Source organism: Brachyistius frenatus, unplaced genomic scaffold, assembly GCF_029030835.1.
Source record: "Brachyistius frenatus isolate BFR_SWC_R1_liver_20210118 unplaced genomic scaffold, ASM2903083v1 Contig_368, whole genome shotgun sequence".
NCBI lineage: Eukaryota > Metazoa > Chordata > Actinopteri > Embiotocidae > Brachyistius > Brachyistius frenatus.
This window is the reverse complement of record NW_027210967.1, coordinates 111,517-252,158: the sequence shown is the minus strand read 5'-3', so window position 1 is coordinate 252,158 and position 140,642 is coordinate 111,517. Positions and strand designations below refer to the sequence as shown.

Sequence of the window (140,642 nt, the reverse complement as noted above, 5' to 3'; positions counted from 1 at the left end):
TGAGCGCTGTTCCCTAACATGTTCAAAAGTCATATAAGTCAGGCAAGCATGCAATAAAGGCAGCAAAATGGTGTAGTTCCAAGCCAGCGCTGACAGGGGGCCTGGAACTTTGTGTGTGGAGGATTCTTGTTGAATGAAATGTTTTACATTATGGACTACAGGCATAAGTTAGTCATCCATGTTATGGACGAGTAACTGGCATATTTTAGACGACATGCTATAGTATGACATTTTTGGCATATTTTAGACGACATGCTATAGTATGACATTTTTGGCATATTTTGGACGACATGCTATAGTATGACATTTTTGGCATATTTTAGACGACATGCTATAGTATGACATTTTTGGCATATTTTAGACGACATGCTATAGTATGACATTTTTGGCATATTTTAGACGACATGCTATAGTATGACTTTTTTGGTCATATTTTAGACGACATGCTATAGTATGACATTTTTGGCATATTTTAGACGACATGCTATAGTATGACATTTTTGGCATATTTTGGACGACATGCTATAGTATGACATTTTTGGCATATTTTAGACGACATGCTATAGTATGACATTTTTGGCATATTTTGGACGACATGCTATAGTATGACATTTTTGGCATATTTTGGACGACATGCTATAGTATGACATTTTTGGCATATTTTGGACGACATGCTATAGTATGACATTTTTGGCATATTTTGGACGACATGCTATAGTATGACATTTTTGGCATATTTTAGACGACATGCTATAGTATGACATTTTTGGCATATTTTAGACGACATGCTATAGTATGACATTTTTGGCATATTTTGGACGACATGCTATAGTATGACTTTTTCATCATATTTTAGACGACATGCTATAGTATGACTTTTTTCATATATTTTAGACGACATGCTATAGTGTGTAGTATACTATGATATTTTTTTTTAATCATCATTTGGACAACATAAAAAAAGTAATTAAAAAGTCATACTATGGCATGTCGTCCAAAATACAAGTTTCAAAAGGGAACATCATGTTGGAAAGGATTTTCTATGGTATTAGATTCATGGTCTACTTTCCTCTCCGTGGTTGACAGACTTATTCGAGCCACTAGAGAGCACTACCGGTCAGTGATTGAGGAAGATGAGTTAATAATTCTTAGTGTTTAAATTGTTCTGAAATCTTCCATCCTAAACAAAACTGATTGAATAAAGTGGATGTTGTAAAAGAACAGTTCACCCAGCAGCAGAGTCTCTGTATTAATCACAGCAGGGAACCTTGCAGTGACATAACATGACGTGACAGAGCCACATTCCATTTACTCAATATGCTCCTGTATGGTTCAGTGAGATGTAAATTTTCACATCAGTCAAGCTTGTGTTTGCCCTGATTTCCATCCTGACATGTTACGTGGAGCGTTAAAGAGACGAGCCCGACCCAAAGCGGCGTTGCCGACGGTTGTACACAGTGACGCTATTTCACGAAGACATTTTGGCCTCGTGGTGGAAGGAAGTATTCAGATCCTTTAATCCTTTTCGTAAATTACATAAGTATTTTTGCAGTATTGGTATTATTAGTGAAGCACTGGTATGTAAGCAGCATGTTTAGGGTTGTAGCAGCTGCAGGTGGAGCTGGTTTGAACTGTTTTTAAAAAACAGGGACATCAGATGAATGTGAGGGTCATCAGATGATTACTGGCAAAAAGACAGAAGAAAAACAAGTTCTGATCCACAAATCAGTTTTCAGTTTCTGTACTTTTTCTCTATTTTGTGTTTCTAAGTAACATGTTGGGTCATTTAATATTGGAGTTGAAGCATGTGAGAAGTTTCGAGGGGAGATCCATATTTTGTTGAGCTGTTAACAACCCAGACGTGTGAAATATGATCCTGACTATACGCTGCTTTTTGTAAGACATCAGACAACTAGAGCTGGGAGATAACAGTATTGTAACACTACTGTAGGGATGAATATTGGTGCTTTCACAAAATATTAACAAAATTTGATTTGTTTTTTTTATTTTTTATAAATAATCCCCATTGATGTGTCTATATTAATTTATAGTTAAAGGCAAATTAAAGCCAGCAAAAGAAGCAATAGATGCCATAACACCAGATCAGAATATCCAAAATTGAAGACGGAATATATTTTCATATTACAACATTTGATGTGATATGGATAAATTGTGCAACCCTTTTGGAAACCACCAGTTTAGTTTTAAACAATGTGTTTTATTTTGAAAATCTTGTTATATTATCTACTGTGACAAATCTTTAGCTTAACAATATCTTAAGTTTTCAGACAGTAGAAAGTCCGATATTTCTCTCTGACATGTAGGGAAGTGGAAGCTTTACCTTCCACGCCTCCTCCAGCTCTGATGTCCACTTCTCCTTCAGGATGGGCTGCACGGCGCAGATGAATTCTGCTCCGACGTACTGGAAAACAATAATGCGACATACTGATGTGCTCATGACTTGGTCACCAACACCCGGCGTCCTCATTGATTAGAGGAGGTGTGTTCAGCATTTTGGATGTGCGTCAGCTCGTTCAGCTGCTGCGACTCCAGAGGTCTCAGTATAATGAGGAGTGCAAAGAAATCAGAAATATGTGCACTCCTCTGTAAACAAAGCAGCATGACATGCAGACTGCAGCTCAACGCTGCTGGGATCATCGGGGTCTTACATTGTAGTACTTGGGTGGCGCGTTGTAGTGAAAATGGCTTTTTCCCAGCTCCAGAGCCAAAGCCTCCAGTCTGTCCAGCTGATCCAGTCGAGCCACACTTTTCTCGATAAAAGACATCACCCTTGAAGAGATGGGGGAAAAAAAGACTCGGGGTTTAGTAGTTAGGTGATTATCAAGTGATGCATTTCTCTGTTAGAAGGTTTCACGATGACACTCGCAGGCTCACCAACTCAAAAGCCAAGAAAAATAAATATAATCGATCACACGTGTCAGTCTCGCTCACACACGAAGCTTCATCCAATCTGAATACAACTTTCTCTGCACGAAACACCACAGGATCAATTTCCTTTTTTGGTGTTTTTCTGTGTGTGCGTTTCTGCCGTCAGTGCTGAGTATCGTGCGCGTGATAGTTTGGAGGATGAACGAAGGGTTTGTGCTGAAGGGTTCATCACTGAGTTTAAGATCAGCCGGTTCACGCTGGGACACATGTCTTGCCTGCTAGACTACCCTCTGCACCTTCAGGTCCTCAGGCAGAATTGGCTGCTTCGGCATCATGTGTGGAGAGAGGCATGATGCATGCTGGGAATCAGCAAGACAAGTGGCTGCGATGGATGCTGCACGCCCTGTCTGCAGCGGAGTGGTGAGCACCATCCTGATTATGACCATCTGAGAGGCTTTGCTCTGCCACATGTCTTCTGGTTTGTGTCTCAACCTGCAATCTGGGAAACACAGGTTTATCATCTATTGTTGTTCGACTTAAGTGAAAGAAAAACTAGTGACATTTCTTGTTGAAAGTCAATCAATTGTCCATAAACGGGCACAAAGGCATTCAAAATTACCACAAGGAAATGTGAAATGATCACAGAGACTCAGAACAATAATACAAAATAAAATGCAATTTGAATGTCTTTTTTATTCGAATGTCTTATTTTATTGTGTTTCTTACAACAACATGCAGACCTCCATCAACCTTGAGCTGCTCCCTCTCTAGATATGAAGGTTTACACTTTAAGAGAAGGACTTATGCATCGACAGTATAAAAATATATTATCACAGCAGTCTTGTACTGTAACAAGAGTTTTACAAAGCAAGTGACATCACCGTCATCATTGTGACAGAAACTTGTGTGCCACGGTTACACTTTTACAGGTAGGTAAGTGCTGGAAATCAACATGGTCCCGGTGTGCAACGTGCAGCGCTGTGCTGTGCTTCCATTGGCTGTTCAGGGGTCATCATGTGGATGTATTGATGTGGATGTGGATGTAATGAACTGACCGTAAGCCGTGTGCCCGCAGTTCCCGGCTGGTCCGCAACCTCTCCAGGTCCTCCACGTCTCGGAACAGGAAGAAGACATCTTTGCACTCGGGATGGGTCTCAAACAACCTGTTACCATGACAACAACAGCACAAGCAGCCACCAGTGAGCGTTCATTCCTGCACCAATAACAAACCTCCACTCCTGAGTTTCCATTCTGAGATTTTGAGAGTTTGGAGTTTGAGAGCGGACAGCTGTGATCGTTCCCTCTCAGTCAACTCGTCACCTCGGCAACATGAGAGGCTTCGCTCTCATCCTTCAGACGTTCTCTCCACCCGACACTTTCAATAGAGATCTGATATGCCTTTCTGATCTTACACTCATTCTTCTCATCATCAGTTCCTTCCACTCCGTTTTTTTTTTTTTACACCCAGCAGCTGCAATCAGTAACAGACCACGGGGGGGTCTTTGTGAGTTAGCCAGCCAATCCATACCCTCATTGCCACCCGCGGCTGTGATGAGCCACCCTGCCCTGTCAGAGCCGTGACAGAGCCTCAGTTAGATGGAGCCACTGCCCCTGCTGCAGTTTCCCCTCTGATTTAACCTCAATAAATATCTTTAACCTGAGCGTGAAAGCAGGCTACCATCCAATCAGAGATCCTTTTAGACTCCAGCCGAGCGAGCTTTGATTGGTGATGCTACCAGAATACACAATTATCTCGAGTCGGGCGCACGCTGCAATGCAAGGCTTATTCTGAATCTGTTTTTCAATGAAGGAAAAGGTTTAGGACACGCATCAAAGGGAGGATACATGGTTATGATGTTGTCAGAGGTTGTGGGGAGGACTTTGAAAACATATTTTAAACTTGATCCAGGGACATGAGCTGAGAGCAGCTAGTGATGGCGCTGATTTCATTGGTGTGTGAAATATTAGATGCAGGTCAGAGTGGGAATTTGATGTTATCTAGAAAACTGAATTCTACCAATAACATGTTGGCAAATAATGATGAATGGAAATTACTGGTTTCTTGTGACCAATGCCAGGACAGAAACTGACCTTACAGGGAAAAACACATTTTAATAATTGGACAAGTGATCACATTTATGACACATGTTTAACATGTTGCAACATATGATAACATGGGAAAATATGTGTAAAGGTTTTCACAAGGGAATCTTCATGAGTTTCACACATTACACCATGATAATGTTCCAAAACCACATTTCTAATGAGCAAAATACATGTTTCACATGTACAAATCACATGAGTTTTTGCACATGCAAAATTCATGTAGTTTTTCTTTAAGGGTGATTAGTCTTACAAATGCAAAAAAAAAAGAAGAGGAACATTAAATAAACATTATTTGGTTGAGGTGGAGTTTATTTTTCTAGTCTGACATCAATGTGCCTTAAATATATATTTTAATAACAACAGACTTTATCGCCTTATTGACAAACATGCATGAGTTATAAAAACCAATTCGAAATAACTAAATATATACTTGCAAGAAATAATATTTTCACTCATGCTGACAAGCAAGAAGGAAGATCAGAGAGATAAAGATCCCTGTTCAGAACCGAGTTTAAAGTGGTGTCCCTATGCCACAGTCATGCTCCACATGATGGGATGTGGCCACCTGCTGCTTCTATTATCAGAACAATAACAATCTTCTTTTTCCTCGTTTATTAGTCAATAATATAAAAGGCCACTGTTAAATCATGCATGCCTGTTGGCTAACAACCGGAACATGTTGGGTGTTGATCTGTAAAACAGACTGAAATATTAATACTACATCAGAATTTTAAATAATTATGGGTGTGACAGGTCAAACAGAAGCTCATTCTATTTTTTCCATTTATTGTTTTTTCTGTGGCCTCCAGCTCTGCTGCGGAGAGGAAAAAACCCTGCGTGTGTTAAACCCGAAATATAAAGCAGCAGAGTCTCCATGAATAAATGCATTAGATGTCTATGACATGTGCCCCCCCCCGCCCCCGGTTGGATGGATAGATGAAAGCAGGTGTTGGGTAGGTGTTAGAGAAGTGGTGGCTTCTCTAATAGCTGCTGCAAAAAACATGCTGCTTGTCAGAGGCCTTTGACAGGCAGATGATAATGTGGAGAGGTCTATAGAAATACAATATATTGACAAGCTCTGACTACAGACCAAATGTGAATGAGTTTAGAAGGTTGTTCTAAAACATTAAACCATTACACACATTACTTACTCTCATGCTGTCCTGTTTTGTGTGGAGCTCTCAGTTGGGCCCGTTGCTTTGAAAGTACAGTATATTACAACTGGTGGTACTCACCATTCAAGCCGTCTGTGGGATGAATGTGTGTTTACAGTTTTGTTACACATGGCCTCGCAAATGGAAATTATGCAGAGCAATATATTCACTTCAAAGCATTCTAAATTTATTACAATAAACTCTGTAACACTGCAGTGTTTTTCATAGATTGGATGAATGTGTTACTTACTTGGAGAGAACCAGGTTCAGTGGGACAAAGTGACCTTCTGCTCACCAGCGTCATCAATGAAAGCAAAGAAAAAGAAACTGGCTGCACTTTTTTTTATTTTTTCATCTTTGTCAACACAGTGAACTTGTTATTTTCTCCCATTGTTTGCACATTGTGGACATGAGTGCACATGCAAGCATGCATAAGATGATGCAGACACTCTAAATGGCTCAAGTGGAATTTTAATTGGCACTGCATAGAAGTTTTATTCACTTCCATTATGTACTAATTACAACTACAATATCTGTATCTTATTTCAGCAGGATTTGACAGAGGAACATTTTTCAAATGTTAAATTCAGAGAACACAAGGAAAAACTGGTGACTCCCATTTGTTGCTTTACTGTAACAATCACTGTTCAGGCAGGAGATACGGGCCCTGACAGCCTTGGGGCCTCTGAGGTAGGCCTGACCTACAAATGACCCACACATTTCCAGGCGAACGCAGAAGGTCAACCAATTCAACTCTCTAGCAGTCTTTACCGCTAACTGCATTCACTTGTTTTTTTTCCTGCCAAGAAGAAAAGCCAAGGATGTTTTCCCGGAAGCTGGTTATCATCATAATTGATCAAATGAGGTTTCCTGATGGCTACTGCCTTTGATTGTATAGTAGGCTACAATGACAGACATGGAGCTCTGTGTAACAACGTTAAGATGTGATATGAAGTGATAAGAAGGGAGGAGGGGTATTCTGCTCCGAGCTTTCAATGAAAAGCTGTGGGTCACAAGACAGATCGAAGGGAGGTGGTGGAGGTGGAGGGATGCTCAGTTTGTGGTTGATAAAGAGGTCCGTGCCATCAGCACAGTGGATCTGTGTACCCTCCCACACCACTTTAACTTTGAGCAGCAGGTCAGCACACAGTGCAGATGGTTCAAGAAGCAGGTTACACTGAAAAGGCTTCGTTTCTCATTCAAACACGAGAGATACAGAAAATCGAAGTAGAATAAAACTGGCTTTTTTTTTTTTTTTTTTCGTATATTGAGGTTCTTTGGGCGCAAAATCTGCAGTTTTTAGAATAAATTGATCAACTCCACTTGTATCATCTCCACAGGATCTCGTATCAAACCTCTGCTTTCCTCAGTAATTACTGATTATAAAGGCTACTCAGTGTGCTCTTATAATTCTCTACTATAATACATTATAACATTCCTGAGGCTCAAGTGTCCACCATCCTTCCCGATCAATATTTTCTTCAATTTGGAGTTTTTCAAATGCAACCAGAATCGGAAAAGTGTAGGAAAAACGTGAACATCTTACCTGACAAACATAATAATCCCAACTTTGGCTATATCGTCCCGGATAACTTTCCATGAGTCCTTGATCATCTGAATCTGAGCGTCGCTGGGACGCGCAGCAGCAGCAGCAGCATCCTCCGTGTTCCTTTCTGCAAAGTGGGATTTCGCTGCTAGACCTGATATTGCGCAGCCCATTCTTCATCTAAAAGAAATGACACAATGGTTGGTGTTTTTTTTTAGGCAATCCAGGAGGAAAAAAACCCGCTGGTGAAACACTTTAGTGCCAGAGGAAACCTGCTGGTTTGGGTGCGCGTCTTGAACTCCACTTCACTCCTCCAGTGGGTGCCACGCAGGTCGTCAGCTCAGCAAACAGACAGGACGGTCAGTTCTGCTGTTTGGTTCAAAATAAAACACCCTCATCTATGAGCACATGTTGCGGGGAGCACTGAGCGGCGAGAGCGCCTTTATGTTGAAGGGCAGCCGTGCGTGACTTCCGGTGTAAGTCAGTCTGATGGTGGCTGACTCGGAGCAGCTTTTCAAGGCCAACTGGAAATGTTCTTTCACATGCTCCATGTTATGTACACTATGCATTAAATGCTATTGCGATTTTTTTTTTTTTTTTTTTTAATCTAGTTCAGTTATAGATCAATGAGTAGATTGGAAAAGGCCTGAAGAATAAAGCCAATACAAGTGTTTGTTATTATAAGTTGCTAAAGAACATTTAAATGGCATTTTATTTGATCACGTGTTTCCTTAGTTCTTCTCTCACCACTCTCTTTTACAAAGACCAATGTCTTTGAAGTTAACTAAACTGCCCCACTACAAATGTCGAGCACTGACGAAGAGGCACTTGTGGAAACTCACCATTTCTATTTTTATTGGAAATGTGGGAAGCTGCAAGTATGAAACGAGGTTTTCTCTGGAACCAAAAAGTAAAAAGGAGGTTGCTATCATTCAGGTATTTACACAAGACTAATCTTTTTCAAATATACAGTTTCATAAATAATGTTCAAGAAAATATAAAACGTACTGAGTAAAATAAAGCTCCAGTGATGTGTGATAATTGTTTTACAAGCAGCTACAGTAAACGTGGAGGCAAATTATTGCTGTGACCACATGCATTAAAAAAAAAACACAAAAAAACCGGACAAAGTCAAACCTCTTTGGTACGTTGACGGAGACTTTCTGCGCTGACACTTCAGCTCCTTTTTTTTCTCCACTAAAACTCTCAGCTGACTGTTTACATAGTTAATGATGACAGCGCTATAGTCACTATAACAAGAGTGACCGCACCAAATACATGCATATGATGATAAAGTAGAACCTAATCTTCACTTGATACAGAGGACTATATACATATTTATACAGAAACCATATACTGTGCAGATAGCCAGTGTATAAATATTGCAATACACATTTTTAAAGACAATATGCTTTTCTCTCATGGCCTTACCGATAACCAATAAAATCCCTTTTATGTTACACTGGTGGCAGCATCATCACTGAGTCCCTGATCCTGAAAACACTGTGCAGACAACAAGTTGCATTCTTTTGAGGGAGAAAACAGGAAAAAAAAAAAACAGATGCTCATGTCAGAAAATGTTTTCATGTGATAGTTCCTCATAAAATAAACATAACGTTCAAATGTTCACGAGCTCGTGCTTAAGCTCTGAAACTTCTCCCGTAAGCTCCTCACTAGATTACTTTCTGAGGTCTTCCCTGAACTCAGGACAGCAGACTTTGCTGCGCTGTCCTCCTGAAGGAGGCAGGTCCTCACAGGTTCCTGAAGGTTCTGTACTTCATGGAGGGGTAGAGACCCGAGCATGTGGTCCAAGGAGCTCCACCTGCACAGCAGGGGATGAGGCTGCGTCTGGTGCTGCGACCAGTCCTCTACCACTGGACACTTTTCCTTGTATACAGCTTCAGACTCTTTCCCAGGACCGTCTCTCACAGCTTTGCGGAGGTCTGAGAAGCTGTTGTACTTGTATGAGCAGCCATTACACCTGTTTGCACAGCTCTCCAGCACCCCGTTGGGGACTGTGCAGCTACGGGTTATTTTTGAGTGGAGGGAGGTCTTTGTGTATTTGGAGCGCAGCTCCTGAACATCAGGCCAGTGGAAGGTGACCGGCTGTGGGCTCTGCGGGCCGGTGACTGTGCTCTGGGAGCTGGATGCAGAGCTGGGCGTCTGGACTGGACTCGGAGAACACACCTCATGGATGACGGCCTGATCACAAGCATTCAAAGGCAATCTCAGGTTGGGTTTACCTGCATACATGCACAAAAACAAACATGCAAAGAAAGCTGTTTCAGTTCTCTATACACAAACCAAAGTGGCAGGTTACTGCAAAAGAAAGCAGTACAGCAATCATTTGCTCCCTATTTACCCCTTTTCCTCAACTGCATCTTCTCCTCCTGGACAGCAGACATATTCTTGAAGCCTTGTTGAGTCGCTGTGTCTCGGTTCCTCTGCCAGACGATGGGTCTGTTGTTTTTAATGCGCTGGCTGTACTGACGAGCCAGCTGGAACACCTTGTTCTTCACCTTTCCCATGTCCTGTAGGATCTGATCCTCATCCATGCTTGTGCGGAAGCTGATGATCTTTGCTAGTTGGCTTTGGTTGACATTGCTGTTCTCTTGAAACGTCTTATGTGGCGTAGAGTCCAGACCACACCCGTCCTCCACTTTGGGGGAAGTTGTGGTGGGTGATGACATGGAGGAACTTTCTGAGGCGGTTCTTCCTTCACTCTCTTCTAAAATGCGAGCTGGCTGCTCACTGATTTTAACATCTAAAGAGTCTGAGCTGATATCTTGTGTCACTTCTAATCCTGACTCATCAACTTCGTCTTCTGAAATCTGCTGGACTTCCCGGCCTTCCTCCTCAGTTTCCATAACTTGCCAAACCTTTAGCATGTCGGACGAAAGTCTGAACTCCTCTTCTCTGGTAGAAGCTTCTGTGACGCTATGAGACCTCGCCTTGGCTTCAGCTGGTCTCTGTGGCTCAATTTGTTGAAAGGTTTCAGTGTTTCGACTCTTTTCTAAACCGGGAAGGTCAAACACAGACCAAGAAGTGGGCCTGTTCTGAAAGAGGCCCTTCCTGTGGACCGAGACGGCCTTCTCCTGAGGAACACTGTTGAGCTGTCGACTCAGGTGCCGGACCAGACCTGCTGGAATATAGGACAGACTCTCCCTGCGCCTGAGGCTGAAGTTTGCATCTTGGTCCTCAGCGTACTCGTAGTATCGTCGGATTTTGTGGATGAGGAGGCGATCTTGTTTGGACAGAGTGGACGTGCGTTCTCCTTCGATGAAAGCGTCCAGCGCAGGTTCATGCACAGGAACTGACAGATTAGCCTCTGAGGTTGTCTCTGGAGGTGCTGAGCAGCTGACCAACATCTGGGTCTGTTTCTCCAAGTCCATGCAGGCTGAAAGACTTTGGAAGGCATCATTATCTATTAACGGTGAGGGGCAGGCGACGGATCCCAGGTCCTCCGACACTAGACTGCTCCGCCTGGACAGGCTGCTGATAAAATGCTCCGCTATTGTGCTCGCCTGGTCCAACACAGAGGAAGGCAGGATGCTTTTATTATCTGAAAGCACTTCCTCTTCCTCCTCTGAGAGTTCCCCATTCGTCAGTACACTCGTCTCCTCCAGCTGGAGACCAGAGGAATCACTCCCTCCTTCCTCTTCCATTTCCCTCGAGGTATCCAGAGGTTCTGGGGTCTCGGGTTTTTGTTTGGAGGGGGTCACGGGCGAGTCGGAGCGTCGGGAGTCATCCACCTCCAGCTGATCGCTCTTCTTTACTTGACGGACACCGTCTAGAGGACACGGCTCCTGCACATTGATCTGAAACATGAGAAGAGTGTTTGCAAAGTGGGACGTAATGAGTAAAAGACACACTGTAATAGCCGGCACTCTCCACTCCCCATTGATTTAATGGTGCTTCATCTGGGCAGTTTGATCCAAAGCATCCATAATTTGTGATGCATGTCTTTAATCGTATCATTACAGTGACCTATTTCCATGTACAATATCTCAATGTGGTAAATGGTGCGAAGGACAATCACTCTTTACGGGACCATTTTTATTTCCCTCGCTGAGTCCAACAGGGACTATTATGATGTCTGTAGCTCCAACAGTGTTCAGACTGCTGATGTCAGCCTCGGCTGCCATTAATGTAAATTTGTTTCCAGGCGTCGCCTCTTCTGGAGTGCCTGTAATTGCAAAAAGTGCTGCTTGGAGTTGTGTGGTGGCGATAAGGTTAGGAAGAATTACAACCTGCTCTCTGCTTGGATGCAGAAGCGGTTTAGCAAAGTTACTGATAATGAAAATCAGACAAGAACTGTAGCTGCCCTCTAAAACAAAGGCCTTTCTCAGTGGGAGGGCAGCTCACAGGACAACAGTATGTGTGTGGTATTTAAATTTCCAGAACTACAAACATCACTAACGTAGCATGAGGCAGGTTCTTAAATGAGCCTCAGAGAAATGCTGCGCTCATGGCGAAGGGCATCTATTAGGTAGGAAACTTACTTATATATCTAATGTACTATCGAATCTCTTTCACCGTGTGCTGCTGCTGTTATCCGTCTGTGAATGAGTCACATTCAAAGTATACAATGGCTCAGCGACAGACAAGAGGACAGATGGGCAGTTTTTAATAGAGTGAATAAAAGTCACCTCAGAGACACACGTGGAAATGAGATTGAATGGATGTGTGTGTTATACAGTACTGAGCTTTATTCAGTACCTGTGTGCTGAGGGTTTCTTTCACAGCCACATCTCTGTGGTTTTCCTCCCGCCTGCATGTTTCTTCCCCATCTTGTGCTGTAGTTCTTAGTTCAGCAGTATCTGTGATCTGATCATCCTAAAACAGTAAACTCGATATGAATACCAAAAGTTTTTTTTTTTTAAATTGTAAATCCTCCAGAGATCCCTCCGTGAAGCAGCATGTAGCAAAAGAGGTTGTCACAGTGAACAAACATTTAATGTGCATTCAGGTCATTCCTGAAAAATCCACAATAAAAGTCTTTCTATCGAGAAGATCAATATGCATTCACATCCAGAAACAATACTGCTGGAACAATTAATCTCAACAAAGACTTTACATATGAAAATTCAGAGGGGGAATATGATTATCAAAGAGCAAAGCTCTTGCTATTATAATGATCATTTAATTAGATGGCTCCATTAACCTTTGAAGCCAAACAATATTTAACAGAGCGCATCAAGCTGCTGGTTCCAATGCAAATACAGGCATGGCTTAAGATTCAACATGTCTCAAAACACACAATAAAGAAACACACAGATGAGGAAAATGACAAAAGAAGAGTGCATGCACAGTGAGAGGACCTGAGCAAAACAATACCAAAGACATGCAGCAGGTGTGATTTTTAAGATTCACCCAAACGTTTAAAAAGTTCATTATCAGCAGTCGGACAGAGCTCCGGTCCATGCACAGAGCAAATGGCAGAAGGTGTTGGGTGGTTGGGTTTATAGGGAAGAAAAAAAAGAAGAGGGAGAGGGACGAGAGCCGGCGTGGGAGAAAGAGTGGCAGAGAGTATTGGCAAACCAGGAAATGGGAAACCCGTGGGTGTCAGAAACCCTCACCGTTGTGAAGTGAGTAGATAGCAAAGCTCTGGCTCTATAGTGCCAGCAGGAGATGGCTGCCAGCACTGAGCTGGCAAAGTCGGCTACCTGGTCGTCTCCCATCAGTATATCTTCCGGGTAACTCTCCCCCTCTTCCTCCTCCTCCTCCTCCTCCTCCTCCTGCTGCTGCAGCCCCCCCTCACTGGGTGAAGAGCCCAGTTTGGGGTCAATGTCAGTAGGACTTAGCTGCTCCAGAGAGTCCATTCTGGGAATCAGATCCTCCACACATGGCCTGTCAGCCTGGGGCTCGCCTAGACTGGAGGTGAGTGTACTGACACTAGTGGCTGACTGAAGGTAGCACCTATCCTCCAGCAGTGCACCCTCACTGTCTGCATGCTGTAGCGTGAAGTCACAGACATGTGGTTTGTTATTGCAAGCCCAGTGCCATGTTGTGATTGCAAGGCTGTAAATGGGATGAAATCATCATAAAAGCAGCTTTGGATGAGATATGATTTTTGTGATCCAGAGCAAGTCAAAGAATGTTTTGTGAAGATCAGGATTGGACTTTGTGTTTCTTTTTCAATTGGAATAAAAAGTTTGAGCTGCTGTGTCACAACAGGAGAAACCATATCTCACCAGAGCCCAGAGACCTAAATAAACTGCTTTGCTACAACAGATTGAAGAATCTTATGAAGGCTTAATAAAAGATATCATTTGAATTTCAGATGCTTACCTTCAAAACAGCTGCATGGAGGACAAAGAGAAAGAGGAGGAGGCAGAGAGATAAAGAAATTAAAATGTCAATAAAAAGCAAGTCAAATATTATGTGACAAGCTAACCTCAATACCACATTCATCTTGTACAATTATGGTCGAGACACAATCTCTGCCTCCAAAGGAGGACTGAGCGAGGCAGTTGTTAGTCTGGTCCAGACTTAAGGGACACCCGGTGATTAGATGAATACCGATTAGAAAAATTGTATTCTCAGAGGCCGAAACTGGACATGATGCAATTAGCCAGGATGTGATGACCTATTTCCTCACCCAGACGAGAGGGGCCTGACGTGAAAATTGCTTCTTCAATATATCGGTTCAAAAATTGATCTGGACTGGGAGCAAAGGAGAACTGGAGACAAGAAAACGGACGTTTTCTATTCTTCGGCGGCCAAATTAGAATCAATGAAAGTAGGAAGACGCACAGATCTGAGGGCATGGCTGAATCTGACTACTGAAGAGAAGGCTTGTGTCTGACAAAGCCTTTCCCCAATTTGGCATATAATTAACTTCATTATGGGTGAGGTGGAGTGGGAGTGAGTGAGTGAGTGAGTGAGTGAGTGAGTGAGTGAGTGAGGGTCTTTTGATCTGTTTTCCAGGTGGCTCTAAAAAGGAGAACAAAGCACAAGTGCAAAGGAGACAAGAATGGCTCTCATCCAACAAACACAAAATAACCTTGGTGTGTGTGTGTGTGTGGGGGGGGGAAGCTGGACCACTGGATAGGTGCCAGAATTTGGATCAAACTGAACCGCTGTTAGTGAATCTGAACCTAAATCCTAAAGTCTGCCTAAATCCTCCTGAACATCCAGCGATTATAACAAAAAAACACGTGTAATGATGTACAAACCTTTTGCGCTCCGGATTATTTGTTTCACTGGCTCTAAAAAGAGAGAAATACAAAAAACGGGACAGCTCACTAGTGGTTTGACAATTAAAGTGACACTTAATGAGAAAAATTATTTTCTCAATCTTAAATATTTATGAATTCACCCGACAAGCAGCTACAAAGAGCTGCCTGATGTTATTGTGATTGATAGAAGATGAATCGGGGTCTTTTACCTGATCTCCTCCTCCCATTTCGTCCTCCGTGATAGAAGTCTTCAGCCTGGCAGGACTCTGCTCTCTTGAGCCTCTCAGGACTGTATTGGTACTTCCCTGAATCTGAGCAGCAGCAAATCTTATGTTATTGCACTCAGAGCTGCAATTACTAAAAACAACTTTCTCTACACAGATGGACAGGTTACAGGTTACACCTTAAATGGCATTTCATATTTTTCCACTGAAAATGAAGCACCCTTCTCTTTTATAAGCAGCATCTTTGGTTGCCATGGAAATGGGTCAATGGGTCCTATTCATCATAACTAGAGTTCGTGACACTTACAGTTTGAATTGTCCAGGATAGCTTCTTTTGCCTGTAAAGAAGGAAACCGTTTATTTTAATTAGAGAAGTGAAAGAAGAAGGAAATCCTGTGCGAGCGACGACGTCGTTTACCCTCGGTGGGACGATGGTGTTGTGATTCTCCAGAATGAGCCTCTTAATGTGATGAGCCCACAGACGCTTCTCTTCTACGGACTTGGCCTGGAACAACAAGCGCTTGTGGTTCAGAAAGAGTCATTCACATTAATAAAGACACACCAGGTGCATTCAGAAAACACTGGCTCCTAAGTGGTTCAGAAAAACTATTTTGTTCACACATTTTCTGAGTATAAACACACACACACACACATATATATATACATGGAGAGTATATGTTTGTATAGTTACAGTGACTCTCCGTTCTGATACCAACTTAAATATAACTAAACGGCGTCCACTGAAATGCTGTTATGTGTTCACCCACCCCGAATGTTTGCCCCTGGTCCCCTCCTGAGAAGTGTCTCAGAGACGGTACTTGTCCTTTGAGACTAGTCCAAGAAGGTCTTTACTGATAGGAGTCTTGTGTTCTTTATTTGGCGAATTCTTTAGCTGTTATTCTATCTTTTGGTGAACAAAGCTTGATGTATTGATCTTTTGATATACAACTCAAGGAAATCCAACCTTTTGTACGAAGGAGCTACCATGATTAACGGGACAATATTGCCTCCATTTGACTGCTGACATGGAAATAGTGGAGAATCTTAAATATTTCTTCTTCACTTTACTTATTATTACTTCTGGTATTTTATTTTTTTTTTTTTTTTTTTATATTTCTTTAATATTTATTTCTTTAACTTAAAATCCGTCAGATTTTTAGAGTAGTCTCAGACTACTGGACTCTGGACTGCACTGTATATACAACATAACAGTACAAAGTTAACCTGAAAAGCAATAGATTCTGATTCTTGTGCTGCAGGACGTGAATGGTTATCACCTACGCTGCATTTACCTGCACTGTATGGAGCTGCTTGGGATGCTTGAAATGGATAACACTGAAGAGCAGGGGATCCTTGGCGCTGTCGAGTAGCATTAGGGTGGAGCACTGCAACCATAGAGAATGCAGTGATGAAGAGAAAGGCTGCTACTCACTTTATATGCTACCTTATTACAAAAATGTCCTTACGATAAAAATGTCATTCAATTTGACTGATAATGTGATCGATTCTGGTTTTCTGTTCTACACTTATTAACCGTTAAACCACACGTACGTTGAAATAATGTGGAAAATCCTACCAAGATATAGATCTTATAGACATAGTGTTCTCCTCTTTTCTTGGTAATGAGGAGCATCTTTTCGAAGAGGAAGAGCGTACGGGTGTTCTTCGCCCTCAGCACATGAAAGGTGCCCTCCAGCACCAGCTCCCCATAGGTGGTCAGGTCAGGACCCTTCCAGTTGATCAGAAGAGACTGTATCTCCTACAGATGAACATCAAAACACACACAACACACACAATGAGCCATCTCATTCAAGCATATGCTAGCCCGGTGTCGGCTTTTATTTCTAATCCTTATACAACATCCGTACAAGGTGACGTGCACTGTGATGAAATCATTAAAAGGCTGCAATCCTCCCATTTAAGTCATTAAAAGCATTTAAGTCAGACCCAAATTGTGAACATTCATAGATTTGCCTTGGGCAATATCGGCTTAGAGGTACTTAGAAATGTGGAGCTTTAAAATACATATTTACGCAAGAGCTGGAAGTCAGAAAAGGCTGCCTTGCAAATATGTGGAATAAATCAATGGAGGAAATTACGTCGAGCCCTCCAGGCCCACAGAAGAACAGAAAAGGTTCAGGTAGCATTGCGCAACTGAGGTGTGTGGGGGGGGGGTGTGTAACAGAGCTGCTCGTGTACCTCAGAGTTTGTACTGTACTATATGCGAGCGCTACTGACATAAATTCACCTGCTCAAAAGTATCCTGTTATGCGTGTGTGGCATCTGACCTGCACTCTGACAGCGTGTTCGTGTTTCCTCTTCATGTCGTTGATGTACCAGGCAACTCCTGTCATGGTGTCTATGGCCTCCTGAACGACCTCGTAGCCCTCCTCGTCCGGGTCAAAGTGCTTTGCAATTTCCTTTAAAGGAGATTAAGGACAGTGACCGTTTAGATTCTCAACACTTAATAACTAACCTGGAGAAACAAAAATCACTCTTTGATTAGTTGAATTATTTAACCACTCAATGTTTGTAACAAGCAATGTAAAATGACACCGTTTCATCATGATCCAGAAGGGAGTAAGAACTACATCTGAATAGTTATAAATAATATATCATAAATCTACCGAGGCAGCTTTCTGAAGAAAAGATGTGAAGGAGCGACGTGATCTCTGGGGACACTTTGTACCTGAAGCAGAAGGTGATATTTCAGGATCCTCTGAACTGGCTTGAGCAGGTAGGAGCCCAAAGGGAGGGAGCGCTTCAAAGCAGCCTGACGGTCCCTGAAGAACTTGGCTAAACTTTTACTCCTCATGCAGTCGGTCAGCGCTGCCACTGAGCTGGAGGAGAGCGGAGACGCACATCTGTCAACCGGTTCTACGTGTCACATCAACAGCAAAGCTACTTTAAAAAGAACATCTTCCAGCTACTTACTTTGGATAGTTGGTGCAATACTGAGTGTAGATTTCAAAGTATTCACTCTGGAGAAACACAAATCAAACAAACGCATCACTCACTGTGTGTTTCTTTAAGGAAGTGATATTGCTGTATTTGGAAGGTGGTTTTTCTCACCTTATTTACAAAGCATTGAGCGATGGCCACGGGGTCGTTCTTACACATGTCCAAGGACTGCAGCAGTTCACTGCAACGCAGAACGTAACAATAACATGAAAGCTGAGTGTTCAGGTAGGAATTATTAAACACTGATGGACCTCAAAGGAAGGAAGAAAATAAGGAATGAATGGTTAGTGGGAACCATCAATACATAAATACTAATATACTTTTTCTATGGTACTGACTTTTGTTATTTGACTCGAGTGATGTTTGATCTTTGTTATAAAGAAACGCCAGTAGAGGGCGCCATACACCGTTAAACAGGAGGCTTTGGACGCGTTGAACCGAGAACATGACTGAGTCCGAACAGAATCAACTATTATTCTGAGCTTGAGAAAGCAAAACCGGAGAGTCGAACGAAACCAAATGAATGTGGAAGAACACAACTGTGGAAAATAAATAAACCTAATCACCAACCGTGGCATCCATTCAACACAAAAGATGTTCCGTGAACGCAACACGTGAAAATGTGAGTCGAACTCAAAACAAATCACAAAGCATTTCAAACATTAGATCAAAGACGAGGTGGATTGACTGAAACCAGCCACAAGCAAATGTGTCAGCACATGAGAAAAGTGTATTATTATGAACACTGTCCAGATTTGTTCAGATTGCAAGAATGCTCGTTCAGCAATATTTACAGCCGAGAGGGTTAAGTGGTACCAAGAAACACAAACTCGTGGATGAAAGCAGTAAGCTTGTATTACAGCAAAGTAAATAAGTTCCACACAGACACATACTTTGAAAAAAGAAGTACATTTCTGTACATTTCTTTTGCAACAATAATCTGGTTTCCTCTGAGCAGCTTCTTTCAAGTTAGCACAACATGTGGCACCTGCTCACCAGCTGATACGAGGATTTCTCCACATAGACAATAGTGTAATAAAACCAATATCATTATTTGCATTGTGAAATGAAATCCTGTAACAAGAGGAAGAGCCTCGTCTCTGAAAAAACAGCCCTTTGAATCCAAACTCCCCATTTCTCTCTCATTGCAGTACAGCTGGTTAGGACGTCATTAAAAAGTAATAACAAACGTTATCTTTGCCAGCAGTGCTTCGTTGCTGTATGATAGCCTCGGCATTACCAGGGAGGCTCCTCACAATGACAGGACAGGAATGTTAATGTGTGTTTTGGCAAGCAGGGCGGTCGGCAACGAGCTCCTGCTGACATAAAATGATGAAATGTAAAGCCAGCTGCGCCGCAGTTTCCACGACTTTGAGATATAGTATTTACAAAACTGTCTTCACTACGATGTGAAGTATTCCTTTGTTTCTCACTGCATCCGCTTTGAGACACTCAACAAGGAATTAGCAGCAAGTGACGTAAGAGCAGTTAAGCATCCTCCATCCTTAAGTTTCCTGATATGCTCCATTATCCAGCAGCTTCAAGAGATTGCACAGAGAAGTTCTTCCACCAACTGATCACAGCCTCTTCTGCTCTGCTACGAATCGAAGTCGCTTCAATGATAACGAACACGTTTTTGTTGTCGTTTTTGAAAAAAAAAAAAAATCTTAAAAACATAAAAGACATTCAGAGTATACATTAGGTTAATAATTGAGGCACGTGTTTGATTTACCTGTTGAACTCGTAGATGTCCTCTATGTTTCCAAAAAGAGCGCAGACTTGCTCCGGCCTTATTGGAAGGTTGCCCAGATCAATAATGTGTGCCAAATAGTCCTGGGAAAAAAAAACAGCAAAGAAATGGAGTTATACTTAAAATCTCATACTGAAATAACATGTTAGGTAACATGTTAATGGTCAAGCATCTCACACGTTTCCAAATTCCTACCAGCAGAGGGAGCATGTATGGAGTATCAGTTTTTTTGCATGAATCATTCTTTGATCATCTGCCCTGAGTCATGTGTTTTCACATGACATTTGATTTGTCCAGCTGATTGTTACAGTCCTGTAATAACATGTCATCTAATGTACGTGACAAGACAGGTGTTGCATCATGATTTCAGGACTTTTCTGTGGTAAAAAAAAAAAAAAAAAAAAAAAGCAGGATCATCAATTCATAATTGGTTCTGAGATGCCTAAAGGATCCTTTTAAGGAGTTGTTCCACAGAGTAGAAAACAGTGTGAGAGTACCCAGACTGGAAACATCAGCACAGTCTGCTCTCCTCCCAAAGCCCGACTCCCCTCGGACATTCAGGAGTATTCAGAAGTAGATAAAAATATCTTGAAGCAACAAAGACAAACATCAACATCTGGATGACAACCCTCTCTTCTGGTCAATTACACACTTATGTGGCACACAAACAACTCAGAGGAGTCATTTAACGAGACAAAAACAGGCATGCCAGCAGCAAGTAAATAAATAGCAAACGAGTAAACAGCCTGCACACGCACGCAGATCCCCAGATGATGAGGCACACACACACACACACACACACACACACACACACACACACACACACACACACACACACACACACACACAGATTAGGAGTGCAGTCATCCCATCACACTGCTGAATGAACTGCGGTGCAGCCGGAGCAGAAGGGCGTCTCTCAGTCTCCTTTAGAACAACTCACCACTCGTGTTACACTGAACACGCGTGATCTTTGTCATGCCGAGAGTTTTAATCCAGTGTTTGGTGTCATGTAGTTTATAGTGTTACAACCTGTTTGTTTGGTTTTTTTTAATCATAGAACAGGCAGACGGTTTTTGACCTCATTATAATGTTATGGATTCAATAAAACGTTTTTTATCAAGAGTTAAACAAACCAACTACATCCTTGTTTGAACAGCGTTGAGCGCGGTTGTTGTGGGCGTGTCCGGGCCAGGTGTTGGGCATGTATATCGGCATGTGAAACCAGCTGGGGTCAAACGGCTGTTCTCAAGGCTTGATCCCGTGGACAGACACCCCCACAGAGAGCAGGAGCTTTAACAGAGAGTGAGTGATAAACTAGATCTAAAAAAAAAATAAGGATGGACATGTCTCACAGCTGCTCAAAAGTTCAGTGCAAGTGTCAATTGGAAGCTTTGGATTGCTTTGCTAAAGAAACAATGTCAAAATGAAGGAAGAGTTTCACACACCGCCGTCAGATCCCCGGCTTGGTGTGAAATTAAAGTAAGCTGCAAGGAGTCAAAATGAATGAAGCCATGCTGTAATCATAAAAGGATTGAGAATACATCTGTACTCGGCCGTGTTCCCACACTACAGCCTATGGAAAACCTTTCATCCGTGTTATTTCTACAGTTGGTGTAACGATGGAGGTGTTTGTGTTGGCTGGGACGGCCGGAGAGCTCGGGCTCGGCTGGAGCTTGCAGCAGGGGTCTGTGTGACCGGGTCCAGACCAGCCTGGGCTGCTGCTGCTCCTGTCAACTGACATAGTTCGAAGTCTTGGAAGTGTTTGTCAGGAGCAAGTCGTTATTTAAGCTGCAACGGGGGCAGCGCTCCCCCCCACGGCATATGCTAGACGCCAGCACAGTCTGAGACAAGGTGAGGAGAGGTGCTCGCTGGATCGCTGCCAGTCCGTCTCAGAAATGCCTCACGTGTTAAAGCCATTACCATCAGTGCAGTGACTGCTTCTGTTCTTTGTAAGGAAAGCTTGAAGGTTTCTTTGTCTGGAAGTTGTTTCTAGACTACAAAAGGTTAAAAAAAATTTTTAAAAAGTGATAAGAAATAAGTGGTCTCTTCGGTCGTAACATCCCGTACAAAACCTGCACCGTGCAGCTTTTTGACAGCAGGCATGAGCACCGTCCAGTTGCAGGCTACGGACTGTAAACTTTCACTGCACTGTAAATATGCAGTATAGTTTACACAAAACACTCCAACCAGATCATAAACTGCTCGACAAGTTTCATCTCTACGGACTAGAAATCTCGAAACAAAGCACGCAATTGCCAGATGTCCGGCTTTCTTTGCTGTTGGCCTGCTGATTTGTTTAGAAAGCAGGAAAACCTGAATGGATCCTGGTAGAGAAAAATATAAATCCACTGGATGTTTTACAAGTACCGGACTCATTTTTAGCCAAAAACCAGCTGCTTGAAACACAGTAGACATTATTTGCTCTCGACAGCTATCGAGGTAAAATTTCCCTATTTTGGCTCCTGGCTGTCCAGGTTCAGTAAATCACCTCTAACGAGAGCTGCAGACGTGAAGTCATAGCCGTACGTTAATCCAAATCAAATATGTGTTTTAAATACACAGAGCACTGATGATTTACTCGCTATAATGTAAAATGGTTGGCACAAAGTGAATACTTGGCTGAAAGTAAAACAAAACACTAACTGTAATGGAAAATTCAGCTTCATAACCCGGACATCGACTCACCTCCACGATGCTGCGCAGGTCCTTCACGTACATGCGTTCCGTCTCTATGATCTCCATGACAACACGATCCACATAGGTCAGTTTAGGATTGGGCGCCATGGTGACCGTGACGACAGGCGATGCAGGGATATGAGGTATTTCCCCCGTTGCTCTCCTGTCGGCTGCGGCGTTGTTGTTGTTCCACTGGTGGCTGATCACCGTCGGCTGCAGAGGTTCCTGCCAGCGGCCCCGTGAACCTCCGACGGTGGGACTCCGGTTCCCGGCCCGCTCCCGGCTGCCCTCTGCGGGGCTCAGTTCCAAGTCTATGTCCTCCTCGCTCGGTATGGGCGGTGTGGCGGAGGAACGAAGGGCCGCCGTGCTGCCAAAAAGGCTTCGGCTATCGCGGGATGAACCGGAGGACAGGGTGGACACCAGGCTCACCGGACGGTCACTCTCTCCATCCAGTGGCTCCACACACACCTGGCTGTAACAGTCTGGGCCCGAATCAACGTTGTCCCGGCCATGTTCAGTGGTGGAGAGGGGCGAGGACAGCTGAGGACATTCTGGGACAGGTGAGAGGAACACAGACAGAAAACAGGTGTCAGTATCTGAAAATGAGTGTGAACAGTTTACTGTAGATTTTTGGTTGAGTATATCTTCAAAACATTTGATTGGAAATGAACGTGATGGAGTGTGATGTCCGTGAAGGTTCTTAGTGACTCACGTAACATAACGTTTATCAAAAAGCAACAAGACTTCTTCTAGTTTCTTCAAGATTTTTCCTCTCAACCGAAAGACTTCTTCAGCTCTGAAGGAGTTCTGGGAACTGAAGACACTTTTTGGAGGCTTCTTGAAGTCGAGTTGCCTTTTGAATAAAGTTCAATGACTGATGGTGTATGATGTTAATTTAATGCTGATTTTAGGCAAAACCAAATCATATCCATGTCGATCATTTTATACCTGGCAGCTGCCCTGTAACCAAACTTTTACTGATGGCTTCTGTGCAGTGTTTAAGGTACTTTGATTAGTTAAAAGGAATCTGCTGAAAGTAAATATCACAGCTTCACATTGCATATTTATTGTTATAATTTGTTATTTTCTCAGATATGCAGCTCTTTAGGGCAAAACAACTCCAAGCAGCGATGAAAGAAAAACTGTTATGCAGTTCTATTACATTTTTATCATCATCAGTAGACTTTTGAAGGCAAGTTTCTGGAGTTAGCATGAAGTATTTAGATGCAAAAAGCTGTCAGTACATTGCCTTAAACAGTATGTTCTCTTGCCAAGTAAATAAATAACAACATGGTTTCAAAAACATCACAGCAACTTAAGCTAAATAGGATTCTAGAAATGTTGTAGTTACACTGAACAGACGACCATCTAAGAATCATTTAAAGACAGCTCAGAGCTCTGTGTTTCTGCCCCCGGACTAATAAGCAGGGAAGCAGCTTATAGTAAAAGGCCTCCCTCAAATCATTACTGACATGGCCTAATTACAACACAGCATATTATATGAACAACGCTCTCACTCTCTTGACTACTGAAGGCTGAAGCTTGGAAAAAGAGAGAGAGAGGGGGAAAACAGATGAGAAGGAAAAAAAATGGGCAAAGGGAGCAGGGGCTTTGTTTATGTGTCTTTATGGAGCTATGTCTGAATTTAAGAGAAATGGAATCCATATTCAGTTTCACATCCTTCCTGGCCAGATGGGGAATTTTCCTCACGAATGTTTCCTAAATATATGAAGTCATGGCGGTGTGAGACGGGAGCACTGAACGGCCACGCGGCAGAAAGCTCCATTTCCTTACATATTTAGAGGGCAAAGAGATCAAAACCATTTGGCACGGGTAAAGAAATAGAGCTTTGTCAAGTAATTTGACTTTTTTGACAAAAGAAAAACCCCATCATTAAGAAAATCATGAAGTAAAATGTCTCTGGTAACTGATATTGCCAAGTGGGGATGGAGAGCATGATTTGATGTTGATGGCACACAGATGTAGCTGATGTCAAGAGACTGAAATACGCACAAGTGTCGACAAGCTTTCAACCTAAACATCTTTATCATCAGATGTACATCATCAGTCAGCAGCCCACAGCTGGAACACAAAACGGATGTTGTCGAATCGAATGTATTTCATCAGTCTGCAACCACGCTGATTCACCTTTAATACATTTGGTAACTTGTCCTATCTGCGATACACAGAACATAAAACCCTCCATGGTTCTCCTTGAACAAGCCAAACATTTCATATAAGAGCATGGGAAATGGCCAAAGCTAGTGATTTATAAAGGCTTTAAAAAAAAAAAAAAAGTGGGATGTGCAGCTGGATGATGGGCTTCACATGAAAAGTCTAACTGCCTTTCAGTTTGTTCAAACACACACACACACACACACACACACACACACACACACACACACACACACACCTCTTGGCATCCTGAAACTTTCCATGAGTCAGTACTGAGCTCACGGTGTTCGCGCTACTCTACTTGCTCCACAGTCCACACCAAACCTTCCCGACAGCACAGTTCCCATGCAAAACCTCACTGGGAGAAACAGATGAGCTGGCAAGCAGCAGCTGACCGCTAGAGAAAGCTCTGTTTACGCTCCGTGACAAATCACAGGGTTGATGGTGTAAAGGGGGTGTAGCGGTGAGCTATTACACTCACTACACCACGATGAATTACAACGAGGCTTCCTCTGCTGCTTCTGTCTCTTTTGGTTTTGAGCTTTGCTGCATCTGGCATGTGAAACTCCCTTCCTCTTTCCATCTCTTCCTCCCACCCAACATCCCTCTATAATAACACTGCAGACTGCAGCCAGTTTAAAAGGAGGAAGAGGAGCAGCACAGTGTGAACACGGAACAGCCCAAAATCAAAACCAGACTTCCACATCCTCCTCGTTGATATAGCATCACACTGAATCTTTACCGACATCTCCTTGTACACAAGCAAGTGACAAAACAAGATGTGCATGACTGAACTAAAACGTAAACACCGGGGTTGAGGGATTCCTCTCGGGCTTATCTGAAGACGGGAACACACACTTGACTTCAGGACCAGATCAAATTGAATTGACCACTTCAGATACGGACTGAACATGCAGGAACTATCTGTTGCTGATACCACGCTTCACGTGTTCTGGGGAGAAAACGGCACCGGCGGACCGAGCGCAGCCGATGTTGCAACAAACTGTGCAGAGGAATGCAAATGATCTAATACACAGTGCTAAATAAAAAGCAACCATGCCCATACAGACAGTATAAAAGCAGAGTGTCTGGTCTTGCTTGGTGCCGCAGCGTCTCTTCAGCATATGCAAATATATATATTACTGATCTCTGGGGGATCTGGAGCCGCAGTGGCAAAGCTCATTACTGTGCCACTCTGCTGTCAGATGTGGAAAGCTGTGAAGTGTCTAGTGTGAACCCTCGCCCTTCAAAAACATACAGACTACTTCACGTTGTTTTCTACAGAGAGAATTTGTGTGTTCTTTCTTGCGGTTATCTCACATTCATTATGATCAAAATACACTTATATTGTGCATTTCTGTGTTCCGGCTGTGTCCTGGTTTGTTTGCCTTTATTAGTCGCATTGTTTCTGGTGCCTCTTTAATGTTGACAGCTGTTGGTTTGATGGTTAATAGTGGAAATATACATACATGTACTGAACAAAAATCAATTGTCAGACGCAAGCAATTTGCCCTTCAGCAATATCCAAAATAAACACATGTTCTGACTGCCTTAAGGAAATTTGTCACAATTAACTTTATTGGTATTAAAAATGGTTCTTGGAATTGATATTTTAAAGCCCTTGTGAAAAGCATTTTTTTTGGCAATAGGTGCAGCGAACGGTCTATAAAAAGAAACTACCATGACGGGTTAGTGGGCAGCGCGTCCTGGTTTAAACCATCTGTTTTCAACACAGCTAACCTACTAATTGGCTAAAGAAGTCAAAGATTACATCCGCACACAAAACACACCTTTTTTTTAAGTGATTTTGCAGGTGACGGCTAATATTCAAACACTTGAGGCAGCACTGAATGGCGCATAGATCACAGCAGCTAAATAATAGCTTGTATATCATCGAGGGAATTATAATAGAGAAGTATAATGTGCAGGTTAAGGTCCAATAGGAGTATTGCACACATTCACAACATCTGCTATGATGACATACTTGACACATGTGAGTGAAGGTTTTTACTTTATACCCACAGACTTTAAAACGTATCACAACCCTGATCAAATATAATTTGTAGGAATACTTGCATTTATTTAGAAATAAATTCTCCTGCTTCTTCCTTTAAAACATCTCAGTGGGTCGACATGTTAAATCATACTTTACACAGAATGGTGTTACACAATGTTAAATATATGGGCCAGAAAAGAAAAAAAAAATCTGTATCAGGCAAGCCAAGAATGGGATTTTCATATTCACACACCACAATTTCACAAAGTATTATAGCTCAGCTAAACACAACACCCTCCTTTGTTTCAGCCCTGAATCAACTGTTAACGCAGACATAACCATTAACCAAGTCAAGGCTGGCCAGATGTTTTCACCGACAGCCTCCTAACCTTAAAAATCTCACAACACTTTTGCAAAATCCATTCGGTCTGAGCGGAGAGACCGTGAGGTCCTTAATGAGCTTCGTCAGGTCAGACAGATTTCTAATGTTGTTGTTAAAAGCAAAAATAGTTGGAATTCCAACCAGCCAAACCCTCATTGTAACTCTTTAAATTCCAGTTTCCTGACTGTGAAGCCGAGGTTAACATTTACAGACAAAGGTGTGTTGATGCTACAAGCATGACCTCGCTTCTCTTTTGTGCCTCCCTCAGTCCAAATCCCCTCGACTGGACTCTTCAGTTGCAGTTCCGCTGTACGTGAATACAAGCTTTAACCAATAAAGTAAAGGTACAAGCTTTAGCCAATAAAGTAAAGGTATTTTGAATGGGAGAAAACACTGAATATCACGGGACCTTAACGTGATGACAATCAAGTGATTGTGAGGAATATGATTTAGGGTTTGATGCCTCAGTCTGTCTAATCACTGAAAGCAGACAGATGTTCACCTGCAGATGATGAATCAGTCTCGAGCCACTAATGTAAAGTCACCACTTGTTTCCACTTCATCAGGCAGTTAACAATGCAGACGGTTCATAAACGCGCCCGGCTCTGACGTCATGGTTGTATGATTGACATGCAGCGCCGAACAGAGTCGTGGAAGAGTTGAATAGAAACACTGAAATGAATACCTCAGCACCTGGTTATTAACTTTTCTAAAAGGCTCCTCTTTCGTGTACGATCTCTATCCGTCTGAAATTCTCTCGCTTGCGTAAAAACTGTTTTTACATTCTTGGTCAATGACAGACACACCTAAGAAACATTCACATCACATGTCAGTAATTTCTTCTCATATCAATTCCTCCACCGAGAACAAAATAAGATGCATCATGCAGGTGTGACGTTAGTTAGAAGTTGCATAACCCTGTGATGATGCGAGTCTAATTTTCCTCATCCTTTCACGGAAACTCGCCTCTTTGTAAATCCTACCCAGGAAAAACCTCCGGGAGAAAACCTGTCTCTGTGCCAACGAAAGCTTTAAGGTCTTTGTAAACGGTAGATTGCGTAACACAATGCTCAACTTACGAGTATTTGGAAACCATCGAGACACAAACAACTGTAATAATAATGTTAGCAAAGATTATAGTGTAGCTTCCAAACTGCACCATGGAAAATATTACAAGCATCAACAACAGATAATAACCATCTTAGTCAGCTTATATTAATTATATGTTTGAATAATCTTTATGAAGCAAAATTCCCTACAAATACACAGATTTTCTTTTTTTTTTTTTACTCCATACCTGTTTAAATGCGTCAATCTTTGCGCATCTTAACGAAGGACGGGATGTGATGTGTCCGATAAACCAAGATAAAGAGAAGATCTCTTTTTCCCAGCTCCTCTCCAATCCCTCCAACTCCTGTGACGAGGCTTTTATTATGATGAATGATGAGTGTTCTCCTTTCAGTTAAAAATGAGCTGTTTCCACAAACAGACACACCTGTATGACTATTTCTGATGAACCTACAAGGACCCAAAGTCTAACTTCATTCTAAATTTATGTCTGAGTCAGAGCTGATGCTGAAGTTCCTCATGTGCTACCTTGTCTGGCTTGTGGCCTTTTGTTTTCTACGCAAATCAGGAGCAAAGAAACAGGAAGAGCACTGGCTATATTTACGTTCAGCATGCAAATGGTTATCTGAATGCTAAAAGAGCACCAAACATTAAAAAGCACCTTTCTCGTCCTACTGGAAAAATATATAACTTATAACAGAAAAACTCTGAAGCACCCTGGAATCTTTTACTATTTGCAACCTGTGGCCAGTCTCTCGTTTGCTTTGATTGCTTGGCATTTTTCTGAGGGTTGAAAATGAACGATAGGAGCATGTCAGAGACAGAACATCTCCCAGAACAGACAAGCTGCTGCCTGCTCACTTATTAACCCTCACACAGCCGCTCCTGCTTGATTCATACTGACTCATGTACGATGATGGATCTGAATCACATCTGAAGCATGGAGTAATACTTCTTGAGAATACAAGTACATGATCAGGGACGATAAAACTGAAATGTTGATAATGAAAGTGCATCGTTTCATCACGTTGATTCATCTGTTACGATAATTCCTTGTTTTTTAAGTGCCTGGCACAGGTAGCTTCATACTTTTTTTATTTTTACAAATGCTGCTAACTTGTGGTGCATCTACACTAACTGAAATCTCCTCAGTAGAGTTGCCAACTTTTCTTGCAACATACAACTGTTTTTCTTGACAAAAATCATAGTATCAAGCACATTTTTGCTGTCTTTTCACCTGTTTATCTTTATTGTGCCCGTTCAGAGTAACAGTTTTGTGATTGCCACTCACCACAAAGACAAAATATTACCTACTTTATGAAAGCATGTAACAAGATGAAAGTCCGAGTTCCTAATTGGCCTGATTAGTGTGTTCGCTCTCAAGTAAGGAAAAGATAACAACACCAGCTTCAAAACAACTCTTGAGGCGACCGCTAATCTGCAAAGGTTGTGACCTTTTTTTTTTTTCCTTTACGGGATAAAGAGGGAATCACGTTTTGCTCTACATCTTAATAAAGCGCTTCCGCCCCTCAAGATCCACTCTGAACTTCCTTTTTCAACACCCCTTCACAACTTCTGGCAATCAGCTGCTCCCCTGGTTGCTGTTGGGAGACGGGGAGGTAGTCTTGGACTGATCCTCTTGGGAAAAACTCCTCCCTACCTGGCAACGGTGAATGGCTGCTCCTCGGGAGGGCGAGAGGCGTGACCATGAAGGGAGCCTCAGAGGATTAGTCTTCACAGACCATTATCAAACAGCATGAGTCACAACACTGCTGATTAGACACTGAAACCGATGGCCTGGATTGATTTTTTTTTTGTTCCTTGATGGTCGGAAGAATTTAGGTTTTTCTGCTTCATACATGTACAAGATGGTTTAATGTACACCTGCATTTGGCCTCACATGGAGTTTTTAATGCCGTGTTAATAATTAGCCTGAAGGTCGGTAAATAAACCGCGCTGAAAACACACAAACTGAACCTGCATTCTTCACCGATAGTCAAGGTCAAAATATGTTAATGGAAAGTTTAAGGGGAATTCTGGTGTTTAAAAGTAAAACTAAGCTGTGTGTCGTCGACAAATTCCACTCATGCATCGAGTGTAGTTAAAAAAAAAAAAGAACAAGAAACTTCTGTAAACCTTAAAGCTGTTGGAGGTGCACTTGGAGAAAATGATGGTATAAAAAAGAAGGCTATCGTTGCACAATATTACTGTTATCTAATAGTCTTATAGAAAAGTTATGAAATGAAATGATTATCCTTTTTTTAGCTGTATAATATGAAAACCGGGGAAGAGGAAGGACAAAAATCCCTTCCTCAGCATTAAAGTGATACGTTTCAGAGGGGGAGATTTATCAAAGTACCAAAAGGACAAAACTCCTCAAAAAGCTCAAATTTAATCCTCTAAAACTCCCCTGTGTTTGACCCAGGCTCTTAAAGGCTCCAACCGTGCCAGCTGACCTCAGTGCATAGGCATGTGATGACCCACTTAGGAAACTCCTTCATCAACAAGCCCCCCCTCCAAGAGCTTTTCAGGCACTCGCCTGTCCAGCGAACCCTGGATTTATTCAAAACTCACATTTCTTCCAGGCAACACACACTTTTGGGCCCCGTGGTGCGAATCCATCGTAAACTTTACCACCAATCTGACAGTCTACAAGCAAACTGCTGTCCCGTTAGCGTCTCTGTGCAGAATCTACACAAGTTGATGGCCTGACAGCTGTGTGAAGGGTAGAAGTTCAGGGAGGAACATCTCATGTACTCCGCATCGAGCTGTTTATCACATGCAGCGTTACAGAGGGTGTGGTGGTGTTTTTCTTAATAAAACTTACTGTACTTTGCTGTCAGATGAAGAATCTCTGATATCTCATTCCATCTGTCTTTGTGTAAAGTGCTGAATACAGCAGCGAACAAACACACTCTTTTCTTACGTTCTTATAAATCACAAAAGAGAGCATTAATTACATAAACAATCTTTTCCAATAACATATCATTAAAATTACCAGAGCATTATTATGGCTCAGCAGCATGTCTGCAGTGTAATTAGAATATCAGTTATATGCAATTCACAGCATACTGGCTTTCAAAACATCCACTGGATGTTAGGCGTTGTAGAGGAAGTTAATAAAGAGTTTTATAGATTCAAATGAGTTTCGAAGAGGCCGTCTAACTGGATCAAGCAAAGCGGAGAGCCTGTAACTAATGTGGGTAATCCACCGGAAGAGCTCAATACAAGGAATGCTATTGTGAGAAGCTGTAAAATGATTTACATTGAAATAAATTCTTTTGAACGGAGGAGGGGAGTTCGAGTCAAACAATGAATTGAAATACGGTGAATGCAGGGCTCTATAAATTCAGTTATAACAGCATCTATGTGATGAATTTACATAAACCTATGCAACACTAGTACAGTTTTGCAGGTGTGCAGGACATGGGGCGCATCAGGACTTTAAATCTTTGCAGAACAGGAGCTGCTGCAGGCTCACCTGAGGCTGCCACTGATTAACGCTACAGGCAATTAGGCAGAGAAAGACTTCCGGTCCAGGAGCTCCATTAACAAACCCACTCAGAGATGCACCCATCCCTGCCATCATCCATCTATGTCCACAACCCTATGCCCACTGGTCTGGAAAAGCTGCAGTGAATGGAGATGATCCGTCCGTCCCCCCAGAACCCCTTTAAAGCTGTACATTCTGCACACACAGCCACATTCCTGCTTGGGGGTTAAGTGTGTCAGAGGGAGCCCTTATCTTTGAGAGAGCTGTTTCATGCAGCCTCATGCAGCCTCAGGTCAGTCAATGCCTGGCTGAGTCACCGTCATCAGATTGACAGCCTAGACATACATTTGTGTAGAATATATTTCACATGTGGCCTGCAGGCATTATAACGAGGCTGCGCCACGGCCATGAAAGTTTAACTTTGATGGAGCTTATGAAGGGTCCGACATGGTTTCCTGTCATCCAGTTTGTTCTGGGAAAAGAGTTAAAGTGCAGAACAAAGAAAAATTATTTCAACAGCTGAAAAGTAAATGTAGGCAGAACTTGGCCCATCAACACAGCTTTGACCCTTTAGAGGAAAAGGATCTGGCTGGTAGCCACAACCGTTTTATTGTTTACCCTGACAAGACAGGGGGGCTTCCTTTCACCACGGGCATTCCTCCTGCCTGTTAACCACATCCAATCATCAGCTCACACATTACCAGCAGCCCTGTCTCTTAATTATCATCCATCCATCCACAGCAGGGGGAGTCCGGTCAGTCACACTTTAACTCCAGCTGCTTCATAAATGAATCAGTGTGAAAATGTTTCAACTGCAAGCGGGCGTTCTGTCATTGCCAAAATGATTTTGTACTCGACATCACAGCTGAAAAATGGGCAGTGGGAACGTGCAGTAGGTGCAGAGTGGCCTTTTGAGGAAATAGAGACGCAAATTTTCATGAGGACGGCACACGTCTCCCGAGCCAAAAGCCTGTTCTCGCCAACACCGAACCAAAGGGCCGGTCGCGGGGGAAAAAAGGCAACCATTGACACATCGGTATTCTTCAGCCAAAGTGGAAGCCCAGAGCCAAATGTGCTCAGTAGGGAGGAGAAGAGGCGGCGGAGGGTTGAGGGACGGAGCAGGCAAACAGATACAAAGAGGCCCTGTGTCAGTGCCTGGTTCTGCGGCAGAAGATAATGAACACTAAAATAATATGTAATTTGAGTGGCCCCCAGCATACAAGGTCAGCACCGCTGCCTAGACGAGCCATCTTGGCTGTCTGTGATTCCGACACATTCTGGTTTGATGTGCGAGTTGCTCCGGGGTTTCAGCTGCATGAAGGGGGTTGGCTGAAGTCCACAGCCACACAAAGAGCCTCTCTGCTGGCCGGGCGGGACTGTAGGAGGGGAGCTCATTGCTCTCTCAGCTCGGCCTCTACATTTCCTCTATTCTTCCATTTCCAGCATTTTTCCATTCACCTCTGCTGTACTTCTCTGTTATGTTAGCACATAGTCCCACATGAGTAACCAGATATTCCAGTAGTAGCAATGAGCAGATTTATCAAAATACTGCTCAGCTCACAGACAGCAATTAAAGAGAGTCTTCATAAGATAAGATATAGCTTTATTAATGCTGAAGGAAGTTTTTGATCATTCTAGGTCATTTCAAATATACTGGACTGATCTTACCTTCCCCCATCGGGCCCTGGTGGAGAGCAGAGTGGGACCCCTCTGGCATGGCACGCCAGCCTCTGGAGTTGACAAAAACAAACAAAAAAACACGAGGGGTCAGGACTTACAGTAAATCTAGCGGGGCAATGTTTATCACTTTCAGTGGGATGAGTTCCTCAGGCTCGGTTTCTCTCCGGAGCAGACAGAGTCTATTCACATCTTATAGAAAAGGGAAATTCTTCCAATTCCTCTGCTGGCAGCTGGCTCACGCCGGCCACTCGGTAACGCAGAGCGAAGACGGGGTTGAGGTATGTAAAGGCAACCGTGATATGAACTGATGCTAATCATTACAGGAAGGACAGGCGCGTGTCCAACTTCACATGAATAGACACTCGAGAGACTTGGCAGCTACTAAGTAAACGTTAAACGATTTGACTGTCGCTGTGACGACCATTTGAGTAACGCCAATTATTAGTATCATCATAAAAGGGCTTTTTAAAGTGCTTTGTTAAACTGTTATAAATGTGAAAGCATGCTACATGAAAACTTATTTAAGAATAAAAAAGGTGAAGCCATCACAAATAAACGCATTTTATCTAAACCTACTTTGTTTAGGAATTTGTTTATCATCCATACCACACCACAACAAGCTTCTCATTCCCAGTAAAACCATCCGGTGAGATTACAGCTTCACTCCTGGTGACATGTATTTTCCTAATCCCTCATGCCAGGCGGTGGTGTTCGTAATGATGAGCCACTGCGCTGTCAGTTTCTCACATCACTGCCTCTCTCGTCTCCTTACAGCAAATTAACACAGCGCATGAGAACTCGTCTCCCTGTGATTCCTGGTGAGCCTGCGGCCTTTTAAACATCACATTCTTGGGCCAGCTAGATCAGGGGAGCAGGAATTCTTCAGGGATTAGGACGGGCATTGTTCCTTAGTGCATCTGCTGGCCACTGTGCCGAGCTGACAGCCGAGCCAGCCGAGGCCAAACCGAGCTCGCTGCCAGGAGGTTCGCCAATTAAGATGTGCAGGAATGCAAAGAGAAAAGTCAAAGAGCCTGAGCTGCACATCGAGATCACTGATTCACTGTAGGTTTTACAGTTTTACAATATTTCATTGATTTCCAATGGGACGTGGTAAATAGAGCAACAAATCTAAAACGACTGTAGCCGCAAAGCAAAGTTGTAAACAAGTTATTCAGAAAAAAAAAAAGAGCTTTGCAGTAAAGTAAGTAACAAAGTTTGTTATACCTAATGGAACATATTCAGAATAGAGATTTAATTATGTTCAATTAAAAAAATATATCACAAATTTGCAAAGGACAAAATACTTTGTTCTCGTGTGACATTGTTGACGTGTAATTTTTGTGACAATGAAAGATGATATTAAGTAGATTTCTGGGCAACGACCAGAGTGTGTGTGTGTGTGTGTGTGTGTGTGTGTGTGTGTGTGTGTGTGTGTGTGTGTGTGTGTGTGTGTGTGTGTGTGTGTGTGTGTGTCTGTAAACTTTAACAAATGTTGTGATTAGAAATCAACCAGCCAAAATCCACCTTTTTAATCCTTTGTGCCTCGAAGAAAATTGTTGCAGAGTAAAAGTGTAACAAACGCTGTAAAGACGGAGTTCTGCTGCGTCTCGTCTACGCAGCTCCGCTACAACGACATTGTTCAGGGCTGCAGCCTCCTCGCTCTCTGACCAATCAGGTTGAAGTGGTGGGTTAGTTTGGTTGACCTGCAGCGAAGGACTAACGTTGAAGGGTAGGCTTTGAACTTGTCTCAATGAACAGTGAAGCAATAAAACCCTCTGACAATACCACCTACTGTGACCTGTGAGCTGACCCTGTCTAATGAACGGACCTAAACTATGCTGATCTGTGTTTGGTCAACGAGAGGCTGGACGAGGAATAACGGCTTTAAAGCTACAGATGCACTGCAGACGTCTGGGTCTTCGACATGTTTTTCCAATGTCTTATCAGAGGCTGCCGGCAGGTGTAGAAAGATGTTTTGGGTAGAGACGGTAAAAACAGGACGCGGTAACTCAGTCTAACCCACAATCTTAAAACATCTGGGCAGAACTCAAGAATCATAACTCGTTTATTTGCTGACAAGTGGCAATTCCAGATCCTTGTTTTCCTAGGGAGTGGGCACGGACACATTTCAAGTCCTAAAGAAAACACTACATAGAAACGGACATTCATGGCATGCTGACCACCTGTGCTTGAACTAGCTGCAATTTCACACAAATGGAGAGCATTTCGTTCCCACAGCTGATGACTGCATTACCCGCAGCATGAACCTCCCGCATGGGAATTTGCTAAACTTGCACCTTAATTGAAGACAGATGCCACGAGAGCCAGTCTGATAGTCATTAAAAGAAAGACCTGCAATGGATAATTTCTTCAGATGGGCAGATAAACTTTCTTGTTCCTCTAATCGACGGGCTTTACGCTGATCCAGGCAGTCAAAGCCTGAATTCCTTTCTTTAAAACAAAACAAACAGATGATTAAGGGGAGCAGATGCTGGCCATGATAGAGCACTCATGTAAATACAGAGGAAATATATACAGAGTCATCACCATGAATATGTTAAAAGCCTCACTCGGATCTTAGGCTTGACATGTTCTGTGAAATGGGTCCTCGGGGGGTGATGACTATCTGGAGCATTTTTCACTATTGACAGTCTGTGTTGAGAGAAGTGAAACCAATGAGCATGTCTAGAGAGGAAGGAAAACAGGACTCCACTTGGGGAAACATGCCACTTTCTCTGTCTCATGAGGAACGCTTACATAATGTTCAATCAGAAAAATCCTCACTGAAAACCAAGATTCTTGCCAATCAATTGACTTTAACTGTAATGATGGTAAACAGCATCCAAAGAAAACCATCCAATGGTAGCTGTCAGATGATGTACTCCAGGTTATATACAGGTTGGGTCCAGCATCTGAAGCCATGAAAGAACTTAATCAGCCTTTTGGGCAACAACTAAAAACACAAATTAATTTCCACCGGTGTGGAACAAGTAATTAGGAGGAGAAACTAAAACTAGTGCTGAGAATTACTGCTGTACTTCTCTCTCACAGTCGGAGACCTACCGCATCACAACGTATAATGTGTCCAGCCCAACAAGGCCACACGGGAAACTGGAAGTACGACATATGCCCGCTGAGAAATCCTCACGGTGGGGCAGATTTCTGGAGGACACCATCAGTCAGGACGGATGTTTATATTTACAAATAAAAATCCAACCGGGTGTGGCTTTCAGAAATCCAGAGTCTAACTCAGACTCAGAGTCTTTATTATTTCAGCATTGGTGCCATGTTTATCTTGCATGACCTGTCTCTTACCCTCCCACCCCGACAGAAAATACCCCCTGAAAAACAGCCTCTCTGTTTTGTACCCCCTTTCCCACATTACTCTTGCAGTTTGTCCTCTGACACGCAGGCTGTAAGAGACGAACAGCTTTTCATTCACTGGAGAAAACAATGCAGCCTGATGGTTGCTCTTCAGCTCAATCAAATCCACAACCTCTACAAAAGGCGCTGCCCCAACCTTCCCAAAGACACAAATGAGCTTCTTAGTTTAGTCCACTGCATTTTTCAGTACGCTGCTTAGATGGGATCCATCCCATTGAACGCCCGCAGGGCACCGTGAGGAGTTTCGTCCATATGCTGCACGTACACTCCAGCCAAAATAGCCCTTAATGGGAGAATAATCGTTCCCCACTGTGGTGAAAAAGGAGAATGGCACTTCCCCCCCCCCCCCCACCAGTGACCGATGACCACAGATTGCATACCTGGCAAAGGAGGCTGGCAAGTGCCATCTTAATGGGAAAATCACAAATGAAGACTTCCAGTTCTTTGAAATTATAAACGGTAGACAACCAGAGGGTGAGTAGTCCTCCATAATGTCCTGCAGTGTTGGGAAGGCAGAGGACGGGACTGCTGGACAAAATTAGATGACAAGTCTTCAAATAGAATTGGACTGTGCCCATTTAAAGCTACATTACACATACATGTATATACACATATATATCTGCAGGCAAAAAGCTCCCTCGTGCCTTCATACTTGTCAATACTGCAGCGACTAAAACACAGTCAAACCTCCCTTGGGTGTCTGGAATGCAAAATCACATATGGCATTCACTCTCCGCTTTCAAACAAACACAATGTTGTTAGGTCTTGTTTAAAGTCAACCTTTAACTCTCAGTGTAAGCCCAGCTATAACTTGTTAAAACTAGGACTTAAGAGGCTCGTGAGCTGCCAGCTGTAACTGCAGCTGTCCTTCAAACAAGCACTTGAAGCAACAAAGAAGGTGACTTGTGAAATCCTCGGATGCTTTATTTCCATAGATGAAACCACCCTCGTCCTCTGCACCTATCGCAGCTGCAGCATACCAAGGCTGGAAGGAGGAATTCAGGGCCAACTCCGAGATCCAAGACACACTCGGGCAGTTTCCTGTCTGGAGGACCACCTAAAAGAAAAGAGTGCTGTTCATCGCACCGAGGCAACGTTTACCCGCAATGAAGTCGAGACGTTATTGTCTAAAAGGTCGAGTGAGGTCAAAGAAGCAGAAGATGGAACCTTTCAGGGGGTAATTGATTGATTTTGTCCTATTGTTCTTCAACAGCTGGTGGGGAGAGTCGTTGACCTATGAGCAGCCTGCATTTAAACCCGCGCTGTGTCTCAGTGGGGTGCTCATTAGAAAAAAAACAATTAGGGAAGAAGAGGGGGTGGAGGGGGGTGGTGGTGATGGGGGGGGGGGGATGCAGGGAAAGAGGAAACGGTAAATGATTCAACAGCAGAATGAATATTAGTTTTCCTCACAAGATACCACAGTCATCAGAGCTAAAGTGGAAAATCTCTCAATGAAAAGAAAAAAAAAATCCCTCCGACTGCAGCAGCTGATCAAAGTTCACTCAACTGAGTGTTTTGCGTCAAAAACAAACAGGACTTATCGGACTGAAACTGCTGCTCGCTTCCGTCCAGACAGCCCGCAGCAGAAATACACCTCAAATGTGAAACCTGCCAGTAATGCAAAGTTAAAGACTCAATATGAGGAATGTGTCGATGGTTTGACAGATTTCAGAAGAAAAACTGACGCATGCGCATTTTTTTTGTAACCGTGACACTTTTAAGTATTATGTTTGGTTAAAAGTGAGTAATTGTTTTATGAAGTCAAGACGCGCTTTGACAAAAGACAAAGACATGTGTTTCCAAGCAGCCCTGAAAAACACACAATAAAACCTCAAGAGGATGAAACGTCCAGTCTGAGAGAAGCTGGTCTCATCACACACAAAGTTTGCTGAGATTTAGTAAAAGTCATCAAAAGTAGTTCACGTACCGAATTCGCCAAATCTTTTGTTCCTTCCAACGACTAAAATCTCCGGTAAAACTTTTCTCTCTGGTTTCTCGGTGAAAGCACTGATCTCAGTTTCTTTTCTTCACATGGTACATGCAGCTCGGACACACATCCCCGCGTCCGACAACCAAACACTGCTGCTGCATCTTTGAAGAAGAGCGAAGAACTGATGCCGCCTTCACTGCCTGTGGGAGTTATAGCAACCGAGAACTGGCAGTGAACGCCACAAAAATTGTGAATCTCATTTGGTACCTGTCGACCTTCACTCCTGTTGGTAGAAATTGTGTATTTCACACAAACCCGCTACTTTACCATCTAAGTGAATTAACACATCATCATCATCATCATCATCATCACGTACTTCTGCTGTTGTGTTGTTTTGTTCACATTTGTCACTTCTCAATAACAACAAATATTAAAAAAAAAAAAATCTCAAAGTAAATAAGTTAGCATTACTTCACATTTTAGAAGAAGTTTTCTTTTGAGACAAACAACAAAGAAATGTCTGAAGGTCGCTCGTCTTTACAGTTTCACATTTACAAGAAGGACTTGAACGCAACCAAGGAACGCCTGTTTTTGACATGCCAACTGCGTGGTGGGTGTCAGTGTCCCACATCGTAACATCTGGGCTGCATAGTTTGGTCATTTCTTTCAGTATAAGATCGTTTTACACAAACAAAAGCTGGAGGTTTTCCCATTAAAGTATCTTTACTTGCGCTCACGTGCACGCAAACCAATGAAAGACAACAAACTGTAACCCTGCCAGTTACAGTCACGAGGGCCAGGTCGGGAGGATGGGGGGCTCCTGAAGGATGGCTTCAGGTTATCAATTGGCTGGGGGCTAATTTGTGCAGGGTGCTTTTACTTTGCACCCCCCCCCCCCCTCTCACCGCCTCCTCCTGGAGGGCTAAAGGGACTTCACTGAAAGTGGTGTGAGAAAAGCAGCTTTGTGATACACGCATCGACTAAAAGTTCTCCAAATCCACCTGCAGAACAAAACGAGAGATGTGCTTTGTTTGATCTGTATGAGGTTTTTGGAAAGACTTCACAATTGCTGAGATAAAGTTCACGTGGTCTATTTTTCATGTCTGCAGGTTGCTGAACTTTTGACAGAACATTATCCCCATCTGCTGGCCCTGTTGATAAAACTCCAAAGGCCCAAAATATGTTGTTCAAGGCAACCTAATACATTGCATGTAGTTACTGTGTTTCAGACAGCTTAAATAAGTTGTTTAAAATGAACTTATATGATAACTAACCTATAGCTCTCTCCTTAGAGGCTTCGGTTTAACCTGCACCTGCTCTCTCTGCCACTAGAGCTCACTGATGAAGAGGATCAAATTAAACCAGCTTTTCACCACCTTTGGTACAAACCAATGCTCCACTGTGTTTAACCCTCCTGTTGTCCTCTGGTCAAAATGACCCGCAGCTGTGTTCAATCAAGTTCTATTTTATTTCTATATTTTTATATTTTTTGGGATCATTGGTCATCATTCTTTAAAGAAACCCTCACAGCCTCCTTGTCACCAATGATCCCAAAAAATATGAAAATAAAATAGAATTTGGTTGAACACAGCTGCTTATCAAAGGACAACAGGAGGGTTAAACCGAGTCCTGTTTCCTTCGGTGCCAAAAAGAAAATCACTGATTATCTGTCAAATTGAAGTGATCAATACATCTCAGCTGTGTATTAATTCAGTCTAAAAACAGACTGTTTTGTAAGAAAAAACAATCCCAAATGAAGGTGAGTTAATATTTTTTATTTAGTATGAACATCGCCATTTTCCAAAAACTACATCAGATCTTATGTACAAAGCTTTGATAAGTTTTAAATATTGAATATTCAACAGCAAGGATGCTTTATGATGTGAAATAAGCAGGTTGTTTTTTTTTAGTTTTTTTTTTAAATGTATGCTTGTTGCTTGTTCTAAAATCACCATCAACATAACCTTCAAGTAAAATATGACTTTCAGAAATTCTAAGATTATTTACAACATTATAAATGCATGTGTCATCCGTTGGAGTATGTAACAATAGAGTTCAAAACACATTAAAAATAAATCTGACAGAAGAAGAAGCTGGCGTGACACGACCTCAGGATGTTGAAGGGATCTTCACAAATTCACCACAAAAGTTCAGTTGTAAGAAAAAGCAAAAGAATGAAGACTCGTACTGTGAAGTAAAAGGCCTTTGTGGACCTCTAGTGGCGATTTAGGGTTTGATGCTAAAACTAGTTGTATTTGGAAAAGCTGTTTATTGTTCATTGAAGCATGAACACGTAGACAAAATATCCACAAATTTAAACGGGGATAATATTCTGTGGTAATCTACCTCCACACTAGTAACTCCTCCCTTTTAACCTGAGTACAAACTCTTCTCCAACAACTCATTATAACATGTCATCTCATAAAAAAAGAAAAAAGAAAAACAAATCAAATTAGACATCACGCTTCATCATTGAAGGCCGGCTGCCTTCTGTGTACGTCACCATAAAAACACGCCTCCTCCAGCGTTCACATAGTCAAAGAACATCGTTTCCTCTCATCACTCTGAGTGTGTTCAGTGTATGACGGCTCTGACAACCAGGGTCGTTCACCACCACGCCGGGGGTCAAAGGTCAGGACTGAGGGGGTCAGATGGGCTTGGTGGTGCTATTGTAGACCAGACGTTCTCTGTCCTCTATGGAGGTCAGCGGTGCGTTGTTGGCGGGCACGCGGTGGTGCTGGGGAGACTTCTTCCCCTTCATGAAGCAGTATATCAGGAGGCCGACCAGGCCGATGATGGCCAGGCCCAGGATGCCAGCTATCGCTGCAATATCTGGTGAATCAATTTAAAAAAAAAAAAAAAAACTTTTAAACTTAGTGGTTGGGTCATTCAAGGACAGCACAAGAAACACTGCAAAGGTGAGAAAGCAGATCACTAAATCCAACACTACTCTGAGCAACTCAGTGAAGTGGAAAAGTGCTAAAGGGATGAACAGAACGAATCCACGGGAAGTAAACGCTGATGAAGCAGAAGGTTTAATTTGAGACCGTAGGCATAACATACGTGGCTTGAGTCCAGCGACACTGCCGTCAAGCGCATCCTGTCTTTCAAACACATCCTTTTCTGAAATAAAAGAAAAACAAATTTAATTTTAGAATTTTTTATGTTGTGAATGACATTAAGAAAACCCAAAAAAGGCTAATTAAATATGCATTTGTGTTGTTTTTGGCAACAGAAGCAGTAAACACAACGTTGACGTCATATTTTCAGTTAATAAAAAGTTGTTATCAAAGAGCTTCATATTTACACATCATGGTGAAGGAGGAAGTAAAAGCTTGAAATCAAAATTACACCACAGACAATCAAAACGGTCAGAATCAGTGAACTGTGCTGCACAACGCAGCTTAGTAAAGAGCCTCTTCATATATATATATATATATATATATATACTGGTCCTGCAAAAGTTGCCTCTCTTCTGACGGTCTTATGTTACTTCTTATACTACTTATACTCATACTACTTATGTTAAGGAGGATTACTCGCGTTCACGTGAACAACCCAATATTAAATAAATAAATTCTGTTCTGGGGCCTCATTTATAAAACATTGTGTAGGATCCTTCGCACGCAATCTAATCCACGTTGAAATGTGTGCACATAGATTATCCATCAGCCTTCCTGGAAAACGTATCATTCACATTTCAACATGTTCACAGTTCTTTGTTTGAGTTGTCGACTCTCGAAAGGCCAAAGCACCACACGTGATATTTGAATAGAAAACAACCTGAAAAGGTGGAAAGCAGACAAGAATGTCAGCCCAAACAAAAACATCCCATTTCCAAAAGATAAAATATCATGAAAAAGTCATGTGGGGGAAAAAAAAAAAAAAAAAAAAAAAGAGGCAAATGTGTAAAATGGCCACTTAACATGGAGAGCAACCCACCTGTTACTCCACGGCAAACTTTCATACAGTACTCTTTGGAGTCAAATCTGTTCTCGTTTCCTGGGCAGCCACCGTAGTTGAAGCGCAAGCAGTCCTGTTGGATGGGGTTGTAGTACCACTTGGTGAAACTGTCCCTGCAGATTCCTGTGTCGGGAATCTCCGTGCAGCGTACTGTGGATGGCAATAAACACACGGTGAGGTGAAGGTGTTGGTAGTATAAATGGATAGGAAGAGGTTTGGAAGGCAGAAATCAACAACAACAAAAATACTTTAAATCACCTTTCTGTTCATCCACTGGAATCTGGAGAAGAATCCGAAACTTGTTGTCCACTGATTGACACACAGGACAAAATTCAAGTTAGCACGTCTTTCACAGAAACATTTAATCAGCGGGATGTCATTGCTGATTTTATATTTCCAAGAGCCTGAGGCGCAGTTTGCATAGTCATTGCTCACAGTCTTTGCATTTGAGTTCGTCCGAGCTGTCGCTACACTGTGGAGAAGAGTCACACTCCAGTCCTGGATCCAGACAGCAGCCGTTGTCACAGGTGAACTGATTTGTGGTGCACGGTACACCGCATTTTTCTCCTGTGGCACAAAAACACAGGAAACTGTCACTTTTACTGCACCATGACAGCTACTTTAGAGCAGGTATGGAACTAAAACTTTCACAAAAACAAATGAGAACGGAGTCAGAAATACAGAAAGCTTTCACCCAAATCTGCAGTTCACCTTGGCTGTGCAGAACTTTAGAGCGAGTTTCAGTTCCCTGCTTAGCTTGTCGGGCTCTAATTTGAATGTTTTGGTGCAAAGTTTAAGACGAGAGTAACACGTTTTTACTATGTGGCCGAAAACACACTTCCAAATCTGGATAAGGATATGTTGCTTCTACTTTTTCCATTTCTTGTACACTAACAGTCTGTTGCATTTATCCTCAGAAAGCACAGGAATGTTACTTTTGTCTACAATTACCTAAACTAGTTAAAAAAATACATAATGATTGAGACAAATATGAGGAGATGATAAAATTGTGTCATCAGGTCAAATACAGAGTATTTCTAGCACCTATGGATTTCTCCTACCTTGATCTGTGGGAAGAGGTAAACCTCGACCTCCTTTACCACCTCTTTCTGAGAAAAAAAAAAGAGATTCAAATTCAATCATGAGTTCATCAGACAAATAACAAACACTCCAGGAAATCACTCTTTCATGTTCTCTGAATAAAAAGGTGTTTGATAATTGCTGACAACATTAGCAACCCACAGTGAAACCATCAACCAAACATCCTCCTCACCCACCGAGATAAATGGGCTTAAAGCAACACGAAGCATGAACCAAACTTCACCATCATTATCTCCTTTTCCAAGAAAGAAATCCCAGATGAAACCAAAGAAAAGTACCATGAAGGTATAGTTGCTTTGACAGCATGTTTACGATGGTTGTCTTGTTGAATGGTGAGTCTGAGCTCTCAGACTGCTCTGCACACTCTATGTTGCTCCTATCAGCGGTGACATCATCAATTAATGCCAGTTAAAGTGGCAGCAAAGCCAAGAAATAAAAAAAGAAAAGGCATGAGGTAGGGCATTGGCTCATGAGCTGTTTCTTTATTTTATCTTTAACTTGTCTTTGTAGGAGTTTTATTGGATTGGTTTCTTCTTGTTCTGCAATCTGGCCTTTCTGTTTTAAAATATGTTAAAAAGAGTTCTTGAGTTGCCGTGCCGTCATAAAGGGTTTTTCACAGTGCAAGTGATTTTCCGCTCATCCACTAGATTCATGGCCCTCAGTCGACTAGGTTGTTTGACAGTTTCTAGTTTCTGTGCGCAAACCTGCTTAAAACGAGCCTACGGTTTGATTTAGCTTATTTATTATCATCTCTGCTACATTTTTTTTTTTGGAGCTTCATTAGTATCTTTTATTTGCACAGAAACATCTTCACTCCTCACAGCAGGAGCTCTTTGGTGCATGAACTCAAATTAAAGCCACACACGGCTGCTTATGAAACATTTAGCACCCAAGTGTGCAATTACTTGTGAACCCTTGCGACCTGGTCACTATACGGTAAACAAAAGCTTTCTGGCATCAATCTAGCATCAGTTATTTTAATTCAAACCGAGTATGCTTTAGAGCCAAACAAGGCGGGCCTTGTGGTCTGGTATATGTGCTCATGACTTGTAAAGTAACCCTTCAAATCAAAAGATCACCTACATGTCGCATAGACCTACAAACATGTCGTGTGACAAATAAAACAGCTCCACAGAACATGAAGTTATAAAAGCAGAGAGCGCAGATACCTGAGCCGGAGCAGGCGTTAGTGCACTCCTCCTTGGTGAGGTAGTTGTTGAAATTCTCCCTGCAGCCTCCAAACACGAATTGCTCACACTTCTCCGAGGCGGCGTTATAATGCCAGCGAGGGAAAGAACCGCGGCACGGCCCGACCTTCATCGGAGCCATACAGTGATCTGGTGGCACACAGAAAGAAGGATTACTTTCTATTCAAAATCAATTATGGTCATCCCGCTTACACTTCTGCAAAATTGGTTCACATCGGTAATAATATCAGTGTTTATAATTCATTCATTTTACAGAAAATCTGAAGTTTGTAGGGAGAGTCTGATCGTGCAAAAAGCTCCTCGATTTAATCACGTGTTAACACTTCCTGTCTGTTTTGTTAAAAACAAATCACGAGTCATCAAAATGGAACGACTTTGTTAGTTTAAAAAGGGGAGAGTCACTCAACTCACTCACACAAACTCACAGTGCTTATAAAGTTTCTAAGTTTGAGAGTTAATGATTTTACACACAACGATGTGATATATAGGTTAATAAGTGGTGGAAAATCTGTTTCAGTGAAGTTGGAAATGGCACAAACAACGTCGCTGAGGATTATCAAGAAAATCCAGTTATAAATCAACGTTGTCAACACACTGTCAGTGCCCTAAAATACGAACTTAAAGTGCCTCAGATGATCTGACTAAACACTTAACAATGCAAGACGCATTTGACAAACTATCAAAAGTTCTTTCTCGTATCTGAAACCAGATGTAGTTTTCTATAACTTCCTTTTTTGTGTGCGTCTGCCTCGTGAACAGACATAACTATGTCTGAGGTGTTCACCACTGAAATGTAACTAAGAAAAAAAAATGAAGTGATGTGTTTCAATAGACAATGAGGTTAGAAAATGAGATTCAGGATGTCTGCATGTGGTTGATGAGACACATTCTGAGTATCATCAAGGCGATCATACATAGCACAGCTATTATTATGCAATACAAAAAAAAAGGAACCGTAAGCTCCACTTTTATTATTAAGGTCTCACGGCATTATCATGCAGCACTGACACACATTTAGTGGAGAAGACTAATGATCACGTATTTCCACCGTAGCACATTCCCAACACTATTCAGGCCTCCAGCTGTTAATGGGTAACTGAACCACTGGGTGGTTAAAAGTCTTTTCTCAACAAGAAAATGCAAAACTGAGCAAAACAAAAAAAACTTTTAAAAGGACAAAAGATAAAGACTTTAAATTACTTTCAATCAATTCAGACGGTAAAAGTGACTGAAGTCGTTCTTGTTTGTAACAAGCTGCAACCCGACTGACAGGTTTGGTTGAGTTGGGGGTGGAGAGATGGTATCAAGGGAGAAGGAAAAAAAAACAACAAAAAAAACACACAGCGACAAGCGTCATTTGCTTACTGTGAATGTGTTTCCACAGAAACGACCTGGACACTTCCTGTGATCTGAAGGATAAGAACCTGCCAACCCCTAACAAAATCTGAATTTGGTGTCATCTCCTTATAATAATCTTCTTACATTTCTATTTCATCACTCGGGCCACTGGAATCAAGTTGAACATGTCGTGACAGGTTCGATCACAAATAACAGGGAACATTTCATGCTTGCGACAAATGCCAAACAGCGCCAGAGCAGTTGAGGAAGAAGAGTTCCTCAGAAACTAATCTTCCCATGTTTGTGTTAAACAGGAGGCTTTAGTAACACGCCTTCCACAACTTGTTCAGAAATTGTTATTTGGAGGGACTGTCAGTAAGCCAAAGGAAATGTCAACAAATGTAGTATTGTGGACACATGACTAACTGCAACTGAAACTCAACCATGTCCTCTACCAAACGTTGAGTCTGAGACAACTAACAAAACTACATCAGCTAACTGACTGAAGATTTCATTTACAGTCTCTGATTTGAGTTGAGTGACTTCTAATCTGCAGGTTTAAAAATGTTCGATTTCAATCAATAAGCACAAAACAGGTTTTCTGCAAAAATGAATACGTTCCAATCATGTTGTATTTTCGGGCAGTTTCTTCCTCCATCTTGATACTCACGTTCAGACTGCTCAGGCGTGAGGACGAGGACGGTGACCTTGGTAGAGTCTGACTGGCCGATGGTGTCCGTGACGGTCAGCTGGAACTTGTAGAACCCAGATGTCAGATTGGAAACGATTATCTGGTCAGGAAAGTTGGTTGTCTACGAGGCATGAAAACATGATGTATGTTTATCAATGCCGGAAGATTTTCATTTAAATGACAAACAGAATAACTAGCTAACATTAGAATTATATAGTCACAGGATCAGGGTTCATTCAGGAGTTTGTGTTTTTTAAATTTCCCTCGACTGGACGGTGGAAAGATTGAGTTTGTGCTGCAGTTGCTTTCCTCACCTCAATGACAGCATCAGGATTCCCAGTGAGCATTTTCCATTGGAAGGTCGCGATCCCGTGGTCATCGTTGCTCTGAAAGCCGTTCAGAGACAAGCTGTCCTGAGGCTGGACCACCCGGTTCAGGCCTCCGTTGGCCACCGGAGGACGGTCAGATTGATCTGGAGTGACATCATGAGATTTAAACAAGCTCAGAAATAACTTGAGGAAAGATGGGCAGAAAATGGTGCACACGCAAATACGATTGCAACACTGGAAGACACCTGAATAAGATGAGTAGAAACAGAAACCCATTAACCGTCAGGCGCCATGACTGCCTGGCATGTGTGAACATGCAAAAGGTTTAAGCCTTAAATCAGTGGCTTCACATATCCTCATTACAACCTGCGGTTTAATAAAGACAACTGAAAGCCAGTCAAAGACATTATTTGAGTACACTGACCATGTTGAGGGAGAATTGGATTTTAATTGTTAGTAACTGATCCAACAAACTTTAGTCCATGTTTTCAAAACTAGATTATCTAAAGAGAGACTAATTTCTCCAAGTAGATATTGGCACAAATGAAAAATATAGACTATATCTGTATATATATATATATATATATATATGTGTGTGTGTGTGTGTATATATATATATATATATGTATATATGAAGACATTGTCAAGTTTTCATCTACAACACTTTCAGTTGTACATAAACAAAAGCGTGCTTTATCACAGTGATCCTCCAGATTAGTGGCCCGTGTTGGTCTCACCTGCGACAGCATTCACGTTGAGGTGATTCTTATACAAGGAGTCCAGGATGTAACTCATGTATCCTTTCTTCCTGACAAAGCGGCAGGCGTATTTCTTTTTGTAAAGACAGTCAAACAGAAAGCAGGAGTTGACCAAGCCGTCCTCGGCTCCTTTCTCCATGAAGGCGACGTTGCACCGCGGCTCTTTGCAGCAGGCGGCCACGCAGTCCCTGAATCGATCCAGTTTCGGCGACGAAATGAACGTCGCCCCGTCTTTCACAGACTCATCGGCATCGAGCACAAAATCTTCCCGACCTTTCTTAAACTGGACTGAACATTGATCTCCAAGCTGCTGTCCAGTGGCGCAGTTCACTAAAAACACAAGAAGCAGGAGCGCACACGCTTCCAAATGTCCATTCATCTTAAAAGTCCTGTGAAGATCCCCTCACAAATAAAAAGCCAGTAAGTCCCCTGAAAAACAGTGAGGTTGGTTGAGAATTAACAATAAAAAAATACCACTTACAATTTTAGAAAGTCAACGTGTCGAAAGCTTTTAGGCCGCAAAGTACAAAACAACACTTTGCTTCATCACAATCTCACCTGATTAATCTGCGAATGACTTCCTTATATTCACCCAGAACTCATTCAACTCAACACTTCCTCAAAATCTCCCCACTTTAATCTGACACTACGAGTCTGAAACTCTCAGAAGATGTTTGATGTCGACATAAACCCGATCAATCCGACGGCATTGCCCAGGTGACTCACCTGAGGAATACAGGAAGTGAAATTCCACTCCCGAGACGCCACTCCCTGCTGGCCTCAACAGTGGGACTCCAAACAAAACAAGGCCAGTTGAGTGATAAAGACATAAATGTTCCTCAGAAAAAAGTAACCCTGACAAGTTCCAAGGAAATTGCAGCCTACAAAGGTGGAAATGTTTTACAAAAAAAGGATAAATAATTCAAAACACACTGAAAGCGTTTTTTAAGAAAAAAATAAAAACCAGAAACCTGAATAAAGAATAAAGAGCTTTATGTCATAAACCTGGAGACAGCTGTGTTTAAAAAATAATGGACATGATTTTATTTTAATAGCTCATTTAAACCAAAGCACATGGGCCTAATGCTTTCTGGTGCATAAAAAGATTAAAGCTAATATAAAAAATATCATCATAAAAAGTGATAAAAAAGAACTTGAATTACTTCCTTGTGGTTGTATAAGAAATTAAAACTGCAAGCAGTGATGTACGGGCCCTCGCACTCCCGCATGCCGCCTCCCGAAGCTGTCTCCCTGACATGCAACAGGTGAGGGACCGCATCCCCGCTTAAAGTTGCTATTTTTGTCTAGTTTCCTGTCTCCAGCAGGGGGCGCTGGCGAGCCGTTTGGCCACGCCCACTCGGAAAACACATATCAGATGTATCGTTTCACTACGTCGGATGTATGTGACACGTTTCGTGAGGTTTCAAGCATCCTTTGACCTTGAACATCAACTTCCTGTGTCACTGCGAGACATCCAACTTTGCCACATCGTCACGGCGACGCCCATTGACAAAGTCGAACGAATGTCTCAATATATCATCAACTACATGTTTAGGTTATTGTGACCCGACTTTAGGTTCATGGGATCAACCAGCTCGACGTAGAATGTGAAAGTATGAAAAGTGTCATTTCCAGTGGCCAACAGGGGGCGCTATGACTATGAGTGACTATTCCCCCACAGGGGTCTTCAGGGCGGGGCTGTTATCATACCTGTGATGTTTGGAGAAGGTCGGTCCATGTACATAAGATTTAAAGCAACTCGTAGTTTCGTGGCGAGACCTCAAAATGGCCACCACGCTACGGGCACACACATCGACGAAAACGAATTATTTTAAGAAGATTTAATCCCAAACATGTTTTCTATCCAGAGAACCTAAATTCAAGTCGGTCGGACCAAATCCCTCGGAGGAGTTCGACACGTACAAGTACAGCGTGTCAGAATCGCCCAAAATGACGACTAAATTCAAAATGGTGGACTTCCTGTCGAGTTGACGTATCCATGCAATGTAACTTTTTTGTGCGTCTCGGTGTGATACACGTGTCCACCGGATTTGGTGAATTTAGGTAAATGTGGCCGCGGGGGCATCTCTGTAGGGGGCGGTCCCGAGCCATTTGGCCACGCCCACTCGCGACTCCACTAGAATACGAAATGTTTCGCCGGGAGACAAATGTGTTTCCACTTTCATGAGTTTTTGAAGATGATAAAACCTCCAAAAAGGAAAATCACTTTTCGTAAGAATAAGAACGTCCAAGAAGATTTTTACGAAAAACAACAGGGCTTTCCGATGCTCGGTGCTCCGGCCCTAAAAACATGTTTTTTTTTATAAAGGACCTGCTGAGTCTGGGATGTGGTCTGGATTATTTAGGGTCACAAGCGTTGCTCCAGAAGGGGGCAGTGTGATCCCACCAACAGCTGAAGAAGCAGCTGATTTAAAACAAGCTTTTTAGCTCCTTCTTCTACAATATCATCCTTAACAAGCATCGCCATTTAAATTCACAGGAATGACACATTCTCTTTTCATAATTGTCGGAACCACAATCTGATTCATGCACTGAGTCATCAAATTACAGGATGTGATGAGTCATGAATTCACACGATAACCTATCAACAACTACATTCCTTATCTCGCCCTAGAAGGAGCCACCCGGGGGGTCCGAGGTGAGAAGGCCGAACACGGGTCTCCCGTCCACGTCCCTTCTTTTTTATTAGAAAACCCGACGGTGCAGAAACGAGCAGCATGAGACGGGATGAATGAATTTGTTTGCCTGGAAAGGTGAGCTGCTGGAGGCACTCAATAATTCAGTGTTTGTAACAGACGGTGCATCAGTGGGTGAACCCACGCACCTCCGGCTGATGAATAGTCACCTGTCAAAACAAAAAACAGAACCCCATTCTTCATATCGTAATGGGATCTGTGGAAACTATGCAGCCTGTTGTCTTTGTTGTCTCACCTGAAATAATTTGGCACCGGCAGCTACTACCATGAAGTTTTGACCTTTGGATTATGTGCCGCTGTTGATGTTTGACTTTGCAAACATTGATAGTTTCAGGACATTTATTTGACATTTGACTTCCAAACAGACATAAATACCGCTCTGCTGGTCATCCATTATTCATGTGTGCGTAACTGAGGATGCCAATCCGCCTTCAAGGCTTATTAAACGTACACCTGATAATACCTGTTATAAAGGCCGAAGCCACTCACACTAGAGGAACCCTGGCTCACCTGTCAGGGGGACCCAACTATTGTTCCACCTGTTTGTGAACACAAGAGCCCTTAGTGCGTGAAAACCTTTTGACTTTGTGAGATAAAAAAACGACTTCAGATACTTTTATAATAAGGAAATATGGGCGGCGTGCCGGTCTGATGAGGCGTGCAGCGATCTGAGAGGAAAGAACAAAAGTGCAAATGCATTTTTCTACATTCTGTGATGTCAGATGGAATTGTCGGCATAGTTTCAGCCACAGTAACAACCCTGAGTTGATTGCAGCGGTTGACTATCTTTCACCCTTTCTCCCCTTTTTTATGACTGTAATTGACCTATGCTCTCACACCTGCTGTAAGAAAGAGGGAGGGAGGAAAAAAAGCACACACACACACCCTGTTAAAATGCGTGCTCACACACACACACACACACACACACACACACACACACACACACACACACACACACACACACACACACACACACACACACACACACACACACACACACACACACACACACACACACACACACACACACACAGAGAGAGAGAGAGAGAGCCATATCTCATTACCATCCTCCTGATAGTGCAGCCAGTGGGTGTTGCAAGAGGAGGAGGGAGGGAGAGCAAGACAGAGTGCTTCATAGGGAGAGAGGCAGAGAGGGAGAGAGAGGACGAGGACAGGAAGCGACCCAGAGCCAGCTTTAAAGGGAGGGAGAGCACGAGCACTCAACAAGATAACAGGAGATACTAGATAGAGGCAGAGCAGCGGAGCCGGGGTGTCCAGGACGAACGAGCCCGTGGGTCTGTCTGTCTGTCTGTCTGTGTGTGTGTGTGTGTGTGTGTGTGTGTGTGTGTGTGTGTGTGTGTGTGTGTGTGTGTGTGTGTGAAACAGAGGACGAGACAGCTCAGTGTGTTTCCCCGGTTCTCCTGAGGCCGTGGCAGCCATGGCGTCAGATCCCAGCTCCCAGTCCAGGGTGATGTTCCAGGCAAAGGACAAAACAGAGGAGCCGGCTCACCGCAAGCTGGGCAAGCTGACAGTCAAATACAACCGCAAGGACCTGCAGAGGAGGCTGGACATCGAAGAGTGGATTGACGGGCAGCTGCATCTCCTGTTTGACTGTGAGGTAGGATAGGGCTACACACACACACACACACACACACACACACACACACACACACACACACACACACACACACACACACACACACACACACACACACACACACACACACACACACACACACACACACACACTCAGATGTATAGTGTGTTGGCTGCCTGAAGAGGAGGTGATGGAAGAGGGTATCGAGGAGGCGCTGAACTGCTCATACGTGCTTGTGGTGGACTATCCATCGCGTGTGAGAGATTACAGCAGCCTAAAAGAGGAGTGGGTGGGAGGCAGGAAGCTGTGCTTCATGGAGGCACATTTTTGGCAGAGAAGCCCCGATGTGTCATTAACCTGCCCGCAGTGTCAGCTGTGCGGTGAGAAGATTTATTTGCAGAGATCTGAAGTCTAATTGAAGCCACTACAGGAAACATGTGCAAGCATATTGCAACCTCAATAACAGCTCGATTTCTTGAGGCGTATGGCTGCCATATGGCTACATTAACAATTTAGGCATTTAGATGATGGTTTTACACAGTGTGACCTTGTTCTTCTTCAATTCTGGTATCGGTAACAACCTCAGCGAAGAAATGCTGAGGACCTGAACACCTTGACAACCACTGACAGTGAAAGTAATACAAATAAAAGCCGAGAACAGGAGTAGAGAGGACATTATCCGGGACATTATGTCATCATTTTCGTGTCTGTGTTTATTCCCTGTTTCTCTGTCTGTAGACACATCGCCTCACACTCACTCAATAACAATGCATGATAGAAACTATATATCTGCACCATATACTGTAGAAGGATTAATGATGTTGAGTTTTGACATCAAACAACATTTCATAAATGAACACAGCATGAAGAGGTTGGTTTTTTTTTACGCTCTCAGTTATAGCCTTTAATACAAGACTTATAGCATGGAAACATACACTTATTATTTCACTGGTGTGTTTAATTCATGCTCTAATTATATGAATGGTTACATTTTAATATGTAGTTGGGATTACAGCGAGACATCAGCCAGTTTATAAACACACAACGACGCAGCCTTCATAACTCAGCTCCTGTACAGAGAGACACAATCCAATTATGTCAGAGCCTCCATATTGATTCGCTTGGCATTATCTGAGGGGGAAACCATGGCAACAGATGTCTCACCGCCCACATGAGGCAGCATGGCACAGTGGAATTAGGGGTGTCTGCTAAGAAGCATGAGCTTCCTAATGACGATGCAGATTAGATGACAACACCGCCTCCGTTTCACGGCTGAGAAGGCAGAGACAAAGTGTTTCGCATTTATTTCCCAAACCTCCCGGAGGGAGCCTGCAGCCACCTCTCCGTCAGGTGTCTCCTTACTCTGCCAAGGAGCCCTTTGCATATGGCATATCCTTATAATGCAAAACATGAGCATATTCATTCTCATCCATTTGACTGGCTGGCTGTCAGAGTTTTTTTTTTTTTTTTTAGAGAAATGTGGTTACAGGTGAGTACATAATCAGGGTTGAGCCTCGCTAGTATACGGTGGAGACATTTCAGTCACAGGGATTTTCAATATTGTTTAGGTATTTTCCAGACCACAATACTAATTTCATGAGGTTTCTTCCATCTACACCCCAAGCCTCCTTCCCTGTGGTAATTTATGGTAATGTGAAGCTGAGGGTGGAATAAATCACATTAGTGAAAAAGAGGGCACAAGGACAAAAAAACAACAACAGATCTGAAGTCAACTCTTCTGATCTTGTCCCAGAAACATACAATTATTTCACATTCTCAGTACTTTGCCTTTCATGTGCTGGTTCCAACATAATCTAATCCGAGTATTAACATGCAGCACATGCACAGCACAGATAGTGGATGTTTCCCTCCGGCTACGTGATGGATGGAATTACGGTGGCACGAAACACCACAAAATTATTTAATTGAGATATAAATCATATATGAAGTTACGATGTTAACTTCCTCCTCAGAGCAGTCTATGTTCATATGAAAAGGCTCAACGTTCCAGCTGGGACAGACTGGATATTTGCATTAGTCACTTGTGTGGAATTAGCTGAGGCTTGTCCATGTGCAGTGGGCGGTGTAATGAATTTTGCATGGACTCAGGGGAAGGTTACTCTGTTGGGTCTCCAAGTCTTCCGCGTGGAAGCATTTACCGTCAGTCCCCTGTGTCTCGGCCTGAATTATTTAGCCACATCTCTAATTCATACTCGTGCTGCCTCGGTCTGGAGCGGCCGCCTTCATTGCAGACTTCACACCTTTTCAAAAATGGTAATCTTAAAAAAAGGTGTAAAAAAAAAAAAGAAAGAAAAAGTTCTCAAACAGGCCAGAAAACTACAAACAACTTCAAGGCCGGCGTGTTTGGAGCTCAGATCTGTGTTTTAGGTCTTTTCAGTGAACACCTGTTTTACTGAAATGTAGAAACTCTTTTTGTTTTGTCAAAAAGTTAATTTGTTTAAAACTTGATGGAGACTAGATTTAAAACTAATCCAGAGCAACTCCAATCAAGTTCTTAACATTTTTTGTTGGTTTTATATAATCAAACAACAGGTTTTGGTTCTTTACACTTTGTTTACCCCCCTTTAATTACACCATGACTCATTCAGTTAATGCATATTTTGATAGTTGACAGTTCGTGCCTTTGCCTGGAAAAGGAAAGGTTTCTCACAACAGACACATTTTCCTGGGCATGGTTTCCTTTATAATAGCAAACACACAGCGAGTGTAGTAGAACCACACTGTGTTTGATGTCAGGGTTTGGTTGTAATATTTTCTAGTGACAGGCCATTAGACTGTGTTATGTAACATGCTGGGAAATTACAGGACATTAAACTAAACCTGCTTCAAATAGTAACAGCAAAAACATGCTGCAAACTGCTTTCACCCACAATATGAAAGTGGGACAAAACAAACCCTTCTCGACTCTCTACTGCTGGAGGGGCTTTAAGAGTGTGATCTCACCTGCATGGTGTGACACAATAGGTCATTAATTACCACATTTAGGTTTTTCTTCTGTTAAGGATCATGAATAGCAAAGCTCATGGTAACATGGCTTCAAGCTGTCTTGTGTCCAAAGTTGATGATTTATATTTATGTACAGTCATCGCAGATTATCTGAAGGCAAGTGGAACTGTGGAGAACTTCAAGTGAGTATACTTCCCTTTAGATAACACGCAATAAATGTAATGAAAATAATAATAATGACCACCATAAATGTCAAGGACATTCAGGCTTTCAGTCTGTTTTTAATGTACCTAACAAAGATCAAGGGTCAATTTTGGCCTCCAGGTCGCCCCAGGTAAAAAAAATCAAAGTTCTCCAGAAACATTGGGACTCATTCATTGGGCTCATTAATATATTAATACTCATTTGGATGAGAGTGACAAATAACAAACTGATAAATCTCCCATCCTTAAGCAATAATAATCCAAATGATTTATACAGCACTACACTTAATACAATTATAAACTGTGTGTCAGAAATCTGTTCACCACCACAACAGGGATGAAGAACTACAAGTTGCAAACAGATCTTTAGATCAACTCATGATGATGGTGAAACTTTCCTGATTCTGAATTATAAATTCCAGCCGAGGTTCTTCTCATCTCGACTCTAATCATCTGGGAACCACTTTTATATTAATGAGTTTCAGTACTAGTGCCAGCGTTCATTTTAGCTTTAACTTTAAAGTTCAAAAAAGGTGCTGCTGAGACGGTTTCTGCCCAGAGGCCTCATTAAAACGCCGTTTTCCTCCGACAATGAAGTTAGCTCTCATAAAGCAGGAAACTGTGGCTGCGGGAAAAAAAAATGAAGTACTTGAAAGTGCTTTGGAAGGTTCATATTGCACTTCTTCATGATAAATGCATGTGTTGTCCTCAGCTCTGTGAGAAGGTTCATTGATATTCAGCGGTGCTCTGCAGGGGACGGAGGAGGATTAAGAGCAGTAGAAATAAAAGAGCAGTTTGAATTGTTTTTCTGTTGTATACTCGCAGCTCACATTTACTCTTTACTCAGTGGACATATAGTGTTATATAATTATAGTGGGGCCACTTAACACTCCTACACATTCAAAAGAGCTCAGCCAAAGCTAGGTGAACGCCACAATCCCATATTACAGTAAATGTGAGCAGGTATTTAGAGTTATCAACACCAGAGTAATAATAAGATAAATGGAATATAGTTTAGTGACAAAACTTTGAGTTAAGTTTTGAAATACCCTCTCAAATAGATTACTATAGACTGCTGTTACCTCTGGTTATCGGCATGCTTTCTTGCGGTGAACTCTGAACTGGGGAGTTGTTCAGAGTCAAGAAAAAAAAGTAAAATGAAGCCCACATATGCAAAACAAGCAAGAAGTATAAAACGCAGACAGACTTAAAACAATCTGCCGTGTTTCATGAACACGAAACACTTCCAAGTACAAAATACAAAGCAAAAAGACCATCTGCAGCCTAACACAGCACAGAGCTGGTAAACCCACACAGCTCAGAAATGTACAGCATGGGCCATGAAAAGAAAACGAAAAAAACAAGACTTCATTCCTGCATTTATCCTGCAGACATCAGCAGAATCACAGGGTCCAAACTGGTAGTGTGTATCAATTAGAGGGGGCACAGGGGACTCTGAAGGTGGGCCCATCTATTCTGCCACTCAGCACTTCCACATTGATTAGCTCTCTCGCATCGAGAAAGCAGTGCGAGCCCCATCCTCTCTCCAGCCATGAAAACTTCCCAACCGGAAAATATTCCTCCTAAAAAGAGGCCACACTTGTCAAATGCGAGTGTACGCTTGCTGACTCCAGATATCTTTGTGTTCAGGATTCGTCCAGTGAGCACTTCTCATTCCCTCTGAAATAATGTGTGTGAAAGGTATTAAGAGCTCGTGACGTGAATTGATTACTTTGCTATATTTGCAAGTGGAGACTTCTACAGTCTTTAAATCAGACGGCCATTAATCTTTGAATGTCATGTCAGCTATTGCTTAGTTAAGAATAACATTTTATTTTATTTTTAAAAACAGGGGTTTGCTTTAGAAAACACACAGGTCAGTATATTCCAGTGAATACGACCCCTTATTTCAGATGCAATGTGTAACAACCCATCTGAGATGAATATATATTCTTTGGAAAATATTTAAACTGTGTCAGTAATGGCTGAGCGAAATGCTAGCTGGGTAAACCATCCATGAAATCTGATGGTGGCATGTGGCAGGATGGCCTCCGACTGCCTTTCTGCCTCAGTGCTCTTCAGCTCGGCTCGTGTGTACAGCGCATCAATCGCATCATTATGACATACGCGCCTATTTTTCTTTCTCAATTTCTACAATAAAAATCCACACTGATAACTATATTATTACCTCCGAAACAAAAGCGAGGTGATGTTTTAAAACCTGATAATGTTAGAATTGTCACTGTCGACCCTCTTACCACTGGGAGTGAAAGGATGGCAAGAGACCCAGATTATACAGTACGGTGCAATTTACAAACTTTTGTAGCATGCAGAAACACAAGTGTAATAATACTGTTTTATTTCTCTGGGCTCTCACAGGAGGAAGAGATCCCGGAGTTAGAGATCGACATAGACGAGCTTCTCGAGCTGCCGGACGAAGGCCAGAGAAGCCGGCTGCAGGTGAGATTGAGTAGATTAACAGAAATATGATATAATGTCCCAACTTTATTCATATCACAATGTTAAATCCTTAGGTCTTAAGTTGGTTTATTCAGTCATTTACTTCATATTATCTGTCAACATTCAGCCCACAGAATATGAACATTTGAACACTTTGCAGGTTTCTAATCGATGCCTCTGTACACGTGACTATTTGCTATGTGGGGAAACAGTTTAAGAAACACTTGACCCTTGCTGGAATCCGGTGTTGTGATGTTATCAGAGAATGAGCGATGGGAAATGTTAGTGAGCTTTATTTCTGCTTGTTGTCTTTGTTAGGAGCTGTTGCAGGAATGCGGGAAGCCAAAAGAGGTGAGACAAAAGAACTATATACACAACATTAAAATCATTAAAAAAAAAAAGACTGAAAGATGAATCCACTAAGAAACAATAACATGACTTCATTATTGTCATTTTTATGTTGTCTAGTTTATAAAAGTTACAGAAAAGAATCTGTCCTTTTCCCCCCACAGGATTTTATCAACGGGCTGCTCTACAGGATAAAAGGTCTACGCAAAATGTCAGGTCCCTTGAAGAAATAATTATAGGTCAAATTAAGAATCGAGACAACGTGGAGCCGTTTGGATGCCTGAATGTGCACTTCGCAAGTCCGGGGGACTCTCGTCCTGCCCTCTCCCCCATCTCCCCCATCTCCCCCCTCCCTGGGTCAACCTCAGTCTAAAAGCAGAGCAGTCGGGTTTTGAATGGATTTTTTAAATTTTTATTTCACTTTTAATTTATGGACCGCTATAACATTTTGTCTCCCCATTAACATACCAATGTGATAAAAGTTGTACTGTCTATTTACTCAGATGGACTGTTTTTTGTGTAAGACTGTACATTTTCAGTTGCATATTTATGTACATAGATATTTTGTTCAGATAACAGTGTTGTCGAAATAAAACTGAACATTTTCAAAACAAGGCTGTTCTTGAATTTTGGAAATGGTTACATCTGATTTTTAACAAAGCGATTATGTATCATCAGGTATTATTTATACCACATATACAAATAAATATCAACATGTACATTACAACGGTTACATTTAAAGTACCGTTTAAACTACCCTGTTACCACAATTGCTCTTGATTACTGCTCTAAAACACAAAGAAGGATTACGCCCTACTGTCTGGAGACAACTGTAGGACTTCCCTATAGGAAGGCAGTCAGCATATCAGTCCCACAATGCAACGGGCTATTTTCCACTGTATATTTTTCAACAGAGCGACGGAAACAAAGGAGACGTTGACATGTCAAGTCTAAAGAGTAAACACAGTGAAATCAGCAGCAGGATGTTCCATTAAGTGTGCATCCATTATCCTCATCCATTTCCTGTCTGTGGTGCGTGTATGACATGGCCAGAAAAAAAGGCAAACACAGTAACGGCCCTCAATACGAACGTTAATGGAGCCGAGGCCCCGGAGGAGAGTGTAATTATGGTTTCTCCTCAGTTGGTGAGACAGTAATGCACACTGATGAAACTGCACTCTGGCCTCCTCGCTGCCATACACAGGGGGTCTTTCGGTTCAGGGCTCCATTATAGTAATTTGTATGCCCTCCCCCCCTCCGGTTCCACTCTTGCTTCTCTGACACAGAAGCCATCCGTACTGCAAGACTACACTTCTGACCAGGCCCACCACACCGAGACATTTTCGTCAAGTACCGCCGTCTTTGATCAAGGCCTCGGTGTTAAAAATAAAAATAAAAATATATGCTTGTTTCCTCTTAAATGCGACATCGTGCCCAATGCTTCTTGCTTCATTTATAATAAAATTACACGTAGGGACAAGAAAGCGAATACTCATGTCAGAGTCGGAGCCAAACATAGATTATAAGAGTGACTGCAGTGACTGCCAAAAGAAAACAAAGCCCTCAGTAATCCTTTTATACTGACTCCTCTGTGCTGCTTCGGTCCAGAGCTGACAGTAGTCTGGGATTGTACATCATCCCAGATGAGATCATGATGCGTCTGCTTTCTGTACGGGCTGTAAAAACATTAAAACGATCAAACAATGACAAGTGCAAAGTGCACTCGATATGAGCCTTTGTTGCTATTAGGAAGTAGGACGACGGACATTAAAATAAACTTGAAGTTGGACAGTTTTAGACTTGCGTGCAGCAGCTGTGGAGTAAAGAGCCAACACTGTCTAACAGCCTGTGCAAAAGTCACTTCTATTATTTTATACATTCCATAAAAACTAAGCTATGTTTCAGATATTACACGTATTGTATTGCATTTATTCAGGATTTATGTCTGTCTAACATGTGCTCTGTTAGAAATGTTACCTTTTGTTTCTTAACATATTCCTTTTCTTTTTTTTGTTATTAATCTGAGCAATTGCAGGAAGCAGGTGCAGCTTTTCCTGGGAATTATTGGATAAATTGAGGAGTTCTGGCTTGCTTTAAATAATAAATGCCGTTTCAATTTTGCTGACATGCTGTTTCATTAACAACAATAAGTCATTTAAGGCTCAGGAGTACGTCCGACCAAACAAGTGATGACTGACCAGAGCCTGATAAGGCAAACGCCTGCAGCACAGTCTATCATGTCTTCCTCTTCTTCTTCGGTGCAGTGTAGCTACTGGTGCGATGCTCCATCCTGTCATATTTATCATGGCCTTCCCTGGGGAGAAAATGGAGGGTGGATTGATAATTCATCAGACTAAATACTTTATATTCATGCTGCTTGACAGTATGGCAGCAGCCTGCCTACAATTTATCTGGGTCATGGTATGCATTCCAAATCACAGCCATCTTTTTCAGGGGATCACAGTTACGACTTCCTTGCAAGGCTCCGCAAGACGTGTTGTGCTTCTTCTAATCCGTGTGTGTTATGTTACCTGAAGCAGCGGTTGCAGTACAGGTCTCCATCGCAGGTGTGACAGCGAAGGGTGGCGTCCTGGTTACAGATGCAGCACCACAGGAGCTCTTCCTCGTCGCTGTCTGATGGTTCATGTGCTACAGCAGCGGGTGAAATCTTGCTCTTGGGCGCAGGAGCCCGGGTCTTTAAAACACAACAAAGGTTTAAATGTCGAATAGCTTAAATCAACATTATGAATGTGTATTTTTGAGTGTTTTTTTTTTTTATTACCGATTTCTTTGAGGTTTTTGTCTTTTCTGTGTTCTTTGGGCCGCTCTGTTCTAACGGTATGTTGTAGCCGCTGGCTTCGTCCAATACAGCTTCTTCTGAGAGCTGGAACAAAAATCAGACAGAAAACCCTGTTGTTCACATTAGAAATGATGAAAAGTGTAAAATAGCGGCCCCTTGTGGCAGACGGGTCAGGTCTGAATTAGGTCACAGACATTTTTAACAGTGTAATTTGTATTTAATATTAAATAAATTATGCACGATTCATCATCATCTACATTATAGTGTGATGCTTATTGGTCCTTAACCCCTCCCCCCTTCCCCACCCACCTCCCATACCTGTTTTAACACTCTCATTACAGCTTCTTCCTCAGTCTCCTCTTCACTGTCAGGATGGTTGAAGTCCTCCGCAGTAACTCCAAATGAAATATAAATAAATGTCAGTTTGTGATACACTAGTATTTTAACACTTCTCATGGCCACCAAAGTTACAAGATCGTATCATATTATCTAACACTGTGATTTAAAACGAAGGATAACATGAGATAAGCGCCGATATCTGTGCATGTTAAGCACCTTTGTCGGGGTCCTGCCCCTTCAGCTGCGCCAGTCTCTTGGCCATGTCGAGGATCTGATCCTGGGAATGGTGCTCCTTCCTCAGCTCCTCCATGGCCTCCTCAAGCAGGCGGGTTTTCTCAGTTTCCAGCTCCTTGACTGCACCCTGGTTCTCCTCCAAATTCTCATCCAACATCTCCCCCTCCCCCTTGTTAAGATCATTCATACGGCCGTCTACACCTGCAGAGGGAATCATGTCTTTGAGCATATTTAGGTGAGCGGTGCAGAAGCACGTGATGTGATTATTATAATAGTGTACGACTGCATCATTATTTATTGATTGAGAATCAATTTGTGAGACGAGTAACATCGTACTGCATTCAGGGTTTGATTGCTGGTTGTCAATGGCAACCTCCTCTGTCATCTGAGTGATCAAATCACTGGCTTGTTCAGTCTGAGTCCGATTATCTGGAGGCTGATGCACCTGTGTGAATGAGCACACGAGCCCGTTGTTACAGGGAACAATTTAGCACTAAAAGCTCGACATTTTACACGTAAGTAGGAATGGGCTGAGCTCACAGGAGGAGGAGCTTGAGACGGTGGCGGGTGACCGCGTAGAGCCGCCAGACGGTCCTCCATCTCCTCTGCAGAAGAAACCGGCTGGCTGGGAGCTTTCAGAGCAGCGAGGCGAGACTCAAGCTCTTTCTCGGAGGGGATGGACTCTGAAGAAAAGGTAAAAAGGTTCAAATCGCACAGGAAATAAATAAAGTACCGCATTTGTCAGATTACATCAAAATGGTAGCTACTAAAAACATCTGATTTCCTCACTTGGCGTAGTATCCTCTTTGAGCCTTTGAAGTCTTTCAGCAATAGCCTGATCTTCTTTACTCGGGGCTCTGGTGGGTAGATGGCCGGCTTTGCTGTTTCTGCTGCTTCCATGTACGACGGGCTGCGTCAGCTGTCCCTGCTGTTTGGCCTCCAGTGCGGCGACCCGCCTGTGGAAAAACACGTGAACTTTAGGTATCATGAAACCTGCTGTGCTGAATTTTTTTTTTCTTTCCCATCGTCATCATAAACTGACTTTTTGTAATTTTCTGGAGGAGACCATCGTCCGGCGTTGTTTGGAGATTCCCCACTAAAAATGGAGAGGGGTAAAAAAATAAATAAAACGGTTGAAGGATTACTTATGGCTTCATCTCAGTGCATGTACGTGCTGTGCTGTGCTTGAGCTCCACCTCGTCAGATTGCCATGGCACTGCTTGCAGACCTTCTGCTGGGTGTTTCCACAACGAGGCACCACGGCGCTGAAAGTCAAACAGCTGGAGCAGAAGGAGCGACCGCAGCTCTTACAGCCCAGCTGTGAAGACATCACGACGTAAAATAAACACGATACTTTCCATAAAAACCGCTTTCATGCGGATGTGTGTGTTTGATATTAGTCAGCAGATACCTTACCTCCTTCTTAAAGAGACTGAACTTTGATGCACAACAATAGCAACGATTGTCCATCCCGACACGTGCAGAGTCATCAGACAGACAGTTATAATAATGACTGATAACGCCGTATATGTGAATATATCAGGAAAATCCACTCAATGAACCCTAACCTGGCGGCTAGCTCCCTATTTTACAGCTTTTCAACGTTGCCACAATCAAAACAGGAACCAAACCGGAAGCTGCGTTGTGACGTCAAGTTTACGGTTTCCTGTTTTTTTTTGTTCCTCCAATCAGCTTTCGCCAAATTGTCTCGCGGGCGTCGTTCAAAACGGGAGAGCCCGACCGTCCAACGTCGTTCATCCTGCGACAAAAGTTACAACTGCGGAACAAATACAAACATCTGGAACCGGGACAGTAAGCGGTAAGGTGCGTTATCCATTTTTATTTCACACCTGAGCGGTAAATGTCCATAAAATTACGCGAACAGCGACAAACTCGATCGAGCTGAAGCTACTGACGGCGAGCTGGTCCGTTACCGGAAGCAGCGCTGCAGAGATGGGAGATGACATCTCCAGTAAACAACACTTTATCTCCAACACTTTATCTCCAACACTTTATCTCCAACACTTTATCTCCAACACTTTATCTCCAACACTTTATCTCCAACACTTTATCTCCAACACTTTATCTCCTCATCTCTGACGTTGTTATGCTGTCTAACATTAGAACACTCGTTATTTTAATTGACATATTTACGAGTTCCCGTTTTAAATCCGGTCCTCGTGCTCGTAACCCTTCTGGACGTTTCCCATCACGGTTTTTATTTTTCTCTTCAGTTTTCACTCAAAACAACCGATTTAAGTCCGAAACAGTCAAAAATACGAATGAGAATAGTTTAAAAAAAATAATAAATACATGGAATACTTGTACGTGGTAATATACAGCAGGATTACAATGCAACACAAATATAAGTTGTAAAAGCATAAATAAAACTCTTTATACCAGAACCAGATTCCTTTCAGTTGGAATAATTATGCGACTTAATAAGAATTTAATTTAATACTACATTACACAGAGGTCTGTGATTTAAAAGCCATCACAACCCAAAGATGAGATTTTTTGTTTTGTTTTGTTCAACACAGTCCAAAACCCAAAGATATTTAAATTAAATGTAAAAGTGTATCTGCAAGTAAACGTACGTCTGTGTGTCTACAGGTGTCTAGTTTCCATTTCCATGATGGCAGAAGGAGGAGATGTTGAATGGGAGCTAAGCAAAGAAAACATCCAGCCACTCCGGCGAGGTCGAGACATATCAGCTTTACATCAGGCGCTCAGTCAACAACAAGACGGTCCCACTTCTGCGATCAACCAACAGAAACAGTACGGATGAAAACACTCTGTCCTCGTCGATATACTGCGATTAAACAAGGGTTTGTAATTATTATTGTTTTTCCTTTCAGAGCTTTTGAGTCTGAGCTGCGCCTGTATGAAGGAGATGATCCGCTCAGCGTTTGGGATCGGTAAGCGAAAGTCGTAGTATGCGTGTGTTCATGAGCGCCGCTCTTAAATCTCTCCCTGATCCCAACATGCTTCTGTTTTTAACAGGTACATAAAGTGGACGGAGCAAACTTTCCCTCAGGGAGGAAAAGAAAGCAACCTCGCCACGCTGCTGGAGCGAGTCGTGACCAGATTCACGGAGGAAAAAACGTATCACGATGACCCTCGATACGTCGACCTCTGCGTCAAATTTGTACGTCCAACAGCTTTACACCTCGGACTAATTCTGTTTCTTTCTCAAACCAAATACGCCTGAATAACTTTTTCCGTACGTGTGCGTTGTACGTCACCAGGCAGAGAACTGCGTGGAGCCGTTGGACATTTACAGGTACATGCAAGCGCAGGAAATCGGAGTGACGCAGGCGTCCCTCTACATCGCCTGGTCTGAGGAGTACGAGAATCAGGCCAACTATCGCAAAGCAGACCTGGTCTACCAAGAGGGCTTCAAGAAGCGTGCCGAGCCGCACGATAAGCTCCTTCACTTTCACAAGTAGGTCCAGTTTTGTAGAATTTGAGAGTAAAATATTTACCCTCCATTCAACCACAGTTTTACGTTTTGATGTCCATAGAGCTCTGCAGGCACGCGTGTCCCGGCAGGCGATGATGAACGTCGAGGAGGACAGCAGCGACGATGAGTCCAAACAACCCGAGAGGGTTTCTTTATCCGACCTCAAACATAGAGGGAAGAAGAAGTGGATCGCCCCCGTCAACAGAACCGGGACGGCAATCAGAAGTAAACGCATGAATATAACAAAAGGCTGAGCTGATGTTACGCCTTTAGATTTGAGCATTATTTTGGTGGAAAGATGTTTAATTTTGATGTTTGGTTTTTTTTGGACAGATGTTTCTGGAGGCCTGCGGTCACACGGCGCCGCTGTCCTCGGCAACGCTTCAAACAGCCGGTTGGTGGTTTTTGATGAGAACAAAGCTCAAAGCGCTGCTTCATCAGAGTCTAAGCTGGAGTCCTGGGGAGCTCCGCCCACATCCAGAGCAAAGGAGAACGAGCAGAGGCCTGAAAAATGGTGCGATGTCAAGGTAAGAGAGAACAGGCTCTTTGTTAGTGGACTTAGATGTGTATATTTATCTTTTTCTCTGTTCATAAATCATAGATGCCCCAGAAGTCAAAGTTTGGACATACGATTATGGCTCCGCCTCCTCCCAAACCCACCTTCCAACCATTTGTTGAGGAGACAGACCAGCCTCCAACAATGTGAGTGGCTTCATATTTTATCTGCCGTTTCATAACTTAATATCAGACATAAATATTAAGTGTGCATCAGATCAGGTTGATGAGAATACGAAGCAGCATATTCCTGAAATGAATTCACCAACCGTTTTGATAGTTAAAGCTATTTCTGCTGCAGCTAGTCTCTCTTTCATATATCACTGCAAATTCAATATAAGTGCATCGTTCGATCTTTCCCTCAGGACTCCATGTAAGATCAACCCGGCGGTGAACACGGTTTTGTCAGCGCGTAAGCCGATCAGAGAGGAAACTCCTCTGAAGAGGCTGCAGGACCATCGTCTGCAACAGAAGGAGGCGGAGTCCGGAAAACTACAGGAGCAAAGCATGTACTGTAAAGAGCTGCTGCTCAGCGGCGCCGCCGAATTCTGCTTTGAGGAACTGCAGGCCGAACGCTACTTCAAAAAGACGGCACAAGAAACTCAGGAGGTCGTCCTTCGATCGGACCAAACTACCGGCAGCGCTGCAAACTGATGCGAACGGAAAGACTAAGAGTTTCTTTCTTTTGTGAACTTCTACTTTCACAAGATGTTATCTGCAAATGTCTCGTGATGGTTGACTGTTTTTTTTTTTTTACATATTGTTCCACTGAGTTAGGAGGAGAAAAGCTTTTTGGAAAACCTTGTGAACTGAGGACACTATTTTATTTTAGATGTGTTGGATTAATTAGAAATACAACGTATGTAGTGTAATCCAGTACAAAATACCACCGACTGAAACAGCCAGAAATAAATACAAGTGGATCAAACAATGTAAACAGGTTTGATAGTTGGATTTACAGGTGTACTAGATATAAATCTATTACATTCATTTGTGTTCATTCTCATCAAGCCTCAGCTGCTGAACTTCTCATAATATATATATTTTTTTACTTTTAGTCTGTTTATCCAGGTTTCTCTGTCTCTTTCTTGTTCTGTTTCTTGAGTAGGCTTTTCTGTACATTTCCAACAAAGTGAAAATGAGGCTTCAGTGAGGCGATTGAGCTGGTCGTTGTATCTCGGTGGGAGTAAATGCCCCTCCTTCACCACCTGTCACTGATGCTCAATAAACTTGTTAAAACATCTGACTGATAATGAGTGTTTTTGTGTGTTATTTTAGGGGGGTGGTAGTAATGCATTGTCAGCAGGGGGCATGCAAGAGGAAGCCTGGATTGAACTTCAATTAATGGTGACTAATGGGGTGCTGACTAATCTGTTGCTGCAATAAAAAATTTTTTTTTAAAAAAAACACTGATGTGCATGAATGTATATATCAATTTAAATTGTCAAATGACATTATTATTAATATTCATTCTAATAAAGTGATTCAATTTAACTTCCTCACTGCAGGGGACCCTCAGTGTGCAATACTTGCAGGGCAGCAGACTGGGGAGCAGTTACCCAGAAGCCCACTGATTTAAGAGGTGGGAGTTTACCTAAACCTAATCTAGTGTGATGATGGGATCCACTTCACACACAGCCAGCTCACAGGCCAGACTTTGATGAATGGCTGGAAGATAGGTGGTTGGCTCATTAGTTATTGAACCCCCCTCCACTCACCTCCTTTTTGCCGTAGTGGGCAGAACAGACCGTGGTTATCCCCAAGAGGTCTCGATCCTGATGGTCCAGAATGATGCTGCTTTTACGTGCACATGGATGACTGGAGGAGACTTTAATCTCAGACCGGAAATGTGTCCCTGCCGGCCAAAGATCCTTTCAAGTGGTGAGTCCTCACACGGCCGACTTAAAATTTTGGGCTTCGTATTGAGAGCAGCTGAAAGTCAATGATAGACGACAGGCAACATGATAACACAACATAACTACATCATAATGCATCTCCTACATGGCTCGCTATTTGGCATGACTTATTAAAAGCTCATCAGACAGAAAATCGATAGCTCCCTGCACCGGGGAGACGGTACCGGTTCCTCTCCTCCAGGCGCCGCAGACGGGCCCTCAGAGAAGAGCTGAGGGCCGCCGCTCTCTCTGCGATAGACAAGATATATGGATCGTGTTTACAGTCAGCCTGTTTGAACGGTTTGTATTTACATGCATCATTTAACAGAAGGTTCCCTGTTAAAGCTTTTGCATCACTTAGAGGCCCGTGGTGGATGTTTAGCCCACGCAGAGGTGAGCAAATCAGTTCAGTTTGTTGCAGGCGCTTTCACAGTGGAAGCTCAAATGCATCAAGAAAAAAAAAAGAAAAGACACCTAAAAATGAGGTCACTTATTTTTTATTTACATTAGTGCATTTTCATGTTTCACTCATTTTGTTATAACTATAATTTTGTATCATAATTTTAAAATTTAGATTTACAATCCCATGATTTTGACTGAATCACTATCTGTTCGTTTTGACTTAATTCCTCATAACTGACTTGCTGTTTTACAACATGTGATGAAGAAAACATTGACCTGCTATATTTGAGCTTTAACTTTACCTTAAATTATTACCTGCTGTCTTATAAATAGAACTTATTTATCAAGATGGTTTGAATTAGTATCTCACAGTTTTCACTTAGTATGACAGCATTTTGACTTTTTATATCCTAATTGTAACTTACATACCGTGCATTATTTTTTATTATAATTACTTTTATTCATCACTAACTTTCACCTTTTCACTCAGTAGATAGAAAAAGGTTTTAACACTATTCGTGAGCAGGTGAATAACAAACACAATGTCCAGATTTGTAGTTGTCTCACTGTCACAGAATTGAAGTGGATTCATATGTCATCTGGAGATGTCAGTGGATTTGGACCAGAAATTACATTTGCTCTGGCTTTACAGCCCTGATAGGCCAGCGGAGAGTAATCCCTACACATTCATCTTAAATAATAGAATGAATTGAAACGCAAACAATTAAAGCTGTATCACTTATGTGGCTCCTGGGCTTTCATTTTAATGACACTGGGGTTTAAGGCAAGTATTGTCATTTGAAGCCCCTTTTTACATCACAAGCGTTTTCCCCTGCCCAGTTGGGCAGTCAGGTCTCAGGAGATTCTTTTAAGTGAAGCTGACAAATGACTTAAATAAACCCTCACGATCAACACATCTTTTTTTCAGATATCTCACAAAACCAAAACAAAGAAAAAAATAAGAATTAAACTAACTTTAATTGATCATCTACAGCATTATAGACAAGAGGGAAAAGTGTCCACAATTTTTGGTGCCTTGTTGAAACAAAAAAAGTGAAAGCAGACAGAAGTGATCCAGATCTCCTTCATACCAGCCGAGCAGAGAAGTGCGAGTACAAACAACTCGGTGATAATTGCTTTGGCAAACGGGACTATTTTTGTCATAACCACCATATTTTTGCATGTAAATACACCTATTACAAGACTGTTATCTTGATGTTCACAGCTGTAAACTCCAAAGAAATCAGGAAAATAAGTCATGCAAAGCAGCAAAGAATAGCCACGCCAATAAATATCTGTGACAATAATGTTGACAAGAGTGAAAGAGAGGGAAGGGCCATGTCTGCAATACCCCCCAACAGGCAAATCTGCCATTGTTATGCAGATTGGTTCAGTGGAGCCTTTTCTCACTTGACTTTATTTGATGTGTAAGAGGGAACATCATTATTTAAGCCTGTTATAGTGCCTCTGCAAGCTCCTCTCATATCAAAATGCAGTGTATTACATGTATGCCCTAAATCTGGCTCACTCTTGCAGGCAAATTTCTGCATGACTTGACCCTAATACATTTTCCTGCCTTGTGTCTGGTCGTAGCTGCTGTATAAATTATTCAGGAAATGATTGTGGTGAAAAGAGAAGGGAACGTTTCACTCAAATAACGAGGATGCTGGATCCGATGTGGGGCCGAGGCGGCGCTGGAGAACTTTGGTTTCTTGTGCCTTTCGTCCACAAAAGATTTTTGGGTCACAATGGACTCAAAAGAGATTGTTCGGGTGAGAATTGCACCCTCTTACGTAAATAGCCCCACATCCCCGTTTACACACACATCCAGATACAGAAACCCCTCCTGCCATCTGCCGTCCCCGACCCTGTCCTGCCATGGATAATGCATTTGAGTGAACAGCAGCACACTGGGTGAACGCGGCACCCTCGTGTTCTCGTGTCACCCACATCGCATGTAAAGGAGACAGAAGGAGATAGATGGAGGTGGATGAAAGGTATCCCAGGTGATGAGGTTTAGAGGAGCCCTCCTCTTCTTACAGTCACTGGAAACCAGCTTGAAAAACACACACACACACACACACACACACACACACACACACACACACACACACACACACACACACACACACACACACACACACACACACACACACACACACACACACACGCCGCTATCAGTTCTTTTGCAGTCCAATGAGGGAGGAGGCAGATGAAGGAGGGAAGTGATAAAGAGAGAGGGAGAGAAAGGAGGAGGGCGAGAGAGAGAGAGAGAGACAGCGAGAGGGAGCGGGAGAGAGAGGGAGGTGGGAGGGAGTGTGTGTCTGTAAGAGAGAAAGACAGCGAGCCTGAGAAGTAGAGGGAGAGAAAGGAGGGGTGTTGGATGGAAGGAGCTACATGGAGCCGTGATATTCTCTCCTCCTGGATGCTGCCTTTCCTTTTCATGGCTTTGTCCCTTCTTTGTGCGGCCACTCCACGTCCCCGGGAGCCGGCACCGGTACACGGACCAGCACTCAGCCGCGGACCCGGGGATGAATCAGCCCCAACAAAGAGCCTTTGAGATGGCAGTGTGTGCTTCTGCCTGGAGGGAGGAACGCATCAGGCTTTCCCAGGCAAGCGGCAGCCTGCAGTGTGCTCTCGCTTGAGAGCCAGCCCTCCTCGTCGTTGTGTGTATGTGAGAGAGAGAGCTTGTATGTCTGTGTGTGAGTGTGTGTGTGTGTGTGTGTGTGTGTGTGAATGTGAGTGAGCTGTGTATAATAGTGTGTGTGAGTGTGTATGTGTAGACTCTCGCTTCCAAACCCTTCCTGGAGGAGAGAGGCTCTCTTCACTGGACGGCAAGGTAAGAGGGGAACGACTGATTTTTATTTATTTTTTCTCCTCTAACAACGATTTATCCCTCCAGAGCCTCGTTTCCTCGCTGCACGGTGAGGAGAGTGGGGTAAAGAGGAGGGGGTGGGGGGGGGGGGGGTGGAGAGAGAGAGAAAAGAGGATTAACATCATTGATAAAGAGCAGGCTAGTATGTGCCATCGGTAGGCATCAGCCGTGGTGGCGGAAGAGGAGAAGGAGGTGGAGAGGCTCCGAGCTGAAGGCAGGTGCAGATGTGGGGGTGAAAAAAAAAAAAAAAAAAAGGGGGGGCGACTGAGAGGGTCGCTGGATGTGTTCAGTGATGGACTGCATCTCAAAAAGAAGAGCCTTCACCTTCTGCTCACTCCTCCTCATCATCCTCTTTCTTGCTCTGTCTCATCCTCTATTTCAAGGAAAAACCGACAACGCATCCCCCAGAAAATGTTTTCCTTCTCCAGACCGATCGCACTTGACAAATACAGACTCTGCCATGACTACGGGCTCTGAGGACAGACGCTTCCTGTTTTACCTACTGTGGATTGTGTGTGTGTGTAGGCTGAGTTCTCAGGTGATCTTTCTGGTCGTACCGGTGCGTGAAGATTCAAGCTGCTGCCGTACACTTCAGTGAATGGATGCTGGAGGGAAACAGCAGACTGATATATTTTCTTAGCATTCAGAAAAACCTGTTGTGCGAGAGATTGCATAAACACGGGAGGCGATGTTTGAACTGTGATCCGTTTGATTCTAAATTTGATCCATTAAGAGACAAGAAATCTGGTCAGTATTGTAGAAAATAGGTTTGTAAAGTCCTTCGATGAGATGCTTAGTCCGCAGTGAAAATCAATGCAAGGCTAAGATGTTTTAAAGAAGCGTATAGATTCCGGTTTTCCTCCAGTGCTTTGAGCATCGCCGTGTCACTCATCATTCTTATTGACAGCATCACAACAGTCAGTCACTTGCTACCAAAAGATAATCTTGACCCTGTGCGCCCTGCAAAAAAAACTGCATCGAGATTTAAACGTTCAGCGGTGATCAATATGAGCTACGGTTCATTTGCATTTGTGCATTTTATAAACCTGATGATGACATAATGGAGGCTCTGCAAGTAACAACCATGTGTCAGGTTACTCATTGATATTCAAGGAGGAGGAGGTGGAGGGAAGGGGGGGGAACAGGTGACAGAGAAGGTCTCTTTGGTGCATGCACACACATATTTACTCATGATCTCACACACACACACACACACACACACACACACACACACACACACACACACACACACACACACACACACACACACACACACACACAGCTGGACATCTGCTTCACCCTCCATCATATTTTGAAGCTGATCGTTTTTTTTGGAGGTTGTCTCATGTCGCCCCTTTTGCTCTCCAGACTCGCACTGAAACACAAACTGACAGGCGGCGGCGACTCTCGCTCGTGTAGCGCCGCGCTGACGGGACAGGAAGTGATAGGGACCTCTCGCACAGACGTAAACACAGCGCGCAGGTGTCAGCGGTGCATCGCTGTCGTGCGCCCCGCTGTGTTCACGACTGTTTTCAGGAACGGTGCGTGTCATGTTCATGTCAGCCGACGGAGGAGACGGCGTGCGTTACCAGCTTATCGTTGCCACCAGCCGTGAGACGTCGAGCACTAAGGATTAAAAAAGAAAATGGTCCAAGTTGACAATGACAGGAGTCCTCTCTCTGAGCAGAAACAGCAGCCGTGCTGGGTGACCGAGGAGGGCGGCGGAGTTGTAGCAGATTGATACCATGAAGGAATCCCAAGTGAAAAATGGTCGGGGCTTTGTCCCTTTGGAGAGACACGCTGAGGCCTTGGCTGCAAAAAATATAAATCAAAGCTTTCATAAGCACATGCGCGTACAGTAAAGCTTGCACCGAGTCCGGGAGCATCAATAAATTAGACCCAAGAGAGAAGAGTCAGGCTCATCCCATTGGTCCAGCGTGATCATACGGCTCGATCAGCACAGCGTCAAATTGTTCAAAGCACTTGTGAGAGCCAAGAGGATCTTTAATTAAACAGAGTGTCGGTCGGTGCTGCATCTCTTTACTCTCCTGACTCCGAGAATACATATTGTTACACAGCACGGAGATGCAGTCTCCCTCACAGAGGAGCCTGTTTTTCTAGTGACGAGTCAGCATCCAAATAACATCCCATAAAAGCCCCAGAACACTGGAAAGTGTTGCTGTTACAATGTCATTATCTTAAGGTGTTCAGGGTAGCTAGAGACCGAAGCATTTACTGCGTATGATGTGCACGCTGCTCGCCGCAGGGCAGAACAAACTCGATTTCGTGCCGGTTTTTTTTCTCATTGGGGAGAATCAGTGCCATTATGTCAGGTGACAGAATGATGTATGTGCTGTGTTGATGCGAGCGTCCTGTCCTCGAGTCCCCTCTGCTGTGGCTTGTTTACTGCAAGAAAAGTTGCCCGAGACGATGGAGAAACGAGGTTACGTCCTCACGGCTCTGAGGGCTCCAATCAACACGACTCTGACACCAAATTAGGCATGAAAACATAAATTGTCACTGACGGCTTCAAATCTATATCCATCCGGTCAGAAGCTTTCACTTTTCTTTCCGTCCTCTCGTTATCTTCCTCCTTTCTTGTTTGTCGAAGGTGTCCTCTCCTGCTTCCGGCTTGACCCTCTCGCTTCTTGTTTCCTCCTGTCAATATTAACACAGGACCGGTGCTTCGCTCCAGCGCAGATGTCTGCCTTTAAAGAACTGACAGCTCACATTGGTCGGCACCCACATTGTATTTTACTACGTCCAGTGCTTCCAATCCTTAAGCCTTTTCTTCAGATATGGAGAAAATGATGGACAAGCGTTTTGTGTTTTGTTTTAGCGTTTACTTTCTCAGAATCGCAGCGGTTCTGCAAATTCGACCGTTCCCGACTTGCACGACTTCGTGCGGAGATTTGAGCGAAAGCCAACACATGACGCATCGCTGCGACTTACGTGACATTTGAAATACCCCGAGATATGTCACTATCAATGAACTCTCTGTGAATGTGGGTCATCCCTGTGTAATGTCTAATTTTACACACTGAACTGTAAAAGCTTTTGGATATAACCGGCTATTTCATTCGGTATCATCTCTGTGTGATTATGATTTTATCATCATTTGCACACATTCTGCTCACTAACTTTCTCTGGTAAAGTGCTAGAAAATAAAACTAGCCCATAACATTCACTTGCCTGCCCTTGGGTGTGCTCCACATTGTGTCCTTACTCCTGCATGGAGCTTTTAAGAGAGAGAAGGATACATCAGGGACTGAGGAAGTTGTTGTTTGTCCACTTTGGAGAGAAAAAAAAAAACTGGCATAGTGCATGTACAGCTGCACTTTTCTTTTTTCTCTTGAATCTTATGTAGTTCAGAACAGCTGCTATAATCTTATGTGTATCCCATGATTTTGCCGAATTAGATGTTCAGACATTTCATAGGAGAAAATTCACACACAAAAGAAAAATGTCAGGAGATCAACAAAGTCAGGCGGTTTCATCCTCTCAGGACCACGAATGTTTGGCAAACCGTTTGGTGTTTCAGACGGGACCAAAGTGCCGGACCGTCGGAGCCTCAGAGTCTCGCCGCCGGCTAAAGACACAAAACTGTAAACAGCAGCGGCCACTTTTGTGACTTTACAGAGGTAGAAGATGCTTGTTTTTCTCCAGTATTCCTTTTAGGAGTGCTTCACCACGCATGATGTCTCAGACCACTAACATGAAATATGCATGGCAGCATCATGTTATTCCATGTCACTGAATGCATTTATTACAGCACACGTCATCTCCTATCGACAGTCCTTCCGTGTGTGCGGAGGTGACTTCAAAGACACCGCAACTTAAATCCTAAACACTACTATTGTACTGTCCAGTCACGTCCGGGCGCCTGCTACCTCTCTCCTGCCCTCAGATGGTGTGTGTATGTGCATGTGTGTGTGTTTTAGAAAGCACAAGGAGGAGATGACCAACCAAGACAACCCCCTCCCTACCCCTCCCCTTGAGAGGCAGTCTCATTACACTCAAAGGGCAAAACGGTCATCATAATGAAGCTGATAGAAGAGCAATCTCTAAGCCCTCCACGCTGCACTGCAGAGTCCAAAAACAGCAGTTAAGACCTTGATGCTATCTATGCCACTATGAAATAGATGTAGCCCCCCTGTAATTCAGTATAGCTGGATTATGCTTTATACGTGCATCGACAAACACAAAAAGAGGATTACCTCATCTCCATCGTCTCCCACCCTCACCTCACTATTTGACATGAATCCTGTACAAAACAAACACGCGTCTGATGCTAAATGGGAGGGGAAGATGATGTGTCCTAAAATTAGATCAGTGAAGGACTGAACACCATACTAATCCTGCAAGCACAGTCACCTGCACACACACACTACATTTCTGCATGCACGCCAACAAAAAGAGAGAAGCAGAAATCAGGGCAAATAGAAAAAAAAAAACCAGAGCTGGGAGCACTAACATCGAGCAAATCCAATATCTCTCTCATCTCTCGATCCCCTCCTACTCAACCACAACTCCTGCTCGGGGTGATTTGAACATGAGAGGAAGGAGAGCATGCCCACTCCTCTTCTGTCATGTTGTCTGTGGGGAACATATGGATTGCCCGGTTGAGTTGCTGCGTGGCATTGGAGGCCTCTGCCAGGTGAAGAAAGTCCATCCGGTCGGGGTAAGACTGTGATTGGATATTCATTTGAGCTTGGATTGGTTCTGGGATTAAGTGGTGATTCTCTGCAGAGGGATCTGCATGTTTTTTTTTTAATAATTTGTATGCTTCATCATCTTTTTTCAAAGGTTTTATGTTTAGTCAGACTTCACAGATATTTATTGCAACCAGCTTTTTGCTGATTTACTGTGTGTGAGATTTTATTTCTCAATGACAGGATTTGGGAGTTTTTAGGTCATGCATTTGGATTTGTTTAATTTATTGCTCCAGCACAAAGTTGTAGAGATGGAAATACCTAATGTAGCACAATTTTTACGGTGACCTCATCCTTTCTGGCTGCTCATATCCCTGACAGCAGCTGGCTGAGCTTTGCCTCAGCACTTTGATAGATTCAAGACAAGCCACTGAGGCATAGGGTCAAGTCCCTGCAGTTTTGAGGGATGTGACCAGAAAGCGAGATTGTGTACTGTGCAAGTTCAGCGCTGTGCATGCATACTACAGCAAGGACTTCGAAATCAATAGCACATTGTTATCAAGACAGTTCTAAACCTGGCAGTCAGAGAGGTCACTATAAGGCCAGTTGCATGTGATTAAAGCTGGTAAATCAATAAGTGTATCAACTTTTGAACTAATTTTGCCCAAGAAAGAGTCTACAAAGTGTGTGTGTGTGTGTGTGTGTTTCTACTTGTCTCTACAGTGGTTGGTTTGTATTTCTAGAGTCTGCAGAGGGAAACAATGGTCAAGAATGAATAATGAATACTGTGAAACGTTCGCTTGCAGCTTTGAACTAATGAAACTTGATGAAGCACCATAAAAACCAGCTGCCCTGTTTGTGCTAGTATCACGCTGTCACCGCTGGCAGTGGAGGACCGGAGCAGTTTACATTTCACTCAATGAGTAAATATTGATTGATCTGCTTGTAAAAGAATACAGCATAAATGTGTAAATATTTGTTCAGGCGAAGAAAACGTCTGCATGTTAAACAGCTCTCTGAGCAGATTCTCATGCAGCGGAAAAGTGAAAAAAAACAAAAACAGTTCACAATCTTCTGTTTTGCAGCTTGTTTTTTTCGGTCATCTGTTATTCAAAAAGAGGAGTTATAGTTGGTGGTTAAAAGCCTTTCTGTGTTTTTAGGAAAGTAACTGGGTCCCTGTCTCTCTAATACATCCAGATCTGACCGTAATCTCCTCCCCACCTCCTGAGAGCCCTCACACCATGATGTCCCTGTCAGATAGAATTAAAGTCCTTCCCAGCACCACATTATGTACACAGGGAGAGCACAGTGATGCGTTTATGCAACACTTAGCATATTAGCCTTGTGATTGAATTATCCTCGGAGGGTGACACGTCTCAGTACCCAACCCCCCCACCCCCACCCCCCACACCCCCCACACACACACACCCTGATGCTAACCCCACCTCCCTGTAAATGAAGCAGGTTTAGCTGATGTTACCGGTGGGCCTGACCTCCTTTTACCCTCCAGTGATGGGTTAGTCACCGATACATCTAATAACAGGCCTCGTCGATGCCGATTAGAGCCACGCCGGTCAGAGGGTGGAGGTGGAGGGAGGAAAGGCTGTCAGTGCGACCGCCTGCTGGGTTGCAGAGTGCTGCAAAACTCATTTCCTCAGCTCCCACCATTTCACAGTGCATGATGAGAGATTGTATCTGATACTCTCAGGGCACCTTGTAGGCCTCTGCATTGGTCACATAATTCGTTCCTATATTGTGCGACAATAAATACGAGCGAAGAAGTGTTTTGAGGTCCATGATCATGTACACATGCTGACATCACAATGATAACGGTAGCATGTTCGTGTTAGGCAGATATGACGTTTACCTGATGTGAGGTACTCTGACTACAGGTGGCCTCTTGATGCAGCTGTTAGTCACAAGTTCAAGACAAACTCAATCACGACTATCTCACGTGAAAAAAGGCAAAGCTGGAAACATCCGTGGATATGAATGAATAAAAAGAGCATTCTGAGAATATGATTAGATTTGCAAATGTTTGGTTACAAACCAAAGTATTGGACATGTGACCTGACCACACCAGATGAAAAATCTGAGGCTCAAAGTAGCAACAGTTCATGCTAGAAACTAAAGGAAAGGGTTCATCATTGGGGAAACGTCTGCAGAAAACTTCATGGCAATCCATCCTATAGTTACTGAGATATTTCAATCTGTATCAGAAGTGGTGGACCAATGAACAGGCTCCTCTCGCTGGGCTCGCCGGGACGTCCTTTATGCTGTGAGATACATAAAACGGTATTAATTCTAATCATGAGACTTAAATGTGAGTGATTATCTCCCAGTGCAGCTGTGCAGCTGAGGAAATGACATGTAATTTATTTAATTATTCCCCTCCTCTTGAATGGAAAATAAAGCTTAACGTACAGTAGACCTGAGTTAGTGGCTCGCCGAATGCAGGACCATCCATCCAAAGATTAAGTGGTTGCCCTCCCTGCAATCAAGGGCACATGAGCTGCTAATTTGAGAGGGCTTTGCAATGGTTAAAGGGGTTATGAAGGATGGGCTGTCATGGTATATTTGTGTTTGTATATACGTGTGCGCATGGATGTGTGTTTGTGTGCTGTACTCGTCCCACTAATGCACTGAAAGCCGGTGGGCACCGGCCAGCCCGGCCGCGTGCTCATCAGTAAAAGGGCACAGAGGATGAATAAGCCTTAATTGACCAGATATCCTTCATTACACGTGCTTACAAATCCATCCGCTCTCCTTGGAGCTGTTTTCAGTGGCACAAGCTTGTGACAGCCAGCAAGGCAGCGTGGGACGTCCACATCCCAGACACAGAGCAGCTTTTAGATCACACACTTTGGATGTTTTCTACCGCATGGAAAGATCATCTGTTGGCAGGTTTTATTTATCTGGCCAGAGAATAGAGAGCAGAGAAGGGAGGTCAGTAACGACGACCTTTTAATCACCGTGGCAGAAGAGATCTGCTTATTTTCAAATGTCAAGATCACAGTTACTTAAATTGTGCTGCATGCTGGGTGCAACTTATTTCAAGCTGAATAATTGTCTGTGCAGGGACACTTTGAAGCCGACAGGCTGTCGCCCTTCTGGACTTGAGGATGTTTCGCAAGAAGAAAAAGAAGAGGCCTGAGATTTCAGCGCCCAAGAACTTTGAGCACCGTGTCCACACCTCATTTGACGCCAAGCGCGGCTGCTTTGTGGGTCTGCCGACACAATGGCAGAGCCTCATAGAGAACCTGCGAAGGCCCAGACCCATGGTGGACCCTTCCAGGATCACGGAGGTGGAGTTGAGGCCAAAGAAGGTATATCACACCTTCAACTGAACTCTGTATTAATCCTCTGACCATAACCTGAGCTGACCACTGTTGAATGGCACGCTAACGCCATCATGAGCTGTCACTGTAAAAGTTTAGCTTCACTCTCTTGCTGCTATAATTTTATCAATGCAGAAGTGCTTTTCAGTGCTGCAGAAGGATTTCTGCTGTCTCAGAAAATGCTATAATCCTCTGATGACAAGGTAGAAAGCCCGCTCCCCTCCCCATCTTTTTGCTTTCCTATCTATCATGCGGCTGGGCTAATGATCCTGTTTGTACACTGACTGTACAATGTTGAATACTCACAGGGGCCACAAGATTTATTACTCCACGCAGGCAATTAATAACAGTCCATGGTGCCTTCCCACAGATGTCAAGCAGAAGGGATAAAAAGTGCAGGTACAGCAAAGGAAATGCCAGTGAGTGATAAAGCCTGCAAATCTCAGGATTTCTACGCTTCATGGAGCACACTGTGGAGGCGTTTCATGGCCCTCCAGAAATGAGAAAAATAGAGGAAACACCAACATTTCATTTTGCTCCATGATGTGATTGTGATTAGTGCTGTGCAATATGAGAGCCCTTGTGTCAGCATTGAGGTCAGATTTATACTTTTAATTGCATCATCAGTATGAGTTTTGTGTTACCCGCAGGAATGAGGCGATGCAGAGAAAAAAAAAAAGAAGTCACCGATCGAACAGAATAGACGGGTGAAAATTCATTCTTGATTTAAACAAGAATGGAAGACATTTTTGACGCGTGAAAAAAGTTTCAAGCTATTGTTAGAGTATCATCTAAAAGACGATATCTCAGCGAGCACATTATCACCTGCTGTTTTCTCCTCTCAGAGAGGTGCTACAGTGGGTGAGATGTCATCTGACCTCTACTCCCCCACTGTGCTGATATTATGGCACCAAACCAGAGAAACAGGAGACGCTGCTGACTGACTGTGAACTGAACGTGACTCTAGCCTGAGACGGACTAAGAAGCCACCGTGTACTCACTCAGTTAGGCCGTTCTGGCAAAACATCTAAAGTTTGCCTGATCATTTTGTGTCAGGGCAAGTTTCGGCCTTTTGCTTTTTCATGCCTGCCAACTGTGCATTCCACTGGAAAGGTCGTAAAATGTGTGGAAATACAGGAGCGATTGTAGCGGCTCTGTCTTTGCAGTGTGTGTCGTGAAACGTTTGCCTGGTATATTTGTCAGTGTATTGTCAAAATAAGCCGCTGGGGGAAACGATTTAAAGTCGCTGTCTTTGAAGAATGACAAAAATGTCCTTTTGAAACTCCCAAGTCTAAATATAACTTGCCTCTGAGCGATGATTATGTCACCCTCATTATTCCTTTCAGTCCAACATCTTTCTATAATGTAATCACGGCATACGAAGTGTGATAAAGACAAACGCCTCTCCCCTTTCAGACCATAGTGCGCGGGAGCATGATCGGTCATGGAGACTACATCGCAGCCATGATCAATGACATGAGCCGTCTGTCTGTGACCAGCTCCAACTCTTTGCGGAAGAGCAGCCCGTCGGCCAGGAAGAGGGCCCAATCTCTGGGAAGGCTGGGGGAGGTGAACGAGGGCGACGCCTACCAGTACGAGGGCCTGACCCAGGACGAGGACGAGGACGAGGGTCAGGAGCGGTGGAGGGAGAAGGCCAGGAACATCCACAGTGAGACCAACACCCCGTACTTGGGGATGAAGAAGAGCATCACCCTGCAGCCCAATGGCATCCTGCCAAAGGCCAAGTCCACTTACGAAGTCGGCATCAGCTCCCTGGAGGGACCGTCACAGCCCGCTCACTCCCAGAACATCCAGGCGCTGAGCCACGGGGCTTATCTGAGCGGTGAGGTGGGCAGCCCTCAGGAGAGAGTGATATGGAAAAGAGATTTCCAGCTGCCCAGGGGAGTGCCACCGAGTCAGAGACCTGTAGCTTGTTTCTACAGCCCGGCTATGACTGTACAGCAGCCTCACGGAGATCAAGGGCCGGTCACCACGGAGCTCCGGCCCAATGTACCGATGTACATGCACCCACAGAACAGCCCGGGGAGGCCGTTCTCCTCCTACGACCTGAAAGTAAGTCGTTGCGCATCCTCGCAGCAAAGAAATGCACTGAAAATCCATTATTCATAGAACACACAGTATATGCATATTTCTGGTAATGCTATGTACATCATATTATCAGTGCTCAGCATGTTTTTGTGCACGAGCATCGAACACATTAAAAGTTTTTTTTTGTCAAGAAATCATCAGGGATCATTTTAGTGCTTAGGTTGTGGAACTGCAGTGAGGCAGCTTATTGATCGGCTTTACACTAAAGGTGATTACAGTTTGGCATTTGAGTATTTAATTTAATTTTAGTGTTAAAAAAAGGAGATGTGGGTTTAAAGTGCCAGCGGATTGTAAATGTTGAAAGATGGTGTTTGCCAAGATCTCAAATAGGACACATGGGGCCAAAAGCAACATCTTTACAGGGGTCACGTCAGGTGAAGTGGATGCAGAGTGAAAACGAAGGACTTGATTAACAGTTAGTGGGTCATGAACTTGAGGCAGGTGGCCAACTACCTTTCAGCTCTCTTCTAATTCACCTCGTCCTTTTTCTGGAATCGTGCAGGCCGACTCGGCAGTGAGGTACCACTCCGGTTTCCTGCCCACTGGCACCAGCAGTCCTCTTGTTGGAGGCATTAGACCGCAGAGGACGGTGTGCTCCTCAGCCAGTTACACCCTGGGCCTGTCTCCCAACATAGGACTGAGGCCCAGTGGACCGGACCCCTTTCTCAGACACTCCGGATGCCCCAACCCTCCTTACCCCCGACAGGACAGCCCCTCCCAACCTCGACCTTCCCCTACTGGCTCACTCGCCACCAGTCCTCCAGGTACGTGCTCCCCTGCCTTTAGACCCCCGCAGCATCCTTCACCCAGACCCCCCCCCGACCCACCCAAGGTGACGCACGAACAGTTCAAGGCAGCCCTGCAGATGGTGGTGGACAAGGGCGACCCGCGATCTTATCTGGAGAACTTTGTGAAGATTGGGGAGGGCTCCACCGGGGTGGTGTGTATCGCTACAGAGAAGCACAGCGGCAGGCAAGTGGCGGTGAAGATGATGGACCTGCGGCGGCAGCAGAGGAGGGAGTTGCTCTTTAATGAGGTACAAAAAAAAATAATGATCCCACAGACAAATGCAAGTAACTCCAGAACACATGCACGCTCATTTATAGCACCACTTTGTGGTTCAGCCTTTAACTACTCAGCCTGTGAAAACACATTCAATAAAGTCCTCAGTGGCGTCAAGCATGCATCCTTAAGAGACCTGATGATGTCATCAGGGTAATCTTGATTTAGGTCACTTATGTTTGAAAGAATTGCCTCTAATTAAAGACACGTTAGAGGTTGACTGACACTATACAGACTAAAAGCCTCTTCTGATGACCAATTTCAATCATGCAGTTCAATGAACTAAATTGCTGTATAGTTTTAACATTAAATGGCCAAAATGTATTTTTTATTACATCTCTGAATATTATGGTGCTAACATGAATGTTTCATGCTGCAGGTTGTCATCATGAGGGACTATCAGCACAGGAATGTGGTGGAGATGTTTAAGTCTGCCCTGGTGGAGGAGGAGCTCTGGGTCATCATGGAGTACCTGCAGGGTGGAGCACTAACCAACATTGTGTCTGAAACCAGGTACCAACACCATCAAGAAAAGATTTAAAAAGCTGCAAAAAAAAAAGGTGTTTTCTGTCTTATTGTCAAATAATTTTGAACCCCTAAATTGACCACAAGGGGGTAGTGTGGTATCAACTGATGAGTGAACGGAGTTGATCCCAGCAGTGCCACGACATCACTCGTCTTCTCTTTCACTCCACGTCTGACGCTTTCCTCCAGGGACAAATAATAATTCAGTAACATCATTGAATTTGTGCATGTTTCCACGCCACGTGAAATGTCAATTTTGGGTAGAAATTGGATCCCCTGATGCTGTCGCATTGTTTAGTGGTGCACACGTCAAAAAATGAGGAACACGTATTGATCAGCAGCAGGGAGTGTACCGTGTTTTTGTTTTGAACCTCATTTAATCTTATTAACAGATGGCTGGCTTGATCTCCATAGATTGACCTCAGGGTTAGATCGCTTGACTCAAAGGGATGAAAAATGTCCTCCTAAACCAGATGACATATAAAATGAGCCAGCTGTCACAGCCACTGCTTGTCAAAGACTAGAATAATCAGTATATGGACAGAACAATCATCAAGAGGAATCCTCAGGTGTCAAATATTGTTTGGACTCATTCAAATCTCTCTAAATGAAGAAAACTACCCAAATTAATAACTATAATTTTTTTATGTTGTATAGTTTCAGATGTGTATTTCTAATGATAGTCATGTGTGGGAGAATACAGCATGCAGTTATTACTTTGCTTTGCAGTAAACAAGCGACCTTTCTGCTGCTTGAAAATGTCTTTTTGTCTCCCACATCGTATATGTTTATGTTGCACTTGTAAAATATCAAGCTCACATTAACATTGCAGAGGAATGAAGGTGTTTCCTTCCTGATTCTGCAGTGTGGGACTTGTTGTTTTGAACCTTGCACTCTTTATCGTTGCCTTTAATATGCAGCGATTCATGAATTTCAGCTTTCGGAGCCGTTTATCTTGTTGAAATGGAAAAAGTGTTCATATAAATTCAGCGTGTGTGTGTGTGTGTGTGTGTGTGTGTGTGTGTGTGTGTGTGTGTGTGTGTGTGTTGCAGGCTGAGTGAAGAGCAGATTGCCACAGTGTGTGAAGCTGTTCTGCAGGCTCTGGCCTATCTCCATTCACAGGGAGTCATCCACAGAGACATCAAGAGCGACTCTATACTACTCACATTAGACGGAAGGGTACGGACATGTCATACATGTTATTCTTTCCTTCCCCCTCGGTTTTGCTTTCTCTTTGTAAGGTGATTTTTTTTGGGGGGGGGGGGTTCTCTACAGGTAAAGCTGTCAGACTTCGGTTTCTGTGCTCAGATCAGTAAGGACATCCCTAAGAGGAAGTCTCTAGTGGGGACACCCTATTGGATGGCTCCTGAGGTCATCTCCAAATCACCATATGGCACTGAGGTGAGGAGGCACACGTTAAACTCTCATTCACACCAAATAACAGTGGTGATCTCTGTCATGCAGCATAACAGCCAACAGTGGCAATCTGTTCCACTATTTTCTTTTTCCCGTGCGATGGTGCACCAGGTGGACGTGTGGTCGATGGGTATCATGGTCGTAGAGATGGTGGATGGGGAGCCACCGTACTTCAGTGAAACGCCCGTAGCAGCGATGAAGAGGCTGAGAGATGAGCCAGCTCCGACTGTACGAAGTGTCAGCCAGGTGAGAACAGACTCGCATACACTCAACACATACAAAGGCACCAAATAACTACTGCAATCATTTCTGGGATTTATGTACCTTTTTCTCTCCGGTCCAGATCTCACCAGTCCTAAAAGACTTCCTGGACCGTATGCTGACTCGGGACCCTTTAGAGCGGGCCAGCGCCACCGACTTGCTGGAGCACCCCTTCCTGCTGCAGAGCGGCTCACCTCAGTGCCTGGTCCCACTGGTGGAGCAGTACCGCAAACGCATGTCCCGCTGCTGATTCTACGGGGCTCCCGCCCCTCCGACAACCATTCAGTCTGACCCGTCCGGGCCTCAGAACAGGGTCAGCACCGGGGTCCAACTCCTCTCGCACCCAAGCCAATGGGCTACCAGCTCCAGAGAAGCGGACCGTGACAGCGTTTTGCTGCCAGCGTGACGGCGGCGAGACGCAGGTTCGGTCGACAGACACCGCATGGTCTCGGGCATGAGAGAAGCACTTTAGGAGTGAGTTCAAGGCAGCATGTAATTCCTCACCTCTCAACTCGGTTCCAGCCGAATATTGATTGGCTTCCTGTAACATTCAGTGGGATTGTACACAGCACACCGTGGAGCGTATCAAACTGATAACAAAAATCAATATTCCACATAACTATGTACCGAACACGTGCTACTCAAAAAAAAAAAATCCTTTATAGTGTTCATAGTGGGCATTATTGCTAGCGGTATAAAGCTTATAAAGCTGGTGTTAGGCTCAAACCACAGTAGCTCATCGTGACATTATTATGCAAGGATAATGTTGCCTCTGCACACTCACTCTGCTGTGGAAAGTGGACGACGACACACTCTTTGCATGGCCAAAAGGAGGCACACCTGGCCTGATGTGAATGCTTGAATATGTACCAAACTGGGATGTGAAAGACAATTCTCCTTTATAAGCATAATAAATGGGTAGATGAAAGCCCAGCTGCTACTATTGGAAAAACACCCGTAACATATTCCTCTTTTTTCATAGTTATTATTTATTTCCAAAAGGTGTTGTGGGTTGTTTGTATGATGTGAAGTTGCAAATAAGGTTTCTTTGTTAAGTATGGACTTGAACCATAAACAGATAAATTAATAATGTAAATAAAAAATACTGGATATTAGGTCCTTCCTTATACCTGCTGATTCACTGCAGTAAATTATATGAAATGAATTGAAAATGTTACTTTTCTTTCCTGAAATGTGAGTGTATAGTTGTGTGTATGTGTGAGTGCATGTGTGTGTGAGGCGACATCTCGGTGTTTGCTTCTGATACAACCCTCTTTGTATTGTGACAGACTTTTTAAAAGAAAAAAAAAAAAAATCACCAGATGTGCGTGTTGGTCCTGATGAAGATGTGCGTGACTGTATTTGCATTTGTTTGCGTAGATAAAGCACACAGGCCCGGCATGTGATGCTGCAGGACGCCAGCCTGCTAAGAAACACTTTGCACATAGTCTTTGTATTCTGACACGGATACATGTTGACATCTTTCACGTATTTCTATTTGTGTGGCTCATCCATGAAAAAGAGAATTACACATTTTAATTTTGTATAAATCAATAAATGATGCATACCGAAGCAGACTTCCTTTCATTTGTTTCCCCTCACACGTATAATCACGAGTTGAATATGCCGGTGTTTTAAAGTATTTATTAGGTATTTAGCATGAAAGCACATTCACTGAATATCTTTAAGCAAAATACATTTTTTTTCTTATAAACACAGATCAAATACATTAGATTTCAAGTACTATAAATTTTATGTGGAACAAAATATTAATTTTCAGTAACTCAGACTCTATGATGCTCATTTATAAATAATTTCAAAGATGGGTTAGCAAAATTGTATGCAGCTTTATGCAACTGAACAATTAGCTTTAAACTTTTTTTTTTTTTAAATCAGTAATTAATATTGGAAAAAAATAAACAACAAAAGCAAAGGATTATAATTTCTCTCACTATATAGGCTATATCGCTATGATGGCAAGCAATTAAACTGCATTGTCAGATTTTGAAGTGCTGTTATGACATCACTACTGTTTGACATTGTCCTTCTTCTAATCGAGGGTGGACTGAGACGAGCAGCTTTCGAACTCACATTTCACTCCGCTGATGCTGTCGACGCTCGGCTGACTGTTGACCGGCTGATGTGTGTGAGACAGAGGGAAGGTTTCGGAGCGGGACATCCGACCTCGGCCATTGGAGGAGCCCGACGAGCAGTCTATCACCATCCTCATGAACTCCGGTGCGGTGAATCGACGCAGCAGTCGGGTCCCCAGGCCCGCGAAGCCGGGAGTCCGGCCGGGCATCTTCCCCGACTCCATCTCCCCCCTGGCGAAAAGAAGTTTGTTGTGCCTGGCGGTCGGGCCGAAGCTTCCCCTCTTCTGCTGCTGCCTTCTGCCTGATGGAGCCTCTTCATCAGCCTCTTCATCCTGAGATCTGACATTCTCTTCGAGAGCTCTCGCGGGCTGACTCCTGCCGTGTAGAAGAGGTTTTGGCAACGAGGCAATTTTGTCAGCGTCGTTTGTCAGGCCCCGAGTGTTCCCCTGACTTTCTATCTTGTCTATCAGACATCTGTCATCTTGTAGCGATGCTCTCTTTAATTTGATGGCCGACAGGCTCATGTCACGCACATCACCCTGATAGGACTGCTTTCTGCCGCTCGGGAGGTCCAGGTTAAATGACTTTGCCTTTCCCCAGAGAGGAAAACTGTCCACGGGTCGCTCTGGGAGTCTCGTGTCTCGGCTGACATCTTTCTGGCTCGGCTCGGGAAGAGAGTTTAGTGTTTTAGCCCCCCTTAGGTCTCTAAGCTGGCTGTTTTGCAGTTGTTTGGCAGTGAAGAGGATGCTGTGATCTCCCTCAGTCTGGCTTTTCCCAAGCTGAGGAGGCAGAGCCCAGCTGTGGCGAAGGTTGTCCTCCTGAGACTGGCTCCTGGGACATCTGAAACGGTTCCACAGTCTGCTGCTGTCTCCGATCCGCAGCTGTCTCTGAAATACCCTTGGCAGCTGGTCTTCACTATTTAATTGCTTGGAGAACCTCTCCAGAACCTGCCTGGGGAGCCTGTTGGGCCGGCGGCCCTCTCCTTCAACGGCGGCGCCTGCATCAACATGTGGATCCTCTGTGCCGACACCCTTTCTGCAGGGAAATGCCAGAATCTGGACGCACGGGTTGTGCCCAAAGAAGTTGGCCACATCGATGGCGGAGTGACCGGCATTATTGGTCCTGTCCAACCTCAGGCCAAGTCTTTTGAAAGCCCTGACAAGGAACTCCAGAACCTGACTGTGCCCAGAAAAGGCAGCGTACATGAGCGCGCTGTTGCCCCAGGCATCGGAGACGTCCGGGTCAGCGTTGAACTGCACCAGAAGTTTGACCACGTCCAGGTAGCCCATCTCACAGACGAGGCTCAGGGCAGTGCGACCGTCTTCGTCCTGGCAGTTGACATTGGCACCTTTCTCCAGCAGCAGCCGGGTGAACTTGGCTCTGGTCCCGAGGTCTTGCAGGCAGACGGCGTACATGAGCGGGGTGCGGCTGTTCTCAGTCTTGGAGTTGATAATGCGCCCATCCAAGGCGTCCAGGATGAAACGCGCGAGGTGGACTTTGCCACCATGCATGGCGTCCAGGAAGGTCTTGGTGCCAGAGCCCTGGCGCAAATCTTTCGGTCGCATCATTCTTAAACAGCTACTTGGAGAAATGAGCCCTCAAAGTGAGACGAGGACGAAGCTGGCAAACAGCGAAGCAAGTTCTCCGAGTCCGTCTGTGTTGACAGCGAGTGCATTTACCTCAGAGTAAGACTCAGAGAGGAGCTGCCGGTGTTTTTATACCTCCCTCTCCACATGCCCTCCCCACGTTGCCTAGGAAACAAACGTCTGAGGATCATTATGCAGCGGCAGCATCCATTCAGCCCGAGCACTCTGTGCCTGGAGAGAAATATATGCTATTTGAACAGAATAATTACTCAAGGAGAAAAACATGGCCAGTGTTTTTCATGAGGTCTGTGAGGTTAACTTAAATGCATTTTTTTTTTTTTGTTGCTGTTTATGCAAATTAACCCAATTAACAAATTCTTGCTGCTAATAGAACAGACAAATACAGAAAAGGACAATCCAGTATTTTTGTGAAATTTATGAATAGTGCATAATGTTGAGTCCTCTTTACATCATTGTGTATTGTGTTATCAGGACTCTTACCAGAGGTTTGAGGGGAGATTGAAGTCAGGCTTTGAGAGTTTACTTCAAAGGGAGACAGAGAAAATGAACATTTACCTTTTTTTGTTTCTTTCCAACATGTCTTTGAAATATTGGATCCATCCACTCTGTGCTTCTCTTTGCAGTGTGCTTCAGCCACAAACCATAATGGAGTGCAACGAATTCAAATTATGCCACTCTATTGTGCGTTGACTTTTTCAAGGTCTCACAATTATGACTTTGCCTGAAGGCCTTTTTTTGTCGTGGGGAGAAGTAAATCCAATCAACTCCGAATATAAATGCAGTGAAATCCTCACTGGATTGGAGAAAAAAAAAATTAAAACGGCGTCCAGCTGATGTGGTGAGAAAATCCAGTCCTCTCACTGACTTGGATCCTTTAAATCACAAAACATTTACAGACGAGAACTGTTTGTAGGAAGATGTCGAATTGATTATCTGTTCCTTTTTAAGTAACACTGAGAATGCCCACGAGATAATAAACTGCTCCTCTAAACATAACCGGGCTAAATGTTGGCAATAAAATAAAATAATTATAATATTTGACTATGTCTGTTCTTTGCCTTGAGAAACCACCAGGTGATTCTGTTACTATATTTTTTGTTTCTACATCAATTTCAACACTTTCCTTCTTGTATTTTCGTCTTCTAACAAACACCCTTCAAACATCCGTTTTCTCCTCCGAGAGACCCGAATTGAATTTTAATTGCCAATAAAAATCCCAGCAGGTCAAAAAATGTGCCAAACAGTGGAGGTGAGAGAAATATTACCAGTGTCCCACCTTGCCTACTGTTCACCATCCGGCTTCATCAAACCCTCAGCGGGTTCTTTACGTTGCACCGGGGGTCGCTCACTCATCTCAACACGGCCGAAATTCATCAACAGACGTTTCCTCCTGGGTGATTTTTCAGTGGATGGAAGCTATTCTGTCTTTTTCATCATAAAGTTATATCATTGCCACATCATGTTATCACAAGGTTATGGCAACCTCTCCATAGGTTTGAGTTCCTATGATGCCAGAGATACCACTTGAGGTTTAGCTTCCCCTTCAGTCTCATCCCTACTCAGACTTTTTCACTATTTTGCAACATGACCACCTCCGTCAACCCGTCATACAGACATGCTATATAGTTTCCCAATGGCAGGTTTGGAGACTATGAATGTTTGTACAAAACAACACAGCGATTGATGTAATAGTTGTTATTATGCAGTTTTTCAGCCTGATCCTTAGAGCAGCAGTACTATTCATCGTGCTTACACAAGGTCTCTCATATCTATATGTCAAATTACCACTTTATAGAGATATTACGTCAGGTATTGTATGCATTGCATTTGTGTAAAGTATCCTCATATTGTTTTCTGCTACAAACCATCACACCCCAAAGGTGCCTGATTACTCCTGAGGTAGATATAGATTATAGGGTGTCTACAAATAGCCTCATTTAAGCGTATGACTCTTGACTAAAGGTGCAGAGAGGCCTGGTTATCTTCAGATGCAGCTATACCGTTAATGCGAGTTTAAAACTCCAATGCATTCATATGTAGCCCAGTTTTATCCCTTTGCTTTCCAAGCTGAAATAACATTTGTTGAACACATGCATCTCTAAACCACACGCATTGAATGAAAACGGTCAACATTTACTACAAAACAAAATGGTGACCCACAGAAAATTAAAAAATAATACCCAGGATTTGATAAGTCAGTGTGGTGGTACCATAACGTTGTGAAATCCTCTAGGAAAAGGTTTGGTCAGTACTCACGGTTCTTCAGAAAGCTGCAGGTAGCAGTCTTCGTGTCCAGCAGGAGGCGCTGTGATGAGGAAAACCCGTCCTGAGTAAGTCCCTCGGCATGCAGCTCAGTCCTGAGCACTACTTATTAGCAGGGAAAAAAGTCCCGACGTGGCAATGACCTCAGCGGGACTTCAAGAGTTTTACCGACACGAAACGGCTCCAAACACGGATCACTTTCCTGCATTATGGGACCATACACTGCTACAAAATACTCCGGTAAGAAAACACACTTTTCAGGAACTTACAATTAAAGCGACACCTCCATTTTCACCTGTTTCCATCGGTCTTAGCCCCGCCCCTTGTCCTGATTGGCTGATTGACACCTGACCAACCAATATACACAGGACACGAGAGGTTTGAGGGCAACTCAAAACCGTAGGACACTTCAGAACTTTTCCAAACTATATTTTTCTGCTCATGAATATAAATGCGAATGCATTGTTTTACAGAATTACCAAGAAACACATGTAAACTAATTCCTAATATAATTGCACAATTTCCAGACCAGTGAGATGGTGGACATCTTTCTTTGTCTTCTACACAGGAGGCTTCATTACATCTTTTTTTTTTCTATCTGTTGGACTTTATAGTAGTCTGATAGAAACCATTTATTACATACCAAATACTCAGTTCATTCCTAAGAGTGTAACTACATTACAAATAGAAAGCCTGTTGGTTCCTTCAGGAAGAGCTCCGGATCATTAGATAAATAAATTCCCTACAAAGTTCCTAGTGTGGTGTCTATGAACCATCAACACTTATTTATCTAATCTTTCAGCACAGAAAAAACAGATTATTTACATTTCACAGACATTTATTTTGGAAAAGTTGTTGCACATTTGTTGCACAGCAACATCCTTTATTATTAATTATGTTCCAATATTACTTCAAATCCAAAAGGTTACTGAAATAGATAACTGGCAGTACTCAATTTTACTGCGGTTAAAGCAGTGAGCCTCTATGCACGACATAAAACCACTCCACTATCTATTCACTGAATATGAAAGATGGAGTAGACAGACATGAATGAAATGTGGATAAAATATTCAGAATGGGAATGAGTTGGTAAAACAGAGGCTTGCTAATTGGACAGATGTATGTAATGAAGCAGAGATTTCATGGTAAATACCTGATCTTCCATTCATTGCGGGCCTGGCGTAGGCAGGAGGCACTTCGAATGCCTGATTAGAAATTAAAGCTTGTGTCAAGTTAAGGTGTTATCCGCAGCCCTAAATGTCTTAATTAGTCACTGGGGAGGATGCACTTCCAGCGCCACAAAATCAACACATCAAGGTTCTACAAGAAAAACTTGTAAATGAAAACAAAACACTGTGCTAAACCCCCTCGGTAACTCCACTTAGCTACTAACACCTGGGACTAAATTAGTCCCCGAGCACGAGGTAAGAAATGAAGTTCATTGGGGATCAAATCCAACGAGGCCCATTCACAGTTAGTAATAATATTTTCGTCCCAGTGACTGAGCGAGCCCTCGTCCTCTGTGGACCACTTCATCCGCTGCCTGCTAATTGAACACACCTGAGAACGAGGAGGTTTAATCTCTCACCTGCTCTTTGAAAAACAGAAAGTAACTCGTGGTGACCTTTCTTTTCCGTTCGCTGCACAAATTTACCATGAGAGAAAAAACATATTGCTCAGGTAAACTCATCAGGTTTACGATGCCTAACCTGATAAGATGATACCTTCCTGAAACACGTCACCGTTATGAAGGACCTCTTTCCAGAATCACAACAAAACACAATCAGACTTTTGTTTCCTCGCAGTCATGTAACATCTTAACACAGGTAGGGCTGTCATTTGAGCAGTGGGGGGATAACGCCTCCTGCCCGAGACTATAGCACTAAAATAATGCATTTGTATTCAGCCAGAACAGTCGTGTGTCTGTGTGTCCATTCAATTCCTCTAATGCCCTTTGATTTGATACGAGGACACAGCAGTCCAAGGTTGAATTGAGATTTCACATGTCTTCCGTTCCAGAAAGGAGGCAGCAGCTGGCCTGCTGTCACTGAGACTACGGTGTGTGGATCATCACCGAGGTTTGAGCCGAGGTCTCCGTTGTCCCACAGTAGACAGCAAATGTCATGTTTCACAGCAGAATGATCTTTAAACCTTAATGAAAACAAAAAATGGTGTTTTGCTTTTGGAGTATTTTTCTTTTAAATAAAAACTTACCAAAGGAGGGACTTTGTTGTGTTTTTTGTTTTTTTTGTATCCAGACAGAAGATAGCCTGAGAGATGTGGATGGAAGAGGACAATTACACAGAGTTACAGGGTTGCAGCTGAAGAAGCTGACAGCTCACCGGGAGCTGCCAATCACGGGGGCCACCGATATGTTATTGGCCATGAGGCGGACCCCTCTGTGTCTTTGCTCCCTCCTCTCTCATCAATTATCGCCCCAACTCTGGCTTGCCAGGCTGCGACAGCCAGATGGTAAGCAGTAGGTCGTTCTTACTGATTTAGGGGACTTTAATACCAGCTCTGAGATATTTTGGACAACAGTGCATTAGCGCCTAGAGGGCGGGCTTCGCCACGGAAATAGCGGGGCTGACTATTAATTAAAGAGGGAAAGCAGAGCTGCAGAGGGAAAGAGCAAATGCAAACTGTGACAGATTTTTCTATGATTTTCCATGAACACAAGTGGAAAAAAAAAATTACAGTTCGAAAGAAAGCTACACACACTGAAAGTATTTCTCTTTAAAGGTGTTCTGTTTCTAAGTAATCAAAGTTGCTGATTTCTTGTTAAACAAGAGGATTTCAAGTTGTGTTCACAATACTTTCTGTCATTTCCTATGAGCCACCTGTTCCCCCTCCTTATTTGCAGCCTTCCATGGCTGCTGACGAAATAAATAAATTGTACAAATGTGTTTATTTGATGTCCACATTGTGCAGGGATGGCGACCGCTCAGCCTGAACCTGGCGGGAAGGTCTGCCACAGTGTCGCATGCACAATGGAAGCAGCAGACTGTGGCAGCTTTGGTTGGGTCAGCGGAGGAAAAGCACCCGGAGGCTTTCAGACAATATCAGATGCCAAGTTTCATTTCACATGATGTCTGTTGCATCTTTTATGTCGTTCCCTCAGTCCATCTCTGTGTGGACTGAAATCTTTTTTGTTTTGTTTTGTTCCATTTGTGATCATCTTTTTATTTATTTTTACAAATTTAGCACACCTCTGTGTCTCCATACAGTGAACCCAGACAAGACTAATGACAGCATTAATGACAAAAGAAAACATCAGTCAAACCTCACCTCGAGACATTAAAGCTTGATGTATGACAGACCTCTGCGCTCCCTTCTCCCTGGAGGAACTTCACTTCTTTATGAATGAACTAATGGCCCTGCAGCCCATGACTATCCATCCTCTCTAACCCACATGTTCTGCCACTCACGTTGCTCAGCGTTCACCTTCTCACTGTTCAAACTGCCTTCTGTGGCTCTTTTTTTTTTATCTGCATGCACTAAGTGTGGCTCTGAGTAAAAGCATAAGTTTTGCATCAAATGAACCCTCGATAAGACTGATATTTCTTTGAAAAGAGACACCTGGTGACTCACCCGCCTGAAGAGCATAAAATGCATGTTGTCATGAAAAAGTGGGTGTTACTGTGGCTCATGACCTTTTTCAGACCCACCATTCTCGTAAGGAGCTGCCCCATTGGGTACAAATGAAATAAATAAAGGAATAAGAAGTGGGGAGGTGAACTATTGATTTCATAAAGGTTTATTGTCTTTGTGGATTCAAGGTTAACATCAAACAGACTGAAAAATCCAAAACCCAAAAGCCTTGAATCAAAAACAGAAAGTGCAACTTTTTTGGTTGGTAGTGAAATGTTTGCATACAACTACTTTTCAATGCCACTTTCTCTTTTTTCTTTTCTTTGTTCAAAACATATTAGAGTGAAAAGCTCGCCAAATAACAACATTTAATCTTTCTTCAAACCTTCAGAGGAATAACGGTAAAAAAAAAAATGATATTCACTTTCTTCCCAAAAGGTCAATGAGAAGATTGATACCACTGTCATGTCTGAACAATAATCATGAAACTGGAGCCAGGAGACAATTAGCTTTTTTATAGTTTGGCTAAATTCTGGGGGAAATCATTTTAATTTGATCCGAGTGCTTGATTAGCTTTTCTTTTTATTCTTACCTCAAAGATATTAGATTGCCAAAAATACCAAATGAAACTAATCCCATAATATTCAATTAAACCCTTTAACTTTGATTAATGCAGTTAAACATATGTCTGATTAAATTGAATAATTAATTCATTTAGGAAAATTCAACAACATGGAAATATTATCAATGTCGAGATAAGTGGACTGTGCTGATCATTGTGCAGTCATTTGTTATTCAAGCCAGGCATCGTTATGATTACATAACAGCGTAGTCAGCTGTGCAGTCATGATATGACTCTTGTGTCTCGGTCCTCCTAACTCACGATGCGACAGATGCTCTCACCCCAGAGAGGCTGGAGCTGTAATAGAGATATTACAACACAACAAGACGTCCAAATGGTGTAAAGAGCCAGAGTCAAATAAATCACCCGACCGGAGCCGGATGGCATGAACTTTAGGTCCAAACATGCCCGGAGAACATGAGAAAATCAGAATTCAAGTCGTCATGAGAGTGCTGTCTGGCAGTGCTTTAAAGTATATGGGTGTCCGTGTATATAAAATGTAGGCACTATATCACGTAGAAAGTTCAAATTTGCATCTGTGAGAAGGCAGAGGCGCCTCTCACAGATACTCATGCTGCACACTGGAGTGGACGGTGACTTCAGGGAGCTGAACGCTCATTAGTCTGCCGATCCAATGTCAGAATTATAATTTTAATGGGATTGTGAGGAGCGTCCTGGAACAAAAATCGATTTACTGCAAAGTGTATGCAAAACATATCCAAAAATGCTTTTTAAATTTGCAATCTCTGCTCCTCTCTGAAGGCAGCATAAGTACAGTAGCAGCTTGCAGATTGATCCACACACACTGTGACAGTGCAGCCTCAGCATGTGGTGTGGGTGTGGGTGGTGTGGGTGGTGTGGGTGCTTCATATTCATCCAGGATGGCTTGTACTTCAAGCCAAGATGGACTGTGGATCATGACACCACCTCCTGCGGGTCGGCCTGCTTCCTCGCACAGGAAACCCCGAGAGGAAGAGAAATGTAGTTCACTCTTCACATGTACTTCACAGTGTGCTTATTCTTAGAGCTGATCTCACCAAACGTGCACCATTTCCATTATCTGATAATGATGTTTAAATCTTGTATTTAATTGTGCAGAGTTGAAACGCAGGGTTTATTTTTTAAGATTGAAATTGAATGAATGAGTGCAGATTGCAGAAGACAAAAGCGTGCAGCATCTGCCAAGATTCGGTACGACTGCGCTGACAGTCGGTGTTAATGGTTTGTTTGCTTCTCAGCTGTCTTTCTCTGAATAAAATAATTCAGTTTGGGATCAAATTATGAGGTGAATCACACAATAGCAGGCTGCATTTTAACTGTATCTGGCATCTGTTTGAGGTTTATGGAGCATTTTACAACCCGTTCAGGCACCGTGTGCTCTATTCATCACATATTTGATAGGTAAGAATTTTAAACACCATCTAATTACTTTTTCTTCATTTCTTTACTTACTTTCACCTTCTCACATAAATGTTTGTAACCTCGTTCTATGTTTCTTCCTGAACATGCTGGGAATTCTTCACGCAATCAATATTACATGTTCCATCTGCTCCTGCAGCCACTCTGTAAATGTGTGTGTGTGTGTGTGTGTGTGTGTGTGTGTGTGTGTGTGTGTGTGTGTGTGTGTGTGTGTGTGTGTGTGTGTGTGTGTGTGTGTGTGTGTGTGTGTGTGTGTGTGTGTGTGTGTGTGTGTGTGTGTGTGTGTGTGTGTGTGTGTGTGTGTGTGTGTGTGATCGGAAGAGCTCTCCTCCTTCGTCTTGACTTTGCTTCAGGAGCAGCCCGGTGCGTCGCCTGCTGGTTAGAGACCCTGCTCCGGCCATCCCTCTCCAGCTGGTATGAGACGGAGCTGCCGGAGTCGTCTTCGTCTTACGTAAGATTATCAGCCCGGTGACTCAGGCCTGACTGGATTCACACTCCAAAGCTAACAGTTCATCTGTGTTGTGCATGAGGTGGCAGGACTCTCAGGCACAAGCTGTGTCTCTGAGTGATTTGTTCAGATCTGCCACTCTTAAATGTCAGTCATGTCAGTTTGAGTCAGAAGAAGGGTGTCCCACCGAAAAGGAAATCAAAGCAATGGGCAGATTTCTCTGCACGATGAGTCACAGAGAAGCTGTGTTCATTAATAAATGCATGCACGTGTGTAAACACTTGAGGAAACAGGTGCCTCTTGCTGATATGACAGATGCACTGTATATGGAGCTGAAATGAACCTGGAATATGTCTCACTTCTTAATACTGCACTCTTTGTGCCGTTATTATGGCTCTGTTTTGAATAGACCCCTTGATCCATCACAGATTAGCTTTTTTTCGCATTAGCAGGAGAGAAAAGACATCGCAATTATGTGGTATTGTGAATCAGTCAGGCTACAATGTGCCAAATTACGCTTCCCAACATAGGGAGATGAAGAAATGCACAAAGAGAGAGAAAGAAAGAGGGTCTTTGGCAGTCATCACTGGACAGGATTCAGGTTTCAAATGCTGATTGAACCACTGGACATTTGTAGCTACAGATAGCACAGTTATCCTTTTTTAATCTCTTCATTACGCATGAGGACTATAATTCAATGATAAACTGAACTGAAAGTCCTCACGAGATCATATCTTGGGGAAGAACTAAAAAGACATTTAAAATAGGCTAAATCCTAATTTTCAGACATTACTATGCATTTTATTTTACTGCTGAAATGTGGCCTCAATGGATCTCTCCAAAGTTGTACCTGTTCACATTAAGAGAAGGGAAAATCACGCACATTTCATTGGACTCTCGCTGTTTAACATGGAGTCGAAAGTGGTTGGTACTGACAAGTCAAAACCATAAAGAGAAGTTGATGCAGATGAAGCCATGCGAATTGTAAATAGTGATATGAATTGTTCACATACTCACAATCACTATCTTGAGTGCATAACTTGCAGTGCACTAGAAGAATTGGGTGAAAGGCAGGGAACATCCTGTACAGGTCGCCCTGTTCCTTGTGAACATCATATCCAGCATTTTATCAAAAGCAGACTCTGGTAGAGTAGTATCAGATACAATAAAGGGAAAAATACACATGTAGCGTGTGCACATGTAGGTTTATTAATAGCAATTAATCACAGGAGAAGATAACAATTCTTACAATAAAGGGAACATCTTACATTTCTAATATAGGATGGGCCTGATTAAAAGATGCAGATGTAGTTTTCATTTGGTGCTGCATGTTCTGTAAGTGTGCGTGTCATGGCTTCATAATGTCTTCATCCTTCTTACAGAGTAAATTGACTTTTTATTCTGCAAAACTTTCATTGGGGTTACATCACAGAGTCCGAGTGAATGGCTTGCTGTGGCTTCACCGAGCATCACACATGCAAAATCAAGTTGAACTGAAGTGTGACAAATGGAGTCTTTGTCTCATTCAGCCTGCAGACTCCCGATAACCCATTTTTGCCACTACATTTTTCTTGCTATATTTATTCCCATTTTGGACTTATTAAGAGAACAGAAAGGAAGACTGAGAGAACCAAACAAAGGCTTTTGGTGAAGGGTCTTCAAGTGGCAGATATTTTCCACTTTGTAACCTAATTTAAGGTGTTTTTCATTGGTGAAAAGAAACAGAAATAAAGAGTCAAATAGAAAGTGAAAATCACCTTCAAATCATCTATCTTTGGACAACAGGATATTCATAAAAACATCATTATCGGCCTGAGAATCCCTAAAGAAAACTCTCTGTGAATAGCACGTCTAAATTGAAACTTCACTGCCAGCTTTGCTCATTAAAAAATATTTTACTATTTCATTGATATGCTCAGACTGCAGGTTATGTAACAGGCTAAAAGCAGATACAAGAGTGGACAAAGTGAGGGCAGGACAAGACACATCTAACCCAGGAAGACATCTCCATAGAAGCCCACTCCTCCCACCTTCTTATCTCCAGCCTCCTCGACACATTCGGGGAAGTGCGCCCCCACACAGACATTAACCGCCTCCCTCACTTCTGATGGCAGCGACCTCAGTTTCTGGTCATGCTCCTTCAGGGCCTCCTGATTGAGCTGCCGACACAGGGGCCAAAGGTTAGTGAGAGGATTATCCAAAGGACGGCTTGACATTTTTATAGCTTCTTCTCTTTTCAGCAGGTGCTTCTCATAATCTTTAGAAAATGGATTTCTGTGTTGGCACAAGATCACTGCTAACCTCAAGCTCGAAAACTGGCTTGAACCCAGTGGCATGATTGATTTTAAATAGGAGGGAGTAGGAGATATTTTTAGGATAACTGAAGCACACGTTAGTTTTTTGACAAGTTAGCAATTTAGCTGAATGACGGAGAGCAGCTCATTACTAAGTCAATAATATTAAACACAGCTCTATTAGCTCGCATTCAGTTATCCTCATCTGTCCCTTTGTTTTTGAGGCCTCATTTGAATTCCTCCCACCGCTTCTCACAATATCAAAAACTGTGTTTGTAAGCTAATACTATTGGTGAAACAGAAAACCACACCATCCATCTGGCACTCACACGTCAATGTCTAAACCATCTCACACCCCAATGCTCCACATCAACTGTCAAAGAAGACCATTGTCATAGAAAGCGCTCTGACATCATTTACAGTAGTGAAAGCTCGAGCTTTACTTTCACAATCGCTGAAACTGGATGTGTCATGCTGAAGGATGGCGTCCACTCACTGAAAGGACAGATGGCCACGGCTGACAGTGTATTTGAAGAACAAGTTGTTGCTGCCATGGTCTCTATTGTTGATGCTTGCATGTAGTAAAATTCACAGCCCATGTGCTTGGACAAGAAGGACAATGGCAAGAAAATGGACAAAATACGAGTCTCAGCATTAAATGTTGGGATTAAATCTTATTTCATGATTAAATCAAATTTAAGTCACCAGGGAATTCATGTAAAAAGTCTTTACAGTGCAAGATCTTCCCAGGTGACAAAAGGATTTGTGTGAGCGACTTAGGAACCAGGAACAGGAATTTAGCGCTAAGCTCAGTGGGTACTTTCTGATCGTCGAGGAAGCATCGGAGTTTGTAGAGGTGGATGTTGTTGTTTCATAAATCTGTCATCAATCTAATTTTCCAAGTCTTCACAAATCTTCAGATTCAGTGGAATCGTAAATAGGACAAAACAGTGTATCCCGGTGTCAGTGTGTGTACCTGATTGGTCAAGGGCTTGATTTCTTCCAGCGTAGCAGCCTGCTTCTTCATCAGAGCCGCCTGCTGTGGATTGGAATCTGAAGACTGTGACAATAACAATAAAGGACAAAACATGTCGCCACTGAAAAACACTATTGATTTGTGGGTTTGAGTCTTTGTGAGCCATGTTTGTGTGTCAAGGGAGTGATAAGCACTGTTTACGTGTCTATAAGCACTTCATCTGCTCGTCTTCCTCCCTGTGAGTGTCTGTGCGAGTCTATATGTACCCGTGGGATGCAACCTGAGAGAGAGGATCAATACAGTTAAGTCACAGGTTGGACTCGTCCAGTTAGATTACACCGGCCTTATAGCACTCGGGCATTCAATACTGAGGCTGTGCTGATTAAACAAGTGATTGTGTTATAAGTAGTAGCAGTAATTAATGGGCATAGAGCTGATTAAGTAGATCAACATGAGCTGCAACGCGACCCTAATGTGGACTTCTGCATCCGGACCGAGTTGATGGGAGATCAGCCGAGGGTCTTTAACCTACACACACCAGGTCTGAATCTTCATGAGCTGACCGAGGAACAGGAGCAGAGCGCAGTGAGTCATTGACCACACAAGGATTAGCCCGCTTCCTGGAAACAGCCTCTGAGTAATGGACGAGCCTGGCCTATGGTCAGGGCCTGCTGCACTTTACTCATTGGGTAAAAAGGCCGTGTGTGTGGGTGTCTGTAGTATTTGTACGTGGTCCTCCTGTGGGGGGGGGGGGGGGTATGTGTTCACGTGTGTGTGTGCACTTGCAGTTTAACAGTGTGTGTGTGTGTGTGTGTGTGTGTGTGTGTGTGTGTGTGTGTGTGTGTGTGTGTGTGTGTGTGTGTGTGTGTGTGTGTGTGTGTGTGTGTGTGTGTGTACTGCATGTGAACATGCGTGCAAATCTATAGAAGAAAAGTGCTGTAACGTGCCGAAGGTGGTATTTTTTTTTTCTACGTCTTTTTCAAATCTTCAGACACTTTGTAACCATAGTTACACTGTTAAATAAAATATGTGTTGAACCGACCGGTGTGAGCTGGTAGTGGTACTGTGTTAGATACACGAGGACACAACGTGAATGTATTTTGCCCTTTTAAGTAATAGTTCAAGATTTTGGGAAATATTTGATCTCTTATCAGATCACAATATGATTTGGGTTTGACGACACATCAGGTTGAACTCGGCTCTTCCAGTAGATGTGCAGTCGGTTAGCTGTAGTCTTAAGGCTAAAGTAAGCTCACCATTTCCTGTCTGTAGTTTCATATTAATAGTGGTATGAATCTACTAATCCAGCTCTCGGCAACAGATTCCCTAAAATGTCAAACTATTCCTTTTGCTTTGGACACATGCTCTAAAGAAACTCTGAGTTTAAAAGAGACGGGTTCTGTACTTACTGCACCATTGGACTGACTCGTGTCATCCAACACCTCGGTGCTCATTCCCTTTTTCAGCCTAGAAGAAGACAATTATTTTCAATCCGACCACTTGTACGTACTGTTGAAAATTTCATCAAATCAGTCCAGGCTCGATGTGCAGTGCCACGTGAAGCTAAGCTGCTTCTCAACACTTATCTTCACGTGTTTCCTTTCACTGCAGACAATAAGCCCTCAGTGAGGACAAAGATACTCAGGAGAAACAAAACTGAGGGCTGCGACTCACTTTGATTTCTCTCCAGATGAACCTTTCGGGAGCGTTTTCTTCTTATTTTCACTGCAAAACAAGGCAAAGACAGAAAGTAAGGATTCAAAACCTTAAAATGAAAAGTGACTCAACAAACAACCCTTTTTTCTTTCAATCCAGAGTAGCAGTGCTGTGTGTGTCTGATGTGACTTTATCTTTACAGTTGAAAGAAGGCTTAAATGTGATGTTATAGTGTCTGTGTGGACAGGTAGATGATCAGGGCTGCCTTCGCTTCCCTACTGCTGTTTAAACACCTGTTGGATAATGGCTGTCCCGAGATAACCATCTGCCAGCTGGGGACTTGGGATAACGCACACACACACACACACACACACACACACACACACACACACACACACACACACACACACACACACACACACACACACACACACACACACACACACACACACACACACACACACGCACACACACACATATATATATAACACCATAAGCCAGTCAAGGACATTGAAAGACCTGCAGGCTGAGGTAATTCATCTTTCTCTATCCTTAACAATACTCTCAGGAATATCAGCTCTTCTGACAGTTTGGGTTATTCATTTATTTTATTGTATTTATTGCTGACACAGGTTTAGGTACTTATTGCAGTATTTTAGTTATCTACTTGCACATTTCTGGTTGCACGTTTTGCTTTAGTTGCACATTTTTGTTCCCTGTATAGTTTTTTTTTAGATGAGTGTACAGTTGTGTGTGTGTGTGTGTGTGTGTGTGGGTGTGTTCATGTATTTTTTTTTTTTAGTCAGGACAGCGAGACACCAGAAAGAATTATAATCACAAATAAAGGTTTTGAGTCTCCGTCATTATTTGAGGTATTGTCTGTAAAATGTCAAACGTTTCACCACAATTGCCACACGCAGACAGTGTCACACCAAAGTCACACGGCACAGATTGGACAGTCAGCAGAGCCTTCTGCGCTCCCGTACGTGCATCATGTCCCAAATGTGTTGCATGTGTGCTCACACCTCTCCAGGGTCTTCAGCTCGCTGGTGTGTCTCTCTATGGCCATCTCCATCAGTTTGGCTAGTCTCTGTCACAACAGAAGAAGAAAAATGGCACAATCACAGTCAAGATGAAGCGTCGATTTGAGACTCGAGTATCTCTAAATAACAATGTCCTAAAGTTCGACCCTTCAGTTGGACCTATCGGTTTAAACCTGATCAGAGCAACTCGGCCTACGACCTGCTAACTGTCACCTCACCCGACAGCAGTTCTACAGTACAATGTACACTCTGTCTATGGAGGTGTTGACCATTAAAAGATTACCTGACTAACCTTTTCAAAACTTATGCTAACAGCACCTCAGTTTGATGTAGACTCAATAAAGCTCTGCAGCGCTGGCTGCTCCCCCGAGATCCCTGACACGCAGCAATGGGAGGTCAAATCAGGTGCTGCATGAGAATGGCGAATGCATCCTGACCCATGGAAATGAATCCTACTCTCAGGGTGAGTCATTAGATATAATAAAGGTGGCTGACGAGGAGCACGCGGACGACTGGAAAACTGGGCAGATTTTGTCTTTCAGGTACCAATTAAAATTATTTATTTTTTTAACTCCATACATGGATGTAATGTAAAGCTTCAGTGTTCATGCATTTGAGAAAAATATTGATAGCAGGAAGTTAACAGGTCCAAATACTAAGTTAATTTAACAAGTAGAAATAGTTTTAATGCAGATCAGGATGAAAAATGTCTGACAGACAGCTCAGTTATCACCTTCAGGTAAAAGTACAAATACTATTGAATATTGGATATTCAGTCATCCAAAAAAAGCAATAAATACATTGCTGGTTGTGGCTGAGCAAATTTTAACAGCTTTATGCTGTTGAGTTGTTTAATAGAAAAGCACACATTTTTTTAAATAATAATGTGTTTTGTATGTAAATTTTAATACAAATTAACAAAACAAAATAACTATTAGAACGTAAAAAAGTTATAGGCTGGAAATAAATTTTAAAAATGAAGCATTGCCACCAGTTGGTATTTACAGGCACAATAAGGAAATAGTTTAAAACATAAAAAAAAAACTCACATTATCCACAGAATGTGAAGAAATAACAGTTTTGATATTATGTCAAAGACTTGTGTGCATTGTGTTGCAGATGTTTCATGCTTGTAATACCACCCCGCGCCTCAACGAGCGGTAGTGAGTCACTGTAGCATCCTGCGCTCAGTCCAACACCAGAGGAAGAAGAGGCGCCGTATTTCAACGAATGAAACAGTAAACACAACAATGGCTAAAATTCTTGGCAAAAATAAAACCAAAACAAGACTTGATATATAACTTTCTGTCCTGAAGTCGATCCTGAGTGAGTGAAGGAATGAAGTTTGATGCTCAAGTATCTTTACGTGGCTTTAACATTTAATAAACACTTATTATAACAATATTGATTAGTGCATGTTTGAGTACAGAATGTGACTGATGTCTTTTTTGATTTTAAATAGAAGCTATTTCGCTCACCTCTGTTGCACACTGCTCTTTCTTCCTCTTCATCTGATCGCTCTGCTCCGTCCACAGCGCTTGCAGCTCCGTCTGCATTTTTTCCTTCTGCTCCTGCACCCGCTCCATATTCACAGCGGGGTCAGAGGTCGTGCCACCTCCCCTGGTGGAAACACAACATGATAGAATCAAGTAGGACATGTGCAAGGAAAATAGAGCTGGATAGACTCGCAGCCACCTTTTCCAAGTACAGAGATTAGTGCTCAGCCATGTGGTTTCTGGAGATACTATACAGCAGTGCTCGTTTGCACTTCCAGTCTCTGCAGCCTGGACTCATTTATTTTCTCTCTTCGTCTTCTAATATTCTGCTTCAGCTAGAAAAACTCATTAGCAGCAGAAATATTTGTCACGCTTCTAAATATAATCACGGACCAAAACAACAACAACTCCATTAGCAGGTTAACATTAATATGCGGTACAAGTCAGTTTGCACTTTAAAGGAAACTGAACAACAACACTATCAAAATCCTCTTTTTTTTTATCAAACATCCTTCAATATTTCAGCTGGAAACTGAGTATGCATGAAAAATGAATCCCCTACTCCTTCTTCTTCACTGAACTCTTCTTCTTGATGGCCTTGAAGGAGTCCGAGTATTTCTGAATCAGATCCTCTCCTTTTTTCTGATACTTCTTTTCTGCCTCTTTCATCTCTTTCTCTTGACGCTTGATGACCTTCAGATAGTTCTTGTGTTGTGTCAGTTCTTCAGTGGTCACAGTGGAAGGCTCTGCAGCAGAAACACAAAGGGCGGAAGGATTTTCTTACTCGCCTGCACTGGACAGGCACCTACAATGAATCTATTCAACAAAACAAATACCATAAAACTGTTTCGTATTTCCTTTGTCAGAGACCTTTAACATGCAGCGTGTTGACAGAAGGGAAACCGTGATGAGTGCAGCACATGAAGCACCTCAGTGTTACCTTTGCTGTATGTTGGCGGCTGCGACAAGTCACCTGATTCTGCAGATTCGGCCGATGCACTTGGTGGACAGAGCACAGCTACGGGAACAGCAGCAGGAGTTTCTGCAGCAGGAGTTTCAGCAGCAGGAGTTTCTGCAGCAGGAGTTTCTGCAGCAGGAGTTTCTGCAGCAGGAGTTTCAGCAGCAGGAGTTTCTGCAGCAGCAGCGGGCTCTTCGACAGGAGTTTCTTCAGCAGGAGCTTCTTGAGCTGCAGGCTCCTCAGCAGCACCGGCGGCCTCGGTGTCCTCTTTATTGTCTGAGGCGGGCTCAGGGTTGGTACCAGAGTCCGGGCTTGATTCTTCTTTGGCTTCTGGAGCTAGCTCTGACTCTGGTCCTGGGGCTGCTTCTGTCTCAGAAGTTGCGTTTCCTGCATCTTCAGCTGCCTCTTCTTTAGCTTCCTCTGCACCAGCTTCCGGTGGAGACGGGGTCGCCTGGTCGGTGGCATCAGTGGGCGGCGTACCTTCAGATGTGGCATTTTCTGAGGCAGAAAGTTAGGTGAACAAATACAGCTTCTAAACTCAGCACTGAGACCGAATGCAAGAGTCATACGCAGGTCCTTTACAAAATATACGCTGAACTGTGTCTCCAGCTCAAACATCATTACCTCCAGCAGAGGCTTCAGCTTCCTTAGCTTTGTCAGTGGGGGTTTGTACCGCAAGAGGCAACTCATAGGGAGAAATGTAGTCAGCGGATGACTGCAGGGATTAAAAAAAAAAAACAGAAGACAGGAACATGACAATCAAGCTGTTATCTTCCAGGAAGTAAATTTGTGCTGTCAAGGTTTAACAGAAACTCTGGGAACATCAGCTGCTGTTTTTTTTTTTTAATGTATACCTCTTTGGTGGTCTTTGATGTCTTCTCTGTGCCTTTTGTTGGATTAAATAAGGCATCTGTGAAATCTGAGGAAGAATCAAATACATGAGTGTACAAGGCAGCAGCAACTCACATTTTAATCAAATAGAAAAACTAAATGCTCCCGAGCTCCACATATCCAACCCGCACTATCTCGTCCCTGACTGTCACTCTGGCAACACGGATTCAGTCGCAGTGGGGTTTCTTATTTTGCAAAAGCACCAAATAAAAAGCTAAGCACCTGCGAAGGCAGCGGGGATGTAGTCCTTGACCTCGATGTACACAAAGAGAGCAGGCAGAGTGAGAGGCATGTTGCTCTCATTGCGCAGGCAGATGTGATGAAAGCCTGCAGGGCATAAAAAATAACTCGGTAAATTAAAAACAAGGCAGCAGCTCCTCTGATCCAGACGCTGGCTAAAACAAACCTTCTGAGGCCTTGAATGACTCACTGTTTTAAATTATGTAGATTAGATGAAGTACGTGTTCACGTGTTTTGGGGTTTTTATTTTCTGAGCTTCACTGACCTGATTGGACGGCATCAACAGGGATGATTCTGTGTCCCAAGAATTTCCCGTTCTCTTCATGGACGACAAGTCTGAGAGAGGCCATTTCTGGGAGGAGGATCTAACCATGATAGCAATAACACATATCACGGCTGAATTCACAGAAACACATATTTGTGCGTATGTGAGCGCGTTGAGTTGAATCTGCACCTTCTCAAAAACAAAAGGTTCCTCGTTCCACACTGGGTTGATGGCGTTGGGTGTGGTGGTCCACTTGGTGCGATATTTCTTCTTGGGGTCTCCTGGCAGCCCGATCACCTCCACCTCAACCCCTATTTTCACGTTTTTCTCAGACAGAAACTGTCCTGAATAGATCTAGTGAAACAAGTGGATGAGATTTGGTGATATATGAACTGGGGAACAGTATTGATGTGTGCTGTCCATGTTGATGAAACGGTGGATATAAATAGAGCTCGGGGTTTTTGCTTGTGCAGAGTCTGCTGAATCCCAGGAACCATGTTTCACTCGCAGCAGGAAGCTCGTATTGTTACGGACTCTGCATCCAGACAACAAGACCAACACAGACAAACTACCTGAGGCTATTGATGCAAATGTATTGCTCAATTTAGAAGAGCAAAAACAGCTGACAGCAATGCACATATTGCACTGATTGTTCATCAGTTTCCCTGCAAAGCATATTTTACCTGAAGCTTTAAAGTCATTTTAAATGGGTTGTTTTTGTGAATTTAGTTTGCGCAGATAATAGGGTCGCCATGCCGAAACACAAAGTGAGAAAGACACTCTAACAACAAGGCTGTGAACCTGCCTTTATGGTCAGTGTGCTGGCCACAACGGTGTCAATCCGGTCACAGAAAGGGTCAAACTTCTTGTCACTGCGACGCATAACGTCATGCTTGAGCAGGTATCCCGTTTTGCCGTTGAACTCAAACAGAGCCATGTTCAGCTGCATGGGGAAATCTGAAAATAGACACAAACAACCCATTCATGCCACCTCTCTTCAGCTTCAAGAGGAGCAGTGAGCGTTTGGTGATGCAGAGCACGGTCGAGGCCTGCAGAGCACAAAGAGGTGCAACACTGCCCCGCTGTGGTGAGAAACAGAAGCTCACTTTCAAATGCAGAAAAAGACATCATATTTGAACAATATTTCAATTAAACAAGAGCTGTCAATGCAAGAAATATATGCTATTTTTGAGTGATATATATATTTATCTTTACCCATCGTCTGGTAGTTGAGCGCCACCATCTGGCAGCCGACATTCCAGAAGGGTTGCGGACTGTAGTTGGATGAGTCCATCCTTGTTCCTTTGGGGTAAATCCTGCTCATCTGCCTCTTATTGTATCTAAAACAGATGCTTTAGGAAGCATGAATTTATATCTGTATTTCTATTTGTTTCAATGTTCTCCTGACAGCATTAAATAAGATATTTTGACCGTAAATTATTTGATCCAACTCTCAATACTTAAACACAGTATTTGCACTTTGTCAAATTTTCTATTTTTTTTTTGTTCGCACTCTTAGAAGGATACTCGACAAATTCAATAGCAGTCTTGGCAATCATTGCCTCCCCTCTGGTCTCCACAAAAGATGAGATGACGTAACTTTTGTTTTTCTCTGTGAAGGAAGAAGAGAACGGGAGGACGGATTGCATAACTGCCTCTGACTTTGATGTGTTTGCCAGAACTACTACAGATAATCAAATCTACTTTATGTGCGTTTAGGTTAAAGTCACGGTGCACACACATACTTCTGGCGTTGTCAAAAGACACGAACTTGTTGGGCTGGATGTAGTTCACGATGGATGACATCGCCTCATACGCTGTTACTTCCTGTCCAGCTGTGCCCTGTAAGGGGGGGGGCGGCGGCGGGGGGACAGGAAGTTAATTGACTCCTTTGGCGGGAAACACGTGATGTAAAAACAACAAAACTGTCATCAATTTGACCTCATCTGATGTTTTCATTTTCTCCTCGTCCTGTTCCTCTGTCTCTTCTTGCTCCTCGTTGTCCTCCACAGCTGCGTCTCCCTCTGGTTAAACATGTGAACACGATGTGAAATAACTAAATGTGCCTGATTTTAGAACATAAGCTGATTTGCTTTGGGATCGGTCGTGTTCACCTTGGTTCTCTTGGGTGCTCGGTGCCGGGTTGGTTTCCTCCTGGGTGTTTGGGTCCTGGGTGGCGGCGGCCGTGGCCGTGGGCTGCTCAGTGGCGGCTGTGCTGGTTTTCTTCGTCTGGGCTGGCTTGTCGTGGCTGCCCTTCTTGTTCTTGATGAGGATCTTACCCATGAGCTCAGACGGGCTGGGGATCTGCTGACCGGGCTTCAGCTAAACGTAACACAAGAAGAAACTTCCAACTGACTTGTTTCATATGACTCTCGACGTAGTTTAGCTGCTTAGCATTTTAAACAACCGCTGAGGAGAACTAAACACGGGTAGTAGAGGTACTGGACATCTGCAGGATTGTGCAAATGTCATTCGTTTTGGGAGACTTTGCACACAAAAAAAAAAACGTTGATGAAAAAGTCAAATTTTGACCTGATGGCGCTGGAAGAAAAGTCAGATGATCACGACAGTCATTTGACTTCATTCTCCAAGGACTTTGAATAAGATGCAAAATACAAGGAAACCTAAGGACTTCTATTCAAAACAAAATGTCCAACAAATGAAAGTATCTGGAGACCATGAACCAAGTTTAATGGTGAATCATCGAATAGTTGCTACTACAACGTATGAGATGATTCGCATTTCAAACACGGAAACATTTTGAAATGATCTGGGGAAAAAAGGTTAAAAAATTACAGACTTTTTAGAGGCTATTAAAAATATTTATTCAGGAAGTGGGAAACGTTGTCTCATGACCTCATCATTTGTAAAAATCCTGGTTATGTGCCTGATATTATCTGAGGTAGATAACGACACGCTCCGTCTGAAATACAAACACACGTGTTCCCGCTCACAGAGAGCTGTTATGAATCAGTTGAATGGGTTCGAAGGTCTTTGTCTGACAGATAAGAAATCTTGAACCTGAACTTTGTTTTGCCTTCATGCTACTGTAATCAGACTGTAAAACTCAGCTGAGTGTATTAAAACAATTATCAGAAAAAGTGCTCTGGTTAACAAATCCCACATATGTAAACGTGAAGGAACTATTATTCAGTGCACTCACGGGGTATTTGTCCAGCGGCTCTGATTGCAGGGCATCGCCAAATAGGGTTTTGCAGTAGTTGGCCATCTTTTCCTGCTGTTTCACCCTGGAACAAACCAGAGGAACACCTGTTACTATCCACTGTTTCTGTCAAATCATTGGGATAAAGGCATTAGAGCATTATTACATTGTGTGAATAGCGTCGCACGGCTTGAGTTGATGTAAAAGCGTAGCGCTTACGAGTCAACGTGGTTCTCAAACGAGAGGACAACGGGGTACTGGGAGACCTTGAAGGCGCTCTCCGCAATGGCCTCGATCACATCCTGTCACATGTCACAAAAAGACAAGCATTTTTATTTTTTATGCAGTTAACCGGACATTTATTTGACTGAGATTTAGAGTGAAGAGATACAGCTGGCAGTAGAGAAATAGAAAACACAAATAAGATGATGCAACAAATGGCAAAGACTACAAACACAATAAAATTGTTAAAATGTTAACAAAAGCTTGAGAACAAGAGCCTGGGCCGATCATGATTGTTCTCTGAACAGAGACAACATGACAAACTGCAGAGCTATTGCTTCTGTGCAGAGGCCGTGACGTCAGCTTCAAACCCATCACACCTCCAGGCTGACACTAAACCGATCTGAGGTGTTGTGTCCGGGCCGCCGGGACCGCCGAGCGCCGGCTGCCCTTAAATGGAAGTGTGGAGTGTGAGAGGATGACGAAGGCGCCCGCCTGCCTGCCTCTATGTGTTCGTGTGTTACTTTGTACTTTACACGCTGCAGCATGAATAAATGGGAAGATAATATACTCATACTGGTTTTCAGGATAACCACGTTACATTTTGGCACTCTGGTCGTTGTGAACAGCTTCTTGGCAAGTGGATAAGAGAAGATGTTGTGTTGAAACAATGTAAAGTGAGTGGACAGGAAATTAGAGAAAAGCTAAATTTGCAGATTCCTGTTCAACGTAATTAACGTAAGTGAAACGAAACAACAATGTGATCATGTTAAATGTTGTCGTGAGGACTAAAACTGGAGAAGACTGAAGTGCTGCATGTTTAACCACCTTGAAAAGGATCTCGGTGGTCATAGTGAAGCCGTGAGTGATGATGGGCTCTTCATCCGGAGGTTTACCCTTCCAGCAGTCCAGCTCCAGACAGCGGCAGCCGGACAGCAAACACTGACGGTACATCTCCGGAGAGGACACGCCAGAGAACTGACCAGCTACACGGGGAGGGAGAGAGAGAACCACAACCACATCAAAATGCCTGATATAGTTGTTTAGCAGCACCTCGCTGTTACAATATCAAAGTGATGCATGTGACCTGTGAGGTACGTGTTGTGTGACGACTTGATGAAGTAGTGCGGTATGGGCTGGGACATGTCCTGATTCTTGGCCAGCCTGTCCTGCACGACAACTGTTGTCTCTGGACCCATCAAGAAGAACAGAAGACCTTCTGGAGAGATCAGACCTGCGGATGAACAACAGAGACACATTGAAGGATGTAGTCAAATAAAAAAAGCCTCATCAAGGCCGACTGTCCTCCGCAGCAAACACATCGTTAATGGATCTCACCTCTGTTGGAATTGGAGGAGGCCGGTTCATACTTGTCAATCAGAGCCTTGATCTGGTCTTGACGCAGGCGAGGGAACAGCTCCTCGTTGAGCCGGGAGTCTCTCTGCTTCTCGTTGAGGAACTTGGTGAAATTCTCCTTCGTCATGGTGGGTTTGGTGGAGCTGGAGCCACAGGGAGGCGTGACAATCACATCAGCCAGGCAGTTAATGTTCATCACGGCACACAACCTGAGCTCATGCCATGCAGCTAATCACGAAGCTGGCGAAGTCTAGTTTACACCCGACATCTCTGGCTTTGTACTTCTAAATCCGAATGGAAAGAAAAACTGTTTTGTTTCTGAACTATTGGGTAGAAAATCTGACACTTTAGGAAAAGGTGCAATTTGATTTCAGGCGAAATGGTTCAACACAGAGCAACATGAGAATGATAACGACAAGTTAAGTTCATTTCACTTTGGCTGAAAGTTTGAGGAAGTAGAAATATGAGGTAAAAGAAATTCTAAGAACAATATTATTAAATATCGGAGGAATCAGAGGAGCACACTCACTAAGAGGTGAAGATCTCGTAGATCTCAGGCCGAGGGCAGAGATGAGTCAGGAAGGTCCTGAAGGCCGTCTCAGTGAACACATCAGGCTTCATGGAGTCATACTGAAATGTGAATCCATGTCAGAAAAAACAACTATGTAAGGCAACTGATTTACTTCTGCAAAAATTAAAAGCACAACAAAATGGTGATCTGTGTGTTACTGTAGTGTCAGATTATGGCAAAACATTTGTGGGGGAAGTCTGGAAACCCTTTTTAGTCACAAAGGTAACAGTCAAAGACCATAAAAACCACCAGGGCATTCAAAGAGGCGGTGAAGAGAAAGTCAAGATTTCAAATACACTTCCAGGAGACAGAAGGTTTAGTGTCTGACCTTTCCTTTAGGGAGATGTGTTGATGCCAAGGCACTTTCCACCCTCTTCTTATCCGCAGGGAACATCTTGTAAATGCTGAGAAAACACAGTGAAACTCTGAGAATGAAACAACCGCAGTACAAACGAACGGCTGCGTGGTTGTTCTGTAACCTACTTCTTCACTGGGATCTTGCCGTCCTTGTTGGTCTGAAGAGAAATCCGGATGTATCTGAGGTTGAATGCACAGAATACTACTATTGGACTTGCATGTAATAATACAACACGGTGTTTTACAGTGCATGATGAGATTTAATTCTGTTGCATGCACTCATCACGTTCACTTACATTTTCTCCAGGAAGACTTGTCTGCATGCGTTGTTTCTTGCAGAATTGTAGGCAATTGCAAGAATGTCATTTGCCCAGTTCTGATGTGCATTTAATTACAAAAATAAAGAGGGATATTGGATTACATTCAAGGTCAGCATGAGCTAATGACGTGAGCCATTGTAAAAGCTTTTATAGCCACACAAACTCGCCACTAGAGGGTGTTGGCATAAGGAAAAGAGAGCACTGCATGTTGCATTTGAGCAAAGCACAATTAGGATTTCATTACAGTTGATTAAATCCAGATGATGAAGTCATAAAGTCTAATAACGACTAAAAGGGAGAGATTGGAGGAGAAGCAAAGGCTCTTAGTATAATGGCTAATGGCCGGCGGCTGTGATTGGACGATCAGAGGGGATCAGTGACAGAGAGGAAAAACTGTGGACAGTTCAAGTTACAACACACAGAGTCAGTGTGTCCACCGGTTCATTACCTGTGTCACTTTCTCCTTGGAGGCAAAGAAGTTATGATAAGTCAGATTCACCATGTCGGGACCTGAGACGATGGTCAGGGTTTTGGCAAGATGGTTGCTGTCTGGGAAATCCAGGTTGAACACGTTGCGAACTTTTGGGTGCTGTGAAAAACAAAGGAACAAATGAAATGTTCAAACGTAACATGACTTCTAACTACGACTTATTCAAGTTTCTTTTCTGTTATTTTTTGCACAGATTGGACACCTGGAAGCTTCTTTTAACAGGCAAATATACTGACTGGGACATGCAAACATATGCACACTGAACCTCGTGCACTTTCTCCCACACACACTAAGATGTTCTCACAGTAGCTGCAACACAAACAGGAGTAATGTCAGAGGTACTACCTTCCTGCATGCTGCTTTACAGTCTATCACTTCTTTACTACTTTCAGAAACACAAGGCTGATGTCAGCACTGGAGCAACTTTCCCAAACGCTCCTCAGGGGCTGAAGAGGAAGATGTGCTTCCAACAGCACCCCAACTGGGATGACGCAGTGCTCTCAGCTCTCCCTCAGGGAAACACATTTCAGACATCCCCTCTGTGAGGGATGACAATGGCTGCATACTGCAACTGTCTGTGGAGGCCGGCGAGGAGAAGGACTGCAACTACAACTGTCAGCTTCCGACTCAAACCAACAAACAAATACACACAAGCTCCCTGACAGAAATCTCAGATCGTGACTCACTCTGTGGTGCGCTGTGTTTATGTTTTCTGTGTTTCTGTAGACGGGCTTGGTTCATGTGTCCACTTCCATTTTTGCAATGCAAATATGTCTTTCGTCAATTGGCAGACTAAGGGCTTGACACTGTATTTGCATGCCTGCAGACATTCTTGTACAAGAAACACATCTGTTTGACTTTATTTAATCAAAGTTACAAGATTAAATTGTACTACTTTACTCACTTTGGGAAGTTTTGCATATTTTCCTGTTCTGGTGTCTCTGATAGTAGCAACATCCAGGAATGTTGTCTCCTAGAAACAAGAGGCAGAGATTCATCACCAATACTGAAATCATCATGTAGGCACCAGTCCAAATATGGATTGAAATACAAGTCATCTTTTGGCAAAGTGCAAAAACGATGGGATTGACTTTGTTTGTTTGAAGAATATTTGACTGCATTGTCTTCATGCAGGAAACTGCGGTGATTCTTTTTCCCATTTAAAATGTGCATGAACGCAGTGTGCCAGCATGATTGATTTCACATATAAGGCACAGATTTGATGTCCGTTTCACTGGTTTCCTGATGGGGTGAAACCCTGGAGAGAGAAAGAGATGGAGTACTAAATACGCATCACAGTCCGGCTGCCCGGTGCACCGGGATGGGGAGCCCACATCGGCACCAACCAATCATCTCCACCAGCTGCTGTGACCGGAAGGTGGTCAATGAAGCTGGTGGCTATCCTACAGATCCCAGATCTTAATCACACGCACATTACTCACACGGTGGATGTGGATCTGAGACACGACTACCTCAGTTTGACATCTGTTTAAACCTGTCAGGTGTGAGTCTCGATGAAAAGGAGTGAACGCTGCTCCTCACCTGGGACTTTTTGTTTCTTTTTTTTCAGACTCCTGATATTGATTACCTTGCTTTGGTTAATCCAGTAGACATAAAAACCCTTCGGATCCATCTTCATGGTGACGGGACCAGTCTTGGTTGAGTCCTTGATGGAGACAAGGGAATTGACTCGACATTGTTTGGACATGTATTGAGTTGAAACCTGTGAAACAGAGCTGCTTGGTGGTGATATGTTGATCACGATCAAGTATCTCTATTCAAACTACAGATGTTTCAGGTTATTAATTGGGAGATAAGCGACTCAAGTTGAACAAAAAATATATAGCGATGCTGATATATAGCGATATTTCACTTTGTCTCATGTTTAATAATGACCAACTCTAACTTTTTTCGAAGTAGTCACTCACCTCCGACCACCTGGTGAATCTTTCTCCTTTGACCAGATAGTCTTTGACCACTGGAGGCTCCAGAAAGAATCTTTTCTTATTCATTTTGTCCTTCTAGGGAGGCTTTTGTTCCAGTGTAATACTATAACTGAAATATGTGGATATCCACCATGGTCATAATTATTAACGAGCTTATCCGTCCATCTGTATCCAAAAGATGCAGCAAACTGAAGTTCAGCTGATCTGACTGCGCTCAGGACGCACCCCAGGAAATATGCATTGCAAATTAGGTTGGACAGGGAAAAAAACATGTAATATGAGTGAAGGTGAATATCCGGCTGTCAAAGTGCCTTCAGATTCAGAACTCTGGATTAGACACACTACATTTTTTTATTTCATATAATAACTTTTTGTTTAATATTAGTCTGCAATATTTCTGATGCCACAACAAGAGAATGGAGGTCAAATAATTTTTGTTAGTGGCGTGTACAGAATAAAAAGGGGTATTAATTCAATAATAGTAATAATAATAATACACCGGTGCCTTCATTAACAGTTTTAATTGGAATGACTTTCTACTGAAGAAATAGTCTATATAAAACGTGAGACACTGTTTTGAAACCTGGTCAAACCAATTTGAAAGTGTCTTTATGGCCAGACAGCTACCAGACCTGAGTTTATACTGCATGAATGAAAACTGAAACTGTCAGCAATAGTCTGGAGGAGTTAGGCTATAACCCAACACCAGTGACGTGAGAAAATGTTTTCCTTGTAGCTTGAGGGAAGTGACCCTTTTATAAGGGATTTTTAACATTTGCTTTTCACACGGTAATTCTGAGTTGTCATTTGAAATCAGCATATTGGTTTTTATTTATGGCTGCATGATAAAACATTGGCCACCTAAACTAGAGATGAGGGAAGCAACAAATCCTGCACTAAATATTCATTTTGTTCATTTGGTTGTGTCTTTTGCATCATGTAAATACATGTCTGGTCTGAGTGCAGCTGCTCATTCTGTTTAATGTGCTGTAAGAGCAGATTCACTTTCTAATCAAACCATTATTTGACCAAATTATGCCACAACCGCCTGTCATTTATTACTTGAGGCAGGACACCGACGGCTGATTCAACAAAAGATCCCCAGTCATTTGGATATCATTCAAATAAACCTTCAGACTGTGCAATATCTAATGCAAACAGTCAGCCAGTCCGGCACCGGAGAGCTGACATATGGAGAACCACCACAGGCTCTGTTTACGCACGATGCTGATGTTTCATGTGAAAAACATTTTAATGGAAAATCAACAAGACCAGCATGACCTGAACAAATACTTCACAGCTGGTTGCTTCCTCCCAATTCCCACTTCATAAAATATGGAATGAAAACAATCAACTGGGAATGTTTGTGAGAGGTCTGTTTGTCTCAGAAATGGCAGCATGTAAACACCAATGTGATGCTGGATGTACACTTATATGACTGTGACAACAGGCCATGTTATTGCAAACTTGCCCACATGACACAATGACACAATGACCCAGTGTTAATAGATGGTTGACAATTATGTAAACACCAACAGATCAAATGTAGCTGATGTGAGTCAAATAATGGATGACAAACTAAAGTTTACGCATCTATAAAAATACACATATTTGTGTTGTTTTCATTGGCCGTGAGTTATGTTGACATTTGGACTCAGTGCTTCACCTGTTCCACCTGACAGCTACTCTAGAGGGCATGCGCAATGACAAGTCGCTGTCCATTGTGCTGAAACGACGTGAAATGGACCAGCTAACAGATATAAGGTCGAAACTGATCCAAAATGAACCATAAATGTGGTAAACATGCTGTTGGCTCTTTTGGATAAGTATTACATAACTAATAAATGTCAATTCAATAAATGTAATCACCTCTGATAGAGAGGTGCACACATCACCATGTCCACTTGGGTGCGCGCGGTGTACTATAAAGACTTTACAGCGTCTTGGAGACGTGGTCGTCCCCGCAACATCCTGCTCTCCTCCGTGTGCGGCACCATCGCTCTGATGTGAAGGAACGGAGCCTCCGAAATTATGGTTTTTTTCTTCTTCTCGGGCTTCTGCACAGCTGCTGCTTCTTTAAGAGCCACCGCCCGCCCCCTCTCCTGTATTTTTAGCGAAGCCAGCCACTTCATCTGCTGGATGAGGCAGACAGTTGTGTACCGTATGATCTCACTTAATCGTTTTGATAAATGACATCAAATCTTCTCCTGTGGATTCGCCGTGGGCCTACAGCCAGCTGTTCCCTGGAAATTTCGTAAAGGGCAGACATTTGTCCCGCCGCTGTCGGATGCTGAAACGTGCGATCAGCCTGTGGATGCTTGATGTCCATTATGAAACGCAATGCTGCACTGGGTACCGAATATGAGGCGCAGCGCTTCTGAGATCAAATGAATTATAAGAAATCAATTGAGCTGTGAAATCTTCCTGCGGGGCGGACGGTTCAAGGTGGTCCTGCATCTTTCTCCTCAGCCCTCTGCTTCCTCTTCTCTTGGACTGTGGATAACAAAAAGCCTTCAAGACGGAGGGGGTGGTGGAGCATCGAGGAAAAAATAGGGGCAACATGAGAGAGCGGGACTTCATGCCCAATATGGAGAGGGGCAAACCTGCTACTTATACGGGGGACAAAAAGGCGAAGATGGCTGCTAAGACTAATAAGAAGTGGGTGAGATTAGCCACTGTTTTTGCATATGTGTTGTCCGTGTCCTTAGCAGCCATTATCCTGGCAATTTACTACAGCCTGATCTGGAAACCAACCAGCGCATCCTCTTCTTCTGGGAAGCCAGGGGTGCCAGAAGAAGTCACCCCCACCGTAAACATCTCAACTAATATTTCCACAGGCAACAATGCCTCAGAGTGGAACACTACACAGACACGACTGCTATCTCTCAACCAGACCAGGCAGGACACAACCCCGCACAATCAGGCGTTTCAGTGGGATGACAGAGCCGAGAGAGTGGCCGTCTCCCCGCGCGGCGCTGGAGCAGAAATTGCGCACTCGCAGCAGGAGGACGGACTCTACGCATCTTCCCACGGTCACACAAGCGCGCAGAGATCGGGCACTTTGGGTCGAGGGTCTCAACCCCGGGTGAACCACTACATCCCGTCAAGCACCGGAGATCCTGTCGCTGCGCTCACGGAGAACGAGGAGGACGAGAGGGATGCGCACAGACAAAGCGGCGGGGACCCCGAGCAGGCGGCAACAGATGCGGCCACTCTCCCTCCGACCTAAGCGACAGCAGACAGATCGGGCCTCATCCCATCACCACACCCCCTCTCGCATCAAAACTGACCCCTGAAGGAGTGTTTCACAGGGCCGCCGGTCGGATAACACAGGTCTTCTTCTTTAAACTCAAATTTGCAGAGTGGATGCTGAACTGCAGATAATTAACATCTTTGCTTTTAGGACTGAGAAAAGAGGAGATCTCTGTTCTTCTAATGAACACTGTTTCCCCTTAACTATGCGTTCTTTTTTTGTTTTGTTTTAGGCCATCTGTATGCCTTAAATCAATGTGTATCTACTTTACCTCGGACAGCTTTGGAGGCCGCTAACCTGCCTGTACGTGTGGAAACTCTGGTATAGATATTTTGTTAAATTATAGGACACAGGCTCCAGAGATGCTTTTGGTTTTGCAGGACATAAATATGTCTCACAGGCAAACAGCGCTTCATATCACTGCCATCCACCGGCCGGTTTCAATCAATACTGCATTATTGCATTTTAACATGTAGGCTCTATTTTCGTTGGTGGATCAAACCCTGGATTCCGAGTAGAAGAACCTGCATTATTGAGTTATGCTCAGGTACGTGCATATAACCATGTAAATGTACTGTGTATTTGGTTATGTACATATAGGGCAGGCATACATCTTTTGGCCTTGATGAACTTTTAGTGTAATTAGATGATTTTTATTAAAGGAACAGTATGTATAGGTATAACTATATCACAAGGTAAATAAACATCCTTAGAACATGATTCATTTCTATGGTTTTATAACAAATCTATGTAAATTAAGAATCAATCACTGACATTATTCTGTATGTTAATGATATTTTATTTATTCAGAGCCATAATGAATAATATAGATTCAAATAAATGTTAGGTTTTTCCTAACATCTTACGTTTTCTTTCAAAAATGGAAGTCAGATGGATTTAAATGAACAGTTCAGTGTAACAATAATTATTGATTGAGAGTAAAGCACTGGGTCACAGTAATAATAGTGCCATCACAAAGAGGGCTCCGTTGCCAGCCTTGTGATCTGGGCAATTAATCACATTTGGGTGGAGGCCCTTTAATTACGTGTGTTACTGTCCGGTGTGTGATCAGAGGGACCGTCAGCCTCTCACAGAAAGAGAAGCATTCATCTCCCAGTTCAGTCGCTGCAGCTCTCACTGAAACCACTTCTCACAGGCACATGTGGCGAACTATGAAGTGGAAATAAGACCAACCACCCCGTGCGCTCTGTCAGCAGCATGTGAGGGAGGTGTATTGATTTGAGAGCTCTGTTGTTGCGCTGTGCAAAACAGAAGAACACATTACACAATGCCGCCTGCTGCTATTTTGATCCAGCTCTCTGTGAAGACGATTGTTTGGCTGAAAGCTTTGGTTTCTGTGCTGGCGATGACAAACATCATTCACTATCACACTCAAAATAAAACCACTTGATTTCCACTGAGCAGCCGGTACATTAGTAACGTCGCTCCGCGATGTAAACGATGACGACACGCGCTGTTGTGTTAACAGGACAGATTTCCTGATTTTCGTTATAGGGAAGACGGCACAAGCCGTAAGCATCCCATATAATCCCAGCACGGACGGTGTGCACTGGGAAGATGGCAGAGTACATAATGACGGGCCTGTCAATGCTGCAGTGGCCGTGACAGATGGGTTTCCAATATCTCTTACGGCTTCTTGTAATGTATGAGAGCAATGAATGACTATTTTGATTGAGGATTTCATGCTCGACAGTTACTGCTGGAAGCTACATCCGAGTCAAGACGCAGCATTTGTCCTCCTGACTCTTGAACCCAGTCGCCCAGGTAGATGATTACATTATCTGATGTGAGATCAGTCATATGTTACATAAGAGCTCAGTGTGACATTCATTTGTTTAGTGGCTCAAATTAGGCAATGGATCTCATGATCACAGGAAAAGACTAAAAGCTACATTACCTTTATTAAATCAGAAAACATAAAAGCCCACTCTAACGGCCTCATGGTAGCTGCCACTCGACTGGTCGCTTTAACGTCAGATTAGTAAGGACACAAAACTGTGTCGAAAGTTTCCCTCGTCCCTCCCCAAGAAAAGTTCGATTGATAAGCCCAAAAAATTATTTAACATCAGTTCATTAATTTTTCATGATTGAAAAAATAGTTTTAATTTCAAGAGTTTTTTGACTGGACCAAAGGCAGCACGTCATTATCAGCATATCAGCGACGGAGGCTTCGAGTTTCCACATCACACCTTGGTCAGGTGCATGTTGGACTAATATGGGCTTCAAAGCTAGTTGTGATGTCATAAATCACGCTCGTCTTAAACAGCTTTGGGTCAGAATTACAGCACAGAAGCACAGCGATTGTATAACACCCAAGAGAAGGGACACTTTTTTTTTAGTGGAGGGAGACTTTAAAGTTTTGTTTTTCAGAAACTGTTTTCCCCCCTCAGGTCTGACATGCCGTGTTACAAGCATGAGACCTTTTCTCACAAAGCTGGAGGAATTAAAGGCATTTCAATACAGCATTGTTTGTGCAAGACACCATCACAAGAGTTCTGAAATATGAACATGTTGTCCTGAGTTACAGGAGAACAATGAGAAGGCAGCGAACAAAAGCTTTTGAAATTAATTAAAGGGCAAAAGTGTGGAGTTGTTCAGGGAGACAGAGAAGTTTAATAAGAGTGTTCTCAAGACTTCAACACAAACCAATAATTGTGTATTTTGAGGATGCAGATGGTCAATAAGTAGATTCTTAAAGACACATGTTATGAGGGATTCAGATGAAAGCAGATAGACAATGTTTGTTATCTGTGAAGGTCAAAAGGTCAACAGATGAGCCTGCTCTGGAATAGATTATTTTACAGGTTTTGTGTGTATCTGAAAAACAAGACATTATTTTTGGTCCTTTATGAAGCATCAGCTGATTAAATCAGGTCTCAAGCTTGCTGCAATTTCACTTGTTGATTGATAATAATATGTCGCTGTAATAATAGTGATAATAATCATTTTTAATGTGGGAAACTAAAGACACCTGAGATTTAAAAGGGCAACACATCCCAATTAGATGCAAGAATGCCTTTTGTAAGTAAATACTGAATCAAAGGTTTCCATGCATTTATAAACACACAAATAATATCTTTGTTTATACTGGCGGGCTTTGGACTGGATTTATTAGATGATTCTCAGATAAATATGGCAGACAGCACATAGTCCTTGATCTTTGATCAGGGCAGCTGCTGGTTGTTAAATATTGAACCAGGACAGTGCCGATGGGAGGGCGGGGGGTGACGCACGTGCTCAGTGGGGACTGCCAACCTGTCAGCTTATGTCGGGGTCGCGGGATCGTGGGGTCGCGGGGTCAAACCGCTCTTCGCCTTAACCTACATCCACCAACTGTAATGAAACACCTCGAGAGGCTCCGACTGTTCCCTCGCTGTGCTTAAACCGTGGCTAATTGAAGGCATCACAAACCCAGGCAGCAAACCAAACTAGCACTTTATATGTGACCTTTAAGCAATATAATAATAATAATAATAATAATGACGTACTTTTTTTGCATACTTGCAGAGAGTTAGACAAGATGACTGAGCGCTCTTTTAATCTGTTGGCTTAGACTAGCGAAAAGACATCAAAACATCAAACTCGTCTCCTCAGCATTTCGAAAACAGTATATCTCGTTTGCTTGATTTTCACAAAAGATGGCTGATTTTATGGAGGGTTCTTGAACCTAGCAGAGACTGCAGAAAGTCACTAAGCCGATCAGAACATAGTGTATCTGATGAGCCCCATAAACCCAAGTGTGAATTGTTTTTACAGTTCAACTTTTGTACAGATTAAAAGATACGATATAATGAGGTCATTAGTGAGTTTTAAAAGGTGCTTGTTGTCAGATGGTCTTTTATTTTGTGGACAAAGTGAGGCTGTGGTCAGTTAACAGGCTGCTGGCTGAAGCCGTACATTTTCTGGACACATAGAAAAGTGGTATTAATCTTTGTGCAGCTGTTTCTTTCACTCCAGCAGCTCCCAGCATCAACACAGCCCGGTTTCACAGTATTTCACAACATGGATTTGAGGCGGTTACTTCCAGAGAAAACTTTTTCTCAAAACCAAAAATTTCAAAACCAGCACCAAAACAAAGGGCGACTGTAGATCACACAGAAACAGGGTTGTGTGTGATCTACAGGTTCCAACAACACCTTTCCTTAAAGCTGATTTCATCGAACATTGAGCTCTTTTTTTGGGATTTTTCATCAGGAAAGCATGTTTCTGAAGCTTCTCTCCACTGCAGAGTGCAGCTGACATAATCCTCCACTGCACTTCAATCCTCTAACACAGCCTACAGGACTCATTTCCATAATATCAACACCCCCACTGTAGTGCACTATTGTGTCAAACCCTTCAAACTATTAGTGAGCTTAGCACCACAGTGAACGGGGAGTGTTATCGACGCCGAACAATCTCCTTTGCAGAGACTCCAGGTTTTGTGTTGAACGTATGATTGAAGAGAGCGTTTTAAACAGACCGAGGCTGCCGTACAGAGCGGCTGTAATACAGAGCAGGTCACAAGCCCAACAGCCTCCGTGGCAGATGGCTGCTATGGAGATAGCACTGGGAGGAGATAATTAAAATAGTAGCACCTATGGGAGGTCCCACCTGTGGAGCTGTTTCCAGTGTAAGAGCCCTGCAGAGAGCTCATCTGAAATTAATCAAAGCCAAGATGAAGGCGGATTCTGTGGACCGCGGTCGGACTTCATGGATGGTTGATGCTCCACACTGGCCCTGTTTCTCTCTCAGACTCACTACTGGGGCTGGTTGTTGGTTTTTTTCCTGAAAAGATAAAAATTCTCCAAAAGAATGAATTCATACACATCTGCTACGTCACTGCAGGTGCAACGTTAAGCGAAGGGTAAAGAGAGAGTGACGGTGCAACAAAACCATGCAAGTCATCAGAGTTTGAAATACAGAAACACTTTATTGACGTTCTGTACGCCTCCTTCAAAATCGCTCTACAGTAAATGAAGCTATGTCGCACACAGATTCAAACGAGCGTGAGCACTCCGAACAGCAGAAAAGCTGGCATCACACCTTGAAACATACTCTCACACACTCACTCACACTCACTCACTCACACACCTGCACACACGAGTATTTCTTCCTTTTGAGTGGATGTCAGAACATGGAGGACAGCCAGGTGGACCGAGATCATCACAAGCACCTCTTAAATCTGTCATTTCAGGGAGGTGACGATGCCGATGTCGGAAAGACTTAACAAACGAGTACTACACTAGGACATATAACACACAACTGCTCTATGATTGTAGGTCCTACATTTCATTTCACTATATTAAATCCCACAGGGAGTTTGAAACATTTCACAGGTAACCTGTTTTTTTTCCCCAAACAGATGTGTCCTTTACAAGTAATTTACCATCCAATTATGATACAGAATAAGGCCCCCACTCGTTTTACTTCCATTTTTCAGGGATAGACTGGCTTCAAACGTTGTGACCTGCTTCTTGGTTTTGTCAGTGTGCTTCCACTTTGAATCCTGATCATTTGTATTTCGTGTAACCACAGTTGCAGCTGACATGGACCTGCAGCTCAGAGCAGGTCCGCTATGTTTTCTACTCACGGTTACGTAACTGTTTAACTATACTGACAACAGCCTCTTTGAGGACAGAGTTCTTGTAAGGCAACTTATTATAGTTGTCACTTGATACCAAAAATAAAATAACAGGCTGGAAATAAATAAAAACAAAAGCATACATATACATTGATTTTAAACAATTTCAGATTTGCAAATTCCTTCTAGGTAACATTCTGCTGTCCGAATGGAGAGGTAAATAAATAAAATAAATGACGTAACAGTTATCATACAAACCATGAAATTAAGGTACAACTTCAACATTTGAAGAAGCCAATATGCAAGGCACAACAACTGGCTAAGTTCTTAATTAAAGGAAGCTTTTTTTTTGTTTAAATATGACTTGTCTTTTGTGATTAGAGGACAGACCCAACGACAAAACACCAAAAAGGGATTTACAGCTGAATTCCAGTGTTTCGACAGCAAATTAAAAGCTGAATCTTCATGAATCGGATGACGTGTTTTCAACATTCACGTCCGTCCGTCCGTCCCCACAGGAGCCAAAAGCCTCAACGGAGAGAAGGGCTGTTCCCTCCTTCTGTATCGGCCCTCTTATCGCTGCTCATTTCAAAACAGCACGAGCCAAATATTAACTGAAATAATACTCCAGTTGTTCTGATTTGTTTTTGATTTACAACCTCGACTTAGAGGCTATAAACTGAACATAATAAGAGTCTGAGGAAGACCAGGTGATTGGGATTCAGCTGTAAAACTGTGCTTTAGGGAACACAACAGCAGTGTGTTAAGAATTTAGTTGTGGAGAGTCACTGATCATCCGTTTAAACAGACACATATTTTTACGCCAGCAGTATTTTTTGCTATTCGCTGACTGTTTGGCTCCATCATGCAACTTAATAGCACTTGTTCAGTAGATCCCCTCCGCCCGGTAAACACCACACACACCCCAGCTTGTAAGGTAGGCTTGATGACGTCACTGTGACATCATCAGGGTTATTTTTGACAGACTTGACGAAGCTCCTTTAGTAGGCGACGGAGCACGAAGAGTAAACTGAGCTTCGTCTGTAAAATCAGTGCAGTTCCTCCGTTTACATTTCCTGACTAACAGAAATGTTTAATATCAGCAGTAAGGTTGATTTTTTTTTGTTGAAACTTTGGAAACTGTCTTGGTCACTGGCCGAAGACAACAAGTTCCACATGTGCGCTTTAACAAATGTATTGTTTTCATATTTGTGAAAGGCCATTGACTGATGCTAGAAGCAGTTGATAAATAATGTCGACTTGCACAGTTTTGAGTGTAGAAATACAGACTGTACTGTAGGTCTGCTGTGTCATCATATAATACAGACTTATTCAAAATACCTCCAAGGCAGAATCAGGCACTAGATAATTTGACTGTGGCTTGGTTCATTGTCAAGGGCGAGCTAAGTTACGCTGATTAGCTGGCCTCCTGATATGTACCTTCAATTTTTCATACAAATGTAAACATTCAATGATATTGCACTCAAGCAGCATACTAACATACTGAAGAATGTGTCCGTACGCAGACTTTTATACTCATAAAGTGCTTGGATGTAAAAGTACTTCGACGGGGAAATGTTCAGGAACACTTCTCATCCTTCTTGTGTCAAATTTTTTAGATACAACTTTAGCGAGTGGGACACGCCGCTGCAAAAAGAAACCGTGGTTTTGCTTGTGAGCCACAAACGGAGTACCTCAGAACGAGCTACCTGAAGCAGGAAATGCATCCAAATGCCGTGTTTTGGTTTTAGTATTTACATCCCAAAGGCTTCAATCAAACAATCTTCCCATGCTCTCGTGCCTGCGGAAAAAAAAAAAAAAAAGAACAACATGCACAAAAATTAATCGTTAAAACTGCTATAACACACAATTTATGCATGTCATGCCCACAACTTCTCTATATGAATGACTGAAGTAGGCGGTCATATAATATCTATTCCACTGGTGGATGAGATGAAGAGGCATCCTGTTTCGCCTGCACACCATCAGGTCTCAGTGGGGGTGAATATACTTGAATCGAAATTGGATAATAGAAAGCGGCGGCGCAGATATGCTGCATCTCTCTTCATCCATTTAACTCCTCAACCATTTGCACTTCCCTCCATCAGTCTATTTACACATCTATTGATTCTCTAATCCCTCTTCCTCCCCCTCACACTGACCTTGTCACTGCTGGTGGAGTGTGTTGGGTGTGTTTCTCCTGACTCCAGGCTCAGGACAGACAGACCCGAGTCTATTAGTTCCTCTGTGGAAGAAACCCAGAATGAGCTGACTGACCTGCCATCCACATGCAGTCAGAAGAGTCAGGATCACCGAAGCGGCTGCATACCTGTGTTTGTGTTGCTGATGTTACACTTGGCCAGCTCTACAGGCTGGACGGAGCTCTCCTCTAGAGAGGCGCAGGCTTTTTCAGCAGGGGGGGAGCAGGGAGCTGTGGGGGGGTTGCTGTCTTTTTCAGTGCATTCGGTTTCAGGAGGAGCACACGGACAACCTCCTTCATCCTGAGGACTACCATCCCCCTGCTTGGCGCTTTCAAGAGGCTGCTGCGGTGCCTGCACTTCATGCTTGCTCTTCTTAGGCGAGGATGCCTTCAAAGAGATCAAGCATCCGGTTTCTGAAGCGGCAGAGTCTTGAGAGCTCGTGGTTTGCCTCGCATGAGCCCCCCGGACGAGTTCCTCGGAGAAGCGCACTTTCTTCTCCGAACCCCGAGGGGACGAGGCCTCTGCTTTCCCCTGAGCGGGGGTGTCCTCTCTCGAGCTCGCCGCTGACACCGGGGCCGCCGATCGGCTCACGTCCTCGGGCGTACTCGGCGAGTCCGGGCTGGGAGACATCTTGGTTTTAGTTTCCTGACCCTCCACATCACCGTCTGTGAGGGCGTCAAGTTCCTCGAGGAATTCTTCCAGTGTCGTGTCAGAAATCTAAGAGATGAGATCAGAACATCAAACACGCCTCTCGGCTTATTTGGAGACCTTTTATTTTAGTCTGTGCGATCCATAATCACGTCACAGGTTTTACGTCTCACCTCGGGGTTTTCTTCATCATCATTCGCCTGCCATCTGAAAAATATAGACTTTTGTTTAGTGGGTTATTTTTTCGTAACCAAGAGAAATGAAGCCAAGATAAAGGATGAGAAATATAGATGTGGACTCTTTAGGTCTAGCAAGGTAAGTCTTGTAAATGACATTCATATAGAGCTTTTATTCAAAGTCCTTCACGATTTGCTTCCCAATCAGCTGACCTGTGACTCGAGGAGGTTGAAGCCTTCAAACGAAGCATGCGAGCTCGTGGCTCCAACATGCGGACGCTGTGTGCACCGTACGCTCGGTTGTTCAAGTGGTTGTGAGAGGACCGCTGCTAGGCAACAGCAACACGGACAACGTCAAGAGGCTCAAAAAGGCTCAACAACTTTAGCACGTTATCGTAATGTAGGGAAGATCAACCTTTTTTAACTCTACACGACTAAAATCACAATAATGAAACGTCCATTTCCCCCGTTTCTGATAACATCGGTCATAACTTGGGAACTCTTGAGCTTTTGGAGGTCAGAGGTCGTGAATATCCTAAAACATGGACTCTACTCGTGAACACAGTAAACACAACCCCATCTGAAGGCAGCAATAATCTGGCACATAACACGTCCCTTCCAGGTCTGTGGTCTCATGGCTTTTTGGAGATTATGAGCAATGCTTGTCGTAACAGCCGACCCAGAGAGCCTCCTCACCACCAACCAGCACACAACAGAGGAGAAGCTGCAGGAGGAGAAACTGAATGCAGTGAAAATGAGGCCTTCTGGGTTATTTAATCAGCTGCTACGACTTCTAAATCAAGTCTCATGACATCGAGAATTTGTAATTAGGGCACAGTGAAGGAACACAACAGGCCTTCCCACATCCGTTTGAAGTATTTTGCAACAGCTGACTGAGCTGAATCAATTTCGGATGCTGTGTGTGTGTGTGTGTGTGTGTGTGTGTGTGTGTGTGTGTGTGTGTGTGTGTGTGTGTGTGTGTGTGTGTGTGTGTGTGTGTGTGTGTGTGTGTGTGTGTGTGTGTGTGTGTGTGTTGTTACTGACCTCCTGGCCCTCCCAGTCAGGCGATCTTTGCCTTTTGCTTTACTGCTCATCACCAGCACGCTTTTAGCTCCCTTGTCTTTGCTGCGTTTGTCCTGACCTAAGACAGAAACCCCCCGACAGTTACAGACTACGTTTATCTCATTTACTGAATTGCTAAATATCAGGTCGGATACCTCTCGAGTCGCCGCCTGCCTTGGTTTGTCCTCTTCTCGCATTTCTTCCACCTGGAACAATGACACCGATCTTTTTTTTATCACCATGTGTGGATGTGAAAGGTGTTTATTCTGTGTCAGAGTCTCACCTCTGCTGGAAGGAGCCCAGTCTCGGTCAGGGAGGGATTTGTCTGAAAACCTGGAGGCAGAAGTTCGGTTTAGACGGGAACAAAAACACAATACGAGCAGTGTCTTTATCATTCCTCACCTCCGGCCCATCTGCATTCCATCAGTGTTGTTACTGAACATCTATTTTGGGCCTAGAATCGGAGAGTTTGCAGAACCAATGAGAGCGTCTCCTCCGCGAGTCACACCCCTACGGCTAACATCCACCCGAACCGTCTAAATTGTTGAATCAGAAACACATTTCCAGGCCTGTTCTTCCTCGAGGGCCGTGTTGAAGCTTCTCCAAATAAGGCAAAGCATTCCCTCTCTTATCCCGGGCTAAAAATACCTGCTCCTCCCTCGTCTCTTTACATTTTGATGCTTCCTTAAACAGCACATTCATTTATTCTGCAACCTGTGTTTAACAGCTCGGTTTGTTTGAAATCTAACAAAACACTTCAGATCAACGGGCTGTATTTTTACCCTGCAGTCAGTTCGGGGTGCGATCGTGTGATTTCACCAAGCGATCTGAAAGCAGGTGTTCAACATGCGGCTCGTAGGCTCGTTTCAAAATCAGAGAAAGCTGTGATCAAAGTGAGTCTTTAAAACGGAGGACTTCTGGTAACGTACCGTCACGTTCTTTTCCCTCAATGATAGTTTGTCTGAAAAGTAATTACTTGGCGATGCTATAATTGTGCAACATCCTGTGACTTGATGAGGTTTAGTCTTGTGATCATGTGGTAGGACATTCAGTTCAGAGATAGCTCATCTAAGAGGAAGGCAGTTCTTCAAGTTCAGTTTTCTCCTCATCATCTGCAACTAAAAGTGAATTAGGCTTTTCACTGATGTACGAAATTTGAGCCGGAAAAATTAGCAAAACTTTATTCTTCATTTAAAAATAACTGTCAGCGAGCTGAACAGCTTATGAAGCTGGTAATGCAATACGCCACATTAAAATAAATGCATATATTTCTGCTCAGAGTAAGGTGAGAAGACTGATACCAGTGTATGTCTATTTTTTTAAATGAGGTTATTTAAAGGTCAGAGGGAAATAAATACATATAATAACAACTGATGCTCAGCCAACGGGAAAATTAACATTTGGATTAGTCATCAGTCAGTCAACATTTCAGGAGTTTTTTTTAGTTTGAAATAATGAAAAACGGGAGCCGATGAAGTATAAAACCTGGAGGAGCCGCCGTGAGACGAAGAGTCTTACATGTTCTCGGTTTTGTCCACGTCCCACGCCCGTCTCCACTGGCCCTTGGCGTTTTTATGCCGCGCCACTCTCTCCCTGTCAATCTGCTCGCGCTCTTTCTTCCACCGCAGATACTCCTCCTGCTCCTCTCTTGAAGTGGGGATGTTGAGGTCCGTGATGGCCTGCGGGTTCTCCGGCTCGGGCTGCGCGAGACACAAAAAACACTTCAGTGTATTCGGACGCATTAAAAACAAGCGGCGGCTCTTAATGGAGCGCCGGCAATGAAACGTGACTCAACGGTGTCACATTTTAATGCATCTGAAGCTGCACGGTGATCGGTAGAGGGGGAAAGTTCACACTGAGCATGGGTGGCCATAAACAAGAACGGCTTCTCGTATACAAACAACTCATCTAACAGTAACAGGGACATTTAGAGATCGGTGGCATTCAGAATATATTTCTAGTCTGCATCCTACATTACTGTAAATACTAATGACTAATATTGAACTCCAGGAAAAGGGAATTGTACGGTAATTGCGATTATGCTTCCTTCCTCCAATCCCCTCTCTTAGCCTGTTTATTGATCAGTGATGAGAGCAGAGAGGACAGCCTGTTCATACTAAAGGGAGATCTGATACAGGCTCTTTAACACATCGAAAGCAGCAGAGACTGTGTGCTCCTGTTACAAAGCCTCATAAAACAAAAGGCCACAAACAGCGTTGTTTTCTGAGGGGGATTACATAAAAGAGCGGTTTCTGACAGAAAAGTGCTCGTCAGCTTGACAGCAAGAGGCAGAGAGGGGAAAAAAAAAAAAAATGTGATTACAAAGCAACTCGCAAGAAAATCGAAATGCTCGTCTGCATGTTAAATCACACAGCAACAGAACAACAACAACAAAAAGTAAAAGAAAGAGACACAACAGTGCCGGGAAGAAACTATGATTGGTCATGTTTTCCCCTCAGGTGTGGACCAATCACAGGGAAGTAAACATGTTGCCTTCTTACAGTTATCGGAGGTCTGTTTTTCCTCTCCTCCCTCCCCTCCCTCCCCTCCCTTTCCTCCCTCTCCCTCCCCCCCCCCGCCCTCAGAGGACGACTGCACAGGAAGCAGCTTCTCGCATGTCCCAACAGGTCATCTGCTGCTGCCGCAAATTGGAGCTTTTCAATTTCTCCCATGTGTGGGGCCTCGCAGGGAGGATGGGGGAGGAGGGGAGAGAGGAGGAGGGGGGGGGGGTGAGTTCAAGCTCTTATTCTGGACGGCTGAAGCTCCAGAAGCTGCAGCTGTTAACAGTGAACAACGCCGAGGGCCTTCTGACTTTCATCCACTACGCAACAGTTCAAAAAACAAAACCTCTGCACGGTGTTTCCTTGCGCACTCGCAGCAGAGCCGGCGAGGTACAGAGAGAGGCATGAGCAGCGTCACTTGTCACGAGGCGGGTTGGCCGGGCCTTTGAAGCCCGTCCTGCCGGCCTCTCCGCGTCAGCCTGGTCTGCAGCTCTGAGCCTCTCCGGCGCCGTTAACACGCCAGCCAGCAGGAGGCCGATAAGGACGAGCACTTGAACAGAGGAGTGTGCACGGCAACGTGTCGCGCCCGTCTGCGAGTGTTTGTGATGACGGCGCAGCGCGTGTTTGCGTTTCTGCGTGCTCACGTGGTGTCGCTGTCACACGGAAACCTGCTCTTTCAAGAAAGTGAAGAAATTTCCCCTCGGGGATTAATAAAGTGTATAAAATCAACAACAAAAAAACAATCAAAAAATCTTTCAGATTCTGTGAATGAAGTGGTCTTAATGAGCTGAAACTGTACTCGTCTGATTTTTCTCACTGAGTGGGCGGGTTTTTTTTTTTACAGATAGATAAATTACCCATAATTAAATCATTTCTGTGTGTCTGCCATGGCAACCGAGGTATTGTTTCACCTGGCTTTGTTCTGACAGCCTTTGGTGCTCCTCAGTGTGTTTCTGCCCTGGTTTAACTTCATCCTGTCAGAGAGGGGAGACAAAAAGATAAAAAGATGAACATAACAACAACTAGAATGACACAGCAACTTGTCGCCAGCCAATTAAACGTGCTCATAAAGAGTTTCATTACTGCTGCTATAAACAGTAAAATAAATTTAAGCACAGGCATCCATTTGGTAGAAGATAAAGAGGCCAACACTGCCTCCCAGTGGTTTAAAAGTGAAACAGCATCTCTTGTCACTAATACCTCTGATAATTATCCACTTTGTAAAGCGGTTACAAGAACAGACTTCAGTTTACAGGTAACTCAACAAGGAAACTACCTGGTGGTTTGGAAAATCAGACCATCTCATTAAAAGGTGAAGAATTGTGTGATTTTTGTTTTGTTTTTTGCTCCGGTGTATTTGTGATGGCAAAGATGTGCTCAGCTGAACACAGCGGATGAGTCATGATGCCATTAACAGCAACACTTGAAGAGCCGAAGAGGAAAAAGACCACAAACGCCGGACAGAGCTGGTAGAGCACCAACACCTACACCCACGAAGTCAGTCACACACCCACACCGACATCGAGTCCAGCCCGAACAGACGCTCAAGACCTCCGACCACCTTCCCTTTTCTCTCCTCTTCCCTCCTCACACTCCTTCCTCCTTCCTCCCTCTCCGACTCTCTGCTGGCACCTCGCCAGCCGCGTCTCCTCGGCAGCATAATGAGCCTTTTCAGGGCGAGAAGGCAGTTGAATGTTAATTAGATCAAATCGGCCCTTTCAGGATGGTGGGAAGAGGGAAACAATCGTGCCAGAGGAGTGTAGACCACTTTAAGTTTCAGAGAAGAGAAATGGAGGCTGGAAACAGACGGTGGGTTGCCAGGAGGACACCCCCTCTCCCCCCCACCCCCTCCCACTACTCCTCCTTTGTTGCTCCCACTAGATTTCCTTACTCTTGTCTTTCTCTGTCAGGAGTGTGAACAGACAGTCTTGTCATGAGGCATTACAATCTGGCTGGGATGCTGCCCGATAACCCCCCCCCCCACCACCACCACCACCACCACCACCCACCGACGGTCATTATTCACTTCCACACACACAGCAAAATATTTCAGAGGCAGGGCAAAGCCGTAGCGATGTGCAGTTTATCATGGATCCTCTTTACACAAACATTTTTCCAACACTTGCCAGATATATCTGTGACATTTTCTCCACCATTTTGCGGCGTTCTCCCCGCTGCTCTCATGCAGCACCGTTAAATGACACCGGTTATGTAAACAGCGACTATGTGGAAACCGGGTCTGTGGGATTCACAGATGACTGGTGCACTGGGGAGCTGGCTGCCGTTCAAGTGCTGATTCAGTCCACATGATAAATAAAGGGAGGAGAGATCTAACGGGCCAGAAATAAAGGCAACAGAACAGCGTGTTCAGCCCGTCGATTCAGAGCACGTCACCTCAAATGGCAGAAATACAGTAAAGACATATTTAGACTGCTGCTGCCTGTGTTTTAGTATCCAGAGAGTGTCTGTGTTTACAGTGGTGCAGATAAGCTGCATCACTTTATTAATTGAGCAGTGAGTGTCTCTGTGTGTGTGTGTGTGTGTGTGTGTGTGTGTGTGTGTGTGTGTGTGTGTGTGTGTGTGTGTGTGTGTGTGTGTGTGTGTGTGTGTGTGTGTGTGTGTGTGTGTGTGTGTGTGTGTGTGTGTGTGTGTGTGTGTGTGTGTGTGTGTGCATCAGGCTTCATATTGAGGCGGAGCAGCTGTTCCAGAGTTTCTGAATACCCGGAGGGCCTAAGGTCAGTGACAGTGTGGCATTTCACCGCCCAGCCGGGGGTACTGCATGTGCACATGTGTCTCTGCCTGTCTGTGTTAAATATGGGATCTCAAGCAAACCACAGCGTGGAGTAAAGATCGTGATGTTAATATTCTGCCTAATTATATATGTAAAATACATTTTGTTGAGCTCTTACAGACTCCATTTTACACCCTGAGGGAGATCGATTATTCAAAATACAACTAGAGCTCCTCCAAGGGAGAAAACAAAGTAAAGAGCAATCAGACCACCTTTAGACAATAAACGTCATCTACTCGACCAACAGCTCTATTAGCACCCCCCTCCCCCCACCCCACCCACACCCCTCATCCCTCATTCCTAATCCCACAGCAGTGAGTCACAGCCCTGGTCCACCTCCTGTCCACCAACCATTGTGCTCCATCTCTGGAGGGGAAGGGCCCGCCGACTTGTCTGACATCTATGTAAAACACATCAGCACCAGAGAGCAAACAAAGGAGGGGTGTGAGGTTCGAAGCAGACGGGAGGGTGCAGGCAGGGATTTTAAATCTGATTCTGACCGGTGCTGCTGCCGCGTCCCTCTTGGTCATGTGAGACGGCTGCTTCCCCCTCCCCACCGAGTCCACACGCCTCGCCTGTCCGTCATCGGCGGGGCTGCTGACGTCTGCGGGGCCGGGCCTCTTCTCGGGCCGCTCACTCACCACCCTCTTACCCTGGAAACAGTCACTCATATTAGTGTCATGAAGTGAGAAACGCTGCCTGTCGCTAATTAGTGATAATAATAATAACAATAATAATAAACTGTATTTGTAGAGCACCTTTCATACAAGAAATGCAGCTCGCAGTGCTTCGCAGCAAGAGAATTACATGCAGTGTTTCACATAAAAACAGAACATTTAAAAATAGAGAAAAGAGATGAGATTCATAAGAACAGATAAAATGCATAAAATTAAACACAAATACAGTTTATACAAAATTTGAATCAAACAAACTAACTCTGATTACTTTGATTTAGTATGTAAACAACAAAAGCTACATTCAGTGAACATTGGGTGACCTTAGATATTTACATGACATCACGACATATCCTTTCATTACAGTAAAACTACTTCAAAGGGTTTTTGCTTGCCGTGTATTTTTTCTTTTTCACTCGGTACCTCGGTGACGTTACCTTTTTGCCAGCCATGGTGACCGTCAGCTGCTTCCTGTGGCCTCGGCCGACCCCCTGCGGAGGGCCCTCCCCCCCGTCGGGCCCCGCCTCCTGCTGGCCTTTACCTGCCGGTGAACTGCTGCTGAACGCCTTCGTCACCACCACCCGACTGTCCTGCTCCGGACCGAAGAGAGGAAACGCTTTATGAAAACGCATCGGTTTCATTATATAACACAGCCGTCACGTCTTCCGCCAAATGTGGACACTCACGCTGGTGGACTTGCTGATTGTGATGGTGAGGTCATCAGCTTTTCCCTTTCGGCCCTGCGGCGCCATTCCTTCCTCTTCTGCCCTCTTCTTGTCCTCCTCCACCTCCTGGATGCAATAAAAAAAAAGAACAAACAGAAGCGAGAAGCCCCATCAAAGCCGAAAAGCTCAAATCTGGACGTCGCGACAGGAGTTTGTCCCACCTGCGAGCGCTCGTCCTCACCTTGTACCTCTTCATGAGCGCCTCGTTCTTCCTGCGGAGAGCCTCGATCTTCCTGTCCAGTTCCACGTCCCTCTCGTTGTCCCTCTTGGGCATCATGTCACTGGAGGTCTGGGAGGAGACACGTCGGGTCGTTGGTCACAGCAGCTCCAAGAAGTACATTCGTATTTCACCAAGTCCACTGAGAGTCCTTTTATTTTGACAGCTTTATATTTTGAGCTTCGGTCTGATAACTGTATAACAATGTGTTACTTTTTTTGCTTATAGAAATATATCTTATTTACTAAAAGCTATTGATCCAATAACTTGCTCAGAAAAATAAGGTTTTATCGACTAAAATCTATTTAAAGGTTTAAATGTCCAAACATAAGCAGCTGCACAGAACTTTCCCTTCATAGAATAGTATGAAAGTAATGTCAGCCGTACGTTTTGATAGAACAGCTCTACTTTGACTAAATATTTCTTCATATATTAATCATAAATGTAAAAGATAAAGGTCCACACACACTCTTCATCACCTGCTGGCAGACAGCGTGCAGCAGCAGAGAGGTTGTGTAGTTGAACATCTCAGCCAGACTCACTGATCCGTTATCTGACTGATGTTTGTATTGATAAATACTCCCGTCGGCTGCACTGAGTTTTGGGAAATACACTAATTTGTCAAAAGTTGAATGGGAAGTTCGTTAACCCAGAACACACATAAGTGTGTTTCATCACTGTGAAGTTGCCGGTCTGCAGACACGGTCCGGCACAAACTTTTGTTTTTTGTGATGTGGATCCAACAAAAAGCTTCATATCAAACACAGACGTGAGAGCGACTTCGATGTTCTCGTCCAAAACCTCCGCAAAGACTGCAAACGAGTATATTTACCACAATATATAAATATAACATGAGCTTGAAGACACCAGCATGTTTTAAAAGTAACAATTCTTTGGGGTTGATGACAAAAAATGATTTTTAAAATATGTGCCGAAACTTTTGCAAAGGTTGGATCAGAGTTATGAGGGTTTAAAAAAAAAATTTGCATCCCATATTTTCTTCATGAGTTTTCATTCAGACTCATCGAGCACTACTTGGATAATTAGCACGGTATGAGTGACATCTTCAGCTCGTCTTCCCCACTTTGAATCGGAGCGGACATCATCTGTTGTTGTTCACAGCTCGGGAGAAGTGACGAGAACGTCCGCCAAATGAAAAAAATAAAATCACAACTTCTGCTTGTTGCAAATGTGAAAAAAACAAAACAAATATAATTCATTTTGAAGTATCCCATCCTCCTCACTGTCTGAATTATTCTGAGGAGGAGGAGGAGGAAGAGGAGGAGGAGGGGGGGGTCAGACCTTCTTCACAGAGACAGGAAGTAGATGTGCCAAACTGAGTCAGTCATCCTCCACTGTTGCCCCGGTGAAAAAGTCAAGGTTGCTTCTGTAGCACAGAGATGAGTCACTGCAACCAGCACATGATCTGAGATCTGATGATCTGATGATCTGAGATCTGATGATCTGATGATCTGAGATCTGATGATCTGAGATCTGATGATCTGAGATCTGATGATCTGACGATCTGACGATCTGATGATCTGAGATCTGACGATCTGATGATCTGACGATCTGACGATCTGATGATCTGAGATCTGATGATCTGACGATCTGATGATCTGATGATCTGATGATCTGAGATCTGATGATCTGATCTGAGATCTGATGATCTGATGATGTGATGATCTGATGATCTGATGATCTGATGATCTGATGATCTGACGATCTGATGATGTGAGATCTGATGATCTGAGATCTGATGATCTGATGGGGACGGAGAGGAACTCTGTTGTGCTTTTATTCCGTCGCTGCTGCTGCTCCACCTGCCATGTATGTCCTCCTCAGACATCACACCATCCCGGAGATCAGACCAGCTCACTCTTTTTTTTCCTTTTTTTTTTTAGTAGAATAACAACAACTACGTACCCTGAATGCAACTGCGTCTCAAACCTGCAAAGTGACACAGCGAGCACGAGAAGAAAAGTTTGGACTCACTCAGAGAGGCGGCGGTGCTGGAAAAAGTGGTGACCTCACTGCTTCTAGTTGTCAGGGGATCCGAACACAACAGACCCGAGGACAGACCACCGAGGACAGACCACCGAGGACAGACCACCGAGGACAGGCGCAATGGAGAGGGCGCTCGGCCGACTCCGGAGCTCCGCGAGTCCAATGGCGCAGACTGAAGTGAACGCCACCAACAGAACCGGGGGAGAATCTGTGCGCGTGTGTGGGAGGTGGGTTGGGGGGGGGGGGGGGGGGGGGGGGGGGGGGGGGGGGGGGGGGGGGGGGGGGGGGGGGGGGGGGGGGGGGGGGGGGGGGGGGGGGGGGGGGGGGGGGGGGGGGGGGGGGGGGGGGGGGGGGGGGGGGGGGGGGGCAGCGAACCTCTGGGCTCCGGTTCTGTGACGGTGCAGCAGCGCAGCTAACATGCGCACACAATCAAAGAGCACACAGAGACGTTGTGGGTCTGCCAGCGGACGGCACCCATGCCCGGACAGGCGGGCAAGGGAGGGAGGGGGGGGGTAAGGGTCCTGCGGAGAGAAAGCTGCCAAACCCCCCCCCCTCCCCTCCAGGCTGTCCTGCCTCCTACAGCAGCTACAGACAGAGACAGGAGGGAAACGCTGCATGTAGCCACAGCTAAATCTGCGACAGAGAGAGAGGGAACCTGAACCTACCACCAGAGAGAGAGAGGGGGGGAACCTGAACCTACCACCAGAGAGAGAGAGGGGGGGAACCTGAACCTACCACCAGAGAGAGAGAGGGGGAACCTGAACCTACCACCAGAGAGAGAGGGGGGGGGAACCTGAACCTACCACCAGAGAGAGAGAGAGGGATGAGAGAGAGAGAGAGAGGAGGCACTCACGGGTCTGTCCATGTCAGCGGTGAGCGCTGGGCTGGGTCCAGGCGCGAGGCGGCGGCGGAGAGGGTGGAGAGGGTGGAGAGGGTGGAGAGGGCTGCCTGGAGCCGGCGATCATGCCTCGATCACAATGAGCCACGTTGGGCGAGCAGCCAAGACGTCTAACGAATGCACAGAGCTCCCCTGTTAACAGATTTCACAGCACCCACCCGCTTTCTCTCTCTCTCTCCCCTCCCTCCCTCATCTCCCCCCCCTCCCTCATCTATGCCCCCCCCCATATAAACCACTTGCTCTCTCTCTCCCCCCTCCCTCATCTCCCCCCCTCCCTCATCTCTCCCCCCCCTCCCTCATCTCCCCCCCCCCCCTATAACCCACTTGCTCTTTCCCCTCCTCATTTGCTCCTCTGCTCAAAAGCATGCCAGTTCCGGTCGACCTCCACAGATCCGCGCACTCTTTTCAAATTAGCCCAATATGATAAACAAACGTAGGTTTTTAAAAAAAATTTTATTATTATTGCTTCAAATTCTGGAGTGGCAAATTTATAATAGTTAATTAAAATAATTCCATAACTTTACTGTTTATTGATTTATTCTTTCTTTTTTCTCTACAGCCATAGATGCACACTAAAACACGCTGAATTAAAAACGGATCTAGTTTATTGATAAGGTTTATTTTTTTGTGTTAACGTCAGTTTACTGGGTCAAAAAAAGAAAAACCTGATTCAGTGGGTGCTGAAGTAACCCAGACTGAACCTGTGATTGTGTCAATTATTTGCTCTGCACGACAAGTTATTAATGTTAATATCCTAAAGATGTGACAGAGACGTTTTTTGACTTTGTTTTTTAATGAGAATAGTTGCGGCTCATTAATTCTGAAGTGTGCGGGATATAAACTTACATTATGTATTGTTGAAAAGCTTCCATCTTTGTGTCTAAACGTCCCAAATGAGATTCGTGTGCTGCTCAGTTCCCACCGTGGTTTCAACAGCTGCGTCTCCGACCAGCTCCAGACATGTACAGAGTACTAAAGAAGCTTCCTAAAGACCTGGGGGAGGAAGGAGGGCAGGAGGGGAGGGAGGAGGTGTCAGGGGAGACAGGATTTCCCACAATTCTGCATACACAGCATGCTGCCTCTACCCGAGTCTGGGAGCTAATAACATGCAGTGGAGTCAGAGCTCTGCAATTTCCACAACATGATGGAACAAACACCGTCTGAGCTACAACATTTTTTGCATACTGGAGCCCACATAGCTCTCATTCTACATGGATCAGTCCCACTAATGAGCAAAAGCTCTTTAGAAAAATGTTTCAGCTCACAAGTATTTGAGTTAATTAAGGATTGATGTAAGAAATGTTTTTAAATTAAGTTCAAATACCTGGAAATTATTCCACGAAATGGTGCAGTCAGTCGCTGAGTTTCGAGCTTGTTGATTAGGTTTATGAAGGAGGTCAGCGAGCTGCTATCAAGTGGAAGAGAGCAGGTTTATATTATGATCTAAGGATCATTAAACTGTGAATAGACCCAGAGAGGGTCTTAAAACGAAGACAAGTATAACACAAGGCCACAGTGCTGCCTTCATTCTCCACATGTCACTGGGGGAAGCTGCACTTAACAATCACCTGTTGGATGAACCAGGTTGGATTTATTTGGCCTCAAAGGATCAGTGAAACACACGTGGACCGTATTTACAGTCAACACATTTGCAGTTGTAAACATACAATTTCATCCTACTTAAAAGAGAAAAGAAAAAAGAAGACATTTCTCAAATTGCTCACAGTTAGTGAAAAGCTTCATTATCAATCTGTGTCTTAATTCACAATATTCAACAGAATATTCAGTCTCAAAATTTCTGTTTCAGATTATTGTCAAAATTGTCAGACATGTATTATTCTACCATGTTGCAGAACTAATGAAGATATAGAGAACCATGACAAGCCCCGAAGTAAATATAATTCATTTGTCTCCGTGACTAAGATAAGGTGTCAATAAAGAAGTGTACTCACCTCAACATTAGCTGGATTCGCCGCCATTAAGCCAACAGCGTCAGAGATCATCTGCAATGTCACATTATGTCCACCACGTGGCGCCAAATCCTTACATGAAGGAGTCCTGAGTCCTAAAACAAGGCGTCTCGTGGCCTACTTCAAGTTCCTGTTTAAAAAGAATAACAATAATAATATCTCATGAATATTACTAGAAAATAAGTAAGTGTATTAAATAAAGAATGTCTATATTTTAAATAAAAATCTACTGAAAAAATAGTAAATAAATGTAAAAATCAAACTGGTTGTGTATAATTAAATAGCATTATGTAATGCAAGAGTCTGTGAGCCACATTTTTTCTCTTTTTAGATGCGTTGAGTGCAGAGACATCGCTGAACATCTGGACAAATACGTCTGTGGGGATTCACTGAGAAAAGAGCAGAAAAATCATTGAGAAATTATTGAGGGTGACCCTTCATTTACAATGACATCGAGTCATTTACAGAGCAAAGAACAAATAAAAACAACGGCAGTGATCACAGCAATAACACAAGTTGACAGAGATGAGATTGGACCCCAGTTGAAGGAAGGTTAACCTGAAAGATTAATTAAAATCAACAAAAACATAAAATAAGAAAGTTATATGGGGTATACATCATCTGAAAGATTAATTTGAGATGCAGCTCAACACCGTGTGTCTAGTTTTTATAAACATCCGATCCCTGCTGTCTTTGTGGCAAAGAGTTAGCAGACGTACTTGTCTATCTGTGTGTGAGGCAAATGTCAAAATGTCATATGAATAAAATGTGCAGGAAATGCAGGTCCTTTACCATCCGCCAGGGGGCACACTGCTACTTCCCAAGCCAGGCCTTGATTTCAGCCCATCAAATTAAATCTCTTTTGGATTAGGTTAGGTTAGGTTAGGTTAGGTTAGGTTAGGTTAGGTTAGGTTAGGTTAGGTTAGGTAGTTACTTTATTAATCCCCGAAGGGACATTTTTTTCGCTACAGCAGCATACAGGAAGCAATAAGATAATAATAGAATAATAGAAAAGCAATAAAATAGCAGTAAAATAGCAGTAAAAAAATATAAAATGTAAAATATAAAATGCACAGTATATACAATATATACAGTACAGTATATATCTATATATATTATACACAAACAACCAAGAAACACAGTCAACAGTGTTTTCTTTCTTTTTTTTTATTTATAGGAAATTAGAATCTGGATTGAGACAAACAAAGCAACCATGGTGCATAGAGATCTGGGTATTTTCTGATAAATAATTACAAAAGCAAAAAGCTTCACCCACTGAGGATTGACTAGAAAGGACTTTTTGTTTGGAAAGCTTTTAAGCAATTGTGAGACTCATTCAGGCTTTATTTCCTCTCGTCTGGTTTCCACTTCAATCTGTTTATCTCAAACCCTGATGTATTTACAAATGTTTATCTTTAATTATTTTGTGGTGTGATTATTGTATC

General features: G+C 43.5%; 11 protein-coding genes across 14 annotated transcripts; 4 read left to right on the top strand and 7 right to left on the bottom strand.

Annotated features, from left to right (window-relative positions):
• Positions 1–2,341: 2,341 nt before the first annotated feature.
• Positions 2,342–8,393, bottom strand: xgb (x globin; the record flags this gene model as incomplete). The annotated part of the gene is made up of 4 exons (XM_069724244.1): positions 7,696–8,393; positions 3,945–4,052; positions 2,670–2,790; positions 2,342–2,422 (listed from the first exon to the last, which is right to left on the bottom strand). Coding segments are annotated over exons 1-4 (483 nt in total), but the record flags the coding sequence as incomplete, so codon positions are not given.
• Positions 8,394–8,517: 124 nt separating this feature from the next.
• LOC138636314 (pleckstrin homology domain-containing family G member 3) lies at positions 8,518–38,724 on the bottom strand. Its single transcript, XM_069724265.1, has 19 exons — positions 38,596–38,724; positions 33,273–33,334; positions 22,500–23,041; positions 19,794–19,894; positions 18,173–18,242; positions 18,035–18,081; positions 17,790–17,940; positions 17,389–17,520; positions 16,677–16,859; positions 16,393–16,485; positions 15,519–15,605; positions 15,408–15,438; positions 15,086–15,187; positions 14,874–14,906; positions 13,987–13,997; positions 13,275–13,649; positions 12,415–12,531; positions 10,058–11,513; positions 8,518–9,938 (listed from the first exon to the last, which is right to left on the bottom strand). Exons 2-19 carry the CDS (start codon positions 33,319–33,321, stop codon positions 9,322–9,324), a joined length of 4,197 nt encoding a protein of 1,398 aa, XP_069580366.1. The 5' UTR covers positions 33,322–33,334; positions 38,596–38,724; the 3' UTR covers positions 8,518–9,321.
• Positions 38,725–40,357: 1,633 nt separating this feature from the next.
• On the bottom strand, positions 40,358–48,698 carry spint1a (serine peptidase inhibitor, Kunitz type 1 a). Its single transcript, XM_069724276.1, has 11 exons — positions 48,545–48,698; positions 47,966–48,415; positions 47,214–47,371; positions 46,879–47,020; positions 44,832–44,999; positions 43,623–43,670; positions 42,997–43,128; positions 42,820–42,870; positions 42,541–42,711; positions 41,662–41,721; positions 40,358–41,430 (listed from the first exon to the last, which is right to left on the bottom strand). Exons 2-11 carry the CDS (start codon positions 48,363–48,365, stop codon positions 41,246–41,248), a joined length of 1,515 nt encoding a protein of 504 aa, XP_069580377.1. The 5' UTR covers positions 48,366–48,415; positions 48,545–48,698; the 3' UTR covers positions 40,358–41,245.
• A 3,116-nt stretch (positions 48,699–51,814) lies between these two features.
• On the top strand, positions 51,815–58,892 carry ppp1r14d (protein phosphatase 1 regulatory inhibitor subunit 14D). The gene is made up of 4 exons (XM_069724252.1): positions 51,815–52,321; positions 57,850–57,930; positions 58,249–58,281; positions 58,443–58,892. Exons 1-4 carry the CDS (start codon positions 52,142–52,144, stop codon positions 58,509–58,511), a joined length of 363 nt encoding a protein of 120 aa, XP_069580353.1. The 5' UTR covers positions 51,815–52,141; the 3' UTR covers positions 58,512–58,892.
• A 1,385-nt stretch (positions 58,893–60,277) lies between these two features.
• Positions 60,278–63,291, bottom strand: zfyve19 (zinc finger, FYVE domain containing 19). The gene is made up of 11 exons (XM_069724251.1): positions 63,068–63,291; positions 62,848–62,969; positions 62,694–62,747; positions 62,441–62,607; positions 62,192–62,334; positions 61,988–62,096; positions 61,634–61,852; positions 61,397–61,473; positions 61,061–61,162; positions 60,810–60,973; positions 60,278–60,592 (listed from the first exon to the last, which is right to left on the bottom strand). Exons 1-11 carry the CDS (start codon positions 63,119–63,121, stop codon positions 60,514–60,516), a joined length of 1,290 nt encoding a protein of 429 aa, XP_069580352.1. The 5' UTR covers positions 63,122–63,291; the 3' UTR covers positions 60,278–60,513.
• A 176-nt stretch (positions 63,292–63,467) lies between these two features.
• On the top strand, positions 63,468–66,913 carry bub1bb (BUB1 mitotic checkpoint serine/threonine kinase Bb). The gene is made up of 9 exons (XM_069724250.1): positions 63,468–63,475; positions 64,265–64,429; positions 64,510–64,569; positions 64,655–64,799; positions 64,900–65,096; positions 65,176–65,339; positions 65,448–65,641; positions 65,716–65,816; positions 66,035–66,913. The coding sequence occupies exons 2-9, from the start codon at positions 64,284–64,286 to the stop codon at positions 66,321–66,323; spliced, it is 1,296 nt and encodes a 431-aa protein (XP_069580351.1). The 5' UTR covers positions 63,468–63,475; positions 64,265–64,283; the 3' UTR covers positions 66,324–66,913.
• Positions 66,914–70,262: 3,349 nt separating this feature from the next.
• On the top strand, positions 70,263–85,770 carry LOC138636300 (serine/threonine-protein kinase PAK 6). Of its 2 annotated transcripts, none has more exons than XM_069724246.1 (9): positions 70,263–70,578; positions 78,572–78,819; positions 80,248–80,904; positions 81,443–81,976; positions 82,382–82,515; positions 83,580–83,706; positions 83,803–83,928; positions 84,055–84,189; positions 84,287–85,770. In XM_069724246.1, exons 2-9 carry the CDS (start codon positions 78,616–78,618, stop codon positions 84,452–84,454), a joined length of 2,085 nt encoding a protein of 694 aa, XP_069580347.1. In that variant the 5' UTR covers positions 70,263–70,578; positions 78,572–78,615; the 3' UTR covers positions 84,455–85,770. The 2 variants fall into 2 exon arrangements, with proteins under 2 accessions (XP_069580347.1, XP_069580346.1); XM_069724245.1 differs by having other exon boundaries at positions 70,263–70,805.
• Positions 85,771–85,833: 63 nt separating this feature from the next.
• Positions 85,834–87,992, bottom strand: LOC138636301 (ankyrin repeat and SAM domain-containing protein 4B). Its single transcript, XM_069724247.1, has one exon. It carries the CDS (start codon positions 87,863–87,865, stop codon positions 86,255–86,257), a length of 1,611 nt encoding a protein of 536 aa, XP_069580348.1. The 5' UTR covers positions 87,866–87,992; the 3' UTR covers positions 85,834–86,254.
• Positions 87,993–97,440: 9,448 nt separating this feature from the next.
• On the bottom strand, positions 97,441–114,556 carry plcb2 (phospholipase C, beta 2). The gene is made up of 32 exons (XM_069724277.1): positions 114,473–114,556; positions 114,133–114,210; positions 113,449–113,517; positions 112,503–112,643; positions 112,031–112,110; positions 111,861–111,914; positions 111,706–111,781; positions 111,336–111,436; positions 110,789–110,949; positions 110,538–110,684; positions 110,279–110,436; positions 109,448–109,530; positions 109,229–109,313; positions 108,180–108,387; positions 108,007–108,089; positions 107,811–107,907; positions 107,593–107,677; positions 107,281–107,405; positions 106,871–107,022; positions 106,255–106,419; positions 106,066–106,165; positions 105,783–105,887; positions 105,524–105,588; positions 105,294–105,384; positions 104,685–105,167; positions 104,274–104,457; positions 103,694–103,835; positions 102,198–102,262; positions 101,191–101,241; positions 100,926–100,983; positions 99,517–99,600; positions 97,441–98,405 (listed from the first exon to the last, which is right to left on the bottom strand). Exons 1-32 carry the CDS (start codon positions 114,554–114,556, stop codon positions 98,235–98,237), a joined length of 3,831 nt encoding a protein of 1,276 aa, XP_069580378.1. The 3' UTR covers positions 97,441–98,234.
• A 1,880-nt stretch (positions 114,557–116,436) lies between these two features.
• Positions 116,437–118,601, top strand: LOC138636325 (uncharacterized). Its single transcript, XM_069724282.1, has one exon. The coding sequence runs from the start codon at positions 117,051–117,053 to the stop codon at positions 117,717–117,719; it is 669 nt and encodes a 222-aa protein (XP_069580383.1). The 5' UTR covers positions 116,437–117,050; the 3' UTR covers positions 117,720–118,601.
• Positions 118,602–122,656: 4,055 nt separating this feature from the next.
• Positions 122,657–139,267, bottom strand: LOC138636324 (coiled-coil domain-containing protein 9B). 3 transcript variants are annotated; one of them, XM_069724281.1, is made up of 15 exons: positions 139,180–139,267; positions 138,074–138,220; positions 134,287–134,394; positions 134,067–134,171; positions 133,818–133,970; positions 133,207–133,359; positions 130,827–130,889; positions 128,933–129,114; positions 127,698–127,747; positions 127,570–127,620; positions 127,397–127,493; positions 126,350–126,383; positions 125,657–126,245; positions 125,490–125,572; positions 122,657–125,128 (listed from the first exon to the last, which is right to left on the bottom strand). In XM_069724281.1, exons 3-15 carry the CDS (start codon positions 134,380–134,382, stop codon positions 125,102–125,104), a joined length of 1,683 nt encoding a protein of 560 aa, XP_069580382.1. In that variant the 5' UTR covers positions 134,383–134,394; positions 138,074–138,220; positions 139,180–139,267; the 3' UTR covers positions 122,657–125,101. The 3 variants fall into 3 exon arrangements, with proteins under 3 accessions (XP_069580382.1, XP_069580379.1, XP_069580380.1); XM_069724278.1 differs by lacking the exons at positions 138,074–138,220; positions 139,180–139,267 and adding an exon at positions 137,183–137,380; XM_069724279.1 differs by lacking the exons at positions 138,074–138,220; positions 139,180–139,267 and adding an exon at positions 136,318–137,153.
• Positions 139,268–140,642: the final 1,375 nt, after the last annotated feature.

Excerpts from the sequence above, each read along its gene's own strand:
- LOC138636314 (XM_069724265.1), bottom strand. The coding sequence starts at position 33,321 with ATGCCAGAGGGGTCCCACTCTGCTCTCCACCAGGGCCCGATGGGGGAA. Across the intron at positions 16,486-16,676 it reads TCTATAAGATCTATATCTTG|TGCTCCACCCTAATGCTACT; the intron begins GTAGGATTTTCC and ends CTATGGTTGCAG. Across the intron at positions 9,939-10,057 it reads GATGCAGTTGAGGAAAAGGG|GTAAACCCAACCTGAGATTG; the intron begins GTAAATAGGGAG and ends GCATGTATGCAG.
- spint1a (XM_069724276.1), bottom strand. The coding sequence starts at position 48,365 with ATGAATGGACATTTGGAAGCGTGTGCGCTCCTGCTTCTTGTGTTTTTA. Across the intron at positions 45,000-46,878 it reads CACGCCTGAGCAGTCTGAAC|ATCACTGTATGGCTCCGATG; the intron begins GTGAGTATCAAG and ends GTGTGCCACCAG. Across the intron at positions 43,129-43,622 it reads ACCTCTTCCCACAGATCAAG|GAGAAAAATGCGGTGTACCG; the intron begins GTAGGAGAAATC and ends TTTGTGCCACAG.
- ppp1r14d (XM_069724252.1), top strand. The coding sequence starts at position 52,142 with ATGGCGTCAGATCCCAGCTCCCAGTCCAGGGTGATGTTCCAGGCAAAG. Across the intron at positions 57,931-58,248 it reads GCCAGAGAAGCCGGCTGCAG|GAGCTGTTGCAGGAATGCGG; the intron begins GTGAGATTGAGT and ends TGTCTTTGTTAG. Across the intron at positions 58,282-58,442 it reads AATGCGGGAAGCCAAAAGAG|GATTTTATCAACGGGCTGCT; the intron begins GTGAGACAAAAG and ends TTCCCCCCACAG.
- zfyve19 (XM_069724251.1), bottom strand. The coding sequence starts at position 63,121 with ATGGACAATCGTTGCTATTGTTGTGCATCAAAGTTCAGTCTCTTTAAG. Across the intron at positions 62,608-62,693 it reads CCTCCAGAAAATTACAAAAA|GCGGGTCGCCGCACTGGAGG; the intron begins GTCAGTTTATGA and ends GTTTTTCCACAG. Across the intron at positions 61,163-61,396 it reads TAATGAGAGTGTTAAAACAG|CTCTCAGAAGAAGCTGTATT; the intron begins GTATGGGAGGTG and ends TTTTTGTTCCAG.
- bub1bb (XM_069724250.1), top strand. The coding sequence starts at position 64,284 with ATGATGGCAGAAGGAGGAGATGTTGAATGGGAGCTAAGCAAAGAAAAC. Across the intron at positions 64,570-64,654 it reads CCGCTCAGCGTTTGGGATCG|GTACATAAAGTGGACGGAGC; the intron begins GTAAGCGAAAGT and ends TGTTTTTAACAG. Across the intron at positions 65,642-65,715 it reads AAAAATGGTGCGATGTCAAG|ATGCCCCAGAAGTCAAAGTT; the intron begins GTAAGAGAGAAC and ends CATAAATCATAG.
- LOC138636300 (XM_069724246.1), top strand. The coding sequence starts at position 78,616 with ATGTTTCGCAAGAAGAAAAAGAAGAGGCCTGAGATTTCAGCGCCCAAG. Across the intron at positions 78,820-80,247 it reads TGGAGTTGAGGCCAAAGAAG|ACCATAGTGCGCGGGAGCAT; the intron begins GTATATCACACC and ends CTCCCCTTTCAG. Across the intron at positions 81,977-82,381 it reads GGGAGTTGCTCTTTAATGAG|GTTGTCATCATGAGGGACTA; the intron begins GTACAAAAAAAA and ends TTCATGCTGCAG.
- LOC138636301 (XM_069724247.1), bottom strand. The coding sequence starts at position 87,865 with ATGATGCGACCGAAAGATTTGCGCCAGGGCTCTGGCACCAAGACCTTC.
- plcb2 (XM_069724277.1), bottom strand. The coding sequence starts at position 114,556 with ATGAATAAGAAAAGATTCTTTCTGGAGCCTCCAGTGGTCAAAGACTAT. Across the intron at positions 109,531-110,278 it reads CCACCGAGATCCTTTTCAAG|GATGTGATCGAGGCCATTGC; the intron begins GTGGTTAAACAT and ends GACATGTGACAG. Across the intron at positions 100,984-101,190 it reads TCATCTGGAGAGAAATCAAA|GCTGAAAAAGGGAATGAGCA; the intron begins GTGAGTCGCAGC and ends GTCTTCTTCTAG.
- LOC138636325 (XM_069724282.1), top strand. The coding sequence starts at position 117,051 with ATGAGAGAGCGGGACTTCATGCCCAATATGGAGAGGGGCAAACCTGCT.
- LOC138636324 (XM_069724278.1), bottom strand. Across the intron at positions 127,494-127,569 it reads GGCAGGCGGCGACTCGAGAG|GTCAGGACAAACGCAGCAAA; the intron begins GTATCCGACCTG and ends TTTCTGTCTTAG. Across the intron at positions 125,129-125,489 it reads ACTCCACCAGCAGTGACAAG|GCACGAGAGCATGGGAAGAT; the intron begins GTCAGTGTGAGG and ends TTTTTTCCGCAG.